Consider the following 144,179-nt stretch of genomic DNA (forward strand, 5'->3'; position numbering starts at 1 on the left):
ACCGCAGGGGGGCTCGCTCGACCCACCAGTGGACAGGCACCAGTATTGGGAGAGGTGGGCAGGCCGTCAGGGTCCACCGCGGCTCTGGCACAAACCCGGCGACAGGGAGGTCACATGGGCATGAACGGACTGGCCGTGTCGGCTTCGCACTTTTTTGGTTTTAGAAGGGCATGACATGCCTATATCTGTGTCTCCCCCTCCTTTTACTCCTCCACCTCTTTTCTTTTCGCATGACTATATGTACTTGTCAGTTTTCCATGTGTTAGTTGTGTCTTCTGAGCAGTTTGTCAGCTTTTGGACACCTTTGAAGTGTTTTCTATGTGTTTTCTATGTGTTTCTATGTGTTTTTGTTTGCCTGCCATTGGTTTTAACGGTGTTCGAAGGTGTTCGACGAACAGTTCGACGAACATACGGGTGTTCGACGAACCAAACTCGAACACTACGGGGGTGGCTCAACACTAGTTAAAACACTTTATTAAAACTGCAACAAGCAGCCCAATAAGTGACACATTGCTGGAATCAGGGTCCCTGCTCTCAAATTACATATCAAAAACCCGTTTCAGATTTCTTTGAAGAACTGCCGTTTTTTTTCATGAATTACGTTCAATGCAATATCCCAGCATATTGGCAAAACACATGAATGCTGTAATCCTCATCACAACCACTTGGTGGCCACAGCTACTGTATAAATATATAGTATAGTCCTATGATGTCAGGTATCACATCACTACATTTTTTTAACTGTTAATCTTCCAACACACGTCTAGAGATATGTTGAGCCAAGACAAAAGATATGGAGGGTGCTTCATGGTGTCTGTGTTTTGGATATGGCAGATCCCTATTAGTACAAGTTCTTTTTTTCAATTTGTAGACTAATGTTAAGCATCATTCACATTCCTTAATTTCCTTTTTGATTATTCTTAATGGATCCCAAATAATTGTTTTTACATCCTCTTCCCAATGCTTTTCGTCCAATCTATAGCTCATGCAGAGCGTAGCGCAATCACTTAACAGAAGCAATAAGCCTTTTTATAGCAAAATGGACTTTAAGAGAAAGTTGAATGTTAATAGGATGTGACACAATAATTTAGATGTGAATGAATTTTATCTCATTAGCATGCTGCCAACTGAATGTTGTGCTGGATTTGTACAATGTCAATTTAGGTACCATGTAACTTATTGTTTTGCTAAATGAATTATAATTGTAATTATAATGATGGTCGCCATCTGCCCTGTTCTGCTGTTTTCCCATTGTGCTATGTGTCCTGCTTTTTGTTCGGGGCGTCTTAAAAAATATGACATTGACTGCTTTGTGATATGAGTCTAGTAGAAACATTTAAAGGATTTACACTGGATCCCAAGAGATAATGAGAGTTTTCAGCAATCAAAAAATGGTAAAGACTAAAAAGTAGCAGACCCTTGTTCTAGACAATCTTTGATGATCATATTAACCAGTCTGATATAAATGTTATTACTTTCCAAATCTGCCTGCCATTACACTGGACAAATTGATTTCCTATGTGTGTGATGAGCTTTCAATGAAACAAAGCAAATAACTGATTTAAAATACTGGCAGTAAGACGGTCAATCAAGATTGAGAAGTAAATCTGTCGGAGTTACTCAATCATCATTAATCTTAAAGGCTAAACACTGGACTGCATCTCTGTAATCATGATGATCACTTGACTTCCAATTGGACTAATGATAACTAAATTTTGGATTAGTAATAGATATCTTTGCACATATCTTACTATATTAAAGGGTTATTCCCCCCAAAAATCTATTTATCCCCTATTCATTGAATAAGGGATAACTTGCTGATCGCTGGGGTTCCGACCATTGGGACATCCACTAATACTGAGATCAGAGCTCTGGAACCCCAAGAGCTGGGGTCTACAGCCCATCTTGAATTGAGAGAAGGTGCACAATCATTGCGTATGGGATTGCTGGAAATCACCAAGTGCTGTAACAGGCAGTCCCAAAGCCAATAAATGGAGAGAAGACCATGCATTTGCACCTCTACTGCATTCAGGACGGAGCTGCAGAGCCCTGTTCTCAAGGTTCGGCAGCTCCAATCTTGGGATGACTGAGTCTCAGAGATTGGGCCACCACAATCAGAAAGTTATGCTTGATAACGTGCATTTTTTAGAATAACCCTTTAAGGAATTAATTGCAAGCTCTTACCCAAACTCTTCTTTACCCAAGTCTTTACTTGTAGTAAACATACAATATCTGACAACTAATATTTGATTCTAATTAAAACAGAATTTCAGCTTTTCAGTTTTTTTCAACTGCAATTAACCAAGCTGAGTTGTGTACCTGGGGCTGAATATATTGATTAACAAGTACAATTTAAGTTTAGGATATTGAAACTAAAACATGGTGGAAAAAAACAATCTTGAGAAACTACAACAAGAACCTATAGACCATGAGGACCTTGAATGACACTCTTTTTGTGGGGGACCCTATAGCAGCCTCCTGGACTGCCTTTATGATATTTACACACTGCTTTTGATAACAGTAAAGATGTCACAATTGACTTGTGAGTAATAGAATTTTTTATTAATTTGCAAAAAATATTAAATTTCAGCAAATGCAATTCTTGCACAAATTCCAAAAAAATGGTGGCTAGCTGGCTACCATTATTTTAGAGTCTTCAACTGACTCCTCGCTAATCAACCTCCACGACTGTTCAGCTTCCCTATCCTCTATGATTTTTTTGTTCTTCTGGTGATGAGCTGCATGTGGTCTCATGTGTAGGGGTGACGCAAGTAATTATTATTAGAGGGATATCTTCAAGATGTATTTTGAACAACTCGAAGCTTTCCAGTCTATTTTACTTCTGGTTTCTGGCAGGGCGAGCTCTACTGCTTGAGTGGCAGCTCTGGCGAATAGTACTAGAGTATTAGTAGAACTATGAAGCTCAGCATAAGTTATGCTATAACACATTCAGCCATAAATGGTTTGGTTTTGGAGTCTATGATTAGCAGATCTGCTCTTTCAAACTGTGGGCTAGTGATTTGTAACTACATCTCTTAAGAAGGTGAGAGGGAAAAGAGAATGGTTGAGGGATGTGAGAAGCCAACAGCTGTATAGAAATCAATGGGCTTGAGAGAGCTGACTGGTTAACTCGTATCTTGCAATGAAAGAGAAAAGAAAAGGTCAAGTGCACCTTGCACCTTGCGTGGATCATGCTAAACAGACACAGATCTAATGATAGAGGTTCTCACCTGAGCGTGTTGTGCAAGTCAGGCACAATACTGAGAAAAGTGTGGAATCAGTCTGATGGCTGCTGCCCCACCCACTGGACTCGGCAGGAGATCAAGAGGGAAATTCCAGGGATAAAGATGGGTGGCTTGATTCAGCGCTGCCACAAAGGAATAGGTAAAATACCACTTGGGTACTATTAAAAGGTTTTTAGTGCTACGCATTTCGGAGCTGGTCTAGCTCCTTCATCAGGCTGATATACCTGCCTTATGAAGGAGCTAGACCAGCTTTGAAATGTGTAGCACTAAATAAAAACCTTTTCATAGTACCCAAGTGGTGTTTTACCTATTCCTCTGTGGCAGCACTGAATTAAGCCACCCATCTTTTTTTTTTTAAACCGTCTTTATTGAACAATAAGCAAAGTATCTTATAGCTATAACCTCCCTCCTCCCTTCACCCTCTTGAGCAGACATCCACAGCTTTATATCACTACCCATCATTTTTATCCCTGGAATCATCTCTTGAAATTTAACTATTGCTCACCAGGGTCTGGAGGCAAAGCTCCATGGAAATTAGCTGTACACTATTAAAGATAAAAATTGTCATTGCAGGAGAATGACAGCAGGTAGAAAAAGCAAGTCAATTGCAAACTTGCTTGTTTTATGTTAATTAAAGCAATTAAAAAAATGCCATAAGAACTGAATGCTTCATGGTGGACCGAGGTGTGAAACAGCAGCTGAGGCGCCATATAGGAGTCAGGTGAGAGCCTAGAACAGATGAGTATATAGTGTTTTTATCACTTTAACTGCTCCCTCATTTCTATAGTTTAGGGTCTGGAGATACCTAAGAGTATAATAAAATCATTTTTAAGGCAATCGGAATGCTTTCTATTTAGAATGAATTTTATTTGAACCCAATAAAATCTGCTGGCCGATCTGAGAGGAATGAAATCAGGATATTCACTCATGTTTGATTAACAGTTTCCAAGATCTTAAACAATGATAACGTGGATTTTAATTCCATCATTTAAATCTTAATTTAATTTTGTAAAACACAAGCATTGGAATCAGTAATAACTTCTTAATAACTGGGAAACTTATTTGACTCTTCCATTTTAATATTTTCTTCTATATTATTGTTGCAAGTGAAGGTACTAGAACACAACCTGTGTAACAAGGTGCCTGGCTGGCTTTGATTACTTTCCACTCTCAGTAATTTCTTTTGGAATTATAAATAGCTTGTAACCTAAATATACATGCCGCTGTCACCGAACACCTGTACAAGGAAAACTCAATTAGCGAGCAGTGTGATTACTGTGGAGGTGTTCAGAACTGGCCACTTTTCAAATAAATTGCGGGAATTTTCATCTAAACTGCAGATGCATAAAACCTGGCCATAATAATTTGCAAAAACACTTTTTCAAATTGAAATATTCCAATGTAAAAACAATTTCCTAACAGTAAAGTTACCGTTCTTGAAAACCACAGAGAACAGTAAATGTTGCAGCAGCAAAATTGTTTACTAAAAATACTACTTTCTCTATCTTAATTTATTTCACAGCTAGTTATCATATGGTATGTTGGCTAGACCCTGAATTTGAAGAAAAAAATAGTCCAGCTGTTTCACCTGAGCTACCTGGGTCTAGAGGGAAAACCTTGTATTGGCATAAGGAAAAAGAAAAGTCACACTGGTAGTCACACTACCAACCTATCTACAATTCCATAAAAATCAAAAGTTCAACTAAATCTGTGGAGGAACCCAGCATTCTGAGATTTTACTGAGTGATGATGAGCAAATCTGACTTCTCCAGATTCAGGGCTGTCAGGTTGGAAAATTCAATTTGCCTTAGATTTATCTAATCAAATCAAATCAAAGCAAATCAAAATGTCAGTATAAGATATTTTTTATGCTTCGATGTCTTTCCAGTCTCCAAAGCATAATGAACAGAAGGGGTAAAAAAAATGAAAAACATTATACTCACCTCAACCCAAAACTGTCTTGGCATCACAGCTCCCCACCCGGTCTTTAATTTGCTCGCTCACTCCGTCCAGCTCCGGCCTTTTCTTCAGTCTTCATCTTCTCTCTTTGGCACCCCAAAGCATAATGAACAAAAGGGGTAAAAAAAAACAAAAAAAAACATTATGCTCACCTCAACCCAAAGCTGTATTGGTACGGCAATGCCCCACCCGATTCTTTGTTTGCTTGCTCCCTCCATCCAGCTCTGGCCTTCTCTTCTGTCTTCATCTTCGCTCTTTGGCACCTCTGGCTATGCCTCACTCGATGTCATGATGCATATCGGCCCACAACATCATGATGCTATATGAGACCTAGTCAGTGTCAAAGGCACCAAAGTGCAAGGATAAAAATGTAACAGAAGACCCGACCCGAAGTTAAGGAGCAAGTAAGTGATCCATGCGAATTGAATCACAAAAAATTGGTTTCCCAGCAAATCTGAATTCTGTGAAATTCAGAGCGAATTTTATTCACCTCGAGTTGATTCACTCTTCTTTAGTGCTCAGGGTACCATGGGCTGTCTATTCCATAGAGATGGCATTGTAGTGGTGAGCCAGTTGATATGGATATCTCAATTCAGTTACAGAAAACTCAGTCATTGTTTAGTCCTCTGTGTCAGAGCTCCAGTTATTACTTTCCTATCTCATACGTCTAACCACCATTTACTGCCTGACCCGGCCTCTTCGTTTTAAAATGATGAAGGAAATTTCAGGAAGGCATTGTGTTGAGTGTTCCACACAATTGGTGACAATGGTTGAATGTAAGAGAAAGGTTTCAGACCAGAGACAGGTTAAGGTTTCTCTGTGAGGTTTCTTGCTAGTTTGTGTTTTACTGGACCAAAGAAGAAAAAATATTAAACAAGAGTCCACTTGTTCCTCAAGAAAACTTCCTCAACCTGAATATTTTGCTTTATTGTAAACTGTAAGGTCCCTTTCACACTGAGTTCTTTGCCACATTCAGTGTTCCCATTGGAGCTTATGTCCAAACCCTCCACAAAACCATTATTATTTATGTCCCGATGAGGCCATTGACTATAATGGTGCAGATGGATTCACCGTGTGCTCTTTAATGCATCCTTTTCGGGTGTAAATGCTTACTGGAGGCAGACACCCAGGTATAGTAGACTATGTCTGGGTGTCCACCTTCAGTAGGTGTATATATGCCTTAAAATGATGCATGGCAGAGCAAACGGTGAGTCTGTCTGCACCAATATAGTCAATGGCCCCGTCAGCACATCTGCCCGAATCCCGTTTTATGGGCGGTTCAGACATAAGCCCTAACGGGACCACGGACCGTGGCAAATAATGCAGTGTGAAATCACCCTAACTAAACTGTATTTTTTTTTTTAATTATTGAGCAGCCATTGCAAAGTTATTAATTTTTCTAATATGCTTCACTATCTTATTTTACTTCTTTTGCTTTTAAACACCATGCTAAGAGTATTGTTTTAACCGCCCAGTTCATCCTTTTTTAGAAGCTGCTTTGAGCTGCTGATCTAGCAAGAATCCATACACAAACACTGTTTATAAATGCTCTCACTGTCTGACTTGGGGGGAGAGAGGCATAGAAACTCATACAGAGAAGTGTTTGTAAGTAATGTTTGAGTACTGATTCTTGCTAGACCAGTAATTCAAGGCAGCTTCTAAAAGAAACTTGAACTAGGCAGCTAAAACAGAACTTTTTTACATGTAATTTGAGAGAAAGGGAAGAAAAAATAAGGTATTGGAATATATTACACACAATTACATTAAAAAAACTTAGTTACTTTTTAAATAATCCATTGAGCTAAATAAGTGAATGAGCCAAGCCAATAACAGAAAAGATTATTGTACATGCAAGGCTCTTTAATTTAATACATATTAATTTTCTTTTATCTGAGTTTGCTTAACACACAGAACACGATTCGGGATACAGCTGAACAGCTTTGAAAATCTCTTGTGCCAAAGCCATTTTGCAGATAGATACTAATAAGCTTTGTCTTCTTTCCAGCCAGGTAGGATTGTTCTATAATATTTTGGGGTTTTTTTCTCATGGATTTGTCTATGTCTGTTCCATTGTTTTCTACATCCAGTGATATTTTTCAGCCTTTTCATTGTACAAAAAGGGACCTGTATTCTTCTTTTGCATAGTAAAACCTCCATCCCTAGATGAGCTCTGTATTGTTACTTTACCAAAAGAAAAGTCAGAAATAAATCAATATGGCTCCAGGGTGTGATGAGAACATTAATATCTTGTTCATATGTAGATAGCATAGAGATTATGGAGAAGGAGCAAAGGCTTGAAAGGAATTATGTGAGCGGAATACAAAATTAATAATGCTGGTCAATTAATGTAAACACACATGGATTTCATTTAACAGAGGTGATAAGGCAATGTCTTTCAATCAATTACTGCCCGTAGGTGGAAGGTAATTTTACTTGCATTTATTCTTGATATGGTGCCTTGCATCAATGCATCTTTTAATTCATTTGAGCTCTAAGGCCAATTTGTAAAAATCTCAATTTCTCCAGTGTAATAAATTGCTATTTATTATAAAAGTTTTCAAAGTCATTACAGCGATTTATTTAAAGGCTTGTAAATATAAGCCTCACCCTGCTGACGGACGGAAGGCACTTTTGCCTAAAATCACACAGCACAAAGGCTGTCAGAACCAGGCAGCACTGGGAAATAGAGCTGGAGTGACAGAGGTTTCTGATCTACCATAGCTCTTCAGCCTCATATCAATTCAAATGCTGATTTCTCAGTAAAAGAGGAATGTACCACTATGTAAAGGTAATGCTGGACTTGTCTTTAAAAGAGCTACATGAGCATATAAATAGTTTTGGGGTGAAATCCTACTGACAGATTCTTCTTACTATGATCATTAGGACCCCATACAATTTGCATTTTGTAGGCAGAACTAAGATAATTATTCCAACTTCACTAATTCACACCTAAAATAAATTAAATAGGTAGTCTGGTACTTTTAATATTGATTTAATATTATCCTTTGGTTAGGTCATCAATACCAGAAAAGTGGGAGTGTGACACCCAACACCCCAGTCAATTGGTTCCTGCTGTCGGTGATGGCTAGATGTGATTTTTTGCGGAGTGGAACAGAATAGTTCCAACAACTGCTTAGAGGCCACAGTGGGTACTGCTGATTCACCCCTATTCATTCAAAGAGGGGCGGATGTGTAGAACCAGGCCACGTCGACTATATAGTTGACGGAACTGTGCAGCTCCTCAACTAATTACATCCGGCCACCACTGACAGTGGGGACAGCTAACTAGCAGGAGTGCCGAGTGTCGCACCAGGCTATCTGGTATTGATCACCTGTCCATCAATATTAAAGTACCTGACAACCCTTTTAAGCAGTGTTTCCCAAACTCTAATCCTCATGGCTCCCAACAGGTCATATTTTCAGGATTTCCTTAACATTGAACAAGTGACAGAACCTGCGGCAATTTCAGATGACTTGATAATAATTCTGTCACCGGTGCAATACTATGAAAATCCTGAAAACGTGATGTTTTGGGTGTCATGAGGACTGGAGTTCGGGATGCACTGCCTTTAGGGGACAACATGGCAAAAATGCTTCTAGCTGAACTAGTAGTTTAATAGTTTCATACTTGATACTATATGTGTGAAATTCAAATATTTTCTATTTTTATGGGTACATTTTAAAATTTTGATACACTAATAATTTTATTTAGAGATGAGTGGATCACGCAAAAATTTTAATTTGCCTGTTCGTGCAGATTTTCCCAGGAAATTCAATTTGCAGAAAAGTATTCTCTGTTAATTTAATATCCCTTATTATATTCTGGGGTCTCTCCCAACTCCAGGGCATAATAAACATAAGATGTAAAAAATAGAAAAAAAATTCCTTGTCCTCACCTTACCGCTCACCTCTCCGGCCCTACCGCTCCTCACCGACACCTGTACGCTCCTCACTGCATCTTCTTCAGTAGCTTTGAAGCCTCTTAAGGGTTTTGCTATTATCTCAGAATATTGTATTCTATTAAAACAAATTTGAGTCCTGAAAAAAATCTCTAAAAGCTAAGGGCTTTAACAGAGGCTGGACAGACATCTGTCTGAGATGGTTTAGTGAATCCTGCATTGAACAGGGGGTTGGACGCGATGACACTGGAGGCCTCTTCCAATGCAGGGGGTTGGACACGATGACCCTGGAGGCCCCTTACAACTCTAACATTCTATGGTTCTATGAAGGGCAAACATACAGATTTTTCCACTTATACACTGACTATATCTAAATAGCACATGATTGATTGGAGATATTGGTTATTCTAAACCATATGTGTTGCGTTGAACTATTCATATTTTAATTGGCAGTGGGAAATTCTTGTTCCTACCTGGGTATTAATGGCTTGTTGCCTACAGCATAAAGCTCTTCTGGGGGGTTAATCAACAACAGCAAAGTACACATTTTGGAAGGAACTAATATTTCCAGAAACAAAGCAGCAATCAGTCAGAGCAGTAATTTGGCAACAGTGACTCACTTAGATGATCAAAGGTCTCTCCTGGTGGCAGCTGACAGGGTAGCGGTATGATTCTTCTCGGTGGAAATGAACAATAAGTAGAATCTATTTTTTTTGACAGCAGCACTCCAAGGAGTTGAAACTGTTGACTTCTTTGTGAACTACTGAACGCAATAGCTATTTTAAACCAAACTTAAAGTTCGAGTCATTTTCTGTCTGCAATCATTGGCAGTTACGGAGGCAACTTTTTTTTCTCGAGGGTCAACAGCTCAGTGAGCAAAGTCTGTCTAATGCAATGGAAGAAATATTAACCCTTTAATGACCAGGGTAATAAGGCCATAATTTTTTTTTTTTTTTCATTGACGTGGCTTTTTTTTAATGCAGGACAAATTATATTAATTGTTAGCTCAGTTTTTTGTTATTTATAAATTACAGTGTCATTTATATTTTTTCTTTTTTTTAAGAATCAAATCTAGAAAAAGTCTAAAGCTTTTTAGTTTACATTTTTTTTTACTATTCAGTGTTCCTGCTTTACACCAAATAACCGGTTTAATGGATTTTTCCGGTTATTACAGCTGGTTGGATATGTAATATATGTAGGATTTTTATTACATGTATGTAATAATATATATTCTAAATAAAAAAAATAAAAACTTTTTTTTCTTTTTTTGGAGCCATGGGAACTTTTTTTTAAACTTTTTTTTCATTTAAGATGCTTTATAATTATATATTTTTTTACATTTTTTACCCTTAATGAGATTATTAAAGTTTTCTGGGGATCGTTTTTTTCCTTTCATTGATCTTTTTTTTCCACTATAACTGGGGCATCCACAGTAGCCACATTAAGAGAGGAACACAGCCCACTGGAGTGACAGAAGTTACCGTCAAAGCTGATCTGGGTCTATGCAGTCCTGATACATCTATACACTACATAACGCTCATTGGGTGTTATGTAGATGGTTAAATAGAAAACAGAAGGGGTAATAAACCACTTTTATCTTCTCCCCAGTATCCCGCTTATGTGCAGTTGGATACCCAATATACTCCTGCTATATTGCCAGAACAGAATCTTTAACACTACACCATAAAATTACGATAGCACAGAGTTAAAAGCAAAAATTTACTGCATATCTTCTTTATGGGGTTAAAAGTAGTGTTGAGCCACCCCCGTAGTGTTCGAGTTCGGTTCGGTTCGTCGAACACCCGTGTGTTCGCCGAACTGTTCGTCGAACTGTTCGTCGAACACCTTCGAACACCGTTAAAACCAATGGCAGGCAAACAAAAACACATAGAAACACATAGAAAACACCTTCAAAGGTGTCCAAAAGCTGACAAACTGCTCAGAAGACACAACTAACACATGGAAAAGTGACAAGTACATATAGTCATGCGAAAAGAAAAGAGGTGGAGGAGTAAAAGGAGGGGGAGACACAGATATAGGCATGTCATGCCCTTCTAAAATCAAAAAAGTGAGAAGCCGAGACGGCCAGTCCGCTCCTGCCCGTGCCACCTCCGTGTCGCCGGGTTTGTGCCAGAGCCGCGGTGAACCCTGACGGCCAGCCCCCCTCTCCCAATACTGGTGCCTGTCCGCTGGTGGGTCGAGAGAGCCCCCCTGTGGTGGAGACAGCTCTAAGCTTTTTAATTTAAATTGTCCCTCTAATTTGAATGAATACACTTTAAATCCATTTACAAGGATCTATTGGAGGGCAAGTCTCATGCCAGCAGCCACGTAATTCCAGCTCCAGTAGCGTCCACTAAAGCTGCTGCAGTTAAAAAGCTTTTATAAGGATCGAGCTCGGCTGTCCACCGCAAGGCATCCTAGTGCCAGTCCCAGCCCCTATGCCTTGGGGTGCCTCCTGATGCTCTTCACTAAGTATCCCGTGGTCCCGAAGCATTTCCTTTGAAAAAATTAAGTGTCCAAACTACAGGTGGTGTAGCTTGCTTAACAGCCGGGATAATCCGCTGACTAGCAGACACTGCTACTAGGCACAAAGTATTTCCTGGGCTAGATGCAGTTAAAAATTTGTAAGTAGATACTCTCGTTGGATGCTGAGAAAGCATTCCATAGAGTCTCCTGGCACGCCATATATGATTCTCTTAAAAAGCTTGGGGTAGGGGTCTAGGGGACCCTTTTATAGCCAAAATCACGGCCCTGTATCACAATACGTCACCTAGGCTGAAGATAAATGGAACTGTAGCACCGAGGGCTCGGTTGCTACAGACGTATTGCACCTCACCCAGAGGTGTGATATCTCACTCTCAGATAAGGATGGAGTGTGGATCAGGACCCGACACCTGCATGCATTACACCACATTGCCGTGGGGCAGGGCGACCAATATGCCCCTGAGATGGGCACGACAGTCCCTGTCCCTGGCTGGAGTGGGGGGAGGGAACACTGAGGAAGGGGAACCCTGCAGTGCAGGAGCAGGGAGGAAGCAGTTCCTGGGTGCATTGAGAAGGGAGTATAAAAGGTGGGCACCATCTTAGTTCAGTGCAGAGAAGTCTGAGCAGAAGTGGCAGGGAGCAGGGGCTCTGCATGAGCTCTGCTCCGGAGGCGGGCCTAGTAACAGAGGCCCAGGCCTGCAAGAGGGAGAAGGAAGGAAGAGGAGCGGAGAAGGCTCCAGGAACGAGGAATGAAGGGATCCCAGGGGTGCGGACGGGCGAGTCGCCACCGCACGCCCGAATCCACCTGCGTGGAGGGGTCAGGCCAAAGGGGGAGACCGGTCCCCGAACTAGTGGAGGCAGGAAACGACCCTCAGCTAGAAACCGGAGGCTCTGACATTTTATGTGGCGCAGCCCCTTGCTCCACCCGCTAGGAAGGCACCACATAGGGTCAGGGAAACTGGCGCCAAGTTTACCAAGAGGAGGCCCGAGGCAGCCGGACAGAAGTGTTGGTAAGAAAGGCCAGACAAAGGACACACAAAGGGGGTCCTGTGAAGCGCTCCAAAGTTATCTGGGAGTTGTCTGAGCCCCTCACCTGGTGAGCACAGTACGACGTGGGCAGCCGTTACCTGCAGACGTGGTCTGGATAATAAGAACTGTGAGTAAAGGCCCTGAACTGCATCACTGACTCCGTGTCGTTACTGCTGCTGCCCTGCACCATCACCCCCATCCTCCGCATACACTGCCCTGAGGCTATACTCCTCCCGTGGGGAGTTATGCTACGCTCTGCTGCACCCACAACACCAGCCTTAGCGGTCTGCCCTGTAGCGGCGGTTCACTCTGACCGCAATCCACGGGTGGCGTAGTCGGACATTTAAACATCAAAACCACATAAATAGTTCCGCCACTGGTTTGACCGCCCTGAGCCACGGAACCGGATCGCCGCCACGAAGACTACAACCACCAGCATCCACCAAAAAGTGTCCGGCTCCGGGTGTCCCAAGTCCCAGGGGGTGCGTCAGAACATTTTCATCACCTTTCACAATCACCAATGGGACAAGGGATGTCCTCTGTCCCCTCTCTTATACATCCTAGTGACGGAGCACCTGCTCTCATCAATTCGCCATAACCCCAATATTAGGTGGATTGAGGTGGGAGGCACCGAGTACAAGTGCTCTCTATTTGCTGATGATGTCCTAGTATATATCACTCAATCACATATATCCATCCCTGCTGTTATGGCTGAAATAGATCACTTTGTTACATGGTAAAATTTTAAAATCAATGCAGCGAAGTCTGAGGCCCTCGATGTCTCCCTCCCTAAATCCATATAGGATTCCATCCAGTCCAACTTTCCCTTTGCCTGGCCCTCACAGGGTATCAAATACTTAGGAATTCCTATTCATAGAGACCTCTCCCATCTATGTTATCTTAATTTTGGGCCCTTTATTGAACAATTCCATACAGACCACGGTTGGCAAGTTAGAACTGTAAGATTCACTACGTGAACCACTGGTGTTTTGTGGAAAAGCACATGTACACCGCGTTCCAAATTATTATGCAAAAAGTGTTTAGGAGTGATAAGGGAAGAATTTGTTTGTTTGTCAGTTAAACTCATTGATGGTGATGTGTGTCAGGGCTCTTTATATCACTGTAAGCAATTGCAGACACCTGTGCTAATTAGTTTGGCAGGTGTGTCCAATGAAAGGCAAGACTACTTAAGAAGGCTCTCTCACATTATTAAGCAGCCTACATTTTCTGCCAAAATGGGAAAGAAAAAGGATGTGTCGGCTGCTGAGAAGCAACAAATTGTGGAGTGTTTAGGTCAAGGCATGACTACAATCAACATTGTGCGATGATCAGGATGAAGTGTCTTGGCAATCAAGAAGTATGTAGCTGATTCACAGTACACACGTGTGCGTGCTGATAAGGGCAAATTGAGGACTCTTTCCTACAGGCAATTACGTCAGGTTGAAACAGCAGCGGCAAAAAAGCCTTGTCATAGCAGCAGACAAGTTTTTGAAGCTGCTTGTGCCTCCAACGTCCCCCGAACAACAAGATGCAGGGTCCTTCAGAGGTTTGCAGCTGTGCATATGCCATCCTGTCGACCTCCTCTATCCACTTCACACAAGCAGAAACGGCTCCAGTGGGCCAAACATTACATGAAGACTGATTTCAAAACTGTTTTGTTCACGGATGAGTGCCGTGCAGCGCTCGATGGTCCAGATGAATGGAGTGGAGGATGGCTGGTTGATGGACACCCCACGCAAACACGGCTACAGAGCCAACAAGGAGGAGGTGGAGTAATGTTTTGGGCTGGAATCATGGGGAGAGAGATTGTCGGCCCCTTTAGGATCCCTGAAGGCGCTAAAGATGAACTCCATAATGTATGTGGATTTTCTCAAACAGCACTTCCTGCCATGGTTCAAGAAGAAGAACCGTGTATTTCACAGCAAGATCATTTTTCTGCATGATAATGCACCATCTCATGCTGCACATAAAACATCTGCATCTCTGGCTGATATGGGCATAAAAGGGGACAAACTTATGGTGTGACCCCCATGCTCCCCTGACCTCTACCCCATTCAGAACCTTTGGAGCATCATTAAAAGGAGTGTCTATGATGGCGGGAGGCAGTTCACATCTAAGCAACAGCTCTGGGAGGGTATTCTGTCCTCATGCAAAACAATTGAAGCAGAAACCATCCAAAACCTGACAAATTCAATGGACGAGAGAGTTCAGAAGCTCCTTTCGAACAAGGGGTCCTATGTGAAAATGTAACATCACCTAGAATAAAGTTTTGAGTTGAAAACTGTTTGATTTCAGTTTCTAACAACCTGCTAATGCTTATAATTTCAAAAATGACCATTTTTTTGGTCTTTATTAAAATGAAAAGGTTGATCGAAAAGTTTGGGGGATCTAAGAGTGTGGCAACCCAGTAGTCATGATTACTTCGAATTCTGACAATACGAGGGTCATGCTGCAGGTAGTGCAGCAAGAAGGCACTTATGTGTCTTGCGCATCTCGGAGCCCCAAAATTATTTTCCGGGCTAGATGCAGCTAAAAATTATTTTTAATTTTAAATCTGGTGAAGCTTATTATAGATGGCCTAATAGGATCAGTGCTGCACACTGCTACAAAGCCCAAATTATTTTCCAGTCAAGATACAGATAAACATGATTAGTAATTTGAAAGCTTAAAACGGTTGGTAGGGTGATTTTAACCAATCATCAAGCTTTTACTCTCCCCAGGATGACACAGGGGTAGAAAAGTCGTTTCGGATCCATGATTTGTTCATCTTTATGAACGTGAGTCTGTCTACATTATCAGTGGAGAGCCGCGTGCGCTTATCTGTCAGCACACCACCAGCAGCGCTGAACACACGTTCAGACAGAACGCTGGCTGCGGGGCATGACAAGATCTCCAAGGCGTAAGTGGCTAGCTCCGGCCATTTATCCAGATTGGAAGCCCAAAAAGAGCAAGGGTCCAGTGACACAGTCGTGGCTTCAATGTTTACTTGGAGATACTCCTGTACCATCGTCTCTAGGCGTTAACTATGTGTCAGACTTCTTGTCTCCTGTGGCCTTGCAAAGGATGGGCTAAAAAAGTGGTGAAATGATTCCGCAAAATTGATGTTACCAGCAGATACTGTGGTTCTGTTACGGTTTGAGTGCTGAACACTTGACGGTCCCACGGTTGGCAAGTTGGAACTGTGAGATTCACTACGTGCACCACTGGTATTTTGTGGAAAAGCACATGTAAGATTCTGCAACAGTCTCTGCTGATACTCCTGCATGCGTGCATCCCTTTCTATGGCAGGAATAATTTCTGCAAATTTACTTTTGTACCGGGGATCTAACAGTGTGGCAACCCAGTAGTCAGGATTATTTCTAATTCTCACAATTCGAGGGTCATGTTGCAGGTAGTGCAGCAAGAAGGCACTCATGTGTGTTGCGCATCCAGGAGCACCAAGTCCCTGTTGTGTTGGTGGCGAGGTAACAATCATGCTTCCTTCCTCTGTCCTCTCCCCCCAACCTCGCACAACAGAAATGTGATCAAGGTCTCCCTCATCTGATGAGTCTTCCATCAGTTCGTCCTCCACTTCTTCCTGGGCTCCTGCACCTTCCTCACTAGTTTGGCTGCTACCATGCGCCCTGGTAAAACCATCTCCCCCACCCTCACATGCCTGCCGCCTTGTTGCTGCCGACCGTCTGGACCTTGCAGATGTTAGCCCTTCCGCATACAACTCCTCCTCCTCTACTTCCTCCACCTCCTCTTGTGCCACCACCTGACTCCGAATTCTGTTTAACATGTGCTCCAGCATGTAAATCACCGGAATAGTCATGCTGATAATGGCATCGTCAGCACTAAACATCTTCGTCGCCATTTCAAAACTGTGCAGAAGGGTGCATAGGTTCCTGATCTGAGACCACTCCTCCAGCGTGATTTGCCCCACCTCTGAATCTCGTTGGCCCAGGCTATACGTCAGAACGTATTGCACCAGGGCTTGTCGGTGCTGCCACAGTCGCTGCAACATGTGCAGAGTTGAATTCCACCGGGTAGGCACATCGCATTTTAGCCGGTGAAGTGGCAGGCCCAACGACTTCTGTAGAGATGTAAGTCGCTGAGCTGCGGGATGCGAACGGCGGAAGTGAGCACACAGCGACCGTGCCCTCTGCAGAAGGCCATCTAGTCTGGGATAGTGGGCTAAAAATTGCTGGACAACCAGGTTCAACACGTGAGCCATACAAGGCACGTGTGTGACATTGCCCCGGCGAAGGGCCGCACCCAGGTTTGCAGCATTGTCGCACACGGCCTTCCCTGGTTTCAGGTCCAGTGGAGACAACCATTCATGAAATTGGTTCTCCAGAGCTGACCACAACTCCTCAGCTGTGTGACTCACATTTCCCAGACATTTCAATGTAAAAACCGCCTGATGACGTTGAGCCCTACTGCCAGCATAGTAAGGAGGTGTGCAGGATCCCTTCTGCGCAGTTAGAAAGCTTGTGGCATGACCAGACAGGCTTTGGGTGCAGGTGGAAGACCGAGAGGAGGTTGAGGAGGCAGAAGCAGTGGAGGAACTTTGACATAAAGAGGATTGACGCACAACTCGTGGGGACGGCAAGACTTGGACAGCAGCCCCTTGTCCTGCTGTCACCATAGTTACCCAGTGCCCAGTCAGCGACATGTAACGCCCCTGTCCATGCCTACTCGTCCAAGTGTCTGTGGTGAAATGCACCCTGTCACACACAGAGTTTATCAAAGAAGCGGTGATGTTGTGTGCGACATGCTGGTGGAGCGCAGGCACACCTTTCTTTGAGAAGTAGTGCCGACTGGGCATCTGGTACTGGGGCACTGCGACGGACATAAGGTCTCGAAAATCCTCAGTGTCCACCAGGCGGAAAGGCAGCATTTCTGTAGCCAAGAGCTTGCAGATGGTGAAATTCAACCTCTTAGCTTTCTCATGGCTAGGAGGAAATGGTCTTTTACTTGTCCACATCTGAGGGACCGAGGGCTGGCTATTGTGCTTAGACGGGGTTGATAAGGGTGTCCCCGGCAAACTGCCGGTCTGTGAGGAAGATGCAGGCGGACATGTTAGGTTGCCTTGATCCAAAGGTGGTGCTATCGATGTCGGACAGCGCTCAACACCAGCTGGTGTTACCACCTCCAAAGAAAATGATGACCTGCCAATCACGCTGGCTGTTGCGGGTAAAGAGGTGGCAGGTCTGCGCCCCAAAACAGGTGTGACTGCTGTCCCCCCAGTCACAGAGGATGAAGAGGCCGCGGATGCACAAGATATGGCAGACGGTGATTGGCCCGGCCGGCTAGGCCGCATTGTAGCACACTGAGCTTCCCACTGCAACTTATGCTTCATGTCCATGTGCCGGTTCATGCATGAAGTACTCAAACTATGTATTTTTTGGCCTCTACTTAGCTTTTGCTGACAAATGTTACAGATAACACGAGTTGGGTCATCTTTATCGATCTGAAAAAATGCCCAGGCTATGCAAGGCTTAGCACCCATGCGACCTGAAGAGCCACCACGACTTGTGGTGAGAGGCAGAGTTGTGTTTGAGGATGCAGTTGTTGACGTGCTTCCAGTACTACGTCTCTGTCCAGGAAGGCGCAACCTGACCTCGTCGTCACAAGCATCTTCCTCCACCTCCTCTGCTGACCTCATCTCTTGGCTGACTGTGGGTTGACAGTAAGTGGGATCTCCGACCTCATCATCATCACCCTGTGCGTTATCACACCCGTCGTCCTCAGAGCCAACCTGTTCCTGCCCTGACAAAAAACTAAAGTTGTCGCTCCAATCAGGTATTTGAGTCTTATCATCGTCTTCCTCATTGTCTCCACCAACAGGAGTTACAGTTTGGGAATGAGGGTCTACATTATGGTCAGAACCTTCTGCGTCTGGTCCTGGATCCGACTCATAAAGATTCTGGGCATCAGTGCAGATCATTTCCTCGTCTGGATTCACAGAAGCGCTGGAGTCGACCTCTGATTCCCAGGCTATAGTATGAGTAAACAGCTCTGCAGACTCAACCATCTGTTCTACCTCATACTCAGACGGGCAGCTGGAGATTTGGGAGCTGTGAGGAAGCAAGTGCGATTTGGGTGACACCTTTGAGGACTGGAGTATTTGTGATGTTGAAGTTGATGTGGAGGAGAGCCCACTTAAAGGAGCACTTGATATCCGTTGAAGCACCTGCTGTTTTTGTGCCTCATCTGGAATTTGTAGCGATTGGCGTGGCCGTAAGAAAGGGATCTTATCACATTGTCCGCTAAAAGAAGTAGACATTTTAGTTTGGCTGGAAGATGGTCTTTCTTCTGCACCTACCCCACGGACACAACCTTTTTTCCCCTTCCCAACACGCCTATTCCCCTTTCCACCAGCAGCAGGCCTTTTTCCACTCATTTTGGTGGTTAACTAATTCACAACTCTGGAGTTGTTTGCACAAAAAAACAATGGATGGTAACCGAGCAGAGCTGAGTGGCCAAACTGTGGTATTAGGCCAAAACTATTGGCTGGGCTAGATGCAGAAAAAAATTATTTTTAATTTGCAACCTGATGGAGGTCAGTATAGATGGACTAATAGACCAAGTCCCACACACTGCTAGAAGCCCAAATATTTTTTCAGAGCTAGATGCAGAAAAAAATTATTTTTAATTTGCAACCTGATGGAGGTCAGTATAGATGGACTAATAGACCAAGTCCCACACACTGCTAGAAGCCCAAATATTTTTTCAGAGCTAGATGCAGAAAAAAATTATTTTTAATTTGCAACCTGATGGAGGTCAGTATAGATGGACTAATAGAACAAGTCCCACACGCTGCTAGAAGCCCAAATATTTTTTCAGAGATAAATGAAGAAAAAAATTATTTTTAATTTGCAACCTGATGGAGGTCAGTATAGATGGACTAATAGAACAAGTCCCACACGCTGCTAGAAGCCCAAATATTTTTTCAGAGATAAATGAAGAAAAAAATTATTTTTAATTTGCAACCTGATGGAGGTCAGTATAGATGGACTAATAGACCAAGTCCCACACACTGCTAGAAGCCCAAATATTTTTTCAGAGCTAGATGCAGAAAAAAATTATTTTTAATTTGCAACCTGATGGAGGTCAGTATAGATGGACTAATAGACCAAGTCCCACACACCGCTAGAAGCCCAAATATTTTTTCAGAGCTAGATGCAGAAAATTTTTTTATTCAATTTGCAACCTGATGGAGGTCAGTATAGATGGACTAATAGACCAAGTCCCACACACTGCTAGAAGCCCAAATATTTTTTCAGAGCTACATGCAGAAAATTTTTTTATTCAATTTGCAACCTGATGGAGGTCAGTATAGATGGACTAATAGACCAAGTCCCACACACTGCTAGAAGCCCAAATATTTTTTCAGAGCTAGATGCAGAAAAAAATTATTTTTAATTTGCAACCTGATGGAGGTCAGTATAGATGGACTAATAGACCAAGTCCCACACACTGCTAGAAGCCCAAATATTTTTTCAGAGCTACATGCAGAAAAAAATTATTTTTAATTTGCAACCTGATGGAGGTCAGTATAGATGGACTAATAGAACAAGTCCCACACGCTGCTAGAAGCCCAAATATTTTTTCAGAGATAAATGAAGAAAAAAATTATTTTTAATTTGCAACCTGATGGAGGTCAGTATAGATGGACTAATAGACCAAGTCCCACACACTGCTAGAAGCCCAAATATTTTTTCAGAGCTAGATGCAGAAAAAAATTATTTTTAATTTGCAACCTGATGGAGGTCAGTATAGATGGACTAATAGGCCAAGTCCCACACACTGCTAGAAGCCCAAATATTTTTTCAGAGCTAGATGCAGAAAAAAATTATTTTTAATTTGCAACCTGATGGAGGTCAGTATAGATGGACTAATAGAACAAGTCCCACACGCTGCTAGAAGCCCAAATATTTTTTCAGAGATAAATGAAGAAAAAAATTATTTTTAATTTGCAACCTGATGGAGGTCAGTATAGATGGACTAATAGACCAAGTCCAACACACTGCTAGAAGCCCAAATATTTTTTCAGAGCTAGATGCAGAAAAAAATTATTTTTAATTTGCAACCTGATGGAGGTCAGTATAGATGGACTAATAGACCAAGTCCCACACACTGCTAGAAGCCCAAATATTTTTTCAGAGCTAGATGCAGAAAAAAATTATTTTTAATTTGCAACCTGATGGAGGTCAGTATAGATGGACTAATAGACCAAGTCCCACACACCGCTAGAAGCCCAAATATTTTTTCAGAGCTAGATGCAGAAAATTTTTTTATTCAATTTGCAACCTGATGGAGGTCAGTATAGATGGACTAATAGACCAAGTCCCACACACTGCTAGAAGCCCAAATATTTTTTCAGAGCTAGATGCAGAAATTATTTTTATTCAATTTGCAACCTGATGGAGGTCAGTATAGATGGACTAATAGACCAAGTCCCACACACTGCTAGAAGCCCAAATATTTTTTCAGAGCTACATGCAGAAAAAAATTATTTTTAATTTGCAACCTGATGGAGGTCAGTATAGATGGACTAATAGAACAAGTCCCACACGCTGCTAGAAGCCCAAATATTTTTTCAGAGATAAATGAAGAAAAAAATTATTTTTAATTTGCAACCTGATGGAGGTCAGTATAGATGGACTAATAGACCAAGTCCCACACACTGCTAGAAGCCCAAATATTTTTTCAGAGCTAGATGCAGAAAAAAATTATTTTTAATTTGCAACCTGATGGAGGTCAGTATAGATGGACTAATAGACCAAGTCCCACACACTGCTAGAAGCCCAAATATTTTTTCAGAGCTAGATGCAGAAAAAAATTATTTTTAATTTGCAACCTGATGGAGGTCAGTATAGATGGACTAATAGACCAAGTCCCACACACCGCTAGAAGCCCAAATATTTTTTCAGAGCTAGATGCAGAAAAAAATTATATTCAATTTGCAACCTGCTGGAGATCAGTATAGAAGGACTAATAGAACAAGTCCCACACACTGCTAGAAGCCCAAATATTTTTTCAAAGCTAAATGAAGAAAAAAATTATTTTTAATTTGCAACCTGATGGAGGTCAGTATAGATGGACTAATAGACCAAGTCCCACTCACTGCTAGAAGCCCAAATATTTTTTCAGAGCTAGATGCAGAAAAAAATTATATTCAGTTTGCAACCTGATGGAGGTCAGTATAGATGGACTAATAGAATGATGCTATGCCCAAAAGATTTTACTTCACTAGGTACAGTAAAAAAATTGGTATTCTATACACAGGTGGTATATCTTGCAACACAGATAGGCTACTCCACTGACTAACACACTCTGCAATAGGCCAAAAAGGATTAGCTTTGCTAGATTCAGCCAAATGCTGTGAAAAAAACTTGCACAGCACTGGCACAGACCTGCCTGGCAAAAACTGATAGGAACTGATGTAACCTAGTCCTGAAAAGGACACCAATTACAATTAGTCTTTACTCCCACAATCTATCTATTTAAGAGCACAGACCTGCCTGATAAAAGTCGTAGGAAATGCTGTAACCTAGTCCTTAAAAGTACTGCAATCACAACTATTCCCTACTCCCAAGCTATCTGTATATTTGTGCGAAAATTGGCTTGAAATTAACAAGGTATAGCGCACACAGCAACAGCGGTGCCGTCTAACACGCTGCTGCAGCAGTGAGAAAATGGTGGCGACGGGGAAAATGGCTTGGTCTTATAGGGCAAGGACATGTGACATACACTGCCAATCACACATGCCCTTGCTTGTGTGAAAAAAAGCACTTCGCTCCGTGTGTGCGCTGCTGATAGGCTGACAGATTGCACCTCCCCACTGCAAATGCGGGAAAGAGAAAAAAAAATGGAGATCTTCATTGTTCCTGCAGAGATCCATCCCCTGCCCCTCCCCCCGCCCCGCTGTACACTCAAACTGAGTATTAACATTAATTTTCATCATTACTGAGAAAAAATCCAGTTATGATTTTGGCGCACGAACAGTTATCGAACATAACCTCGAACAGCCGAATTTTTCTCAAATTGTTCGTGTTCGCCGACCGGCTCGAACACCGCCCAAAACAGCTCGAATTTGAGATTGGCGAACAGTTCGAGTAGAACAACGCTCATCTCTAGTTAAAAGTGTTCTGCTACTTGGGCATCTACAATTTGTCGATTTATTCAGAAACAGTATGCATGACCCTTTTACTATCCATAAAGAATTGTAAGTAGTATTTTAAAAATAAGCTGAAAGGCTTCCCCAATATTACAGGTTATTTATAGATAAAATTTATATGAAAAGTTGAGTTACTTTGTAAATACTTTGTACCACTTATTTTGCACTAATTATGAGATATGATCTGTAGGATAGTCCAGAGCAGCATTCATAATTCTGCTGGATGTCATTGAAAGTACAGACATGACTAACTGCTCAGCTGACTTCCCAAAATGCACCAGGGAAGTTTGCATTTCTTAAAGGGGAATCTGTCACCTCCTGGCCCTTTTCTGACCTCTAGTATGGGCATACAGGTGATAGAAATGTGAATCTATACATACCTGTTTGCCTCATATCAGAGATCTGATTGCTTTTTATTTCTTCTGGCTTATGATGTGTTCCCGTCCAGGGAACGGGAAGAAATCCCACCTAATGTTTTAATTAAAATATTTCCCCCCTCCCCTGCATGTCACAGTGCCCTGTGACGTGCAGTCTTTATGGTCAGATCCCACGCCTGCGCACTTCACCTTTTTCCGCAAGGCGCATTTCTTCCTGCCGTCTATGTACCATTCTAGAGGAGGGATCTTGTGCGTAGGTGCCGGCAAGTCACTCTGGCTTAAAGATTCCGTTTAAGTTAAATTACTTCATAATAAACTATGTTCTATACAATTTGCACAAGGCAAGTTAGCAAGTTACTTGTATAGGGAAAATATATATTCTTGTACCGTACTAGCCAGTAGATAGAAAAATATTTATGTAGAATGACATACATCAACTAAGGAATGTGCCCCTCAGACTTGTGAGGCCATCATAACAGTGGACCTAGTCACAGGACAATAAAACCTTCACACTCCTTATCTATTAACTGCTAAAATATTTATAGCCATAACTGTTTATCTCTTCCATAATAACTCTGCTTTCCATCACCTATCTCATCGATTGCATTATTTATGTGTCTTATTGTGTATAAATATGTGACTCTTCAAATTTTGTGTTATACAGCCTGATGAAGAGTCCTGCGTAGTCTCGAAAGCTTGCAATTTGTTACCATCTTTTCAGTTAGCCATTAAAAGGTATCAACCACTGAGGACTCTCAAATCTAAATATTTTTCAAGTTACTTGTAGACATTGAGCTGCAAGGACTACTGGGAAATTTTTAGCTATAAAATCTTCAGAATTGTGAATGCTGCCCTGGAATGTAATACAGGCTGTTAGAATTAATTTAACATGGGTTTATATAGCAATAGGATCCTAATAAACACCATTAGGTCTGCCATCTTTGAACTTTTAGTCTGTCATTCAGGAGGCAGGAACTAATAGGATGCCATGATGCTGCTTTCCTGACTTCACCCAGAACCTTCCATCTCTGTACAGGCTCTGAATGCAATACAGTCAGCAAAAAATCTCTTCTATCTGTGCCTTCACAGAAGTGTACAGAGCCAGGGAACAGCTGAGGAAGTGATTATGTGGGCAAATCATGTGACCACCACCATCTTAATTACTATGTATGTGGAGAGCACTGCACCCAATATTTATATATTCCATTTATAAGCCATAGAAACCTTTGAAATCTGGTCTGGAGTATGTAATGAGAAGATTAGAACTTTTTGGCACTCAACAAAAGTTTGAGCACAAAGTAGCCAGCCCCTTTTAAGATCAAAATAAAATAAATACTTAAAAAAGTTCTCCAGTTTTCCAGGACAATTTTTTTTATTATGGGCCTATGAACTAACAGCCAGGTAATTGCTAACTACCTGTCTGTTCTACCCAGCACCGATCCTGCTGCCAATTCTGCTTCTTCATCTCAACAGAGCAGCCCTCCCTATTCCGGGCTGCTCTGTTGACAGGGTTTCACTGCCAATGAAATGCTGATTGACTGCTGACTCTCCGCAGTTAGGATGTGGGGAGCCGGCTGTCAATTAGCATGACCTCGGCAGTCACTCTCCATCAACAGAACAGAGCAGAAGAGAAGTGGTTGTTCAGTCAATGTGATGTCAGCGGAAGCCATAGAATTGAGTGGTCTGTGACTTCTCGGTAGAGATAAGATGGCGGACAAAAGAGGCAGGCAGCAACTACCTGCCTATCAGTTCTTAGGCCCATAGTAAATAAAATAAAATAGTCATGGATAACTCCTTTATGCAGTTAAAGCAAACTTCTAAATTAATTTTAGAAGATCTCATGATTTTCAGCATTTTGGACACAGTATAGGACAGATAATGCAAAACAGCAGTTTTCCAATAATTTCATGTAGTAAATTGACTTGTATGAAACCGTGTAGCATTTCTACAGAACTAAAACTTGCTCAGGATATTCTAGGATGAGTATAGCTGATAAATAGAGATGATGGAGTCTTTTGAAATTCAAATTAGCAAGGTTTGACAATTTTTTTCAAACAATTTGATTTGCAGTGAATCAATTCACTATGAATTTCAATACTGCAAAAAAAAATCATCCCCTTCCTAAAAATGAAGAAATAAGAAATAAATTAAATAAGCAGGAGCGCTTTCAAATAAATGAATAAGATAGCAGCTGTTGGAGGTCCAATGCGAGCCCCGTGTGTACTCCTCGTATGCAAAATTAAATATAAATATTAAATAGTTACCACCGTGCTTGCTGATAGAGTGAACAATGCCCTAAATATAAAAACACAAAATGTAGTAATAACAAAGAATCTGAGATAATCTTACCTGCATTGATGTGTTAGTTGATCCTGTGTAGTGGACGAAATGCAAATGAAATCCTATTAAATATATGGTGGATTCATGGATCACTGGTAGAGTGTGGCTTTGTAGTGTGTAATCCACAGTATTATGCTTGATCATGACATCCTGAGGGAGATTCTACAAGATAGTTCAGTGTGTACGTGGTATGAGGAACAAGGGACATTCTTACATATCGCATAACCACACTCCACCAGCGAGCCATGACTCTTCTGCAAATTAAATAAGACTTTCCATTTATTAGGACTTTCCGTTTGCATTTCGTCTACCCCCCAGGATCAGCTAACACTTCATTACAGCTGAGATTATCTCAGATTCTTTGTTATTACTATATTCAGTATTTTGCATCTTTAGTGCATTGTTCACCTTATCAGCAAGCATAGCAGGACCTATTTTAGATTTATAAAATAAGAAATGCAAGGTAGTTTAGGTTCATAAGTAAAAGCCAGCACCTTCAGCAGGGTCCAGCAATGGTGTGGCAAGTACAAATGTAAAGTTTAACTAGTAAAACACTTTATGAGGTAGACAGTCTCAGTTAAATGTCTGGGTGTTGAAGAATTTTTGTATTTCATACAATTTTTCCCCCTTCGCAAAAAGGATTGAACAAGAAATGCAAAAACTCAGTAAAGTTGTTTGTAAAAAAAATGCAAGCACATGGTTTCTAACTGACAATTTTTTTTTCAGTGAAATGTATTGTGCTGCCATGCTGCTGCTTTCTAGTGCTTTAAGAATGAAGAAAAAATTGTAAGTCAAATGCAACAGGAAAAATGCCAGATACGCAATATCACCTCTCATATCTCCATATCTCCTCTCCTGTCTACCCATATCAATTGAATATATGTATTATTCACAGACTACTGCTCTCATCTTCTTCACTGCTGCAGTTTTATAAGACATTAATGCCTGGAGTACTTTTCCAATATTTTAGGTCTTTCTTTTCCTATTTATATTGCTGAGCTGTGAGATTTTACGTCCTCTCATCACCCTAAAATAATTGCTACATTCATTGCCTAGGCTTTTACACTGGCTGTGATGGACCTTCCTGATTGGCTTCACTATACAATGTATTGTGATATATACAAAGCAGTCAGGGGAAGTCTGTAAGCTTTCTGAGGCTGATGCAATCTTCTACTATATATAAAAAAGAATGTTTTTTTTAATTCATGTGAATTGAATAGCAAATTGTTCAAATTCCTCAAAACCTGCAATTTTCATAAGATTCGCCACAAATTCGATTCACATCAATTCTCTCATCTCTACTGACTAATTGATAATAGCTACCAGTTTTAAAAAATGAAAATGACAATTTGTGTTATTTTCTACTACATGAATTTTACAACTTTTTTACAGGGTTGTCACCTTTTTTATTTCATCCCTTTTGCACTCAGAATGCAGTTTTTCCGTGTCTTACCACTATGTGTAACATACAGACAATGGGCCAGGCATGTGATGGGAAAAATATGGCTGAAATGTCATAGAAATACTATGTGAAAAATGCTGATAAGAAGAATATATTGAATTAAATATATGCTTATGGCGGGTAGGAATGAAAAAATTTCCAGTGCTTGGAGCACAGTACACAACCATTTGATTCGGGTTATCTGCTTTCGTGTGTGACAAATCTGTAAAGAGGATAGAGCTGTGCCTTGCAAACTTTGCATCGCTATGAACCCAAAAACACAAGGTTACTGATAGCATATGGGTCTAGTAATCTGATTAGTTAAGGATTTCTGAGATGGCGGCTATATTTATATCTTCAGGCAACTGCTTTTGTACAATTTGATTGAAATTCCTGTTAATTGCATTGTTGACCCAGTGAGTGTGCAGAGAGTGAAGGTTCTCAATCACAAGTATTAGACATTTGCACGGGTGTTCTTCATTATAAATGTATTTGCTTAAAATAAATCTCAGTTTTTCTCTTCCACCACCTAACACCGGATTTCAGCTCCTAAAACCTTCTCTTTGACATTATCTGTTGGTAAAAAGAAGATTAAAGGCTTACTTTTTCATTACACACTGCTTATATAGTGTATGGATGAGAGCTGTGTGTTTACCACATCACCCAGCCATCATCTCAAGAGCAAAATGATTGGAATATATAACAAACGTTAATGAAATATCTCTGTGTGCTCATTATTCAATATATACAAGTATATGCTCAATAAAATCTTGGAGAGGGGCACAGTAGGGGATATCATTAAGGAATTGAAATGGTGGATTAAAAAATAATCATGGATCTGTGCCAAAATAAATCTAATCTATATCTCTGCTTCTCTTTGTTTTATGTCCACCTACAGCTGGGATTATTTAGTCACCTTGAATAAAATTCCAATAATCCAACAGTAGTAGGACTAATAATAAATATGAAATGACCTCTAGAGTCATTCTATTAGTTCAATCATCCACCGTGGAACACAATTTGTCTTTTATCATGCAAATAGCTTTACATTTCTGCGCTGATAAATTTCTTAGTATATTTATTCTAGTTGTTGACTTCATTTTGTTTTTGACAGAGTTCAAAATAGCTTTCAAACAATATTTTGACTTCCTGCAGCTTCCACCTAAGGCCTCATTCACACATACATGAAAAAATTGTATTAGCGTCATCATTGTTTTGGATCAGTGTGTCATCAGTGTTTGGTCCATGTATCCCTTTTAAACATCAGTTTTTTTCACAGGTGGATAAATAAATAAATGACAAAGTTTCTCCTATCCTTTGTGATGGTAAATACGAACTGCCCTTGGATGACACATGGATGTCATCTATGTGTTTATCAAGGACCCATAGATTTGTATTGCCACTTTTTATCGGTACAAAAAAACGGACATGTCTCCTTGAAGTTTGCACGGATACACGGTCCGCGAAAAATCACAGACATGTGGGTGGCGCCATAGAATATAATGGGTAAGTGTTCTATCTGTGAAAAACACAGAACACAGAAGTGTAACACGGAGGCCAAAAGCCTCATTCAGACTTCTGATTTTTCCATCCAAGTAAGAGAAAAACTGACCGATATTTTGGATCAGACTTTGATCAAAGTGTGTTCCGAGTGTCATCAGTTTTTCTCGTACTAGAAAAAAAGATGTTTCTCCACCTTTTCCTTTCTGATAGTCCAGACCCATAGACTTTCATTGTCCATTGTGATCTGACTCTTGGATCAAAATCAGACATGTCTCTGTGATTTTCCACAGACTGCTCGGTCTGCAAAAAATCACGGACATATGAATGGCCCACAGACTATTACAGGTATGAGTGATATCCTTGAAAACCACAGAAATCTCTTGTATGTGAAAAACGGACATCTAAGGTAGCATAGGTGCCTACTGCTTGAGGTTGTACATTAAAGTGTGGTCAGATGGCAGAAAACGTTCTTTAAAAAATGTTAAAAACTGCATTTTCGTCCTACATCAGAGCCCAGAACTTTCCCATTCCAATGCAGACTAAGAGCTATGACTAGAAAAAGCATCCAATGTATCTGCCATAGGGGAATAAAAATATCTGTCTCATTGATTCTTCATTAAAAAAGATCCAATGGGAATCACAAATGATGACTACAATAATACTTACGTGTTTCAAGCGTAATTCACGCTCATAGTCAACGACTATGAGGGAAGTTTAAAGCCTGTATAAAAGCTGAAGTAGGGAATGCAGCAGCCATTTTGCATTGAGTATGGATAGTGAAAGCCATAGAAATAGGGAGAAAGGAATAGAGAAAGAGAGAAAGACATAAATCCCAAAATCTACTGTACAGATAGTCTGTGACAGCACAGCAGTTAAGTAGATTAGTTTGTAGTAGTTGTGGAGGTGATAGTCTACCCCTGATATGAAAAAGGGTTAAAAGCATGTTCCTGAAGTTAGAACCTTCTGGGGCTGCAGTTTTGCCTAGGTAGGGTTAGCCGGTCCAGTAGAGGGAGGGAAAACTGAGTGCTAGTGTCAAGTGCAGGAAGTGAGCTCAGTCAGTAGTGTGCAGTACTGTAGAAAGCTGACAGGCTCTGTAGAGGCTGCTAGGGTAGATGTGAGCCTAGTATTCCAGACAGTAGATCACCAGAGAATCCCTCCACAAGAGTCCCCTTAGCTAGCCTGGGAACCTCGAGAAAGTCGTCGGGGGCCTGGGGGCACATTCTGTCTGCAAGACTGCAGAAGAAGTCAGGACTCAAGCTCTAGGAGGTGGAGTAAATTGGGATCCAAATATACTGTCATTGGTGAGGACATAGGGCTAGAGAAAAAAGCAACAGAGATGCTTCAACTAGATTGGGAACCAGGGCTGAAGTTGTATCCGGTACATGTGGGAAACATTACAACCCGTTGGTTGTTTATGCCTGCCTGTAAGTACTGAAAATACTGCCAGTTACCAAGTAAAGTTCTGGTTGTTTTTATGAACTCTGTGTTCTCTGAATTGATTGCTGCCCTGGTTCCAGAAGAGGAATGTCTTGAGTCAGAAGAGGCCAGCTGGCCAGAAGTAAGAAGGAAACACCACATACACAGCAGCACACCAGAGAGAGGACACACTTTGTCTGTAGGGTGCCAAAGTGAGCAAGGGCTACAGCTCTCCCACGACTACCTCATTTGGGCACCTTACAAGGGTGAGGAACAGGCTACTGGGTATTATCAGTTACCAATTGTTTACCCATAGCCAAGTATATCAACGTCACTTTGACATTACTAAGGTTGTTTTTGCCTTAAATAACTTGAAGGGGGCTGCCAACTGTTATAGGAGACCTTAGAGTATTATAAATGTTTTTTTTCAGGGCAATTGGAATTGCATTACTTTCAATTTGTGCCAAATCGATTCATCGCTAATCGTATGTTTGTTCGGGAAAAATTCTGCAAAGCTGTTGAATTATAATTTCAAAAGATCCACTCATCTCTAGGTTTCAACTCTCCCTTTAGTGTTGACTGTAGGGAGAAGGAAAGTAATCATTTAACTTGATGTCGTTTCCAGAGCTCTGTCAGAAGAACAGATCTTTGACAACCATGAAAATGTATTATGAAATTATTAAAAAAAAAGATGACTTATTACTCTTAATATTCTAATCTGCTTTATTGTCGGAAAACATTTTTTGCATAGGCTAAAAGAAGTCCTTTCCACTTGATTGCCATGTGGAGAGGGAAAGTGATAGACATTGAAAAGTCATTTCAGAGAAATGTTTTCGGTATTCACCATCCCATCACATACCTTGTACCATGTTGTACTGTATTACCTATGGACTAAAAATACTGACTCTAAAAACACAATTGAGTAGGAATGTCAGATGGCCAGTTGACTATAGATAGATCAAATACTAGGAAAATTCTCCATTGGTGATGATTACTTGATTTGTCACCACTACAATGATGTGGTCAATTCCTAGGGAAATCAGGTCAAGCAATTCTTGAAAAGGGAAATGATATAACCAAAACTCATTCTTAAGAGTAAATTAGAAAAGGAGATAAAAAAGTCAGTGTCCCTAATAAGAAAAATACATGACTCAGAACTAAACTTTATCAAAACACAGCTATCCAGAGAAGCCATATTCCAAAATTCCATCAACAGGGATTAGTAGTCACAGTTATCAATGCACCACTTTAGGGTTATTATTAGTGTTGAGCGAGCACTAAAATGCTCGGGTGCTCGAAGCTCGGGCCGACCTCGCCGTGATACTCGGGTGCTCGACCCGAGCAACGAGCCCAATGTTAGTCTATGGGAGACTCAAGCATTTTTGCGGTGGCACCCCCGGCAGTCTTTTAAAAGCCTAACAAGTGCCCAAAACAATAGTGACAGTGCTCAAATGACATGGGGACAGCATGGGGATCGCCCCAGGAAGCATTTCTGACCCCCAGGTCACTGCTGTCAACAACGTGGTCAGAGGTATTTAGCCACTTTTACAGGCTCACAATAAAACGTTCAAAAACTAAAGTGAAACTTTTTTCCTGTGAAATATGTTAAGGAACATCCTTTCCAGGGTAAAGACTTGTGTATAAGTTAAAATAAATGACCAAAAACAAAAATACTCCTCCACACCTTCGGCTATGTTCACAAGTAGCATTTTTTATGCGTTTTTGCACTTTTGTATTGCTTTCAACTATGACAAATGCATTCACCGTGAAATGTCATTTTAACATTTTACAACCTTATCTGACCATGTGTTGTGTGACACATGCATAAAGTGCTGAAAAGACAAGGGAACAGCATGGGGAAGACCCCTGGAAGCATCTCTGATTCCCAGGTCACTGTCTAAAAGTGTGCCCATCATAAGTGATCCTTACCGCATCAGAAGATGCAGACTTGCAACTATCCCCATGCAAGTTCTAGTCCCAGGGCAGTGTTCAATTGTACCTCCCCCATTCCTTGCAATACAAGCTCAAGTATGCAGCCTGCCACCCACCCACCCGCAGGCTGCAATACCATACTGCTTGCTTGAACTTGAAATTGGGCCTTTTAGGCATGTGGAGGCGGAATCTGGCCACCACGTCATGGCTGTGTTGGCGGCCTGGAATCCATACTCAGTCCCCAGCCGCCCGGCGGCCGGGTGTCCATACTCGGTCCCCAGCCGCCCCGCGGCCAGGTGTCCACACACGGTGCCCGGCCGCCTGGGGGCAGACGGGTGTCCATAAACGGTCCCCAGCCGCCCCTATTTCTCCTTGGAACATCCCCCCACACACTTTTCTTAGCCCGGCCTGCTTTAGGCAGCATTGGACGAGCCCACCAGAGAACCAGACTCCTCCGGTGGGCCCTGGCTTCTCCATCGGTGGAGTTGAGAGTGCCAAGGTGAGGAGCATGATGATGATGACAGAAGTTAGCATCTGCTATGTCTTCTTTTAATGCAAGTGTAAGTGTGCAGCCTGCCACCCACCCACCCCCAGACTGCAATTCCATACTGCTAGTTTGCACTTGAGATGGGGCCTTTTAGTTTGGAGGAGGCCGAAGCTGGCCACTACCTCATGGCTGCTTCGGCAGCGAGGTATCCATACTCAGTCCCCAGCCGCCCATATTTGTCCTGGTGTGCCTTATACATAAGATTAAGCGCGTATACCAAAACATTACCTGTGCACTCCCCAGTGCATTTAGTGGGAAGGAGAGCCTATTCCGCTGTAGTGTGTGCATGCCAAACCCCTGTTCATGGTACATGCGAAGATGCCTCCCACCTTGCACCTGTCGTTGCAGACTTGCAACTATCCCCATTCAAGTCCTTGTCCCAGGGCAGTGTTCAATTGTACCTCTCCCTTTCCTTGCAATGCAAGCGCAAGTATGCAGCCTGCCACCCACCCACCCCCAGGCTGCAATACCATACTGCTTGCTTGCTTGCACTTTAAATTGGGCCTTTTAGGCATGTGGAGGCGGAATCTGGCCACCACGCCATGGCTGTGTCGGCGGCCTGGTATCCATACTCAGTCCCCAGCCGCCTGGTGGCCGGGTGTCCCTGCTTGCTCCCCAGCCTCCAGGGGGTGGCCGGGTGTCCATACTCGGTCCCCAGCCACCCCTATTTGTCCCGGTAACCTTTCCCACACTTTTCTTAGCCTGGACTGCTTTAGGGCAGCATTGGCCGAGCCCACCGGACTATCAGACTCCTCCGGTGGGCCCTAGCTTCTCCATCAGGGGAGTTGAGAGTGCCAAGGTGAGGAGCATGATGAGGATGATAGAAGTTAGCATCTGCTTTGTTTTGTTGTAATGCAAGTGACGCGCCCCCTGGGCCTGTGTTGTGCATGCAGGGAATACCCGGAGCCGGATCGCTGGGGGTTGTAGTCTCCGTGGCGTTGACCCGGTCCGTGCCCAGGGTGGTCAATTCAGTGGCAGTTTTAGTATTATGATAATTGTCCGACTACGCCACCCGTGGATTGCGGTCAATGGGGACCGCCGCTGCAAGGCAGACCGCCGAGGCCGGTGTTATGTGTGCAGCTAAGAATGGGATGACTCCCCACGGGAGGAGTACAGCCTCAGGGCAGTTAGCGTGGACGATGGGAGTGATGGTGGAGATAGTCCTAATACCAATAGTGCCGGAGGAGCAAGAAGTCACAGACAACGTGTTGCAATCCAATGTCCTTTACTCACAGTTTGTATTCTCCAGGTCACTCTCGCGAAGCAGTGACCACCCAAGCCGTGCTGCGTCCACCAGGCAAGGGACTCGGTCAACTCCCAGGTCTTTCTGGAGTATGTCTCAAAGCTCCCTTCCATCCTTTCTCTGGCTCGTGCCCCACCAGTGACCAAGCTTATGTCCAGCTCCCGCGGGCCTTCTCTTGGGAGGGCTACGTGCCCACGTCCCTGACCCTCTATGGTATGCCTTCCTAGCAAGGTATAGCGAGGGGTCACACCAAGGGCTGGTCACGACCTCCGGTTCTTGGCTGAAGATGATTCGCTTCCACCAATTTGGGATCCGATACCCTGTTCTGCCAACCCGTCACCCGCAATCTCCTGGGTCCTTAGGGTTCTCTCTTCCTTCTCGTTCCTGAGCCTTTCTGTTACACTTGTTACTTCTGTTCTGGTCTTGTTCCCTTTCCTTTCCACTGTTCCTTCTCCTCTCTCTCTCTCTCTGGCCCCGGCCTCTGTGCTAGGCCTGCCCAGGGAGCAGAGCCCATGCAGCAGCCCTGCTCCCTGCCTTCTCCACTTCTCCTCACAGACTGAACTTCTTCTCCTTTCTCTTTCAGTGCTGGCTGGGCCTTACAGGCTAGGCCCGCCTCCGGAGCAGAGCTCCACAGAGGCCCTGCTCTGTCACTTCCTCTCTCAGACTGAACACTGATCTAAGATGGTGCCCACCTTTTATACCTCCCTCTGACCATGAGCACAGGTGACTAGCAACCAATGGGCTCCTACCTATGCTCAGAACCCAACCCCTATCTGCCCCTACAGCACTGGGTATTCCACCCCCCTCCCCACTCCAGACAGGGACAGATGCTGTCGTGCCTGTCCTTCTGTCTAGTGGGAGCACCGTTGAGCTGTCCCTCGGAAATGGTGTGTGTGTGCGGTATGCAACCTACTGAGCCTTGATCCATACTCCATCCTTCCCCGGGAGTGGGATATCACACCTCTGGATGAGGTGCAATACCTCTGTAGTGACCAAGTCCTCGGGGCGCTACACAAGCGCATGTATGTAGTAGCGGCTAGGCCTGAGGTGGTCAGCGTTTTGGCGCATATCCTACCTCCTTCGAGGATTGCTGGATGTTTTCCTGCTACTATCCAAGTTCTATGACTCCCGTTAAAACAAAGCTTCAGGTGATAAATGATGGATGAGGTAGTGGCAAAGGAGAAAGAGTAGGAGGAACAGGGACCATTCACATCAATATCAGGCCAGTCAACCCGATATGTCTTGTAGGATATGTTTCTGTAACAAAAGGAGCAGTTCGGCTACACAGTTATAGGGCATACAGTGAGTGCAATGCCTACCAAAAAATTTGAGCCACTCCAATGCCCCTTGGAAATGACATGGAGGTCAGAGGGCGTTAACTAAACCTTTTTTTCCATTTATAGCAACTGGGTCTCCCGTGCACTGTTGGCCTAAGCAGTGAATGGAAGGCTTTCCAACAATTATGAGGAACTGCAATGCCCCTTACAAGAGCCATGTGTGGCACCCCAGGGGTCTGGTCACCACAGTAATAGAGATATTACGTCAGAGAGGTTTCCTGGTCAGGATCCCTTAAACATGCAACATCCTCCTGCCCCAATCCTGGGAGGGGAGAATTCAGCCCTTATAAACTGGATCTGGGGCGAGGTTGAGTGAGTCACAGAACAGTCAGAGTCAGAGTGAGAGCAAGGGAAAGTAACAGCAAGGAGCTCTGTAGGAGCTAGGAGCTAGGAGCTAAAGACCAGGGGCTCGAAGCTGAGCAGAGCTCGCCCTGGCAGAAGACAATAGGAACCAGACACAGGAGTCCGAAGCTTTGAGGACTTATATATCCAGCAGCAGAAACCAGCCGGCAGGGGATTTCAGGTCCTCAGGCCATAGAAGCCCGGAGGCTCAGTCACAAGCAAGGGACCAGCACCGCCGTCGTGGAGCGGAGGCTAACAGAAGGCCCCAAGTCACCAGCCATACTGGTGAGCACTACACGGTACACTCAGGGACGTGGGCTACTTCTACCTGCTTACAGCAAGGTAGCCAGGAAGAGTGCAGACAGACGGGGAGGCTTACAACTCCACCTGGCCAGGGGAACTCCTGCTTGCTCACAGACTGACCAGGCCTCTTATGCTAGCCAGTACTCCCGGGAGGGTCTACCTTATAATCATCAGTAAAGACCCTGAACTGCACTGCAAAGACTCTGAGTCATTCCTGCTGCGCTCGTGCACCATCACCCCCATCATCCACACTCACTGCCCAGAGGCTATACTCCTCCCGAGGGGAGATATCCCATTCTATGCTGCGCACACAACACCAGCCTCAGCGGTCTGCCTCGCAGCGGTGGTACTCCCTGACCGCAATCCACGGGTGGCGCAGTCGGACAATTAACTTCAAAACCTAAGAAAGACTGCCACTGGTTTGACCAGCCTGAGCCACGGGACCGGGTCACCGCCACGGAGACTAAAGACCCCAGAGACCCGGCACCGGGTATCCCACACACGTGTACACACGGCCCAGGGGGCGCGTCACATGCAGTACAGCATATTACAAACATAAGTCCCATTATTGGGGAGTGGTTATCTCATGGTATTTGCTTATGCTTTCCAAGCAAAAGCTGCCAAAAATTAGGACGGAGCAACTTGCAATGCCCCTTACAAGAGCCATGCAGTACAGCATATTACAAACATAAGTCCCATTATTGGGGAGTGGGTGTCCCATAGTATTTGCTTATGCTTTACAAGCAAAAGCTGCCAAAAATTAGGACGGAGGAACTTGCAATGCCCCTTACAAGAGCCATGCAGTACAGCATATTACAAACATAAGTCCCATTATTGGGGAGTGGGTGTCCCATAGTATTTGTTTATGCTTTCCCAGCAAAAGCTGCCAAAAATTAGGACGGAGCAACTTGCAATGCCCCTTACAAGAGCCATGCAGTACAGCATATTACAAACATAAGTCCCATTATTGGGAAGTGGGTGTCCCATAGTATTTGCTTATGCTTTCCCAGCAAAAGCTGCCAAAAATTAGGACGGAGCAACTTGCAATGCCCCTTACAAGAGCCATGCAGTACAGCATATTACAAACATAAGTCCCATTATTGGGGAGTGGGTGTCCCATAGTATTTGCTTATGCTTTCCAAGCAAAAGCTGGCAAAAATTAGGACGGAGCAACTTGCAATGCCCCTTACAAGAGCCATGCAGTACAGCATATTACAAACATAAGTCCCATTATTGGGGAGTGGGTGTCCCATAGTATTTGCTTATGCTTTCCCAGCAAAAGCTGCCAAAAATTAGGACGGAGCAACTTGCAATGCCCCTTACAAGAGCCATGCAGTACAGCATATTACAAACATAAGTCCCATTATTGGGGAGTGGGTGTCCCATAGTATTTGCTTATGCTTTCCCAGCAAAAGCTGCGAAAAATTAGGACGGAGCAACTTGCAATGCCCCTTACAAGAGCCATGCAGTACAGCATATTACAAACATAAGTCCCATTATTGGGGAGTGGGTGTCCCATAGTATTTGCTTATGCTTTCCCAGCAAAAGCTGGCAAAAATTAGGATGGAGCAACTTGCAATGCCCCTTTCAAGAGCCATGCAGTACAGCATATTACAAACATAAGTCCCATTATTGGGGAGTGGGTGTCCCATAGTATTTGCTTATGCTTTCCCAGCAAAAGCTGCCAAAAATTAGGACTGGGCAACTTGCAATGCCCCATACAAGAGCCATGCAGTACAGCATATTACAAACAAAAGTCCAATTATTGGGGAGTGGGTGTCCCATAGTATTTGCTTATGCTGTCCCAGCAAAAGTTGCCAAAAATTAGGACTGGGCAACTTGCAATGCCCCATACAAGAGCCATGCAGTACAGCATATTACAAACATAAGTCCAATTATTGGGGAGTGGGTGTCCCATAGTATTTGCTTATGCTGTCCCAGCAAAAGTTGCCAAAAATTAGGACGGAGCAACTTGCAATGCCCCTTACAAGAGCCATGCAGTACAGCATATTACAAACATAAGTCCCATTATTGGGGAGTGGGTGTCCCATAGTATTTGCTTGTGCCTTGCAAGCAAAAGCTGCCAAAAATAAGGACGGAGGAACTTGCAATGCTGGCACCCTGGTGTTATAGTGGTGGTGGAGGCTGTGGATAAGGAGAAGAAGATTAAACAGCCGAAACGAGGAAGCATATACCCATGTGTGGGTGTGAAGCGGTGCATGTGAATACACCTCCCGAAATAACACAGTGGATTTGACTTTATGTTACTCTGCTGTCATTTGGTGGTGATGAGAAGTCTGGCCCAATCCAGCCCTTGTTCATTTTGATAAGGGTCAGCTTGTCAGCATTGTCAGTTGACAGGCGAGTGCGCTTATCAGTTATAATTCCCCCAGCGGCACTAAAAACACGCTCCGATAACACGCTAGCGGCAGGGCAGGCCAGGACCTCCAAGGCGTACAGAGCGAGTTCATTCCAAGTGTCCAGCTTGGATACCCAATAATTAAAAGGCACAGAGGATTCACGGAGGACGCTGGTACGATCGGCAAGGTGCTCCCTCACCATCTTTTGAAACTTTCCACTCCTTGTGAGAGTACCCCGCGCCTCAGGGCCTGTAAGCTGGGCGGGTGTCAGAAAACTGTCCCAGAACGTTGACAGTGTTCCCCTGCCTCTGCTGGATTGGAGTTGCATCTCTCTCGCCTGTACGCCTTGGTTGGGCAACGAACTGTGACCTCTGCTGCTAGCGTGTTCAGATGGGAATTTTTTTAAGAGTTCTGCAGCAAGGGTCTTCTGGTATTGCCCCATTTTTGTAGACCTCTCCACCTCTGGAATAAGAGAGTGAAAGTTCTCCTTGTAGCGGGGGTCTACAAGTGTCACCAACCAGTAAGGACTGTCACCCAACATTTTGACAACGCGAGGGTCACGGTTAAGGCAGCGTAACATAAAGTCAGCCATGCGTGCCAGATTTCCGTGTCCTCACCAAGATGACGACTGACCATGCTCTCCTCCTCCTCCTCCTCCTCCTCTTCCTCCTCCCCCCTGTCCTCAGGCCACCCACGCTGAACCGACGGTATGACACTTGTACAGGTACTACCGTCTACAACGCATGATAGCAGCACCTGTTCTTCTTCCTCCTCCTCCTCCTCCTCCTCTCCCTCATTGTCCCCCAATGCACGTTGGGATGAGATGAGGCTTGGCTGTGTGTAATCGCCCGCTACGGCTTCTTGATCCATCTCATCATACTCTGGCTGCAATGCCTCCTCTTTAATTCTCTGCAGAGAGCGTTGCAAAAGACAGACAACTGGGATGCTGACACTAATGATGGCGTCATCGCCACTCACCATCTTGGTGGCCTCCTCAAAGTTTGTCAGGATGGTACATATGTCAGACATCCAGGTCCACTCCTGAGGTCTTATGTGTGGAGTCTGACCTGAATATCGACGGCCTTATTGCAGCTGGTACTCCACAACTTCTCTCTTCTGCTCACAAATCCTTTGCAACATGTGGAGGGTAGAGTTCCAACGTGTGGGGACATCACACACCAGTCGGTGTGCCGGAAGCTGCAAACGCTGCTGCAACACAGCAAGGGCGGCGGAAGCTGTAGCCGACTTGTGAAAATGAGCTGACAGGCGGCGTACTTTCACGAGCAGATCTGGCAACTCGGGGTACGATTTAAGAAACCGCTGAACCACGATGTTAAGCACATGAGCCAGGCATGGTACGTGTGTGATCTCACCTCGCCTCAGAGCCGCCACCAGGTTACGGCCATTGTCAAACATGACCATGCGGAGATGTAGGTTCAGCGGTCTCAGCCACAGATCTGCCTGCTCTTTCACAGCTGTCCACAACTCACAAGCAGTGTGAGGTTTATCACCTAAGCTTATGAGTTTCAGCACAGCCTGTTGCCGCTTGGCGGAGGCAGTACTGCAATGCTTCCAGCTTGCAACTGATGTGGTGATATCTGAGATGGAGGCTGAACATGAGGAGGAGGAGGAGGAGGAGGAGGATGTGCAGGAGCTGTACACTGTGGGGGCAACTCTGACTGACATAGGGCCCGCAATACTCGGTGTGGGGAGGATGTGTTCCGTCCCAAGGCCCGACTGGGTCCCGGCTTCCACTATGTTTACCTAGTGTGCCGTCAGAGAGATGTACCGTCCCTGGCCACAAGCACTTGTCCACGTGTCCGTTGTCAGGTGGATTCTCCCAGTAACTGCGTTGTTGAGGGCACGGCAGATGCTTTGGGACACGTGCTTGTGTAGTGCGGGGATGGCACACCGGGCAAAATAATGTCGGCTGGTGACCGAGTACCGAGGGACGGCCACCACCATAAGATTGCGGAAGGATTCCGTCTCCACCAGCCTAAAAGGCAGCATTTCCAATGCAAGCAGTCGTGAAATGTGCGAATTTAGGACTGTGGCCTGTGGGGTGTTAGCTGCGAATTTCCGCTTTCGTTCAAAGGTCTGGGATATGGACAATTGAACGCTGCGGTGGGACGTGGACGTGGACGTTGATGCTGTTTCTTGAGAAACTGCCATAACAAGTGAAGACTGAGAGGAGGGGGCATCTTTACATGCAGTATGGACAGGGGATTGCCTTGCACACACAACAGGGGGTTCTATTGCACGCACAACAGTGGAAGAAGCAGTGGTGACACCCGCTGACACTAGTCGTGGATCCTGGGTTTCGCCCCACAAAGTCGGGTGCTTTGCTGCCATGTGCCTGATCATGCTGGTGGTGGTCAGGCTGGTAGTTTTGTCACCCCTGCTGATGCTGGCATGGCAGGTGGAACATATGCCCTTTTTGGAGTTATCAGCAGAGTCTTTAAAAAAATTCCAGACTCTAGAAGACCTACCGCTTGAACTGGCAACGTCCCTCATGTTGGTGTTACGGGGAACGGTTGCCTGCCTTCTGTCTGCGGCCACCACACTGCTTCTTCCTGCCTGTTGGGGTACTCTGCCTCCCTCCTCCTGTGTGCTGCTGGCCTCACTCTGCATGTCCTCCTTCCACGTTGGGTCAGTTACTAGATCATCCACCACCTCCTCCTCTTCCACTTGCATACCACGATCCTCCTCCTCACTTCCTGGAAATTGTGTCTCGTCATCGTCCACCTCTTGTGACAGATTGCCAACGTCGACTTCCTGTGGCCGTGGCTGTTCAAATATTTGGGCATCGCAACATGGGATCTCCTCTTCCACCACTTCAAGCGTATCAGGCGAGGGGCCCATATATGGAAATGGACCAGTGAACAGCTCTTCAGAGTGTCCAAGTGTGGGATCACTTGCTGTCTGACGACACTCGGCATGGTGGGAGGAAGGAGCATCAGGGTGAGGAGGAGTATGCGGTCGAGACTCACGGCTACTAAGAGTTGACCGTGTGGAAGACAGACCAGAGGTGGTGGTGCCCAGGTAACTGGAAGTATTATCTGCTATCCAATTAATAACCTATTCACACTGATCAGTTCTCAATACTGGTGTTGTTCTGTGCTTCCCTAGTAATTCGGTCAAGAAGTGGGAGCGAGAAGATGTGGCTGTTGGTTGTGACACATTTTCACCTTGGCCACGGCCCCGTCCTCTGCATGAACCATCACCAGAACGTCCACTTCCACGTGCCTTGCCACGCGCCTTGCCCATTGTAAATGAAGTAAAACAGCTTACACTTGCACTATCAATGGAAAAAGGATAATAAAGAGTAGATTAGAACCGTGGAAGAGGAAAACCACAGTTATTGTTTACTGGGGTATACCACACTTTTTTAAATAGAGATATTTGCGGATGAACAGTGAACGACACACTCAAACTGCTTTTTTTTTAGATACCAAAGTCCCAAAACTGGATAGTACAGCAATTTGACCCGTGGAACTGCGAAACCACACTGGGATGTCGGGCCTACACAAGACTATTTTCAACAGATAGATTTTTGTGTCACAACAGTCAGGAGACACTACTGTTTTTCTTTACGGAAAAAACTACCAAAACCTGAATAATAGAGATTTTTTACCGTGGGATGGCAAAACCACAGTTATTGTTTACTGGGGTATACCACACTTTTTTAAATATAGATATTTGCGGCTGAACAGTGAGCGACACACTCAAACTGCTTTTTTTTTAGATACCAAAGGCCCAAAACTGGATAGTACAGCGATTTGACCCGTGGAACTGCGAAACCACACTGGGATGTCGGGCCTACACAAGACTATTTTCAACAGATATATTTTTGTGTCACAACAGTCAGGAGACACTACTGTTTTTCTTTACGGAAAAAACTACCAAAAGCTGAATAATAGAGATTTTTTACCGTGGGATGGCAAAACCACAGTTATTGTTTACTGGGGTATACCACACTTTTTTAAATAGAGATATTTGCAGCTGATCAGTGAACGACACACTCAAACTGCTTTTTTTTTAGATACCAAAGGCCCAAAACTGGATAGTACAGCGATTTGACCCGTGGAACTGCGAAACCACACTGGGATGTCGGGCCTACACAAGACTATTTTCAACAGATATATTTTTGTGTCACAACAGTCAGGAGACACTACTGTTTTTCTTTACGGAAAAAACTACCAAAAGCTGAATAATAGAGATTTTTTACCGTGGGATGGCAAAACCACAGTTATTGTTTACTGGGGTATACCACACTTTTTTAAATAGAGATATTTGCGGCTGAACAGTGAGCGATACACTCAAACTGTTTTTTTTTTTAGATACAAATGGCCCAAAATGGATAATACAGAGGTTTGAACCTTGGAAGTGCAAAACAACACTTCTGTTTCTCTAGCCTACACCAGACTATTTTCAACAGTTATATTTGTGTCTGAAAAATCAGAGTCACGCTTTTTTTTTGGGGGGGGGAAACACCAAAAGGTTAATAAGACGGGTATTTCTACAGTGTGAAGGAGGAAAAAAAAAGGAGGATTTAGATGAAAAAAAAAGGATTTTTCTTGGCCCCCGACACCTGGTGCTAAGTCCAGCAATTTCAGCAACAGGAGCACACAGGACTGTAATGCAGCGTTTGCTGGTATAACCACTGTGTCTCCTATACAGCCTGCCTACCTGGTATCTGGGATGGATATTAGTCCTGAAAAGGACTGTTTGTTTGTTCTGGCAGCCTTTACAGACAGTACACTAACTATTTTGCAGTTTATATCTCTCCCTAAATCAGCAGCGCTGTCCCTACACTGTCTAATTCGGAGCGACTGTGTCCAAGATGGCGGCGCCCCGTTTTAAATACTCGAGGTGACGCTGTGCGGCCAGCCAATCACTGTAATGCCCACAACCAACATGGCTGCAGCATTACAGTGACTGGCTGGCAATCCCTGCATGTTCATTGGCTCTGTAAAGAGCACCAAACATGCAGGGCGGAGACCCGAGCTCCCGCCCCAGTAACCCGGAAATGCTCAGTGGTCGCCGAACATCCCGAGTAGCGTGATGCTCGGGCGAGTACCGAGCAGTGTCGAGCATGTTCGCTCAACACTAGTTATTATCACATATTTCCACTGTATTCAAGGACACTTTATTCACTGTCATTTTGAACCACATTATGTATTAAGAAGACAAAAATGTAAGGTTTGAAGAGTTTAACAAAAACATTTATTTTGAATTATTTTAACCAATTATGAATAAAAATAGAATGACAAAACAAGAAATGTTAGTGCATAAAAAGTTATTGTGATTGTGATTTTTTTTTTATTATAAGAGGAATGTAAACTGAACAAAGGTCATAATGTATAGGTTAGGTAATAACTCATAGATCGAAAGGGGTCCAACTTATGGAACCTGCACCATTTGGCAGAATGGGGCACTTCTGGCCCTGTTAGAATGGAGCGTCAGTGTACATGCTCGACTACTGCTCCACTCATTCTCTTTAGGTCTGCTGGGAATAGACAAGTGTAGCACTCGGCGGCCTCATAGGGAATGAAAGCAGCACAGGTCGAGCATGTGCACTGCCACTCCATTCTAACAGGGATAAAAGTGCCCCATTCTGCTGATTGGTGCAGGTGCCAATGGTTGTACCCCTTATGATCTATGAATATCTGTGGATATAGCCTTTACTTTAAGAACATTTTTAGATTAAATGCAATGGAAACTATATATAAAAGGGTTGTTCAGCTGTTAAAAAAAGGGGGACCAATGTTAATCAAATGTGAAAGTAACACATTTCTGTACTTTTCTGTTCTTAAAAACGTAAATAGAGAAAAGAAATAAATAGAAGTACAATATTTGGTATTGCTTGAACTAATAAAATCTAAAAATATTTGTCCCATACGGTGACTATTAAAATGGAAAAAAAAAACAGAATTGGCATTCTTTGCTTTTGTTTTTGCAAAACCTAAAAAAAATGCAATAATAAGTGAACAAAACATTGCACATACAGTATGCCAAAATAGTATCAATAAAAATGTCAGCTCAACAAAACAATAAGCTCTTACACAGGTCCATCGATGGTAGAACAAAAAAAATATGGGTCTTATAAAAATGGCAACGCAAGCCAACTTTTTTTTCCAAAGTTCTGAATTTCTTTTTTAACCACTAAAATGCATAACTGCATAAGTTTGGTATCGTTGCTATTGTATTGACCTATACAATCAGTTTGCCAGGTTGCCATTTTTACCAAAAAATGAACGACCTAAAAAATAAAACAAAAAAAAACAATGGCTGAATTCTGATTATTTTCCAATTCATCACACTTGGAATATTTATTCCTGGTTTATAGTACACTATTTGGTAAAATGAATAGTGTTATTCAAAGCGACAACTCATCCCCCAAAAAATCAATGCTGTCAGCTGAGACGATAAAAACTGTAAAAAATTATGGCTCTTTGAAGAAAGTTTGGAAAAAAGCTCATAAATGAAAAATGAACTTTAAAAGAAAAGTTCAGGTCGGGTACCAGAACCCAAACTTCCATGAGTCCATCCCTACTCATAGACTTACATGCTTGTGATAGTAACTTCTGAATTCCAACCAGTCAGAAGTTGTGGTCACAAGATGGCGCGGACCTGAAAGAAGGTGAAGATGCCGGAGGCTGGTTATAAGACTGCAAGCAGGGACTTTACATTAGAAGCACCACTCCAGCGCTGAAAAAAAAGTGGTGCTTCAACTCAATTATTTTTAGTGAAGAATAGGGCCACGAGGTTGATTTACAAATGGATGTTTTTCCAGGGATGTTTTAGAATACACTTAATAGTTGAGCTTTATATTGCACAAAAAAAAGGTCTAATGTACAAAAGATAACAGACTTATACTTTCCAAATTGAATAGGTGGGATATGATCACATTTAATTAAATTTAATTTTTTTATTGTAGATGTGACTACTTGAGTTGTTACCTTATGGCTACATTTAATTCTTACAGCACACTGTAACTAAGATTAGTGTAGTCTCCGAGCTGCTCGAGGTTTCCTGCAGCTGAAAATGTATTTGTAGTAATGTAATTGCCAGAGGTGAAGAAACTTCAAAAGGTCCCGATCTTCACTTTCCACTCTGTTTGACTGGAGATTAATTGCGTGACACCTGCTAAAAGAGTCTGTCATTCTATATTTATCAGCACAAGGAAAACAGCGCATTTTAATTTGAGTAAGAGCAATAAAATGGATTTTTACAAAGTCGGGCTTTTTCTAGTTGGGCTGTAGCCTAATGGGCCAATTCAAATGTTGTGCTGTCTGTATAAAGAAAGTTCTTTTTAAATTAGCAGGTTGATAGTGAGAGCATTGAAGGGTGCTGTGCAAGAAACAAGGCCTCAAAATGTATTAATTATATGAGTTGACAAAGATACTTGCAATTTATGATCCAGTTCAGCGTGATTCGTGAACCAGATCTGTGTTCTACAAAAATCGTCCGCTAAGTTTGACAGGTGTCACTGCCAATACAATGAACCTCTATTAGTACATAGCTGATCACACCAGGTATAATAATATTAGCAAATACCTACAATTAGAAATGTAGTATACAGTACAGACCAAAAGTTTGGACACATCTTCTCATTTAAAGATTTTTCTGTATTTTCATGACTATGAAAATTGTACATTCACACTGAAGGCATTAAAACTATGAATTAACACATGTGGAACTATATACTTAACAAAAAAGTGTGAAACAACTGAAAATATGTCTTATATTCTAGGTCCTTCAAAGTAGCCACCTTTGGCTTTGATGACTGCTTTGCACACTCTTGGCATTCTCTTGATGAGCTTCAAGAGGTAGTCACCGGAAATGGTATTCCAACAATCTTGAAGGAGTTCCCAGAGATGCTTAGCACTTGTTGGCCCTTTTGCCTTCATTCTGCTGTCCAGCTCACCCCAAAACATCTCGATTGGGTTCAGGTCTGGTGACTGTGGAGGCCAGGTCATCTTGCGTAGCACCCCATCACTCTCCTGCTTGGTCAAATAGCCCTTACACAGCCTGGATGTATGTTTGGGGTCATTGTCCTGTTGAAAAATATATGATGGTCCAACTAAACGCAAACCGTATGGAATAGCATGCCACTGCAAGATGCTGTGGTAGCCATGCTGGTTCAGTATGCCTTCAATTTTGAATAAATCCCCAACAGTGTCACCAGCAAAGCACCCCCACACCATCACACCTCCTCCTCCATGCTTCACGGTGGGAACTAGGCATGTAGAGTCCATCCATTCACCTTTTCTGCGTCGCACAAAGACACGGTGGTTGGAACCAAAGATCTCAAATTTGGACTCATCAGACCAAAGCACAGATTTCCACTGGTCTAATGTCCATTCCTTGTGTTCTTTAGCCCAAACAAGTCTCTTCTGCTTGTTGCCTGTCCTTAGCAGTGGTTTCCTAGCAGCTATTTTACCATGAAGGCCTGCTGCACAAAGTCTCCTCTTAACAGTTGTTGTAGAGATGTGTCTGCTGCTAGAACTCTGTGTGGCATTGACCTGGTCTCTAATCTGAGCTGCTGTTAACCTGCGATTTCTGAGGCTGGTGACTCGGATAAACATATCCTCAGAAGCAGAGGTGACTCTTGGTCTTCCTTTCCTGGGGCGGTCCTCATGTGAGCCAGTTTCTTTGTAGCGCTTGATGGTTTTTGCAACTGCACTTGGGGACACTTTCAAAGTTTGCTCAATTTTTCGCACTGACTGACCTTCATTTCTTAAAGTAATGATGGCCACTCATTTTTCTTTACTTAGCTGCTTTTTTCTTGCCATAATTCAAATTCTAACAGTCTATTCAGTAGGACAATCAGCTGTGTATCCACCAGACTTCTGCACAACACATCTGATGGTCCCAACCCCATTTATAAGGCAAGAGATCCCACTTATTAAACCTGACAGGGCACACCTGTGAAGTGAAAGCCATTTCCGGTGACTACCTCTTGAAGTTCATCAAGAGAATGCCAAGAGTGTGCAAAGCAGTCATCAAAGCAAAAGGTGGCTGCTTTGAAGAACCTAGAATATAAGACATATTTTCAGTTGTTTCCCACTTCTTTGTTAAGTATATAATTCCACATGTGTTAATACATAGTTTTGATGCCTTCAGTGTGAATGTACAATTTTCATAGTCATGAAAATACAGAAAAATCTTTAAATGAGAAGGTGTGTCCAAACTTTTGGTCTGTACTGTAGTTCTCCTGATATGTCATTTACCCCATGTGCAGGGCATTTCAGTAGCTTAGGAATCTATGCTTACAACCACTAGCAACTAACTAACTGTCACTATATAAGTGGTCATAACCATGGATACCTAAGCTACTGCAATGCGCTGCACATGGGGTAAGCAACATAGCCAATCAGAAGAACTATTATTATTATACCTACTACATATTGAGATAGGATCTTGGAGGTGGGTATAGCCCTTTATCTTCTGCTGTAATTTATGCCACTTCTTTGACGGAATTTCTGAAGAATTACGGTAGTTGGGCTGCACTTGGCCACGCTCTTAGTAATTTTTGCCTACTTTCCAAAAAGTTGGTGGAGCAGACATAAAAACTCCAAAAAGATGCACATGGGCATATTATATTCTATGGTTCTATATGCAAAGACGTCCTATTCTGCAAACCAAGCTTGAGAATTCAAATGAAAAGTTCTGCCAAAATAATAAAACAGAAAGTAAGTGGATAACATATGTGTGATGTCTGTTTTTCATGGGCCAATTGTTAGAAGACGACTGGGAAATCTCCATCCATTTTTTTTTTGCGTACGAGAAAAAAGGATGGTAAAGCTCCATGCACAGAACATATGTAGATAGAAAATGAACAATGACGCAAATAGAGAAAACTGTTGTCTTTTTGATAACACAAAACAAACACATTAAAAAAGACTAAATCTGAGGCACATGGAGGTTTAGAAATGGGCTAATAGAAATAGCATCTGACTCAGCTTCTGAGCACTGCCAGGAACATGGCTTTTATTTTTACTAATATGCTAATGGCCCATTACAAATAATGAATGGAGTATGTATTTCTGGGATTTCGCTTAGGAGATTAGCATTCTGGGGTACATTTTGTTATAGGCCTTAATTTTGAGAAAAACAAACTTTTAGAGAATGCAGTGTAGATTGGAGCATCACAAATAACAAGTCAGGTAAAGTTCAAAGGGGTAATCCACTACAGGACAACCCCAGCTTAATCATAATTGCAATAAAAACGGTGCACAATCACCTCCTGCAGAGGCGCTGTTTCAGCGATGTCAACGCCGCTGTTTCCGTTGTTGTGTCACGTGCATCCTGCAGTCAGTGAACGGCCACTCAACAGCTGCAGCCCTTACTATTTTGCCAGAGGGAACATCCGCCTTAAGTATTGATGAGTTGTAGCCAAACAATAGCCGCTCGATGACTATAGCCGTCATATGACAAAACAAGTCATGTCACTCTCAGTCTCTAGGAATAGTGGCGATAATATCACTGAAACAGTGCCACTGTTGGAGGTTAGTGTTGAGCGAACAAGCTCGACACTGCTCGGTACTCGCCCGAGCATCACGCTACTCGGGATGTTCGACGAGCACCGAGCATTTCCGGGTTACTCGGGCGGGAGCTCGGGTCTCCGCCCTGCATGTTTGGCGCTGTTTACAGAGCCAATGAACATGCAGGGATTGCCAGCCAGTCACTGTAATGCTGCAGCCATGTTGGTTGTGGGCATTACAGTGATTGGCTGGCCGCACAGCGTCACCTCGAGTATTTAAAACGGGGCGCCGCCATCTTGGACACAGTCGCTCCGGATTAGACAGTGTAGGGACAGCGCTGCTGATTTAGGGAGAGATATAACCTGCAAAATAGTTAGTGTAGGTTCTGTAAAGGCTGCCAGAACAAACAAACAGTCCTTTTCAGGACTAATATCCATCCCAGATACCAGGCAGGCAGGCTGTATAGGAGACACAGTGGTTATACCAGCAAACGCTGCATTACAGTCCTGTGTGCTCCTGTTGCTGAAATTGCTGGACTTAGCACCAGGTGTCGGGGGCCAGGAAAAATCCTTTTTTTTTCATCTAAATCCTCCTTTTTTTTTTCCTCCTTCAAACTGTACAAATACCCGTCTTATTAACCTTTTGGTGTGTCCCCCCCCTCCCCCCAAAAAAAAGCGTGTCTCTGATTTTTCAGACACAAATATAACTGTTGAAAATAGTCTGGCGTAGGCTAGAGAAACAGAAGTGTTGTTTTGCACTTCCACGGTTCAAACCTCTGTATTATCCATTTTGGGCCATTTGTATCTAAAAAAAAAAACAGTTTGAGTGTGTTGCTCACTGTTCAGCCGCAAATATCTCTATTTAAAAAAGTGTGGTATACCCCAGTAAACAATAACTGTGGTTTGCCATCCCACGGTAAAAAATCTCTATTATTCGGCTTTTGGTAGTTTTTTCCGTAAAGAAAAACAGTAGTGTCTTCTGACTGTTGTGACACAAAAGTATATCTGTTGAAAATAGTCTTGTGTAGGCCCGACATCCCAGTGTGGTTTCGCAGTTCCACGGGTCAAATCACTGCACTATCCAGCTTTGGGCCTTTGGTATCTAAAAAAAAGCAGTTTGAGTGTGTCGCTCACTGTTCAGCCGCAAATATCTCTATTTAAAAAAGTGTGGTATACCCCAGAAAACAATAACTGTGGTTTTGCCATCCCACGGTAAAAAATCTCTATTATTCAGCTTTTGGTAGTTTTTTCCGTAAAGAAAAACAGTAGTGTCTCCTGACTGTTGTGACACAAAAATATATCTGTTGAAAATAGTCTTGTGTAGGCCCGACATCCCAGTGTGGTTTCGCAGGTCCACGGGTCAAATCGCTGTACTATCCAGTTTTGGGCCTTTGGTATCTAAAAAAAAAGCAGTTTGAGTGTGTCGCTCACTGATCAGCCGCAAATATCTCTATTTAAAAAAGTGTGGTATACTCCAGTAAACAATAACTGTGGTTTTGCCATCCCACGGTAAAAAATCTCTATTATTCAGGTTTTGGTAGTTTTTGCCGTAAAGAAAAATAGTAGTGTCTCCTGACTGTTGTGACACAAAAATATATCTGTTGAAAATAGTCTTGTGTAGGCCCGACATCCCAGTGTGGTTTCGCAGTTCCACTGGTCAAATCGCTGTACTATCCAGTTTTGGGCCTTTGGTATCTAAAAAAAAAGCAGTTTCAGTGTGTCGCTCACTGTTCAGCCGCAAATATCTCTATTTAAAAAAGTGTGGTATACCCCAGTAAACAACAACTGTGGTTTTGCCATCCCACGGTAAAAAGGTAAAAAATCTCTATTATTCAGCTTTTGGTAGTTTTTTCCGTAAAGAAAAACAGTAGTGTCTCCTGACTGTTGTGACACAAAAATATATCTGTTGAAAATAGTCTTGTGTAGGCCCGAAATCCCAGTGTGGTTTCGCAGTTCCACGGGTCAAATCGCTGTACTATCCAGTTTTGGGCCTTTGGTATCTAAAAAAAAAGTAGTTTGAGTGTGTCGCTCACTGTTGAGCCGCAAATATCTCTATTTAAAAAAGTGTGGTATACCCCAGTAAACAATAACTGTGGTTTTGCCATCCCACGGTAAAAAATCTCTATTATTTAGGTTTTGGTAGTTTTTTCCGTAAAGAAAAACAGTAGTGTCTCCTGACTGTTGTGACACAAAAATATATCTGTTGAAAATAGTCTTGCGTACGCCCGACATCCCAGTGTGGTTTCGCAGTTCCACGGGTCAAATCGCTGTACTATCCAATTTTGGGCCTTTGGTATCTAAAAAAAAAGCAGTTTGAGTGTGTCGCTCACTGTTCAGCCGCAAATATCTCTATTTAAAAAAGTGTGGTATACCCCAGTAAACAACAACTGTGGTTTTGCCAGCCCACGGTAAAAAATCTCTATTATTCAGCTTTTTGGCAGTTTTTTCCGTAAAGAAAAACAGTATTGTCTCCTGACTGTTGTGACACAAAAATAAATCTGTTGAAAATAGTCTTGTGTAGGCCCGAAATCCCAGTGTGGTTTCGCAGTTCCACAGGTCAAATCGCTGTACTATCCAGTTTTGGGCCTTTGGTATCTAAAAAAAAAGCAGTTTGAGTGTGTAGCTCACTGTTCAGCCGCAAATATCTCTTTTTAAAAAAGTGTGGTATACCCCAGTAAACAATAACTGTGGTTTTGCCATCCCACAGTAAAAAATCTCTATTATTCAGCTTTTGGTAGTTTTTTCCGTAAAGAAAAACAGTAGTGTCTCCTGACTGTTGTGACACAAAAATATATCTGTTGAAAATAGTCTTGTGTAGGCCCGACATCCCAGTGTGGTTTCGCAGTTCCACGGGTCAAATCGCTGTACTATCCAGTTTTGGGCCTTTGGTATCTAAAAAAAAAGCAGTTTGAGTGTGTCGCTCACTGTTCAGCCTCAAATATCTCTATTTAAAAAAGTGTGGTATACCCCAGTAAACAATAACTGTGGTTTTGCCATCTCACGGTAAAAAATCTCTATTATTCAGGTTTTGGTCGTTTTTTCCGTAAAGAAAAACAGTAGTGTCTCCTGACTGTTGTGACACAAAAATATATCTGTTGAAAATAGTCTTGTGTAGGCCCGAAATCCCAGTGTGGTTTCGCAGTTCCACGGGTCAAATCGCTGTACTATCCAGTTTTGGGCCTTTGATATCTAAAAAAAAAGCAGTTTGAGTGTGTCGCTCACTGTTCAGCCGCAAATATCTCTATTTAAAAAAGTGTGGTATACTCCAGTAAACAATAACTGTGGTTTTGCCATCCCACGGTAAAAAATCTCTATTATTTAGGTTTTGGTAGTTTTTTCCGTAAAGAAAAACAGTAGTGTCTCCTGACTGTTGTGACACAAAAATATATCTGTTGAAAATAGTCTTGTGTAGGCCCGAAATCCCAGTGTGGTTTCGCAGTTCCACGGGTCAAATCGCTGTACTATCCAGTTTTGGGCCTTTGGTATCTAAAAAAAAAAGCAGTTTGAGTGTGTCGCTCACTGTTCAGCCGCAAATATCTCTTTTTAAAAAAGTGTGGTATACCCCAGTAAACAATAACTGTGGTTTTGCCATCCCACAGTAAAAAATCTCTATTATTCAGCTTTTGGTAGTTTTTTCCATAAAGAAAAACAGTAGTGTCTCCTGACTGTTGTGACACAAAAATATATCTGTTGAAAATAGTCTTGTATAGGCCCGACATCCCAGTGTGGTTTCGCAATTCCACGGGTCAAATAGCTGTACTATCCAGTTTTGGGCCTTTGGTATCTAAAAAAAAAGCAGTTTGAGTGTGTCGCTCACTGTTCAGCCGCAAATATCTCTATTTAAAAAAGTGTGGTATACCCCAGTAAACAATAACTGTGGTTTTGCCATCCCACGGTAAAAAACCTCTATTATTCAGCTTTTGGTAGTTTTTTCCGTAAAGAAAAACAGTAGTGTCTCCTGACTGTTGTGACACAAAAATATATCTGTTGAAAATAGTCTTGTGTAGGCCCGACATCCCAGTGTGGTTTCACAGTTCCACGGGTCAAATTGCTGTACTATCCAGTTTTGGGCCTTTGGTATCTAAAAAAAAAGCAGTTTGAGTGTGTCGCTCACTGTTCAGCTGCAAATATCTCTATTTAAAAAAGTGTGGTATACCCCAGTAAACAATATCTGTGGTTTTGCCTTCCCATGGTAAAAATCTCTATTATTCAGCTTTTGGTAGTTTTTTCCGTAAAGAAAAACAGTATTGTCTCCTGACTGTTGTGACACAAAAATATATCTGTTGAAAATAGTCTTGTGTAGGCCTGACATCCCTGTGTGGCTTCGCAGTTCCACGGGTCATATCGCTGTACTATCCAGTTTTGGGCCTTTGGTATCTAAAAAAAAAGCAGTTTGAGTGTGTCGCTCACTGTTCAGCTGCAAATATCTCTATTTAAAAAAGTGTGGTATACCCCAGTAACCAATATCTGTGGTTTTCCTCTTCCACGGTTCTAATCTACTCTTTATTATCCTTTTTCCATTGATAGTGCAAGTGTAAGCTATTTTACTTCCTTTACAATGGGCAAGGCGCGTGGCAAGGGACGTGGATTTGGACGTTCTGCTGATGGTTCGGGGCCGTGGCCAAGGTGAAAATGTGCCATAACCAACAGCCACATCTTCTCGCTCCCACTTCTTGACCGAATTTCTAGGGAAGCACATAACAACACCAGTATTGAGAACTGATCAGTGTGAACAGGTTATTAATTGGATAGCAGATAATACTTCCAGTTACCTGGGCACCACCACCTCCGGTCTGTCTTCCACATGGTCAACTCTTAGTAGCCGTGAGTCTCGACCGCATACTCCTCCTCACCCTGATGCTCCTTCCTCCCACCATGCCGAGTGTCGGTCGTCAGACAGCAAGTGATCCCACACTTGGACACTCTGAAGAGCTGTTCACTGGTCCATTTCCATATTTGGGCCCCTCGCCTGATACGCTTGAAGTGATGGAAGAGGAGATCCCATGTTGCGATGCCCAAATATTTGAACAGCCACGGGCACATGAAGTCGACGTTGGCAATCTGTCACAAGAGGTGGACGGTGACGAGACACAATTGCCAGGAAGTGAGGAGGAGGATCGTGGTGCGCAAGTGGAAGAGGAGGAGGTGGTGGATGATCTAGCAACTGACCCAACGTGGAAGGAGGACATGCAGAGTGAGGCCAGCAGCACACAGGGGGAGGGAGGCAGAGTACCCCAACAGGCAGGAAGAAGCAGTGTGGTGGCCACAGACAGAAGGCAGGCAACCGTTCCCCGTAACACCAACACGAGGGACGTGGCCAGTACAAGCGGTAGGTCTTCCAGAGTCTGGAATTTTTTTAAAGACTCTGCTGATAACCCCAAAAAGGCCATATGTTCCACCTGCCATGCCAGCATCAGCAGGGGTGACAGAACTACCAGCCTGACCACCATCAGCATGATCAGGCACATGGCAGCAAAGCACCCGACTTTGTGGGTCGAAACCCAGGGTCCACGACCAGTGTCAGCGGGTGTCACCACTGCTTCTTCCACTGTTGTGTGTGCAATAGAACCCCCTGTTGTGTGTGCAAGGCAATCCCCTCTCCATACTGCATGTAAAGATGCCCCCTCCTCTCAGTCTTCACTTGTTATGGCAGTTTCTCAAGAAACAGCATCAACGTCCACGTCCACATCCCACCGCAGCGTTCAATTGTCCATATCCCAGACCTTTGAACGAAAGCGGAAATTCGCAGCTAACGCCCCACAGGCCACAGTCCTAAATTTGCACATTTCACGACTGCTTGCATTGGAAATGCTGCCTTTTAGGCTGGTGGAGACGGAATCCTTCCGCAATCTTATGGCGGTGGCCGTCCATCGGTACTCGGTCCCCAGCCGACACTATTTTGCCCGGTGTGCCATCCCCGCACTACACAAGCACGTGTCCCAAAGCATCTGCCGTGCCCTCAACAACGCAGTTACTGGGAGAGTCCACCTGACAACGGAAACGTGGACAAGTGCTTGTGGCCAGGGACGGTACATCTCTCTGACGGCACAATAGGTAAACATAGTGGAAGCCGGGACCCAGTCGGACCTTGGGACGGAACACATCCTCCCCACACCGAAGATTGCGGGCCCTATGTCAGTTAGAGTTGCCCCCACAGTGTACAGCTCCTGCGCTTCCTCCTCATCCTCCTCCTCCTCATGTTCAGCCTCCATCTCAGATATCACCACATCAGTTACAAGCTGGAAGCATTGCAGTACTGCCTCCGCCAAGCGGCAACAGGCTGTGCTGAAACTCATAAGCTTAGGTGATAAACCTCACACTGCTTGTGAATTGTGGACAGCTGTGAAAGAGCAGGCAGATCTGTGGCTGAGACTGCTGAACCTACATCCCGGAATTGTCATGTGTGACAATGGCCGTAACCTGGTGGCGGTTCTGAGGCGAGGTGAGATCACACACGTACCATGCCTGGCTCATGTGCTTAACCTCGTGGTTCAGTGGTTTCTTAAATTGTACCCCGAGTTGCCAGATCTGCTCGTGAAAGTACGCCGCCTGTCAGCTCATTTTCGCAAGTTGGCTACAGCTTCCGCCGCCCTTGCTGTGTTGCAGCAGTGTTTGCAGCTTCCGGCACACCGACTGGTGTGTGATGTCCCCACACGTTGGAACTCTACCCTCCACATGTTGCAAAGGATTTGTGAGCAGAAGAGAGCAGTTGTGGAGTACCAGCTGCAACAAGGCCGTCGATATTCAGGTCAGACTCCACACATAAGACCTCAGGAGTGGACCTGGATGTCTGACATATGTACCATCCTGACAAACTTTGAGGAGGCCACCAAGATGGTGAGTGGCGATGACGCCATCATTAGAGTCAGCATCCCACTTGTCTGTCTTTTGCAACGCTCTCTGCAGAGAATTAAAGAGGAGGCATTGCAGCCAGAGTATGATGAGATGGATCAAGAAGCCGTATAGGGCGATTACACACAGCCCAGCCTCATCTCATCCCAACGTGCATTGGGGGACAATGAGGGAGAGGAGGAGGAGGAGGAGGAGGAAGAACAGGAGCTGCTATCATGTGTTGTAGACGGTAGTACCTGTACAAGTGTCATACCGTCGGTTCAGCGTGGGTGGCCTGAGAACAGGGGGGAGGAGGAAGAGGAGGAGGAGGAGAAGGAGGAGAGCATGGCCAGTCGTCATCTTGGTGAGGACACGGAAATCTTGCCCGTTACCAGTCTGGCACGCATGGCAGACTTTATGTTACACTGCCTTAACCGTGACCCTCGCGTTGTCAAAATGTTGGGTGACAGTCATTACAGGTTGGTGACACTTGTAGACCCCCGCTACAAGGAGAACTTTCACTCTCTTATTCATGAGGTGGAGAGGTCTACAAAAATGGGGCAATACCAGAAGGCCCTTGCTGCAGAACTGTTAAAAAAATTCCCATCTGAACAAGCTAGCGGCAGAGGTCACAGTTCGTTGCCCAACCAAGGCGTACAGGCGAGAGAGATGCAACTCCAATCCAGCAGAGGCAAGGGAACACTGTCAACGTTCTGCGACAGTTTTCTGACACCCGCCCAGCTTACAGGCCCTGAGGCGCGGGGTACTCTCACAAGGAGTGGAAAGTTTCAAAAGATGGCGAGGGAGTACCTTGCCGATCGTACCAGCATCCTCCGTGATTCCTCTGTGCCTTTTAATTATTGGGTATCCAAGCTGGACACTTGGAATGAACTCGCTCTGTACGCCTTGGAGGTCCTGGCCTGCCCTGCCGCTAGCGTGTTATCGGAGCATGTTTTTAGTGCAGCTGGGGGAATTATAACTGATAAGCGCACTCGCCTGTCAACTGACAATGCTGACAAGCTGACCCTTATCAAAATGAACAAGGGCTGGATTGGGCCAGACTTCTCATCACCACCAAATGACAGCAGAGTAACATAAAGTCAAATCCACTGTGTTATATCGGGAGGTGTATTCACATGCACCGCTTCACACCCACACATGGGTATACGCTTCCTCGTTTCGGCTGTTTAATCTTCTTCTCCTTATCCTCTGCCTCCACCACCACTATACCACCAGGGTGCCAGCATTGCAAGTTCCTCCGTCCTTATTTTTGGCAGCTTTTGCTTGCAAGGCATAAGCAAATACTATGGGACACCCACTCCCCAATAATGGGACTTATGTTTGTAATATGCTGTACTGCATGGCTCTTGTAAGGGGCATTGCAAGGTGCTCCGTCCTAATTTTTGGCAGCTTTTGCTTGAAAAGCATAAGCAAATACTATGGGACACCCACTCCCCAATAATGGGACTTATGTTTGTAATATGCTGTACTGCATGGCTCTTGTAAGGGGCATTGCAAGTTGCTCCGTCCTAATTTTTGGCAGCTTTTGCTGTGAAAGCATAAGGAAATACTATGGGACACCCACTCCCCAATAATGGGACTTATGTTTGTAATATGCTGTACTGCATGGCTCTTGTAAGGGAAATTGCAAGTTGCTCCATCCTAATTTTTGGCAGCTTTTGCTGGGAAAGCATAAGCAAATACTATGGGACACCCACTCCCCAATAATGGGACTTATGTTTGTAATATGCTGTACTGCATGGCTCTTGTAAGGGGCATTGCAAGTTGCTCCGTCCTAATTTTTGGCAGCTTTTGCTGGGAAAGCATAAGCAAATACTTTGGGACACCCACTCCCCAATAATGGGACTTATGTTTGTAATATGCTGTACTGCATGGCTCTTGTAAGGGGCATTGCAAGTTGCTCCGTCCTAATTTTTGGCAGCTTTTGCTGGGAAAGCATATGCAAATACTTTGGGACACTCACTCCCCAATAATGGGACTTATGTTTGTAATATGCTGCACTGCATGGCTCTTGTAAGGGGCATTGCAAGTTGCTCCGTCCTAATTTTTGGCAGCTTTTGCTTGGAAATCATAAGCAAATACTATGGGACACCCACTCCCCAATAATGGGACTTATGTTTGTAATATGCTGTACTGCATGGCTCTTGTAACGGGCATTGCAAGGTGCTCCGTCCTAATTTTTGGCAGCTTTTGCTTGAAAAGCATAAGCAAATACTATGGGACACCCACTCCCCAATAATGGGACTTATGTTTGTAATATACTGTACTGCATCGCTCTTGTAAGGGGCATTGCAAGTTGCTCCGTCCTAATTTTTGGCAGCTTTTGCTGTGAAAGCATAAGGAAATACTATGGGACACCCACTCCCCAATAATGGGACTTATGTTTGTAATATGCTGTACTGCATGGCTCTTGTAAGGGAAATTGCAAGTTGCTCCATCCTAATTTTTGGCAGCTTTTGCTGGGAAAGCATAAGCAAATACTATGGGACACCCACTCCCCAATAATGGGACTTATGTTTGTAATATGCTGTACTGCATGGCTCTTGTAAGGGGCATTGCAAGTTGCTCCGTCCTAATTTTTGGCAGCTTTTGCTGGGAAAGCATAAGCAAATACTATGGGACACCCACTCCCCAATAATGGGACTTATGTTTGTAATATGCTGTACTGCATGGCTCTTGTAAGGGGCATTGCAAGTTGCTCCATCCTAATTTTTGCCAGCTTTTGCTGGGAAAGCATAAGCAAATACTATGGGACACCCACTCCCCAATAATGGGACTTATGTTTGTAATATGCTGCACTGCATGGCTCTTGTAAGGGGCATTGCAAGTTGCTCCTTCCTAATTTTTGGCAGCTTTTGCTGGGAAAGAATAAGCAAATACTATGGGACACCCAGTCCCAAATAATGGGACTTATGTTTGTAATATGCTGTACTGCATGGCTCTTGTAAGGGGCATTGCAAGTTGCTCCGTCCTAATTTTTGGCAGCTTTTGCTGGGAAAGCATAAGCAAATACTATGGGACACCCACTCCCCAATAATGGGACTTATGTTTGTAATATGCTGTACTGCATGGCTCTTGTAAGGGACATTGCAAGTTGCTCCATCCTAATTTTTGGCAGCTTTTGCTGGGAAAGCATAAGCAAATACTATGGGACACCCACTCCCCAATAATGGGACTTATGTTTGTAATATGCTGTACTGCATGGCTCTTGTAAGGGGCATTGCAAGTTGCTCCATCCTAATTTTTGGCAGCTTTTGCTGGGAAAGCATAAGCCAATACTATGGGACACCCACTCCCCAATAATGGGACTTATGTTTGTAATATGCTGTACTGCATGGCTCTTGTAAGGGGCATTGCAAGTTGCTCCGTCCTAATTTTTGGCAGCTTTTGCTTGGAAAGCATAAGCAAATACCATGGGACACCCACTCCCCAATAATGGGACTTATGTTTGTAATATGCTGTACTGCTTGTGACGCGCCCCCTGGGCCGTGTGAACACGTGTGTGGGATACCCGGTGCCGGGTCTCTGGGGTCTGTAGTCTCTGTGGCGGTGACCCGGTCCCGTGGCTCAGGCTGGTCAAACCAGTGGCAGTCTTTCTTAGGTTTTGAGGTTAATTGTCCGACTGCGCCACCCGTGGATTGCGGTCAGGGAGTACCACCGCTGCGAGGCAGACCGCTGAGGCTGGTGTTGTGTGCGCAGCATAGAATGGGATAACTCCCCTCGGGAGGAGTATAGCCTCAGGGCAGTGAGTGTGGATGATGGGGGTGATGGTGCACGAGCGCAGCAGGAATGACTCAGTGTCTTTGCAGTGCAGTCCAGGGTCTTTACTGATGATTATAAGATAGACCCTCCCGGAAGAACTGGCTAGCATAAGAGGCCTGGTCAGTCTGTGAGCAAGCAGGAGTTCCCCTTGCCAGCTGGAGTTGTAGGCTTCCCCGTCTGTCTGCACTCTTCCTGGCTACCTTGCTGTAAGGGGGTAGAAGTAGCCCACGTCCCTGAGTGTACCGTGTAGTGCTCACCCGTATGGCTGGTGACTTGGGGCCTTCTGTTAGCCTCCGCTCCACGGCGGCGGTGCTGGTCCCTTGCTTGTGACAGAGCCTCCGGGCTTCTATGGCCAGAGGACCTGAAATCCCCTGCCGGCTGGTTTCTGCTGCTGGATATATAAGTCCTCACAGCTTCGGACTCCTGTGTCCGGTTCCTATTGTCTTCTGCCAGGGCGAGCTCTGCTCAGCTTCCAGCCCCTGGTCTTTAGCTCCTAGCTCCTACAGAGCTCCTTGCTGTTACTTTTCCTTGCTCTTACTCTGACTCTGACTGTTCTCTGACTTACTCAACCCCGCCCCAGATCCAGTTTATAAGGGCAGAATTCTCCCCTCCCAGGATTGGGGCAGGAGGATGTTGCATGTTTAAGGGATCCTCACCAGGAAACCTCCCACTTGCTCTCCGACGTAATATCTCTATTACTGTGGTGACCAGACCCCTGGGGTGCCACACATGGCTCTTGTAAGGGGCATTGCAGTTCCTCATAATTTTTGGAAAGCCTTCCATTCACTGCTTAGGCCAACAGTGCACGGGAGACCCAGTTGCTATAAATGGAAAAAAAGGTTTAGTTAACGCCCTCTGACCTCCATGTCATTTCCAAGGGGCATTGGAGTGGCTCGAAATTTTTGGCAGGCATTGCACTCACTGTATGCCCTATAACTGTGTAGCTGAACCGCTCCTTTTGTTACAGAAACATATCCTACAAGACATATCTGGTTGCCTGGCCTGATATTGATGTGAATGGTCCCTGTTCCTCCTGCTCTTTCTCCTTTGCCACTACTTCATCCATCATTTATCACCTGAAGCTTTGTTTTAACGGGAGTCATAGAACTTGGATAGTAGCAGGAAAACATCCAGCAATCCTCGGAGGAGGTAGGATATGCGCCAAAACGCTGACCACCTCAGGCCTAGCCGCTACTACATACATGCGCTTGCATTACAACAAAATAAAGCAGATGCTAACTTCTATCATCCTCGTCATGCTCCTCACCTTGGCACACTCAACTCCCCTGATGGAGAAGCCAGGGCCCACCGGAGGAGTCTGATAGTCCGGTGGGCTCGGCCAATGCTGCCCTAAAGCAGGCCAGGCTAAGAAAAGTGTGGGAAAGGTTACCGGGACAAATAGGGGTGGCTGGGGACCGAGTATGGACACCCGGCCACCCCTTGGAGGCTGGGGAGCAAGCGGGGACTGAGTATGGATACCAGGCCGCCAACACAGCCATGGCGTGGTGGCCAGATTCCGCCTCCACATGCCTAAAAGGCCCAATTTCAAGTTCAAGCAAGCAAGCAGTATGGTATTGCAGCCTGGGGGTGGGTGGGTGGCAGGCTGCATAATTGAGCTTGTATTGCAAGGAATGGGGGAGGTACAATTGAACACTGCCCTGGGACTAGAACTTGCATGGGGATAGTTGCAAGTCTGCATCTTCTCATGCGGTAAGGATCACTTATGATGGGCACACTTTTAGACAGTGACCTGGGAGTCAGAGATGCTTCCAGGGGTCTTCCCCATGCTGTTCCCTTGTCTTTTCATCACTTTATGCATGTGTCACACAGCACGTGGCCAGATAAGGTTGTAAAATGTTAAAATGACATTTCACGGTGAGTGCATTTGTCATAGTTGAAAGCAATACAAAAGTGCAAAAACGCATAAAAAATGCTACTTGTGAACATAGCCGAAGGTGTGGAGGAGTATTTTTGTTTTTGGTCATTTATTTTAACTTATACATAAGTCTTTACCCTGGAAAGGATGTTCCTTAACATATTTCACAGGAAAAAAGTTTCACTTTCGTTTTTGAATGTTTTATTGTGAGCCTGTAAAAGTGGCTTAATACCTCTGACCACGTTGTTGACAGCAGTGACCTGGGGGTCAGAATTGCTTCCTGGGGCGATCCCCATGCTGTCCCCATGTCATTTGAGCACTGTCACTATCGTTTTGGGCACTTGTTAGGCTTTTAAAAGACTGCCGGGGGTGCCACCGCAAAAATGCTTGAGTCTCCCATAGACTAACATTGGGCTCGTTGCTCGGGTCGAGCACCCGAGTATCACGGCGAGCTCGGCCCGAGCTTCGAGCACCCGAGCATTTTAGTGCTCGCTCAACACTATTGGAGGTGAGTGTACACTGTTTTTATTTCAATTGGAGCTCTCAAATGAATAAGCTGAGGTTGTCCTATAGTGGGTTACCCCTTTAAAGCCTACGTGACCTGCTATTGTGTGATGCTCTATTCTTCACTGCATTCTGTAAAATATGTCTGGAAGTACATTCGGGCCTGGCAATGCACTTTCAGCTTCTCTGTCTCATGCTGCATTCCCTACCTAGCGCCCCCCTCCTTTAGTTGATTGACAGATCGTTGATCAGAGCAAGCAGTGTACTGCCCATTGGTTTCGCATGCCCCTGCCTTCCTCACTAGTGACTGACACAGCTAGTCTATCTTCTATGTAGACAGTGATCCATCCAGGCTTGCCATCTCTTTCAATCTCCAGTGAAGGAGGCAAAGCATGCAAAACCAATGCAAAAAGCTACACTTAGCCTGTTGGCCACACCAAGGGTGCACCCTAATTTGCATATTTGATTAAACGTCTGTCTCTGCAGAAACGCAGCAATTATAACACTAAGGGCAGGTGCAGACGACCGTATTTTTGGTCTAAGTGCGATTTCACAAAACATTGGATTGCACTCGGACCAATGTTAGTCTATGAGGCCATGCACATGTCCAATTTTTTCCCTCGGACAGAGTTTGTCTGAGGAAAACAGTTGCAGGATGCTCAATTTACATCCAATATTCAATTCGCACTCAGCTATGCAAGTCAATGAGTTAGAGGAAAATTCAGACTGCACTCGGACGATGGACTAAAAGAATGGAGAAGATGGAGACATTTTATTTTTCCATCTTCTCATCTGAGAAAATCGGATCATACCGTCATCACACTTTGATCAAACTTTAATCAGAGTTTGATCAGAATGTGATTAGCATAATCGTCCCGATTCTCTCGGAGGAGAGAAAATATGGTGTTGTGAGTCTTTTATGGGGGCTATTTCCCCTATAAGACCTTATAATTAGCTTAAACTTTACGTTTGGGCTTAGAGGCGCCCTTTAAAAAATAATGTTCATAGAAATTATACCCTCAATAGTTGTGCATTGATGGAATAAGCCAGTTAATATGTCATGGATAATCCAGAGAATGGATAATTTTTCAGCACCTAAATAGGAACACTATATGGGAAAGATACATGGGAAAGACAGAGGTAATAAAATGTTACTATTCACTAACATTATTTCATGATCACATGTGATCTGTTAGGGAATAGTTCCTGTCTCTAGAATATTGTGCGCTCACATTTCTGCTGACTGCCATGTCATAGCCTGAAATGTAGTCAGAGGCGCTCTAAGTGAATTTCCAATACTTTCACAACTGCAAGTCAGCAGGTTAGTTTTACACTCTCTGCCCTGCAGTCACTTCCTATGTTGTAATGCATTTTCTTCTGAAATACAATAATCTTTAAGTGGAAAAGAAAATATAGCAAAAATAAAACAATTACATTTCCCAACACATCAACCTGGTAGAAAACATGTTCCCGAAAGCTCAAAGAGTAGCAGGGTTTATATTGTAAAAGCTTTTAGTTGAATGTGTGTCAGACTGTAATCAAAGAGCACCTGTATTACACCAATGACTAACATTTCCCAAAAATACTCAATACAACAGATATAATTACTAAGAGATGCATTAAAAATGAGGAAAATAGTGGCTTGGGTGGGAAAAGTTATTTTAATTGTGGGAGATGTTACAGGCCTGTAGGGAGGTGGGTTACAATACAAGAAATAAAGGTATGGAACTATTCTTGCCCGCAGTCATAGAAAAAGCCTTAAAATAAATTACTTCACCAGTTGTGACACCATCAGTGTTATGTATTCTTTGCAATGTCCCTGTAGACTTATGTTGGACACACAGGTCATAAGTATAAAACTTTAATAAAAGAATACTGAAGATATATACAAAATGGAAAAAAATGGAGAACAGAGAACAGAGTGCAGAGAATATAGATTTGCAATCCTTTTGGTCAGATGAATGGGGATTTCATTGGTTCTTGAGTGAATATATGAGCTTGACTTTCTGGAATGATAAACCACATGGGCAAAAGTATTGGCCAGCTCCACATTACACCTACATAAGTTTTTATGACATTTGATTCTAAATCCATAAACATTTATATGGAGTTGCTAGCTCCTTTGCAAGTAAAACAACTTCTACTCTTCTAGGAAGTTTTTCTACACAATTTTGGAATGTGTCTTTGAGAATTTTTGCCTGTTCAGAAGAACATTTGAGAAGTCAGACACTGATGTTGGCCAAAAGGTACGGGCTCGCCATCTTCATTCTAGCTCATCCCAAAGATTTTTAATGGAGTTGAAGTGAGCACCGTGTGGCTAGTCAAGTTCTTTCACAGCAAGCCACCCAACCATGCCTTGATGGACCTTGTTTGTGCATTGGAGCACAGTTATGCTGGAACAGAAAAGGGCCTTCTCCAGTTTCCACAAGAATGGAAGATACAAATATCCAAATATTTTGGAATTCAAAAGCATTAAAACTCACTGGAGCTAACCTCTGAAGAATTACCCCATAGCAAGGTAAAGAGTCTTTTCTGATGAAGGCGACTGATGGACTGATCTTCTGCCCCATCAGCAGTCATTTTATAGCTAACAAGAGAGGACTATGTAATAAAGAGAGGGCGCTGTGAGTAACACAAATAACAAGAATACGCTATATAAGGGATTGTGCAATATATAACAAGACATAATACTCTAGAATAATGGGACAGCAGGGTACATAACAACAAAGGATGCTATGTAATAAGGAACCATCCCATACATAGCTAGAGAAGATGGTACCTAATAAGGGTGGCCTTTTCCAGTAATAAAGTCTCCCTTACTGGATCCCTTTTAGGATGGGGGTCTACTAGGATGGGGGTATAATGTCCCCCATCCTGGTATAATGTGCCCCAACCTGGTATATATGCCCCCCATTCTGATATATTGTGCTCCATCCTGGTATACATGTCCCCCATCCTGGTATAATTTTCCCCATCCAGGTATATATGTGCCCAATCCTTGTATATATGTTCCCCATTCTGGTATAATGTGCCCCATCCAGGTATATATGTGACGCTCCGCTGCGCATTGGTGCCACAGATTCTAGAGCGGTGTATGGACAGATTCCTCCACAAGAGGCCTTCGTAGCATTCACACACCTCCACCTTCCACCTCAGACCACCAGATGGAGCCCGTTAGAAATATAAATAGGGAAGGTGGAGCTAGGCAGTTAGTCAGTCTGGAGTCCATAGAGAGTGAAGCCTGTGAGGAAGCCAGTCCAGCCCAGACTCAGGGAGCACAGGTTAGTGAGCACAAGGCGTGCCGACGCCGTAAGAGCGGTGAAGAGTAGCGAGGCCTACTGCCAGAGTGAAGCCTAGTGAGGGCCTCGAGCGTGGCCAAAGGCAAGTGGAGTAAGCAAGCTACATAGGGGGCAGAGGAGCTTACCCAGCTCACCCCAAGACCATATACTGGACACCGGGTCCATGCCTGCAGGGATCTCTACGACCAGCAGAAAACAACCGGAACCCCTGGTGAACTATATGTCCCAGGAACACCAAAAGCTGACTGATATACCAGGGTCAGGAGTCACGGAGGCCCAAGAGACCGGGGAGTGTGATCTCCAACAGAAGGCCCTACCACCAGGTCAGCTGGTGCAAGACAGAGACCAAGTTAGGCCTAGCTCCAGGCAGGTCATAAACTTATCAGGAAAAGGCAAGAAACAGGAGGCCCCACACCCGCTCACTGGGGAGAGTCCCGATATGCACCCTTCACCCTACAGTGCCCTGGATCGTGCCTGAACCACCACCAGTAAAGGTACTGAAGTGAACTGTTGTTGTTATGATCTGCTACAAGCACTAAGGAAAGACAGGAGATCTGTCCCTACAATAGAACTAAGCTTGAACCCTAAGATGTAACGGGGAACCTGATCCTGCGATCAGATCCGCTAAAGTCCTCAGCTAGTCTGTACGAAGAGCTATAGATGTGAGGGAGGGATCCCTACAAGAACCAGGGACTGAGAGTAAGATGGACACCTCCTAGCAGAAATTGTAGCAGAAAAGGACAAACTAACAACATAGAACATAGAGGTCAAGAGACCTAGCTAAACTGCCGGAATAAGGTAACAAAGCACCAAGCTAGCTTAAGAGTAGAAATTACAATGAAGTCCAGCAAGGCCAGGAGGGCGGAGCAGGATTAAATAGGCAAAAAAGGTCATGTGACCAGCAAGATAGAAAAAACCTAACAGGAGAGTTCTAACAGTACCCCCTCTTCTATGAGGATCCTCCGGATCCCCTAGGCCCAGGCTTATCAGGAAACCTCTTGTGAAACGCTCTGACAAGTCTGGAAGCAGAAACATCATCCGCCCTCACCCATGAGTTATCCTCGGGTCCGAAACCCTTCCAAGCGACGAGATACTGCAAACTCCCTCTATACCGTCTAGAATTTAGGATGCGGGAAAATTCGTGTTCCCCGTCCTCCACCACCGGAGGAACAGTGGCAGAGGCGTCTCCATCCAACACATAAGCTCTTTTCAACAGAGAAACATGAAACACTGGATTAATCTTCCAGGAGGTAGGAACCTCCAACCTAACAGCAGATTGGTTAACTACCTGAAGCACCTTAAAGGGCCCTACAAACTTGGGACCCAATTTTTTAGAAGGAATCCTCAACCGCAGATTCTTAGAGGACAACCAAACCATGTCACCAATAGCAAACAAAACCTCTTGCCGTTTCCTATCAAAGTACCTTAGATTTTTTGTTAGCCTCCTGAAGATTACCACGCACATCCGTCCAAACTCTCTCCAAATCAACGGAAAAACTCTCCTCCTCAGGCACAGCCGATACCAATTTGGAGAATGACCCAAAAGACGGATGTCTCCCAGAACAACAAAAAAAAGGCGAACAACCAGCAGAAGAGGATGTATGGTCGTTAAGAGCAAACTCAGGAAGTGGCAGAAACTCAGACCACCCCTCCTGATTGTCTGCCACAAAACAACGCAAGAACTGCTCAACATCCTGATTCTTCCTTTCTGTCTGGTCATTAGACTCAGGATGATATCCGGATGAAAACGACAAATGAACTCCCAACCTGTCACAATAAGCATGCCAAAAACGAGCCACGAACTGAGGTCCCCTATCCGAAACAATGTCAGTAGGAACGCCATGTAGTCTGACAATTTCCTTGACAAAGGCCTTAGCGAGTGTCTTAGCGCAGGGCAGTTTGATGAAAGGAACCAAGTGACACATCTTGCTAAAACGGTCCACGACCACCCAGATGACAGTGAAACCCTCAGAGGGGGGAAGGTCAGTAATAAAGTCCATAGCCAGATGTGTTCAAGGTGCACTAGGAACCTCCAGAGGGCAAAACAACCCCACTGCAGGAGTATGTGAAGACTTAGATCTAGCACAAACCGTACATTGACGCACCCACTTAATGACTTCCTTCTGCCATCCAGGCCACCAAAAACTGCGACTGACTCACAAGTCTTTTGGTCTCAGAAATTCCTGGATGACCTGCCAACCGAGACTCATGACACTCAACAAACAAATCTCTCCTAAAGGTCCTAGGCACAAACAACCTCCCATGGGGAGTGTTAGATGGGGCATTCTCCTGTGCTTTAAGAATCTCATCTTCCAAAACGGAGTCCAATGCAGCAATCACAACACCTTCTTGTAAAATGCTCCCCTCCTCCTCAGCACCGACCATGGGAGAAAAGCTGCGAGACAAAGCACCAGCTTTAACATTCTTGGTACCCGGGATGTAAGTAACGGAAAAATTAAACCGCGAGAAAAAAAGTGCCCACCTAGCCTGACGGGCATTCAAGAGCTTGGCAGCATCAAGATAGATCAGATTTTTATGATCAGTGAAAACCTGAATGGGAAATTCAGCACCTTCCAAGAGATGACGCCAGTGTTCAAATGCGAGTTTAATAGCCAGCAATTCCCGATTACCAATATCGTAATTAAGTTCAGTCTCAGAAAATTTTTTTGAAAAAAAAGCACAGGGATGTACTCCATCCTTGTTTTTCTGAGACAACACCGCACCGACCCCCACCGAAGAAGCATCAACCTCAACCAAAAACGGCTTAGTCACATCAGGCTGCATAAGGATGGGAGCAGAGCTGAACCTCTCCTTTAGAAACACAAAAGCTTCAATGGCCTCAGTAGTCCACTGAACCACATTACCACCTTTCCTGGTGAGATCGGTCAGTGGTTTGACAATAATAGAAAAAATTTTAATGAATTTTCTGTAATAATTGGCGAAACCCAAAAACCTCTGTATCGATTTCAAACCAATAGGCCTAGGCCATTCCTGAACCGCCTGAACCTTCACAGGGTCCATCTCAAAGCCCTCGCTGGAGATAATGTAGCCCAAAAAACAAATTCTCTGTACAGCGAACTCACATTTCTCCAGCTTAGCAAAAAGCGAATTGTCAATTAATAACTGTAATACTTCACGTACACTCCGCCAATGAGACTCCAGATCCGGTGAATAAATCAAAATGTCATCCAAATACACAACCACATTTTTGCCGATCAAAGGTCTAAGGATGTCATTAATAAGATTCTGAAAAAATGCTGGAGCATTGGTAAGACCAAAAGGCATAACCAGGTTCTCAAAATGACCCACAGGAGTGTTAAAAGCAGTCTTCCATTCATCACCCTCCTTCATGCGCAACAAATTGTATGCCCCCCGGAGATCAATTTTAGAGAACCACTTGGCCCCCACCAACTGGTTAAACAAATCAGGAATCAATGGCAGTGGGTAAGGATTGTGTACAGTAATTTTATTAATCTCACGAAAATCCAGACAAGGACGTAAACCGCCATCCTTTTTTTTAACAAAAAAAAAACCAACAGCCACAGGAGACTTGGAAGGCCTAATGTGACCGGCGGCCAAGCTTGTCTGTATGTATTCCTCCAAAACCTTTCTCTCAGGAATAGTGAGATTAAATAAACGACTTTTAGGAAGAGTCGCTCCAGGGACAAATTCAATGGTACAATCATAGTCTCTATGGGGAGGCAAAATTTGTGACTCCACCTCAGAAAAAACTCTCCAAAAATCCTGAATAGGTACAGGTAATTCCCCATTTTCCACCGCAGCAATACGTCCGTTACAACACTTGTCATAACACTTAGGACTCCAGGACTTAATTTCATTGGTAGACCAATCCAGTACAGGATTGTGCAATTTTAACCAGGGTAACCCCAAAATTACTGGAGAAGGCAAATTATTTAATACCACCAAATCTTCTTGGTGAATACCATTAATAGTGAGGGGAAATTCACAGACCTTGTGAGTAACACTCTTCAAGGGGGAGCCATCGACAGAAACCACAGCAATAGGGGATGACAAAGGTTTGGGTTTTAATTTAAGTTTTTCCAAGAATCCCCCATCAATCACATTCAGAGTAGAACCACAATCCACAAATATCTGAAATTCAATTAATTCTTCCTGAGCAGCAGTAGTAGCAGAAAGAAATACCCCCTTAGTATTTAAACAGGCAATACGGGCGTAACTGACCTTTTTTTTTTCTTTGTTCATACGAAGCACACAGTTCTTAATAAAATAGTCAGATTTCCCGCAATAAAAGCACAAACCTTCAGAAGATCTGCAGTCTTTTTCCTGAGAGCGGGGTGCCTTCACCCCAATCTCCATCGGCTCTCCAATGTCAGTACAGACCCTCTCAAGACTCGGAGCTGACATGGCAGAGGATTTACTCTCATTAACCCCTGCACGCAGTCTCCTGTCCACCCGTATAGCTAATTGCATTGCCTCCTGCAAGTTTGCAGGTGTGGGATAAGCAATCAGCAAATCCTTAACCCTTTCACCTAGCCCCGCAAGAAATAAACTTTTCAAAGCTGAATCGTTCCACCCCACCTGGGCAGACCACCGACGGAAGTGAGAACAATATTTTTTCCACATTACCTGATCCCTGCCTCAAACGTCTCAATTCAGTCTCAGCTGATGAGACACGATCAGGATCATCATACAACAAACCCAAAGCAGAAAAAAAACTATCCACTGATCTAAAGCATGGATCACTAGGTTGGAGAGAAAAGGCCCATCCCTGAGGTTCTTTGCGCAAAAGTGACATTATGAACCCTATGCGCTGTGATTCATCACCAGAGGATCTGGGTCTCAAACGAAAATACAACAAACAAGCATTTTTAAAGGAAAAAAATTCTTCTTGATCACCAAAAAATAAATCAGGCAAACGTACCATTGGCTCCACAAAATGTGCTCCAGAACAGCTACTCACGTGTTGTTGGAGCTCGGCCACCTCCAGAGAGAGTCCCTGCAGGCGTTGAGCCAAATCCTGAACCGACACCATGATGGAAACTGGAAGTCTTTCCTTAGAGATATTTTTTGGCTGGACTTACTGTTATGATCTGCTACAAGCACTAAGGAAAGACAGGAGATCTTTCCCTACAATAGAACTAAGCTTGAACCCTACGATGTAAAGGGGAACCTGATCCTGCAATCAGACCCTCTAAAGTCCTCAGCTAGTCTGTACGAAGACCTATAGATGTGAGGGAGGGATCCCTACAAGAACCAGGGACTGGAAGTAAGATGGACACCTCCTAGCAGAAATTGTAGCAGAAAAGGACAAACTAACAACATAGAACATAGAGGTCAAGAGACCTAGCTAAACTGACGGAATAAGGTAACAAAGCACCAAGCTAGCTTAAGAGTAGAAATTACAATGAAGTCCAGCAAGGCCAGGAGGGCGGAGCAGGATTAAATAGGCAAAAAAGGTCATGTGACCAGCAAGATAGAAAAAACTTAACAGGAGAGTTCTAACAGTTGTGAGTGTGCCTATTCTTCTTCCGACCCGGCTGGGTCCCCTCTGTCCTGCATCCCTTCTCCTTCACTGCCCTGAGGCCCTGCTCCACCTGTGGGGAGCCGCACCAACTAAGCTGCCTAACCACCGGCCTCAGAGGACTATAGCAGCGCTGGTGATCCTCACCAGACACCACGGGTGGCGTCACAAACTTTTCCTATCCCATACACCTTTCCCCCATTATCCCTTGCTTTTAAGAGTGACCCCAGGGTACGGGCCCGGGAGCCGGCCACCGCGACATCCCCCAAAGCCAAACAGCAAGGCCCGGGCGCCGAGTCCCCATCCCTTGGGCGCGTCATCTCTTCCTGGCATCACAAACAGGATTCCGTGCCCGCTGCAACGACGGAGTGTTGTGCCCGTTGCCACCGGATACTGTGCGCCTTTAATCAGAACTGTGTATTTAACTATGGCGAAGATTGCCGCCATTGTTGTGCCACCGAGCGGGAAGAAGGGCGTAACCGTGGGAAACTGAGAGGCGTACCTGCTGAAGCGCGCGAAGCCCCGGACACGCCCACGCCTCGACGTCAAACTAGGAAGCGCCAGGTCCTGGAAGGTGCCCCGGTGAGCGCTCTGACGTAGGACGCAAGCGACGCAAGGTCCTGAAGGAAGACCGTCACCTGCGGAGCTGCGGCCTACCGGAAGAAAAGAAAAGAAGGTAGGCCACGGTTCTCTAGGTGGGCGCCACAATGTCCGAAGAACAGCACAACAACGGAGTACCGGTTAACCGCCCTGATCATCAACCCGTGCTCGGCGCTGAGCAGGCCGAAGCAGCCGCTCCACCAGCAGGGCTTGTAACCCCTGTCATACCCATGGCCCTACCGTACATCCCTGGAGCGAAGTGGCTCCCCCAGTATAGCGGCAAACCAGATACCCTGTCTGGATTCAAAAGAAAAATATGCGGTATACTGGACATGTACTCTATGACAGGCAAGCAAAGAGCCGCTGTTGTATTGGGGCAATTGACTGGTGATGCGGAGTGAGAAGTAGAAACCTGGTCGGCCGCAGACCAGGAGTCAGTGTCTGCAATCTTTAAAAAGTTACAGACTGTGTTTGAGAATCGTACTGAGACAGACCTCCGGATGAGGTTCTACAACTGCTCTCAGCAACCGGAGGACAGTGTTCGGGACTATGCCTGGCGTTTACAAGGGGCCCTGCGAGCTCTGAAACAGGTTAGTCCAACCAGCATCGATAATGAAAATAAAATGCAGAAGGAAACTCTGACAGTGTAAATAGTTGCCCCTGGGGTATTATATTATGTATTTTTATGTACAGTGCTGGCCAAAAGTATTGGGACCCCTGCAATTCTGTCAGATAATACTCAGTTTCTTCCTGAAAATGATTGCAATCACAAATTCTTTGGTATTATTCTCTTCATTTAATTTGTCTTCAATGAAAAAAGCACAAAAAGAATTGTCCTAAAGCCAAATTGGATAGAATTCCAAACCAAACCTAAAAAAAGGGGTGGACAAAAGTATTGGCACCCTTTGAAAAATCATGTGATGCTTCTCTAATTTGTGTAATTAACAGCACCTGTAACTTACCTGTGGCACCTAACAGGTGTTGGCAATAACTAAATCACACTTGCAGCCAGTTAACATGGATTAAAGTTGACTCAACCTCTGTCCTGTGTCCTTGTGTATACCACATTGAGCATGGAGAAAAGAAAGAAGACCAAAGAACTGTCTGAGGGCTAGAGAAACCAAATTGTGAGGAAGCATGAGCAATCTCAAGGCTACAAGTCCATCTCCAAAGACCTGAATGTTCCTGTGTCTTCCGTGCGCAGTGTCATCAAGAAGTTTAAAGCCCATGGCACTGTGGCTAACCTCCCTAGATGTGGACAGAAAAGAAAAATTGACGAGAGATTTCAACGCAAGATTGTGTGGATGGTGGATAAAGAACCTCGACTAACATCCAAACAAGTTCAAGCTGCCCTGCAGTCCGAGGGTACAACAGTGTCAACCCATACTATCCGTCGACATCTGAATGAAAAGGGACTGTATGGTAGGATACCCAGGAAGACCCCACTTCTTACCCCGAGACATAAAAAAGCCAGGCTGGAGTTTGCCAAAACTTACCTGAGAAAGACTAAAACGTTTTGGAAGAATGTTCTCTGGTCAGATGAGACAAAAGTAGAGCTTTTTGGCAAAAAGCATCAACATAGAGTGTACAGGAAAAAAAAGAGGCATTCAATGAAAAGAACACGGTCCCTACAGTCAAACATGGCGAAGGTTCCCTGATGTCTTGGGGTTGCTTTGCTGCCTCTGGCACTGGACTGCTTGACCGTGTGCATGGCATTATGAAGTCTGAAGACTACCAACAAATTTTGCAGCATAATGTGGGGCCCATTGTGAGAAAGCTGGGTCTCCCTCAGAGGTCATGGGTCTTCCAGCAGGACAATGACCCAAAACACACTTCCAAAAGCACTATAAAATGGTTTGAGAGAAAGCACTGGAGACTTCTAAGGTAGCCAGCAATGAGTCCAGACCGGAATCCCATAGAACACCTCTGGAGAGATCTCAAAATGCTGTTTGGAGAAGGCACCCTTCAAATATCAGGGACCTGGAGCAGTTTGCCAAAGAAGAATGGTCTACAATTCCAGCAGAGCATTGTAAGAAACTTATTGATGGTTATCGGAAGCGGTTGTTCGCAGTTATTTTGGCTAAAGGTTGTGCAACCAAGTATTAGGCTGAGGGTGCCAATACTTTTGTCCGGCCCTTTTTTGGAGTTTTGTGTGAAATGATCAATGATTTGATTTTTGCTTCATTCTCTTTTGTGTTTTTTCCTTGCAAGCAAATTAAATAAAGAGAATAATACCAAAGAATTTGTGATTGCAATCATTTTCAGGAAGAAATTGAGTATTAACTGACAGAATTGCAGGGGTGCCAATACTTTTGGCCAGCACTGTATATGTATTTATTAACTTGTGTTTTGCCTTATAATGAACAATTTAAGTGATATGGACACTTCCCTTGTTACCTCTAGTTACCCGTAAGGGTACATAAATAACTTTGTGGCTGAGGACTGTGTGCAGCCCAGAAACTGCTTCCTGTAAATAATTGCACTCCCTGGAGTGCCCCTTTAGGTGACCTCAGAAGAAAAACCTGTCTGGTATGGCATAAGCGGAGGTCCAACTCAGGATCACCATGCCCTTTAGCCACCCCAGGGCCTACGTGGAGGGTTTGCTTTGGACAGGTCCCTCAAGCTACCAAGTACTCTACCCTGTGAGATGGACATCCTGTTGGGGAACCTCACCGGAAGAAACTTGAATTCTAGGGTTGCTTATTGAAACGTACATATCTATTTATTATTTATAATATTTTATATGTAACGTTTAAGCAAAGTGCCTCCCATAAAGGGAAGAGTTATTGTATTGTTGTTATAAAAAGTACTTCAGTCCGGGAGTACAGAGCTTTGCTAGGGGGGAATGTGGCGCCCCGCTGCGCATTGGTGCCACAGATCCTAGAGGGGTGCATGGACGGATTCCTCCACAAGAGGCCCTCGTAGCATTCACACACCTCCACCTTCCACCTCAGACCACCAGAGGGAGCCCGTTAGGGATATAAATAGGGAAGGTGGAGCTAGGCAGTTAGTCAGTCTGGAGTCCACAAAGAGTGAAGCCTGTGAGGAAGTCAGTCCAGCCCAGACTCAGGGAGCTCAGGTTAGTGAGCACAAGGCGTGCCGACGCCGTAAGAGCAGTGAAGAGTAGCGAGGCCTACTGCCAGTGTGAAGCCTAGTGAGGGCACCGAGTGCAGCCAAAGGCAAGTGGAGTAAGCGAGCTACATAGGGGGCAGAGGAGCTTATCCAGCTCGCCCCAAGACCATATACCGGACACCGGGTCCGTGTCTGCAGGGATCTCTACGACCAGCAGAAAACAACTGGAACCCCTGGAAAACTATATGTCCCAGGAACACCAAAAGCTGATTGATATACAAGGGTCAGGAGTTACAGAGGCCCAAGAGACCGGGGAGTGTGATCTCCAACAGAAGGCCCTACCACCAGGTCAGCCGGTGCAAGACAGAGACCAAGTTAGGCCTAGCTCCAGGCAGGTCATAAACTTATCAAGAAAAGGCAAAAAACAGGAGGCCCCACACCCGCTCACTGGGGAGAGTCCCGATATGCACCCTTCACCCTACAGTGCCCTGGATCGTGCCTGAACCACCACCAGTAAAGGTACTGAAGTGAACTGTTGTGAGTGTGCCTATTCTTCTTCTGACCCGGCAGGGTCCCCTCTGTCCTGCATCCCTTCTCCTATGCTGCCCTGAGGCCCCGCTCTACCTGTGGGGAGCCGCACCAACTAAGCTGCCTGACCACCGGCCTCAGAGGACTGTAGCAGCGCTGGTGATCCTCACAGGACACCACGGGTGGCGTCACGAACTTTTCCAATCCCATACACCTTTCCCCCATTATCCCTTGCTTTTATGAGTGACCTCAGGGTACGGACCTGGCAGCCGGCCACCGCGACATCCCCCAAAGCCAAACAGCAAGGCCCGGGTGCCGAGTCCCCATCCCTTGGGCGCGTCATATATGTGCCCCATCCTGCTATAATGTGCCCCATTCTCATATATAAATCCCCCATCCTATATGACCCCCATTACTAGTGACTGACTATAGCTAAAATACATAGAACATATGACAAAGTGTGAGACAAATACATCGGTGTCTCAGGCTGCTGTTTTGTCCTGCCTTCATACTTTACACTGCTGCTCTGGATGTTACTGTAATAGAAGTCAAAAAGCCTTATTGTCATCGGCTGGTTGACTGCAATCAAACGGAACCAAGATGCCTTAGGAATGTTGAAGGGGAAACAGATTTGAATGTGAGACCCGGTCAGGTGACGTCCAGTGAGGAGTTTTTAAATATAACGGTCGAGCGTGCCAAACCTGAGGTGATTTCGGCGCCAAGCTGCAGAGATAAGGAGATGCGCGCTGGATGCACTGAGAAAATCAGCCTGACAGGTCGGAGGCAGAGTCCTATGAAACAGCACAGGCGGACGCCGGTCAACAAATGCCGGATTCACCACAGAGGTCCCCCGAGTACCGCGACTGCTGAGGAGAGACGGGATCTGCCTGTGGTAGTGAGTGACTTCACAGTACCCGACATTGCCCGTCAACCGACAAGGTCCGGACCCCGCTATCCAAGGCACGAGAGACCACCTCCAATGGCTGAGAAAAAAGGAGATAAGAGAGAACTGCGTCAGAGAAGTCATGCCAGCAGAAACAGAGGAGCTGCATCGCTGAACAGGGCTGACACATCAAATGATCATCCACGGTACCGGGGGCAGTGGGGTTTAGGATGTCAGGTTGGGAGGGGGACGGGCGAAAAAGCCAAACTAGTTTTAATTGACTTTGTTAGAAAAAGACTTGCTGCCTAGCGGGAATAACCGGCGACCCCCGCTAGGGCCATTCACGGAGTTAAAGAACTGCTGTGGTGACTCCCACGCCAGGGAACATCACATTATTTTGGGAGATTGTTCATTGTTATTGTAAATTACCTGTTCATTCTTGTTACTAACCCCTTATTTAAAGCCTGGTTATATATATATATATATTATATATATATATATATATATATATATATATATATATATATATATATATAAATATAAATGTTTTTACACGTCTCTGACTGCCCTCACTTCGTGTCTCTGCGCGTTGCATTTCTGACACCCATCCTGGTATACATGTCCCCCATCCTGGTATAATTTGCCCCATCCAGATATATATGTGCCCCATCCTGCTATAATGTGCCCCATTCTCATATATATGCCCCCCATCACTAGTGACTGACTACAGCTAAAATACATAGAACATATGACGAAGTGTGAGACAAATACACCGGTGTCTCAGGCTGCTGATTTGTCCTGCCTTCATACTTTACACTGCTGCTCTTGATCTTACAGTATAGAGTTGCCACTAGGTATAAGAAAAAACTCAGTTCACACTCACTTTGATAGAAGTAATGTTGAGATAACCTCTCACAGCAGCTGAAACAAACAAAAAAAGAGCTGCATTCCAATAAAGCAGCAAATCTATATTTTTTTCTGATGAGTCTCTATTAGTGTTGAGCGAGCACTAAAATGCTCGGGTGCTCGAAGCTCGGGCCGAGCTCGCCGTGATACTCGGGTGCTCGACCCGAGCAACGAGCCCAATGTTAGTCTATGGGAGACTCGAGCATTTTTGAGGTGGCACCCCCGGCAGTCTTTTAAAAGCCTAACAAGTGCCCAAAACGATAGTGACAGTGCTCAAATGACATGGGGACAGCATGGGGATCGCCCCAGGAAGCATTTCTGACTCCCAGGTCACTGCTGTCAACAACGTGGTCAGAGGTATTAAGCCACTTTTACAGGCTCACAATAAAACATTCAAAAACGAAAGTGAGACTTTTTTCCTGTGAAATATGTTAAGGAACATCCTTTCCAGGGTAAAGACTTGTGTATAAGTTAAAATAAATGACCAAAAACAAAAATAGTCCTCCACACCTTCGGCTATGTTCACAAGTAGCATTTTTTATGCGTTTTTGCACTTTTGTATTGCTTTCAACTATGACAAATGCATTCACCGTGAAATGTCATTTTAACATTTTACAACCTTATCTGGCCATGTGCTGTGTGACACATGCATAAAGTGATGAAAAGACAAGGGAACAGCATGGGGAAGACCCCTGGAAGCATCTCTTACTCCCAGGTCACTGTCTAAAAGTGTGCCCATCATAAGTGATCCTTACCGCATCAGAAGATGCAGACTTGCAACTATCCCCATGCAAGTTCTAGTCCCAGGGCAGTGTTCAATTGTACCTCCCCCATTCCTTGCAATACAAGCTCAAGTATGCAGCCTGCCACCCACCCACCCCCAGGCTGCAATACCATACTGCTTGCTTGCTTGAACTTGAAATTGGGCCTTTTAGGCATGTGGAGGCGGAATCTGGCCACCACGTCATGGCTGTGTTGGCGGCCTGGAATCCATACTCAGTCCCCACCCTGCGGCCGGGTGTCCATAAACGGTCCCCAGCCGCCCCTATTTCTCCTTGGAACCGTAGAAGTAGCCCACGTCCCTAAGTATACCGTGTAGTGCTCACCCGTATGGCTGGTGACTTGGGGCCTTCTGTTAGCCTCCGCTCCACGACGGCGGTGCTGGTCCCTTGCTTGTGACTGAGCCGAGGATGATAGAAGTTAGCATCTGCTTTATTTTGTTGTAATGCAAGCGAATGTATGTAGTAGTGGCTAGGCCTGAGGTGGTCAGCGTTTTGGCGCATATCCTACCTCCTCCGAGGATTGCTGGATGTTTTCCTGCTACTATCCAATTTCTATGACTCCCGTTAAAACAAAGCTTCAGGTGATAAATGATGGATGAGGTAGTGGCAAAGGAGAAAGAGCAGGAGGAACAGGGACCATTCACATCAATATCAGGCCAGTCAACCAGATATGTCTTGTAGTATATGTTTCTGTAACAAAAGGAGCGGTTCGGCTACACAGTTATAGGGCATACAGTGAGTGCAATGCCTGCCAAAAATTTCGAGCCACTCCAATGCCCCTTGGAAATGACATGGAGGTCAGAGGGCGTTAACTAAACCTTTTTTTCCATTTATAGCAACTGGGTCTCCCGTGCACTGTTGGCCAAGCAGTGAATGGAAGGCTTTCCAAAAATTATGAGGAACTGCAATGCCCCTTACAAGAGCCATGTGTGGCACCCCAGGGGTCTGGTCACCACAGTAATAGAGATATTACGTCGGAGAGCAAGTGGGAGAATTCTGCCCTTATCAACTGGATCTGGGGCGGGGTTGAGTGAGTCAGAGAACAGTCAGAGTGAGAGCAAGGGAAAGTAACAGCAAGGAGCTCTGTAGGAGCTAGGAGCTAAAGACCAGGGGCTGGAAGCTGAGCAGAGCTCGCCCTGGCAGAAGACAATAGAAACCGGACACAAGAGTCCGAAGCTATGAGGACTTATATATCCAGCAGCAGAAACCAGCCAGCAGGGGATTTCAGGTCCTCTGGCCATAGAAGCCCGGAGGCTCAGTCACAAGCAAGGGACCAGCACCGCCGTCGTGGAGCGGAGGCTAACAGAAGGCCCCAAGTCACCAGCCATACGGGTGAGCACTACACGGTACACTCAGGGACGTGGGCTACTTCTACCCGCTTACAGCAATGTAGCCAGGAAGAGTGCAGACAGACGGGGAGGCCTAGAACTCCACCTGGCCAGGGGAACTCCTGCTTGCTCACAGACTGACCTGGCCTCTTATGATAGCCAGTACTCCCGGGAGGGTATACCTTATAATCATCAGTAAAGACCCTGAACTGCACTGCAAAGTCTCTGAGTCATTCCTGCTGCGCTCGTGCACCATCACCCCCATCATCCACACTCACTGCCCTGAGGCTATACTCCTCCCGAGGGGAGTTATCCCATTCTATGCTGAGCACACAACACCAGCCTCAGCGGTCTGCCTCGCAGCGGTGGTACTCCCTGACCGCAATCCACGGGTGGCGCAGTCAGACAATTAACCTCAAAACCTAAGAAAGACTGCCACTGGTTTGACCAGCCTGAGCCACGGGACCGGGTCACCGCCACAGAGACTACAGACCCCAGCGACCCGGCACCGGGTATCCCACACACCTGTACACACGGCCCAGGGGGCGCGTCACATGCAATACAGCATATTACAAAAATAAGTCCCATTATTGGGGAGTGGGTGTCCCATGGTATTTGCTTATGCTTTCCAAGCAAAAGCTGCCAAAAATTAGGACGGAGCAACTTGCAATGCCCCTTACAAGAGCCATGCAGTAGAGCATATTACAAACATAAGTCCCATTATTGGGGAGTGGGTGTCCCATAGTATTTGCTTATGCTTTCCCAGCAAAAGCTGCCAAAAATTAGGATGGAGCAACTTGCAATGCCCCTTACAAGAGCCATGCAGTACAGCATATTACAAACATAAGTCCCATTATTGGGGTGTGGGTGTCCCATGGTATTTGCTTATGCTTTCCCAGCAAAAGCTGCCAAAAATTAGGATGGAGCAACTTGCAATGCCCCTTACAAGAGCCATGCAGTACAGCATATTACAAACATAAGTCCCACTATTGGGGAGTGGGTGTCCCATAGTATTTGCTTATGCTTTCCCAGCAAAAGCTGCCAAAAATTAGGATGGAGCAACTTGCAATTCCCCTTACAAGAGCCATGCAGTGCAGCATATTACAAACATAAGTCCCATTATTGGAGAGTGGGTGTCCCATAGTATTTGATTATGCTTTACCAGCAAAAGCTGCCAAAAATTAGGAAGGAGCAACTTGCAATGCCCCTTACAAGAGCCATGCAGTACAGCATATTACAAACATAAGTTCCACTATTGGGGAGTGGGTGTCCCATAGTATTTGCTTATGCTTTCCCAGCAAAAGCTGCCAAAAATTAGGACGGAGCAACTTGCAATGCCCCTTACAAGAGCCATGCAGTACAGCATATTACAAACATAAGTCCCATTATTGGGGAGTGGGTGTCCCATAGTATTTGCTTATGCTTTCCCAGCAAAAGCTGCCAAAAATTAGGACGGAGCAACTTGCAATGCCCCTTACAAGAGCCATGCAGTACAGCATATTACAAACATAAGTCCCACTATTGGGGAGTGGGTGTCCCATAGTATTTGCTTATGCTTTCCCAGCAAAAGCTGCCAAAAATTAGGACGGAGCAACTTGCAATGCCCCTTACAAGAGCCATGCAGTACAGCATATTACAAACATAAGTCCCATTATTGGGGAGTGGGTGTCCCATAGTATTTGCTTATGCTTTCCAAGCAAAAGCTGCCAAAAATTAGGACGGAGCAACTTGCAATGCCCCTTACAAGAGCCATGCAGTACAGCATACTACAAACATAAGTCCCATTATTGGGGAGTGGGTGTCCCATAGTATTTGCTTATGCCTTGCAAGCAAAAGCTGCCAAAAATAAGGACGGAGGAACTTGCAATGCTGGCACCCTGGTGGTATAGTGGTGGTGGAGGCAGAGGATAAGGAGAAGAAGATTAAACAGCCGAAACGAGGAAGCGTATACCCATGTGTGGGTGTGAAGCGGTGCATGTGAATACACCTCCCGATATAACACAGTGGATTTGACTTTATGTTACTCTGCTGTCATTTGGTGGTGATGAGAAGTCTGGCCCAATCCAGCCCTTGTTCATTTTGATAAGGGTCAGCTTGTCAGCATTGTCAGTTGACAGGCGAGTGCGCTTATCAGTTATAATTCCCCCAGCGGCACTAAAAACACGCTCCGATAACACGCTAGCGGCAGGGCAGGCCAGGACCTCCAAGGCGTACAGAGCGAGTTCATTCCAAGTGTCCAGCTTGGATACCCAATAATTAAAAGGCACAGAGGAATCACGGAGTACGCTGGTACGATCGGCAAGGTACTCCCTCACCATCTTTTGAAACTTTCCACTCCTTGTGAGAGTACCCCGCGCCTCAGGGCCTGTAAGCTGGGCGGGTGTCAGAAAACTGTCCCAGAACGTTGACAGTGTTCCCCTGTCTCTGCTGGATTGGAGTTGCATCTCTCTCGCCTGTACGCCTTGGTTGGGCAACGAACTGTGACCTCTGCCGCTAGCGTGTTCAAATGGGAATTTTTTTAAGAGTTCTGCAGCAAGGGCCTTCTGGTATTGCCCCATTTTTATAGACCTCTCCACCTCAGGAATAAGAGAGTGAAAGTTCTCCTTGTAGCGGGGGTCTACAAGTGTCACCAACCAGTAATGACTGTCACCCAACATTTTGACAACGCGAGGGTCACGGTTAAGGCAGCGTAACATAAAGTCAGCCATGCGTGCCAGACTGGTAGCGGGCAAGATTTCCGTGTCCTCACCAAGATGATGACTGACCATGCTCTCCTTCTCCTCCTCCTCTTCCTCCTCCCCCCTGTCCTCAGGCCACCCACGCTGAACCGACGGTATGACACTTGTACAGGTACTACTGTCTACAACGCATGATAGCAGCTCCTGTTCTTCCTCCTCCTCCTCCTCCTCCTCCTCTCCCTCATTGTCCCCCAATGCACGTTGGGATGAGATGAGGCTGGGCTGTGTGTAATCGCCCGCTACGGCTTCTTGATCCATCTCATCATACTCTGACTGCAATGCCTCCTCTTTAATTCTCTGCAGAGAGCGTTGCAAAAGACAGGCAAGTGGGATGCTGACCCTAATGATGGCGTCATCGCCACTCACCATCTTGGTGGCCTCCTCAAAATTTGTCAGGATGGTACATATGTCAGACATCCAGGTCCACTCCTGACGTCTTATGTGTGGAGTCTGACCTGAATATCGACGGCCTTGTTGCAGCTGGTACTCCACAACTGCTCTCTTCTGCTCACAAATCCTTTGCAACATGTGGAGGGTAGAGTTCCAACGTGTGGGGACATCACACACCAGTCGGTGTGCGCGAAGCTGCAAACACTGCTGCAGCACAGCAAGGGCAGCGGAAGCTGTAGCCGACTTGCGAAAATGAGCTGACAGGCGGCGTACTTTCACGAGCAGATCTGGCAACTCGGGGTACGATTTAAGAAACCGCTGAACCACGAGGTTAAGCACATGAACCAGGCATGGTATGTGTGTGATCTGACCTCGCCTCAGAGCCGCCACCAGGTTATGGCCATTGTCACACACGACCATGCCGGGATGTAGGTTCAACGGTCTCAGCCACAGATCTGCCTGCTCTTTCACAGCTGTCCACAACTCACAAGCAGTGTGAGGTTTATCACCTAAGCTTATGAGTTTCAGCACAGCCTGTTGCCGCTTGGCGGAGGCAGTACTGCAATGCTTCCAGCTTGTAACTGATGTGGTGATATCTGAGATGGAGGCTGAACATGAGGAGGAGGAAGAGAAGGAGGATGCGCAGGAGCTGTACACTGTGGGGGCAACTCTGACTGACATAGGGCCCGCAATCCTCGGTGTGGGGAGGATGTGTTCCGTCCCAAGGTCCGACTGGGTCCCGGCTTCCACTATGTTTACCCAGTGTGCCATCAGAGAGATGTACCATCCCTGGCCACAAGCACTTGTCCACGTGTCCATTGTCAGGTGGACTCTCCCAGTAACTGCGTTGTTGAGGGCACGGCAGATGCTTTGGGACACGTGCTTGTGTAGTGCGGGGATGGCACACCGGGCAAAATAGTGTCAGCTGGGGACCGAGTACCGAGGGACGGCCACCGCCATAAGATTGCGGAAGGATTCCGTCTCCACCAGCCTAAAAGACAGCATTTCCAATGCACGCAGTCGTGAAATGTGCGAATTTAGGACTGTGGCCTGTGGGGTGTTAGCTGCGAATTTCCGCTTTCGTTCAAAGGTCTGGGATATGGACAATTGAACGCTGCGGTGGAACGTGGACGTGGACATTGATGCTGTTTCTTGAGAAACTGCCATAACAAGTGAAGACTGAGGGGAGGAGGCATCTTTACATGCAGTATGGACAGGGGATTGCCTTGCACACACAACAGGGGGTTCTATTGCACGCACAACAGTGGAAGAAGCAGTGGTGACACCCGCTGACACTGGTCGTGGACCCTGGGTTTCGCCCCACAAAGTCGGGTGCTTTGCTGCCATGTGCCTGATAATGCTGGTGGTGGTCAGGCTGGTAGTTTTGTCACCCCTGCTGATGCTGGCATGGCAGGTGGAACATATGGCCTTTTTGGGGTTATCAGCAGAGTCTTTAAAAAAATTCCAGACTCTGGAAGACCTACCGCTTGTACTGGCAACGTCCCTCGTGTTGGTGTTAAGGGGAACGGTTGCCTGCCTTCTGTCTGCGGCCACCACACTGCTTCTTCCTTCCTGTTGGGGTACTCTGCCTCCCTCCCCCTGTGTGCTGCTGGCCTCACTCTGCATGTCCTCCTTCCACGTTGGGTCAGTTACTAGATCATCCACCACCTCCTCCTCTTCCACTTGCGCACCACGATCCTCCTCCTCATTTCCTGGCAATTGTGTCTCGTCATCGTCCACCTCTTGTGACAGATTGCCAACGTCGACTTCCTGTGGCCGTGGCTGTTCAAATATTTGGGCATCGCAACATGGAATCTCCTCTTCCACCACTTCAAGCGTATCAAGCGAGGGGCCCAAATATGGAAATAGACCAGTGAACAGCTCTTCAGAGTGTCCAAGTGTGGGATCACTTGCTATCTGACGACACTCGGCATGGTGGGAGGAAGGAGCATCAGGGTGAGGAGGAGTATGCGGTCGAGACTCACGGCTACTAAGAGTTGACCGTGTGGAAGACAGACCGGAGGTGGTGGTGCCCAGGTAACTGTAAGTATTATCTGCTATCCAATTAATAACCTGTTCACACTGATCAGTTCTCAATACTGGTGTTGTTCTGTGCTTCCCTAGTAATTCAGTCAAGAAGTGGGAGCGAGAAGATGTGGCTGTTAGTTGTGGCACATTTTCACCTTGGCCACGGCCCCGTCCTCTGCACGAACCATCACCAGAACGTCCACTTCCACGTCCCTTGCCACGCGCCTTGCTCATTGTAAATGAAGTAAAATAGCTTACACTTGCACTATCAATGGAAAAATGGTAATAAAGAGTAGATTAGAACCGTGGAAGAGGAAAACCACAGTTATTGTTTACTCGGGTATACCACACTTTTTTAAATAGAGATATTTGCGGCTGAACAGTGAGCGACACACTCAAACTGCTTTTTTTTTAGATACCAAAGGCCCAAAACTGGATAGTACAGCGATTTGACCCGTGGAACTGCGAAACCACACTGGGATGTCGGGCCTACACAAGACTATTTTCAACAGATATATTTTTGTGTCACAACAGTCAGGAGACACTACTGTTTTTCTTTACGGAAAAAACTACCAAAACCTGAATAATAGAGATTTTTTACCGTGGGATGGCAAAACCACAGTTATTGTTTACTGGGGTATACCACACTTTTGTAAATAGAGATATTTGCGGCTGAACAGTGAGCGACACACTCAATCTGTTTTTTTTTTTTAGATACAAATGGCCCAAAATGGATAATACAGAGGTTTGAACCGTGGAAGTGCAAAACAACACTTCTGTTTCTCTAGCCTACACCAGACTATTTTCACCTGTTATATTTGTGTCTGAAAAATCAGAGACACTTTTTTTTGGGGGGGGGGGGGGGGGTGGACACCAAAAGGTTAATAAGACGGGTATTTGTACAGTGTGAAGGAGGAAAAAAAAAGGAGGATTTAGAGGAAAAAAAAGGATTTTTCCTGGCCCCCGACACCTGGTGCTAAGTCCAGCAATTTCAGCAACAGGAGCACACAGGACTGTAATGCAGCGTTTGCTGGTATAACCACTGTGTCTCCTATACAGCCTGCCTGCCTGGTATCTGGGATGGATATTAGTCCTGAAAAGGACTGTTTGTTTGTTTGTTTTGGCAGCCTTTACAGACCCTACACTAACTATTTCGCAGTTTATATCTCTCCCTAAATCAGCAGCGCTGTCCCTACACTGTCTAATCCAGAGCGACTGTGTCCAAGATGGTGGCGCCCCGTTTTAAATACTCAAGGTGACGCTGTGCGGCCAGCCAATCACTGTAATGCCCACAACCAACATGGCTGCAGCATTACAGTGACTGGCTGGCAATCCCTGCATGTTCATTGGCTCTGTAAAGAGCGACAAACATGCAGGGCGGAGACCCGAGCTCCCGCCCGAGTAACCCGGAAATGCTCGGTGCTCGCCGAACATCCCGAGTAAAGTGAGGCTCGGGCAAGTACCGAGCAGTGTCGAGCATGTTCGCTCAACACTAGTCTCTATCTATTGTAATTAGGAAAAATACTCTGCTTAAAGGGAATCTGACAGGTCCCCCATGCCCTCCAACCCAACAACATTTGTGTATTTCTTGATAAATACCCTGTCTAACCAGCCCTTTATAGTGATTATCACAAATACATATTTAGAAAAAGTTTTTATAAAGTTTGTTTTTCCTTTGCTAATTAGCCCTTTGACTAGTTGATGGGGCATTTGCTTTCCCAGACTACTTGGCCCTCAGGGCATGCTATCACAACAATAAATACACAAAAGCTGGTGGGTTGGAGGACATGGGGGACCTGTCAAGTTCCCTTTAATCTGTTGTACTGTTAAGCTGGCCATATACATTAGATGGTTGTCAGCCAAATGTTGCTTCAGAAGATTGATAGACTCAGCCATCTCTCCCATTGCCAAACGAACACTTATGTGTTCTCTATGAGAAAGCAGCCAGCTAACATGTTAATGGCAGTTTATCTCCGGGAGAACAATGCGATCGACAATCCAAAATCAGTCATGTCCAATCGACATCTCCCACAACGATCTGTCAGCCGGCACCTCCATCCAAATTAGATTGTCCGCCGAACCCGTCAATATTGGCGGGTTCTGCCAGCATTAGTCTAATGTGTATAAGAGCCTTTAGACACAACACTATTAAAGCTTCTAAAGCTTTAAAGCTACGCTTTGACTCTATGAGCAGGAATTACAAGATGGAATTGGCCTTAGCTCGTGTTAATTATCATGACGGTCAGCAAAGAAAAGAACAGGGACTTTTTTTTTAGGTGCCCCTCAGTAGAATTAGAGATTTTCCAACCTTTTAAAATTCGAATTTGATAGGTTTGGCAAATATTTCCCAAAATGGTGAATTTATTTGCAGAGAACCTGAAGCTGACCAATTTCCTTGAAACAGTGTCTAGAATATTTTGCCATCCCTCAATACTATATCCAAGAGAGATAAGAGATTCCAAACATTTGTACTGAAAAAAGATGAGAAATGTGTGCATGTTTCACTGTTCTAGACCATGTGATTTGGTAGCTGCAGGGTATTATGGGGAAGCCCACCTGCCGCGCTTGTTGTCATTAGACCAATGGAGCTGGTCATTTTTTTTTTTTGCCAATTCACCCAAATCGAATCACAAACTGTTTCAATTTTAGGAAATTTGACTAATTTGATTTGCTGCAGATAAATCAAATAATTTCTAAGAGGAATAGATGATGAAATAAGCAGATACGTATCCAATCAGGTCCTGATTTGTCAAACTTTGCATTCTCAAAATGTATTGTCTGTTTAAATAAATTAAGTGAAGCTTTTTCGCTCCTGGTTAATGCTGAATTTTCTGCACAGTGCCAAAAAGAAAGTAATATGCTCTTGTTACTTTTCACTCTGACCTTTTCTTATAGCAAATATATAATTATAATGAACTACAAAAACTAAATTATGTAAGTATACATTTTTATGGTACTATCCACAGTTAGAAAAATATTATTACAATCTTCAAATATCTAGAAATATTGTTTTCACACTTTGCACTAGAATGCAAATATTAAGCTAAAGGGGTATTCTCATGTTATCAAATTGATTTATTTACTGAGACAGCATGATAAGCACATTTGCAATTGACTTACTTTTTCTGTCTGCTGTCATTCTCCTGCAATGAAAGCTTATATCTTACATATATCTTACATAGTGTACACCTGGTTTCAATAGAGCTTCAACTCTAGTGCCTGCCAAGACCTTGGCCAGTGTGTGCAGTAGCTACATTTCAGGAGAGGAGTTAACTTCTAGTATTCCAGCCACTTCTCTCCAGATCATTTTTCTATACAGCAGTTAGCTGCTCACCTCCCTTACTATTTCCCCCCCTTCAACTCCTTACAAGCTTCAGTTACAGATCTTGCAAAATCACCAGCCCCCACCATCGACAGTTGTCAGAGCATGTATCCTAATCATGGCTCTCACTGTCCTGAAGAGTGTGCTTGTTTAAATGCCCTGTTATCTCTATATAAATAAAATGATAAAAGTGTACACTCCAGAACAAACCAGTGATAGCTGAATGTGTTACAGCAGAACTTATGCTGAGCTTTCTAGTTCTATTAATATTATAACTCTGCTACTCAGCTGAACTGGTACTCAAGGAGGAGTGCCTTCCCTGGCTCAAACTTTCATTTTCTGAAATGATACTCCTGGCGTTATTCCTTCTGTGAGCTCATCCAGATGTCAGATCTGTGTCTGTTTGTAATCAGATTTTTCCTGTGCTTACCAGAATTCTGCATCCTGGGTATGCTTTCAGAGCTGTGTGTAAGCACAGGGAGTGCCTCACATATGATGTACGCATTTCGAGTTTTAAAATGATACAATAGAAACGCGATCCTGATTAGCGTCATTGGCGCTATTACTCCCCCATGGTTATCATTTCATTTGCCTTCTTGCATTGACTTACTTAGAGTTAAGTTGCTGTTTTTTTTGTATTTCCAGTGAAATAAGAAGTTTACACACATTCTTATCTAACTTTGCTTTACATAGCCAGAGGGAATGCTCCCGGCACAAAACTCACCAAAGACATGAGAAATATTCACCTTTAAATCCCATTTTACATTATTCTCCGAGAACCTTGAAAAATCAGTGTGAGATTTAAAAACATAATAGTCACATACAAACAATATGTAGCTGAGGTGAATTTATCCCTGCACAAAGCTGTTTGTCATTTTTCATAAAACACAATAATAATAATATATTGTGAATAGTTTTCTAAAGAAATTATTTTTAATTTAGTAATCTACAAAGGTGCCCCCAAAAATAAGGTAAATGGCAAATTTATTTTCTATAATTATTTTCTATAATGTTTATATTCATATTCTCTGAATATGAGTTGGCATCCAGCCACAGGGAAATGAGACCGCTGCAGCTCATCACTAGTAGTTTCATTAGTTGAGAAAAGACATAAGTACATTGTGTTCAACCTATAACCTAACATGTTGATCCAGAAGAAAGCAAAAAACCCCATGAAGTAGAAGCTAACTTGTGCCATATTAGGGACAAAATTCCTTCCTGACTCCACATATGCCAATCAAACTAGTTGCAATGGAATATTCACCTCTTCCTTAAGAAATTTTGCACTAACTTAGATCCTGACTTGGGTATACACAAACAAACTCCAGCGTAAGGATAAAATAAAATTCTCTCTTTACAGTTGAAATGTACTGGTCAAAAATCCGAATAAAGTGACAGGTGACTTTATTCTGAATTTTGCACAATGGATTTTAACTACAGAATTAAAAATAAGTGTATGGATATCTAAAACATAACCTTTATTAGGTATTCAAAAATCAATAAATACAGTATTTAAACAACACAACAATAGCCATATACTACAAGTGACATATAGTGAGTGTGACACGATACAAATACTCACTACAAAGAAAAATGCATTTAAGGTATTTAAATTGATGTCACTTGTACAAGTAATAGAGCGAGACCGAACCCACCATCTATAAAAGGGGGAATCAGTATGGGGATAACTATGATGCCTTTTACTATGCTGCTAGGGAGCATTATATACTCCCCTGATGATTATATACTCCCCTGATGAGTCACTCTTGTCAAAACCCGTAGGAAGAAACTTTGGAGTAATCTCGCACCCTCTGGCACTGAAGACGGTGGGTATCTGAACCCCTATGCACTGCTTTTTACAAATTTGATATTTAGTGGGTCTTATTGATACGTTGTACATTTGCTAGATATTTTTGGAATTGAAAATAAGAGTACTTTTTTTCATCTTTATGCCAGACTTTATATTCTATGATTGGAATCAAACAAGTTCCTTATAGTGGATCACTGCTGGAATCAGGGATTGTATGTAGGGTTAAATGTCCCTGTGAAAGGACTTTATTGCTGCATCTAGATGTACAGAGCAAAGGATGACCTTGAAACAGGAGGGCCCAGGGTGCCCTGAACCAGAACCACTGGCTGGAGGAGAGACACTGATTAATTAGGCTTTCCTTCCGAAATGCCAGCTGTGTATCTTTTTCAGAAGACAGCCAAGCAATTTTGTGCTGGATGTAAGATGAATACCACTTTATTAACTCTGAGTTCCCAAACCGGGAATCTGAAATAATTTCAATGCTGTATTCTATTTTCATGCAGTCTGCATCTTTATTCCTAGGCTGTGTTATACTATGATGATGCTTCATTTATATTGTTTATTATTTTTAGGCTGTGTTCTGTTGTGATTATGTGACAATAGGCTGTGTTTTACAGAGCCATAGGTGAGACCCTTGTAGTCCCATAGCTCAGTTATCATGTGATGCACTAACAAAATATTTTCTGTTGTGAAAATGTTTGCGATATATCAGAAATGCGTTATTAAATCAGTCCAAGCATGGGACATTTTTACGTCATCTCTTTGCCTATAGAGCTTCTTTATAAATTCTAGTAAAAACACTCAGCAGGCTGTAATCCACATAGCAGCCACTGGTTGATCAACATTTTGAGACAAACAGCATACACATCTCCGACAGAAGATTGTGAAATCATGCTCTTTGGTTTAAAAGCTGGCCATTTTACACCACTCATCTCTGATATGATATATTAAAAGGGAAGGTAACTAAAGAATGCACTCCATGATGGAAAAGTGTTGGGGGTATTGAAAAAGTGTGTGGGGGGTGCTTGATCACCTTATGTTGTTGTAAGTGCAACACTTTTTAAGCATGTACCAGCTGCTGCAACCATGGGTCACGGACCAGAAGGTAGGTGTATAGAGATATCCCACTAACGGACTCAAGAGATACAGATGAATAAAAGCGTTTTTTTATGGTGCGGTTACAATCTTTTGAAGTTACCCAACTTCTTCCTCAGGATACAACCACATTGTATCGCAGGTGCATAAAAATCACCTAAGGGATGCACTTGTATTAAGATTGGCAGAAGCTTACTATTTTGGAATAAATGCATATTAATATACTGTATATACTATTTATCTATAAACTCTCCCATAGAAAACACAGGAATGGTTGTCTGAGCTGTGCATTTCTGTGTATTGGGGAGTGGCGGAAGGTACCGTATTTTTCGGTCTATAGGATGCACAGGACCATAAGACGCACCTAGGTTTTAGAGGAGGAAAATAGAAAAAAAATTGAAGCTAAAAATGTGTTCATGATGCACTGTTATGGGGGGATCTGCTGCTGACACTGATATAGGGGTAATGTCCCCCAATTCTGTACTAATATCCCCCATCCTGGTATATATATGTCCACATCCTGGTATATATGGCCCCCTATTCTGATATATATGTCCCCATTCTGGTATATATGATCCCCATCCTGGTTTATATGGCTCCCAATCCTGGTATACATGGCCCCCAATCCTGGTATACATGGCCCCCATCACACCGCACACATAAAAAAATAAAAAATAATACTCACCTTTCCTCTGCTCCCTTGCAGCGCTGTGTCCTGTTCTGATGGCAGCAGCTGATTTCAGCGTGAAAGCTGCGCATGACATCACTGCCATGCACCCCCACACACCGAGGTCAGCTGCAGGAATATTCACTGCTCCCCACGCCCGGGACTATGGGCGTGTGGAGCAGTGAATATTCATTCTCTTTAATAGTGGGCACACTGTTAGCTGCAGCCTCCGGCTCCTGCAGTGGCTGGGCGATCACGTGTGCCTGCTGTTAACCCTAGAACGCATGACCATAAAAATGGGTATTTTCAAAAAAGAGTTGTTATACCGAAAATGCCTGTAACATAAAAATAAATGAACAACTGGAAATGACAAACAACTATATACCTGAGGAATACATAGAGTTTCAAAATTCTAACTAAAGTAATCTTGCAGAAAATAGAAAACAATTAACAGGGCGGGCCTGCGAGGCCCCAGGTATGCATTCTAGGGTTAAAGAACTTGAATATTAACTGCTCTGCAGTCCCATAGCCCCGCCCACCTCTTGGAATTGGCTTCAGTGCATAGAGGTGGGAGGTATTATGGGAGTGGGGAGCAGTGAATATTCATTTTCTTTAACAGCGGGCACAGTGTTAGCTGCAGCAGCCCCAGCTCCAGCTTACTGTGAACCGCTCCTCCGCCATTGCCGCCCCCCCCCTCACCCCATCCACAGCCAGACTATAAGGCATATTCGGACTATAAAACGCACCCCACACTTTCCTCCAAAATTTTGGAGGAAAAAAGTGAGTCTTATAGTCTGAAAAATACGGTACAGTGGTGGCCAAAAGTATTGGCACCCCTGCAATTCAGTCAGATAATACTCAGTTTCTTCCTGAAAATGATTGCAATCACAAATTCTTTGGTATTATTCTCTTCATTTAATTTGTCTTCAATGAAAAAACACAAAAAGAATTGTCCTAAAGCCAAATTGGATACAATTCCACACCAAACCTAAAAAAGGGGGTGGACAAAAGTATTGGCACTGTTTAAAAAATCATGTGATGCTTCTCTAATTCGTGTAATTAACAGCACCTGTAACTTACCTGTGGCACCTAACAGGTGTTGACAATAACTAAATCACACTTGCAGCCAGTTAACATGGATTAAAGTTGACTCAACCTCTGTCCTGTGTCCTTGTGTGTACCACATTGAGCATGGAGAAAAGAAAGAAGACCAAAGAACTGTCTGAGGACTTGAGAAACCAAATTATGAGGAAGCATGAGCAATCTCAAGGCTACAAGTCCATCTCCAAAGACCTGAATGTACCTGTGTCTTCCGTGCGCAGTGTCATCAAGAAGTTTAAAGCCCATGGCACTTAGGCTAACCTCCCTAGATGTGGATGGAAAAGAAAAATTGACGAGAGATTTCAATGCAAGATTGAGCGGATGGTGGATAAAGAACCTCAACTAACATCCAAACAAGTTCAAGCTGCCCTGCAGTCCAAGGGTACAACAGTGTCAACCCGTACTATCCGTCGGCGTCTGAATGAAAAGGGACTGTATGGTAGGATACCCAGGAAGACCCCACTTCTTACCCCGAGACATAAAAAAGCCAGGCTGGAGTTTGCCAAAACTTACCTGAGAAAGCCTAAATCGTTTTGGAAGAATGTTCTCTGGTCAGATGAGACAAAAGTAGAGCTTTTTGGCAAAAAGCATCAACATAGAGTGTACAGGAAAAAAAAAGAGGCATTCAAAGAAAAGAACATGGTCCCTACAGTCAAACATGGCGGAGGTTCCCTGATGTTTTGGGGTTGCTTTGCTGCCTCTGGCACTGGACTGCTTGACCGTGTGCATGGCATTATGAAGTCTGAAGACTACCAACAAATTTTGCAGCATAATGTAGGGCCCAGTGTGAGAAAGCTGGGTCTCCCTCAGAGGTCATGGGTCTTCTAGCAGGACAATGACCCAAAACACACTTCCAAAAGCACCATAAAATGGTTTGAGAGAAAGCACTGGAGACTTCTAAGGTAGCCAGCAATGAGTCCAGACCGGAATCCCATAGAACACCTGTGGAGAGATCTCAAAATGGCAGTTTGGAGAAGGCACCCTTCAAATATCAGGGACCTGGAGCAGTTTGCCAAAGAAGAATGGTCTACAATTCCAGCAGAGCATTGTAAGAAACTCATTGATGGTTACCGGAAGCGTTTGTTCGCAGTTATTTTGGCTAAAGGTTGTGCAACCAAGTATTAGGCTGAGGGTGCCAATACTTTTGTCTGGCCCATTTTTGGAGTTTTGTGTGAAATGATCAATGATTTGATTTTTGCTTCATTCTCTTTTGTGTTTTTTCCTTGCAAGCAAATGAAATGAAGATAATAATACCAAAGAATTTGTGATTGCAATCATTTTCAGGAAGAAACTGAGTATTATCTGATAGAATTGCAGTCGTGGCAATACTTTTGGCCACCACTGTATATGTCGTCCAAGCAATTTTTCAGAAGACAACTATCTATTGTGTATGGGGGTCTTGACATCGAAGCATCCAATGCTGCCTGATGAGAAATCTGCAGTAAGTAATATGAAAAAGAAAATGCTCACGAATGTTGCTTTTCCACGTTGCTTTATATAGTGGTTACACGAATAATAGGGATAATGTAGTCTAAATGTAGCACACTCAATTCTTCTATCTTACAGACTGCTCTACCTATTTGAATGGAAAAATCTATTAAAAAAAAGAGTTTGCTTCCAAGAATATTATTTACACTTAAAATAATATGTCACCTGGTTTTTAGATACCTCATCTAAGAGCAGCATGACATAGTAAAAGAGACCCTCAATCCAACGAAGTATCACTTAGTTTACTGGATGCAGTGGTTCTGACACAATCAGAGTTCTTAGATTTAGCAATGCAGCAGAGCTGAGAAAGCTAACCCCGCCTACACCAGGCTCCTTATGTACTGTTGGCGTTGGGCTGTTGCTGGATTCAAAATGGGTCCAGAACCTTCTGTGGTCTACCATTCTGGTTCAGCATTGTCAACAGCCCCAATGCCTAGCTGGTCCACGAGATGTACAGATTGTCTCGCGGGTATTTGTGCCTAGCAATGTTAAGCATACAGTACAGACCAAAAGTTTGGACACACCTTCTCATTTAAAGATTTTTCTGTATTTTCATTACTTTGTAAATTGTACATTCACACTGAAGGCATCAAAACTATGAATTAACACATGTGGAATTATATACTTAACAAAAAAGTGTGAAACAACTGAAAATATGTCTTATAGTCTAGGTTCTTCAAAGTAGCCACCTAAAAATAAGTTTCTAGATTGCATGTTATGACTAAAAAAAGACTTAACAGTGTTTCTTATTGTCTCAGTAATGTTTTATTGTATACATTTATGAATCCTGTAATGAAGCTATTCATCTGGCGGAAGGGTTGTATTTTAGTTACCATGACAAATTTGTACTGTACTCTGTTTGGTTTGTAAAAAGATAAGGTACTCCACAGAACTCATGTACTAAAAAAAATACAAAGAATGTAAAAATACAGTGAAACCCAACTTGTTCCAATAGTCTTACAACTTATTTTTCAATTATTACATTTTCTCTTGCCTCAACACATCTTCAAGAGTAGCATGAGACAAGTTTTGAAAAAAATATATATTTTATGGCATTCTGTCAGGAGAGGTTTATACTGTATATGTAGATGTGTAGGCACACATAGGTTGTTATGTTTCACTTTTGGAGGGTTTTTACTAGTATATTGAAACAGTGTTTTGAATTGCATCATAAAAAATTTGAGTGCTTAGTCAAATTCATGAAAAGATAAAAGTGTAGTGTACAGATAGAAGAAATACAGTGCATTGTGAAAGTATTTGGCCCCCTTGAACTTTTCTACCTTTTGCCACATTTCTAGCTTCAAACATAAAGATATAAAATTCTAATTTTTTGGGGAAGAATCAACAACAAGTGGGACACAATCGTGAAGTGGAACGAAATTTATTGGATATTTTAAACTTTTTTAACAAATTAAAAACTGAAAAGTGGGGCGTGCAATATTATTCGGCCCCCTTGAGTTAATACTTTGTAGCGCCACCTTTTGCTGCGATTACAGCTGCAAGTTGCTTGGGGTATGTTTATATCAGTTTTGCACATTGAGAGGCTGAAATACTTGCCCATTCTTCCTTGCAAAACAGCTCGAGCTCATTGAGGTTGGATGGAGGGCGTATGTGAACAGCAGTTTTCAGCTCTTTCCACAGATTCTCGATTGGATTCAGGTCTGGACTTTGACTTGGCCATTTTAACACCTGGATACGTTTATTTTTGAACCATTCCATTGTAGATTTTGCTTTATGTTTGGGATCATTGTCTTGTTGGAAGATAAATCTCTGCCCCAGTCTCAGGTCTTTTGCAGACTCCAACAGGTTTTCTTCCAGAATGGTCCTGTATTTGGCTCCGTCCATCTTCATATCAATTTGACCCATCTTCCCTGTCCCTGCTGAAGAAAAGCAGGCCCAAACCATGATGCTGTCACCACCATATTTGATAGTGGGGATGGTGTTTTGAGGGTGATGAGCTGTGTTGCTTTTAAGCCAAACATATTGTTTTGCATTTTGGTTTCATCTGACTAGAGCACCTTATTCCATATGTTTGGTGTGTCTCCCAGGTGGCTTGTGGCAAACTTCAAACGAGACTTTTTATGGATATCTTTGAGAAATGGCTTTCTTCTTGCCACTCTTCCATAAAGGCCAGATTTGTGCAGTGTACGACTGATTGTTGTCCTATGGACAGACTCTCCCACCTCAGCTGTAGATCTCTGCAGTTCATCCAGAGTGATCATGGGCCTTTTGGCTGCATCTCTGATCAGTCTTCTCCTTGTTCAAGATGATAGGCTAGAGGGACGGCCGGGTCTTGGTAGATTTGCAGTGGTTTGATACTCCTTCCATTGGAATATGATCACTTGCACAGTGCTCCTAGAGATGTTTAAAACTTGGGAAATCTTTTTGTATCCAAATCCGGCTTTACACTTTGACACAACAGTATCTCGGACCTGCCTGGTGTGTTCCTTGAAACAGAACCCTGAGACTATCACAGAGCAGGTGCATTTATACGGAGACTTGATTACACACAGGTGGATTCTATTTATCATTACCAGTCATTTAGGACAACATTGGATCATTCAGAGATTCTCACTGAACTTCTGGAGTGAGTTTGCTGTACTGAAAGTAAAGGGGCCGAATAATATTGCACGCCCCACTTTTCAGTTTTTAATTCATTAAAAAGGTTAAAATTATTCAATAAATTTCGTTCCACTTCATGATTGTGTCCCACTTGTTGTTGATTCTTTCCCCAAAAATTAGAAGTTTATATCTTTATGTTTGAAGCCAGAAATGTGGCAAAAGGTAGAAAAGTTCAAGGGGGCCAAATACTTTCACAAGGCACTGTACATGCTGTCAATTTTCCATTATCCAATCTTTATCCACTGCTTTGAGGCTACGATCACACCAGCGTATATTCTCTCCTCCAATAGAATCAGATCTATTATATTAATGACACTCTAATCAAACTCTGATCAGAGTGTCAGCTTAGTGTGATTAAATTCTCTCAGATGAGTGGACCGTAGCACAGGACTACCGTGAAGGAGTAGAACCATCTCAAGGAGGATCACAAGGAAATGGACAGCATGTGACTGAAATATGAGTGTCTGATCAAAGGGTCTGAATACTTATGACCATGGGATATTTCAGTTTTTCTTTTTTAATAAATTTGCAAAAATTTCTACATTTCTGCTTTTTTTCCGTCAAGATGGGGTGCAGAGTGTACTTTAACCCCTTAAGCCCCGCGGGTGGTTTGCACATTAATGACCGGGCCAATTTTTACAATTCTGACCACTGTCACTTTATGAGGTAATTACTCTGGAACGCTTCAACGGATCCCCCTGATTCTGAGATTGTTTTTTCGTGACATATTGTACTTCATGATTGTGGAAAAATTTCTTCGATATCACTTGCGTTTATTTGTGAAAAAAACGGAAATTTGGCGAAAATTTTGAAAATTTTGCAATTTTCAAAATTTGAATTTTTAAGCCCTGAAATCAGAGCGATATGTCACACAAAAGAGTTAATAAATAACATTTCCCACATGTCTACTTTACATCAGCACAATTTTGGAACCAAAATTTTTTTTTGTTAGGAAGCTATAAGGGTTAAAAGTTCACCAGCGATTTCTCATTTTTCCAACAAAATTTACAAAACCATTTTTTTAGGGACCACATCACATTTGAAGTCACTTTGAGAGGTCTTTATGACAGAAAATACCCAAAAGTGACACCATTCTAAAAACTGCACCCCTCAAGGTGCTCAAAACCACATTCAAGAACATTATTAACCCTTCAGGTGCTTCACAGGAATTTTTTGAATGTGGAAGAAAAAAATGAACATTTAACTTTTTTCACAAAAATGTTACTTTAGACCCAATTTTTTTTTTTTTCACAGGGGTAACAAGAAAAAATGGACCCCAAAATTTGTTGTGCAATTTCCCCTGGGCACGCAGATACCCAATATTTGGGGAAAAAATACTGTTTGGGCGCACGGCAGGGCTCGGAAGGGAAGGAGCGCCATTTGACTTTTTGATTGTAAAATTTGCTTGAATAATTAGCGGACGCCATGTTGTGTTCGGAGAGCCCATGTGTGCCCAAACTTTGGAGCTCCCCCACAAGTGACCCCATTTTGGAAACTAGACCCCCCAAGGCACCTTTCTAGATGCATAGTGAGCACTTGGAACCCCCAGGTGCTTCACAAATTGATTCGTAACAATGAAAAAGTGAAAAAAAAAAACACTTTTTCATTTTTATGAATCAATTTGTGAAGCACCTGAGGGTTCCAAGTGCTCACAATGCATCTAGATAGGTGCACTGGGGGGTCTAGTTTCCAAAATGGGGTCACTTGTGGGGGAGCTCCAATGTTTGGGGACACAGCGGCTCTCCAAACGCAACATGGTGTCGCTAACAATTTGAGCCGATTTTCCGTTAAATTTGTTAGAGGACACCATGTTGAATTTAGAGAGTCCCTGTGTGCCCAAACATTGGAGCTCCCCCACAAGTGACTCCATTTTGGAAACTAGACCCCCCAAGGCACCTATCTAGATGCATAGTGAGCACTTGAAACCCCCAGGTGCTTCACAAATTGATTCGTAACAATGAAAAAGTGAAAAAAAAAACACTTTTTCATTTGTATGAATCAATTTGTGAAGCACCTGAGGGTTCCAAGTGCTCACTATGCATCTAGATAGGTGCCTTGGGTGGTCTAGTTTCCAAAATGGGGTCACTTGTGGGGGAGCTCCAATATTTGGGCACACAGCGGCTCTCTAAATGCAACATGGTGTCCGCTAACAAATTTAACGCAAAATTGGCTCAAATTGTTAGCGACACCATGTTGCGTTTGGAGAGCTGCTGTGTGCCCAAACATTGGAGCTCCCCCACAAGTGACCCCATTTTGGAAACTAGACCCCCCAAGGCACCTATCTAGATGCATAGTGAGCACTTGGAACCCCCAGGTGCTTCACAAATTGATTCGTAACAATGAAAAAGTGAAAAAAAAAACACTTTTTCATTTTTATGAATCAATTTGTGAAGCACCTGGGGGTTCCAACTGCTCACTATGCATCTAGATAGGTGCCTTGGGGGGTCTAGTTTCCAAAATGGGGTCACTTGTGGGAGAGCTCCAATGTTTGGGCACACAGGGACTCTCTAAATGCAACATGGTATCCGCTAACAAATTGAATGGAAAATCGGCTCAAATTGTTAGCGGACACCACATTGCGTTTGGAGAGCCCCTCTGTGCCCAAACTTTGGAGCTCCCCCACAAGTGACCCCATTTTGGAAACTAGACCCCCCAAGGCACCTTTCTAGATGCATAGTGAGCACTTGGAACCCCCAGGTGCTTCACAAATTGATTCGTAATAATGAAAAAGTGAAAAAAAAAACACTTTTTCATTTTTACGAATCAATTTGTGAAGCACCTAGGTGTTCCAAGTGCTCACTATGCATCTAGATAGGTGCCTTGGGGGGTCTAGTTTCCAAAATGGGGTCACTTGTGGGGGAGCTCCAATGTTTGGGCACACAGGGACTCTCTAAATGCAACATGGTATCCGCTAACAAATTGAATGGAAAATCGGCTCAAATTGTTAGCGGATGCCACATTGCATTTGGAGAGCCCCTCTGTGCCCAAATTTGGAGCTCCCCCACAAGTGACCCCATTTTGGAAACTAGACCCCCCAAGGCACCTTTCTAGATGCATAGTGAGCACTTGGAACCCCCAGGTGCTTCACAAATTGATTCGTAATAATGAAAAAGTGAAAAAAAAAAACACTTTTTCATTTTTACGAATTAATTTGTGAAGCACCTAGGGGTTCCAAGTGCTCACTATGCATCTAGATAGGTGCCTTGGGGGGTCTAGTTTCCAAAATGGGGGCACTTGTGGAGGAGCTCCAATGTTTGGGCACACAGGGACTCTCCAAATGCAACATGATATCCGCTAACAATTTGAGCCGACAATTTGTTAGCGGATATCATGTTGCATTTGGAGAGTCCCTGTGTGCCCAAACATTGGAGCTCCCCCACAAGTGACCCCATTTTGGAAACTAGACCCCCCAAGGCACCTATCTAGATTCATAGTGAGCACTTGGAACCCCAGGTGCTTCACAAATTGATTCATAAAAATGAAAAAGTGTTTTTTTTTTCACTTTTTCATTTTTACGAATCAATTTGTGAAGCACCTGGGGGTTCCAAGTGCTCACTATGCATCTAGAAAGGTGCCTTGGGGGGTCTAGTTTCCAAAATGGGGTCACTTGTGGGGGAGCTCCAAAGTTTGGGCACAGAGGGGCTCTCCAAACGCAATGTGGTGTCCGCTAACAATTTGAGCCGATTTTCCATTCAATTTGTTAGCGGATACCATGTTGCATTTAGAGAGTCCCTGTGTGCCCAAACATTGGAGCTCCCCCACAAGTGACCCCATTTTGGAAACTAGACCCCCAAGGCACCTATCTAGATTCATAGTGAGCACTTGGAACCCCAGGTGCTTCACAAATTGATTCATAAAAATGAAAAAGTGTTTTATTTTCACTTTTTCATTTTTACGAATCAATTTGTGAAGCACCTGGGGGTTCTAAGTGCTCACTATGCATCTAGATAAGTGCCTTGGGGGGTCTAGTTTCCAAAATGGGGTCACTTGTGGGGGAGCTCCAATGTTTGGGCACACAGGGGCTCTCCAAACGCAACATGGCGTCCGCTAACAATTTGAGCCGATTTTCCATTCAATTTGTTAGCGGACACCATGTCGCGTTTGGAGAGCCCGTGATGTGCCTAAACAGTGGAGCTCCCCCACAAGTGTCCCCATTTTGGAAACTATACCCCTCAAAGATTTTATTAAGGTGTATAGTGAACATTTTGAACCCAGAGGTACGGCACATTATTTGTTTACATTAGGTCATCATATTGAATAAGTTGTCATTATTCTTGAGCGCAAGTGCTCGCTACTTGAGTTTGCATCGGGTACTCAGGTATGCACCATGTACAGCGTGTGCTCGAGTGACATGCTCGAGTCCCTGCTCCGCATGTTTCACGGTTATTATACACCCAAAAAAAAACATGCGGGGATCGCTCGTGCATGGCAGGCAATCCCCGTAAAGTTTTTTGGCCGCGAAGCATATGGGGCAGAGACTCGAGCATGTCACTCAAATACCCACGATACTAAATGCATACCAGAGCACCCGATGCAAACTCAAGTAGCGAGCACTTGCTCTCAACACTAGTCGCCATATCGTCATCTTTTTTTCTTACTTTTGAAAAAAATCCCAACCCCAGCCCTAACCCTAGCACAACCCTAGCCCCAGCACAACCCTAGCCCCAGCACAACCCTAGCCCCAGCACAACCCTAGCCCCAAACCCAGCCCTAACCCTAGCCCAATCCTAACTCAAGAGTTTATTTTTGACGCCGTTCCTTGTGCGGTATAAGTGATTAGACGACTTTATTCTTCGGGTCGGTGTGATTACAGCAATGCCAGAATCATATGGGGTTTTTATGACTGACAGCTGTCACACACTAAAAGACGCATTTTTTGTAAAATCTAGTTTTTGCATCGCCATATTTTGAGAGCTATAATTTTTCCAGATTTTGGCAGACAGTCATGTGACGGCTCGTTTTTTGCGGGATGACTTGACGTTGTTATTGGTGCCATTTTCAGGCACGTGACATTTTTTGATCGCTTTCTATTCCGATTTTTGGGAGGCAGAATAAACAAAAACCAACAATTCAGGAATTGTTTTTTTTTTTTTTTTTTTATTCTGTTCCGCGTGTGGTAAAATTGATGAGGCAGCTTTACTCTTCGGGTCAGTACGTTTACAGCGGTACCACATTTGTATAATTTTTCTATGTTTTGGCGCTTATACACAATAAAAGCAATTTTATAGAAAAAAATATTTTTTAGTATCGCTTTATTCTGAGAGCTATAACTTTTTTATTTTTCAGCTGATGGAGCTATATCGTGGCTTGTTTTTTGCGGGACGAGATGACGTTTTCAGCGGTATCATTTTTATTTATATGCGTCTTTTTGATCGCGTGTTATTCCACTTTTTGTTTGGCGGTATGGTGATAAAGCATTGTTTTTTGCTTGTTTTTTTTTTTTTTTTTTTTTTTACCGTGTTCACTGAAGGGGTTAACTAGTGGGACAGTTTTATAGGTCAGGTTGTTCCGGACGCGGCGATACCAAATATGTGTACTTTTATTGTTTTTTTTTATTTTTTTTATAATAATATTTATTGATGGGTACATTATATTTTTATTTTTGGTGTATTATTTTTTTTATTTTTTTATAATATTTTTGCACTTTTTTTTTTTTTTTTTTTTTTTCCACTTTCACATAGTTTATACACTTTATTACTTTGTCCCACTCTGGGACTTTCACTTTTTTTTTTCTGATCGCCTGCATGGCACAGGAATGGAGCACCATCCCTATGCCATGAAGGCTGTCAGAAGTGCACAGTGTGAAGATTGCTTGGAGATGCACTGCGCATGTCCAAGCAATCTTCCTGCTCTCTGGTGACCCGGATGTTGTCATGACGACATCGGGTCGTCATGGCAACACCCGGGAAGCCTTTGCAGACTGCGCTGGAAGCCGGAAGAGGAGGTGAGTATCGCCGATCACCTCCCCTTGCCCCCGCAATGCCGCGATCGACTTCGATCACAGCATCGCGGGGGTTAATGTGCTGGGAGCGGTGCGTGACCGCTCCCTGCACATAGTACCGGGTGTCAGCTGTGACAATCAGCTGACACCCGGCGGCGATCTCGCCCGCACAGCCTGTGTGCGCGCGCGATCGCGATGACGTACTAATACGGGTCTGGCTCTTAAGTCCCAGGGCACAGACGCGTATTAGTACGTCAGATGTTATTAAGGGGTTAATGAGAAAAAAATGAACTTTTTAGAATTTACCAAATGGCTGCAATGAAGCAAAGAGTGAAAAATGTAAAAGGCTCTGAATACTTTCCGTACCCACTGTATATATATGTAGATATTTCTCTATGCAAAATAATTTAATTCATTGAGTAACAAGTCTGTAACTTATCAGGTATTTTCTGAACATTAAATAGTGAAGAAAAAGATATGAAAATGTAGTAAAGTAGTTCCAGAACAATCGTATAGAGGTAAAAAAAATCAATCATACAGTGACTCTAAATATGACTCTACAAAATGTCTGTATCACTGGAGCTGCTGTTATTGTGTGCAGAACACATAAAACTGCCTGTAAGGCCACATTCACACATTCAGTATTTAGTCAGTATATTATATCAGTATTTGTAAGCCAAAATCAGGAGAGGAAAAATCAGAGGAAAAGAATAATAGAAACATGTCACCACTTCAGTATTTTTACACACACACTGTGTACTTACAATTGCTCGTTTTGCCTTTCTACCCAGCTAATTCTTCTCTTTTCTCTGGAAGTAGAAACAAGAAGTCTTTTGTCCCTGTGACCTCCTCCCCCCCTGCCAGGGACTTTTGCAGTGACTCATGACCCATTCAGGGAAAATTGACCTCCTGTTTCTACATAGAGCTTAGAAGGATTCAGCTAGTCAGTTTTCAATTATGTGATGTCATAGTCCTGATGGAAAAAAGAAGAATTAGCTGGGTAGAAAGGCAAAATGAGCAATTGTAAGTACACAGTGGCATATAATATGGTGACTGTAATATATTAAGAGGATAAAAATTTTGATGGGAGTGCATCTTTAAGTGATCACCATTTCTTTGAATATTGTTAATTTTTCTCTCCTATGTTTATTCCGAGACTAAAGGAACCATTGGTCTCAGTTTTTGTTTTTGGACCTCACAGTGTGAAATCACTGTGCACAATGACAAGCTTTGGCTGAACATATATGTAGGGCAAATGCTCTGTGACTGAATGGTCAGCACTGGCAACTCTAAAGTGTAATGATGGCCAAAATAGGACTTTGTCTGTTTGTGAGAGGGAGATAAGTGGACATTGCTCCGGTAATAGCTTCCGGCCACAAGAGGTCTCTGAAAAGGGACTCTATGGTGAACTTGATGGTGTTTGTGTGAGAAAAGAGGAAGAAGGAAGGAGAAGAGGCAGATCGTGCTGCTATGTGGAGAGCTCTGTGTGTGCAGCATAGTGGGAGCTGAACAGGGCTTTGAGTAAAGGTGAAACTATGCCTGTGACTCCTGATAGAGAGGAAGAATCACTTTGAGGTGACGACTACGGTTGGATGAAGAGTTGTATTCCTCCCAAGGCATCTGTGTGATGTGAAGGACCACCTGCCAACCTGACAGACTGAAAGTGCGCTTCTGTGACATCTCCCGGATCCTCTCCTCAGTCTCCCAGCTGAGTGACCGGTCGGACGATCAAACAACTTCTCCAGAGATCATTTAAAGGCTGGTAAGTCCTGAGCTCAGGCCCCACCACAGGGTGGTGCACGCAAATAGCAGGAAGAGTTTGGTGCCAGACACAGGTTCTCAGAGACATTGTTTGCTAGCAGTTTTGGGTAAACCTTAGCTAGAGACTCCCCCCTGTGGTGAGCTTGTGTATAGATAGAATAACAGTATTGTAAACGTAGAGTATAGTTAAGTTTGTGAACTTTTGCGCTGCCATCACTGCAGGGACTGCCTAGAGCACCCATTCGATTACATCATTTCTCTAGGTAACACTCGGTTACCGCACTAGGCGGAACCACTGCTTAGGCAAATTATAGTTCATCTTGTAGTACATCCTGGTCCTGTCAGTTGTGCAGCGCAGGGGTCCCAGCTGTCAGAGCTGGGTGTGTGTGAAGTTTGTGTTGTATTGTTTTTGTATTTAGTAAAAAGTGGTTCCCTAACAAAGTGTCTGCTAGTATCCTTTGTCCTCGGCCTGCTGTATGAGAGAGACCTCCTGGTATGCGGTCTACATGTTTGTCATAGTTTGGCTTAGTTCTAGTAAGATAAACTTTTAATTCCACTGCAAATCGGTCATTCTGGGGATATCTGCTTCTGATATTTTGTCAGATTTATAAAATCCATATTGCATTTTGACAATACGATAACCAGAAGCATAAAACAAAGCCACAACTTATTAAATTTGGTGTACAAAAATTGTCCTGTCCTCAACCTTAGATCAACCACATCAAGCACATCTGAGATGAGGACACATCTAGGCAAACTGTGTTGCTCTTATGATAGCTTTGGAGAGGGAACCTAGATGTAATTGATTCTATTCCTTTCTATTGGCTGATGAGAACCTGCTTGGGACTCTAAACTGCATTTTTACAAATAAGAGGGTGGAGAATTAGAAGAAGGGTCATGTCAAAAGCTTGGAGGGAGAAAAAAGGAATACCGCTGTTTTTATGACAATGCTTTGGAATCATTTGTAGGCACAACTTATTGCTAACTAGCAATTAAACATCATCATTGATTAATTTTATGTTCAATGGCCAAACTTGCACCCATTTTCTATAGGTTGGACTTGATGGACCAGTGACTATTTCTTCAAGCTTATCAACTATGTTACTTTGACATATTTACTTCTAAAATTGCTTATTGATGTATTCTGTATGCTATTTTATGTAGTTTGACATGTTTTGGTTTGCTATTTTCCATATTCTTTCAGTTTTGAGGTTTTTTTTCATGTGTTATACCCTTTTTTGAGCGCCTCCTACAGATATAGTTTACATAATCAATTAAAAGTAAAACATTTTTAAAAGCTCAAGGTTTAATTTAATTTCAACCAATGATAGAAAAATGTGAAAAAGGTTTTTTTCCCGTTTACTAAAGAGTCACTTATACTGTATATTTTGCCCTTGATGAAAAGCTGAACAACATAAAAAGCTTTGTGCTGAATTAATTATGAAAAACTCACTATGATTTTAATAATTTACTAAATAATAACTGTTCAAATTGTTGACATATACTGAATTCATTGACCTAATGCTATCACGCATCAGAGCTCTTTATGGTAATGACTTGCAGATTATGAGGTTAATAAATGTCTTGGATGTCTTCAGTACACTTTGTTTTCTAAATTCATTTACGGGACATGAAAAACATCAGATATAGTGTATCATTAAAGCACCACTCCAGCATTCTCTTTTTTTATATCAGTGCTGAAATGGTGCCACTAATGTAAGTTCCTTGACCCTACCTTTATATTCACCAGCTTCCGTCTTCAGCTCTTCTTGGCGCCACTCCGGTCCTGATCCGTCATCTTATTACCACAACTTCTGAATAACCGGAAGTCAGGTGTGTAACTGTCACAGGCTCTCAATGTAAGTCTGTGAGTGCCTCTTTCTGGTCTCGTTCTGGCTCTCATAGATTTACATTGAGAAGTGACTTCCGGATTGCCCAACAAACACTGGAGCAATCCAGCAGGTCACAACCAGCAGAAGACGACCGGAGCGGTGCTGATAACAGAAAAAGACGGCCGATGGTAAGATTGTTATTAAGGGCAGTGAACTTACATAAGTGGTATTATTTTTTGTCAATTTGAAATATTACATATTCTAGGAATAGTATATAATACAAATTTATACATGAACAAAGTGTTAATTTTATCAGAATGATCCCAAAAAGATGCAAGAAAACAAAAGAATACTATTATTTAAACAGCCCAATAGCATTACTTAAAGAGGTTGTGTCCGGCTTTAGGCTACTAGTCTGCAGTCACTCTGTTACTGTAGCCTTGAGAATCCTCACAGCATGCACAACGAGTGCCATGAGTAGTTGGCGTGTGACCGCAAGTATGTGATTTGTATGCATGTGGTACTGTGCCGACTAGACGTGCACATCCTCGCATAATGCAAATGTATTGAATGAGGTTGGGCAAGTCTAGTCGGAATGTGGTCAGAAGTGTGCAAATTGCATACTTGCAGTTGCATGATGGCCTGCTCCCAGCATTGGCTCCAGGGAATCCTCAGAGCGCGTATTGCCCATGCTGTGAGTATTCACAAGCCTGCAGTCACATATAGTAACTGCAGACTTGTACCCTAGTGCCAGAAACCCCTTTAAATACTAGGAATGAGCAAATTGATTCTAGTCTTTATTTAGAATTTCAGAAATATTTGAAATTCAGGCATATTTGAATTTTGGGCAAATCACGTTGCATAAATCTGACAATATTGCAGCGGACTTCCCCTCCCCCTTCCAATTTGCTGGATCCTAAAGCCTGGGATGGGAATAAAACAAAAAAAATAGTCACCTCACCTAAGCTCTCACCTGTTTAGCCACGTCAGCCCTCTTTGCTCTCCCACTGCATTCAATCATCTTCAGCTCCTCCACACTGACTAGGCATCAAAATGTCATGACACTGGGGTGACTGTAGAAAGGAGCAGAGTGCGAATCAAAGCCAAAAGGAACTGGATAAATGGGAGCCTGGGTGAGGAGAGTATCATGTTTTTATTTTTCTTTAACCTACATGTATTATGCTCTGGGGTCTGGAAAGACCTCAGAGGATAATAGGATATTAGGGCACATTCGATGCAAATCAAATTTCCTGGTCAAATTCAAGCGGAACTGCTGAATTTAATTTTTGCAGACTCACCTGTTACTTTTAAACACAATTATTTGTTATGGAGGATGGTAAAAACATAGTTATATAGAAAATCAAATTAAATCAGTAGCTAAAGTTTGCTATTATATTGTCAAGATTCTTTTGGTGGTCATCACTTTTGGTTGGGACTTGGGATGAGCGAACTCGTGAAAGTTTGGGTTCGTCGGGTCCAGACGAACTTTAGTCCAAAGCTCAATTTGGGAAGGTCCATGGATATTGACCCTTTCCCAGCCTAATAAGACCAGCCCTTAGCCGCTGCTGAAATGGCACCAATTCTAGTGCTTGTCCTCGGCTTTTTCCGATTGCCCTGGTGCGGTGGCAATCAGGGAATTAGTTTTTGCGGGTAATGTCCGCTGGCATCAAGCCCAGGGGTTAGCATTAGAGAGGCATCTATCAGACACCCCCATTACTAACCCTGTAAAATTAAAAATAAAAAGACACATAGGAAAAAAAAGTATGTTTGAATAAAAACTCCTTGACAAATTCTGGTGGCTCCCACGATGTCTAGCAATTGTCTCCTGCAACCTATGGAGCGTCATTCTGAGAACAATGCTTCATAGGTTACTCGCAGTTATGTCTCACAAGCTATGATGTCAGTAACGTCATGGCTTGTGAGACATGACCGAGAGCGACCTATTGAGCCTTGTTCTTGAGGTTGCATAGGTCTCTCGCGGTCATGTCTCATGGCAATGACATCAGTAATGTCATCGCCCATGAGACATGACCATAAGTAATTTATGAAACGTCGTTCTCAGAACGACACTTCATAGCTTGCAGGAGAGAATTATTGGATATCATGGGAACCACATGTGATTGCGTTGCGTTGGACAAGCAGAGCAGAGCAAAACCCCCAGATGCGGTAGACAAGCAGAGCAGAGCAAAACCGCAGGTGCGGTAGACAAGCAGAGCAAATACACACAAGGTACTTACAATAAAGTAGCGAGTGGACACTAAACTCACAAACAGAAGTACAGAGACAACGAGTTGGAGTTAGGTGCAGGTTCAGACACTGCAGGAAAAGGGAAGATACCAACATAGAGACAAACAAGTAACAAGCTAAGACACTACTGAACGAGCCCGTAGACAGGAACTGAACCAAGAACAAGATACAGGAACGAGCCTGGGAACTCAGCCCCCAGTGTGGCAGAAACAGACTAGAAGTCACAGATACAGGTAACAGGCCTGGGTATACAGCCCCCAGGGTGGCGGAAACAGACAAGATACAGGACAGGACCTGGCAACTCAGTTGCACTGAAAGAAAGTGTTGCTCAGGCACCTCCTAGGTGGAGGAGGTTAAAGTATCCAGTGACTCACAGCAATAGGCTGGGGAGGCATTAGAAGTGCACACACAGTAACTATAAGAATCAGGCAGTAACCGCGCCGCCGCCCTAAGCAATCAGACAAGAGACATGCACACAGCAGGTACTGGAGAAAAGTGTGCAGCCTGGACTGATAGGTAAGATGGCGGTCTTGTATGGTGGGAGGTGGTAAGCCATGCCAGCACGCCGCCAGGGATGTTATACAAGTCAATACTTGGAATGACTGTGATGGCTCTGGAAGTGCCTACAGCCTAAAAGCTTGTTAATTGGCAGCACTGCAGCCTTTCCACAAACTTTATTTGGTACCAAACCCAAACAGTAAACCGGACTTCAGGGAAAAAGTCTGTGTTCAGAGTTCAGTACTGGAACTAGGTTCACTCAACCCTAGTTGTGAAGATTGAATTCTTTTTTTACTAGCTTTGCTAGTAGAATACTGCACATTCTTTGTCCATTAAAGGGATTGTCCATCCATTTTTTAATTTAAAAATTGGATTCAGCATGCGCCTACATCACTGCTGTGGCAGTGAATTGTGATCCACCCACGGCTGTTAACCAGTTAAATGCCGCTGTCAATCTCTGACAGCGGCATTTAACAGCGCCGCGTCGGAAGTGCATCACTTACCCCGCCTATCGGTGACCCCGTCACGTGATCGCGGGTCACTGATGGGTGAGCATGACAACCCTGGGTCTGCAGCAGACCCTAGTGGTTGTCATGTAAAGATCGCTATGAGCGCCACCTAGTGGTCGGTGCTCATAGCACAGGAGCATTTCTGCTACAAATGGGTGATCTGTTCATCACCTCTATGTAGCAGAGGTGATCAGACAGTTGCTGCTTCTAGTCTCCTGTGGAGACTATAGAAGCAAGCAAAAAGTGTGAAAAAAAGTTTTTAAAAATATTAAAAGAATTAAAAAAATATAAGGGTTTAAATCACCCCCCTTTGGTCCCATTCAAAATAAAATAATAAAAACTAAACCCCACATACACATATTTGGTATCACATTTGTTTTGCAATTTCAGGGCACTTGGATTTTTTTTCCCGTTTTCCAGTACACGATATGGTAAAACTAGTGATGGCATTTAAAAGTACAACTCGTCCCGCAAAAAATAAGCCCTCACAAGGCCATATTGCCCAAAAAAGGGGATCAAAAAATGAAAATGCAAAAACGGAAAATTCCAAGGTCGTAAAGGGGTTAAAAATATTTTTAGACCACATTGAGCAATTTTCCAAAACACTAAAAAAAATATATACATACATAGAGGCCGTTTTATGCAATATGCACCTTTTCTACTAGTAGTCGGAGTAGGCAAGTCAAACTGTCATAGTTAATACTCCTCACTCATGCTGTAAACTGAAGGGAATCCTCTTTGCTGTTTCTAACAGATTATTCATTTTTAGGATCATCAGATTTATATATAACCCTGAGGCTTCCTGTGTCTTATAAAATTAAATTTGTGCATCGGAACCAGCAAAATTCTAGACTACCATTAAATCTAGAATTTATTATGTTCTCAGCTATAGAAAGTTTTATAGGATTGTTATTTTGGAATTTTGGAGCATCCTAGAAATCTTTATGATGAATGTAACATATTCATCAAATATAGCAACTCTTCCTTGTTTAAGCTATCGTTCAGAAATTTTATAAAACAACACATTAACTGTAAAATAAAACTTTTCAGCTACATGATCAAATTGTACTCTTGTCATCAAAAATTACATTGACAAGGGGTCATTATTTTTTCATCAGTGTGTGATAATTACTTACAGCTTTGTATATTAACACACACGACGGGAAGGACAAGTAGCAATGACACGTTATTATGGACTCTCATTTCACCTTTCTTCTAGGATGTACTTTACAGAATACTAAACAAGTAAATGCCAATTTATATAGAAATCTACTTACAAGCTATATAGTGTGGTGGTTCATTCATGCTGCTGTGCTTTATATATTTATTTAATGTATTCATAATCAGAACCTAATAGCTATGCGATCGGTAACTACTGAACATGAGAAGTCTTTGGGTAATTGGGTCAACCATTGTCTCGGTGATAGGAAACAAGGTGGTTCTTAGTGAAACATACTTTAGGGTATGTGCACACGATGCAGAAATGCTCAGGATTTTTTCCTGAGCGTTTCTGCATCTCTCTGGCAGGAAAAAACGCATGCGGATTGTACATGCGGTTTCCTGCCAGGGACATGCGGAAATGAAGCGTTCTTCACTTTCATTTCCGCATGCGGGTTGACAAGCGCTTCCCAAGCGATTTTAGCATCACTTGGAAAGTGCTTGTCAACTTTACACTATATAAATCCATGCAACCGGCATGGATTTATATAGTGTGTGAATGTCAAAAAATAAAAAATAAATATATACTTTACCCTCTGATGGCCCCCGGTGTCCTGCTTTGCTCGGTCCCGGCTGCCGGCAGTGAAGACTTTAGGACCTTCCGATGTCAGCGTCACGTGACCCGTCACATGACTCTGACGTCAGCGAAGGTCCTTCTTCATTCAACCCCGAAGTGCCGGGAACCAAGCAGGAGCGCTGCGTGGGCCGTCAGAAGGTGAGAATATATATATTTTTTATTTTATTCTTTTTTTTTTTTATGGTACCTGGGTCTGGATGAGAGTCCTCTCATCCACACCCGGGTACCATCCGCACATTAGACCGCATGAAAAGCGCATCAACATATACAGTGATGCGGATTCCATGCGGTCTAATGCAAGTCAATGGCGGCAAAAGAGCAGCGTTTCCACAAAATTAAATGACATGCTGCGGATTTTTGACCGCAGTGTTTACGCTGCGGAAAAATCCGCATCATGGGCACAGCACATGCGGATTTCAATTGGGGAACATTGCTGCCCTTCTACCATGCGTTTTTAATGCGTTTCCGCGGCGTTTACGCAACTTCAAAAACGCCGCGGAAACGCATGAAAAACGCATCATGTGAACTCAGCCTTAATTGAGTCTCAGATAATAGTGCGATACCTCAGGTGTCAGTATTGGGCCCTCTTCTTTATATTTATTAATTATATGATTAAGGGCATACAAATTAGCAGATCAAAATAAGCTCAGTAAGGTAAACAACACAGGAGAGAATAATTTCATATTACTGAAGGATTTGGGGAAGCTAGAGGCTTTGGCCAAAACATGGCATTTGGGTTTAATGTAGATAAATGTCAGGTCATATATTTAGGCCAAGGAAACAAAATGTAATAAAAGGTTGAACACTTGGTAAAACTCTTACTGAAAAAGACTTTAGTGACATGTGTTAGGCAACTGTTGCCAAGGTGAATAAATCATGAAAAGCATTAAAAGAGTCATAAATGCTCAAGACCATGATAAAGTATTGTCTCTATGCAAGTCACTAGTCAGGCTACAAGTAGAATACTGTGTAGTTTGGGGCTCCAGAGTATAAGAAGGACATAGCTGAACTAGTGAAGGTGCAAATAAGAGTGATCAAGGTTGTTAAGGGAATGTGTGTACTGCAGTACCAATACAGTTTCCAAAAATGAAGGTTTAGGGATGATCTTTTACAATCTACACATACATAAAGGGTAAATCAAATTTAGTCTAATATGTGGAGTTTAATATGATATTCAGGAAATTCTTGTGAGTATGGTGTTGTACATACATAAAGGGACAGTATAGAGATCTTTCTAACCATCTTTTTACACTTAGTCCTGCAACGATGACAAGGACATCCTCTGCGATTAAAGGAAAAAAGTTTAATTATCATCACACACACAGATTCTTGTATGAGTAGTAAGATTACTGCATTCTTAACTACATGATGTTTTAATGGCTGATTCACTAAAACAATTCAAGGAGGGTCTGGATGACTTTCTTGAAAAATATAATATTATAGGTGTAACACTAGTCACCTTTCATGGACAAGCCGTGAGGCAGGATAGTCAAACATTCTGGGATCAGATACCAAGAGAGGACATAAAAAGCAAAAGGGAAAAGATAAAGGTAAAGTCAGGTCACAGTCTGAATTCAGTATACCAGGAGAAGAGTGGATCAGAGCAAAGGGGTTGAGCAAGCGGATAGACAGAACAAGGTCCAAAGTCAGGCAGCAATAGAACAATGATCAGGGCACAAAAAAACAGGCAAACAGTACCAGAGCGAATGCTACAATTGTCAGACATCTGAGCTGAGAGAGAACTACTTTTTGTCCGGATCCCACTTGTTGATCTACTGGATCAAACTTTCAGAAAACTTATTTAGATATGCAGTTAGGTTATTTAAGAAAATGCATCTAAGCCCTTTTTGAAACCATCAACGTTTCCCACTATGCGCAGCTCTTACGATGGACTAGTCCACAGATCAATAGTTCTTATTGTAAAAAATCTTTGTTTCCTCTGTAGATAGAATTTTTATTTCTCCAGTTGGAGTGAGTGTCATCTTCTCTTTGAGGGGGTTTTACAAGAAGCAGCTTATGACCATACTTTTTGTACATTGATCCAGGGAACTAGTCTGATTCCCAGACACGGAGTCAAGAAGGAATTTCACCCCTAACATGAGGAAATTAACATCTGTCTCATTGGGGTTTTGCCTTACTCTGGATGTTAAACTCAATGGACCTGTGTCTTTTTTCAACCTTAAAACTATGAAACTATGAATCATTATAGCTGTGTACACGATTAAAGAAGCAGTCATGTTTTATCTTTTTTATCTTTAGGATGACATAAAATATGTGTATTTTTCATCTTGCCATGATGTAACATTTAAAGAGGTTGTCTACTACTATTATCAATGTCTGATCAGTTTGGGTCCAACACCCAGCACCCCCGCCGATCAGTTGTTAGTGTCAGCAGTAGCCCCCGGCCGGAAGTACTCACTTGTGGAGCTGGTCATCTTCTAATAATGGCTGCCACAGAGCACTTCACATCCCCCTCCTATTGATTTAAATAGGAGGTGGATGTGCAGTACCAAGCCTCCCCTACTACCAAAAGACGTAGCAGCTCGGCAAGCGAGTATAGAATCATAGAATCATAGAATCATAGAATGGTAGAGTTGGAAGGGACCTCCTGGGTCATCTGGTCCAACCCCCTGCTCAAAGCAGGATTCACTAGATCATCTCAGACAGATGTCTATCCAGCCTCTGTTTGAAGACGTCCATTGAAGGGGAACTCACCACCTCTCGTGGCAGCCTGTTCCACTCATTAATCACCCTAACTGTCAAAAAGTTTTTTCTAATATCTAATCTGTGTCTCCTCCCATTTAGTTTCATCCCATTGCTTCTAGTCTTTCCTTGTGCAAATGAGAATAAAGATGATCCTTCTACAATGTGACAGCCCTTGACATATTTGTAGACAGCTATTAAGTCTCCTCTCAGTCTTCTTTTTTGCAAGCTAAACATTCCCAAATCCTGCAACCGTTTCTCATAGGACATGGTTTGCAGACCAGTCACCATTCTGGTCGCTCTTCTCTGAACTTGCTCCAGTTTGTCTATGTCTTTTTTAAAATGTGGTGCCCAAAACTGTACACAGTATTCCAGATGAGGTCTGACCAAAGAGGAGTAAAGACCGATAATGACTTCACGTGATCTAGACTGTATGCTTCTGTTAATACATCCCAGAATTGTATTTGCCTTTTTTGCTGCTGCATCACACTGTTGACTCATGTTCAGTCTATGATCTATTAGTATACCTAAGTCTTTTTCACATGTACTGTTGCTTAGCTCTATTCCTCCCATTCTGTATATGCTTTTTTCATTTTTATTGCCCAGATGTAGTACTTTGCATTTTTCCCTGTTAAAAACCATTCTGTTGGTTGCTGCCCACTGCTCCAGTTTATTTAGGTCTTTTTGAATCCTCTCTCTCTCTTCTCTAGTATTAGCTATCCCTCCTAGCTTTGTGTCATCTGCAAATTTAATCAGTTTACCCTCAATTCCTTCATCTAAATCATTGATAAAGATGTTGAACAATACAGGTCCCAGGACGGAGCCCTGTGGTACCCCACTTGAGACATTCATCCAGCTGGATGTGAAGCCATTTACAACCACCCTTTGAGTCCGATCACTAAGCCAGTTATGAATCCACCTAACAGTTGCCTGGTCCATTGCATACTTGGTCATTTTTTCAATAAGGATGGTGTGAGATACTTTGTCAAATGCTTTGCTGAAGTCAAGATATACTATATCTACAGCATTTCCCTGATCCACCCAGTCAGTGATTCCAGCCAGCAGCCTTCACTGACACCGATAACAGCTGATCGGCGGGGGTGCCTGGTGTCCGACTTTTTGGGGAAGATATATTAGCTTTTCATTTTCAGCACTTTAATTTTGGATGGCTATAAAAAAAATGCTTTTGAAAATACATTTCTTTTCACCTTTTTATGCTTCTCATCACTGACCTACAATAGTAATGTATATAGTTATAGTAGTATATGTTGTGTTGGGTACAGAGATACTAAATAAATAGTTGTTATACATTATTTAAGAGTAATTTTTGTTTAAAATAAAATATATTTAATTTCAATAAAATTAGTTATTTTGTATTAAAAATTTTTGCTTCATTTTTTTCACATATGTTTTTCAACCTCTTCCCAATATAGAATGAAATAGTACTGTATGTCAAGTGTGGTTTTATGTAGGGGGCTTGTGCTGAGTCCGCTTCACATATGGTAGATGCCAGCACCTGCCTCTAACAGCAGCTGGTTAACCCCTTGAATACTACTGTCAACATGTGACAGCAGCATTTTAGATGCACAATCCTGTCCGGCATCCATATGTTTGCCCATTGTCCCCACTACCCCACATTACGATCACTGGGTACTGATGGGTGGCCATGGCAGAATGGGGCCTGCTAAAGACCCCTGTTCATTGCCATCTTTGTACTCCTGTGAGGCCTGCCTCAGGTACTACATTACACAGGAAAGATTCAAGTATCTAAGGGAGAAAAATAATTAGAAAAGTAAAATAAAAAGTAATATATATATATATATATATATATATATATACAGTACATATATATATATATATATATATACATATATATATATATATATATATATATATATATATATATATATATATATTTTACTGTAAAAGTCAGAAGGCTTTACTGGTCAATCTGGACATTTACCGAGGCCGTCGGTAAAAGCTCAAAATGAAAAGTAAAATTGGACTTTTACCGGTGAAGTCTTGGTAAATCTTAACATTTCTCAACAGCGTTGGTAAAAGTCAGATGTATTCCATATAAACGAACGATTTTGGACTTTTACCTGGGTGAATTGGTAAATCTTTACATTTACCAGCATGTGTTGGTAAAAGTAACTACCAGCATGTGTTGGTAAAAGTAACTTTGAGTCACAGAATTCTGACTCTTACCAGCAGATGATGGTGGTAAAAGTTAACTAAACGCAATTTTCGACTCTGATGAAGACCTTAATCGTTAGAAATATTTTTATTCTTCAAAATGCAAATGTAAATGAACAAATACAAATAGGAAAATGCAAATAGAAAACATTTATGTAGGAAAATACTTCTCAAAAAAGACAAATTAGCGCAAATACAAGAATAACGCAACTTCAAAACTATGTAATTCTGAATGCAAATAGGAAAATGCAAATAGAAAACATTTATGTAGGAAAATACTTCTCAAAAATGACAAATTACCGCAAATACAAGAATAACGCAACTTCAAAACTATGTAATTCTGAATTCAAATAGGAAACATTTATGTAGGAAAATACTTCTCAAAAATGTCAAATTAACGCAAATACAAGAATAACGCAACTTCAAAACTATGTAATTCTGTAATTGTGACTAGGGATAAGCGGATAGATCCGTCCAGACCCGTTATCCGAGCGGATAACGGGCTGTACGGATACGGATAATCCAGATATCTGTCGGATATATCCGTAACTTCCGATAATGCATGTTTCATGCATCATCGGAAGGCATGGATGGTGCGAGTGTGCAGGGCAGACAGGTATAAAGCTAAATTGCTACTTACCGGAGGTTTCCCAGGTCTCGTCATCCGCGTTCTCCTTCCGAACACAACTCGTGTCACATGACTTATGCACCTGTCACTTTCGTGGTGACGTATGCAGTCATGTGACCCGGAAGAAGGAGGATGCGGCCGGCCGACGAGACCTGGGAAGCCTCTGGTAGCCTCCGGTAAGTAGTGATCTTTAAGTGGCGGAGAAGGGGGGTCCGGCCAGAGGGCGGGATGACCCTAGTGGGCGGGGAGTTCCTACTGCATTTAGGATCCCAGCGGTAGTCCCCACTTGGTAGAAGTCATCTTCTTTTTTTATAATAATCGCAATGATCGACTTAGGGTCCATTTTTGAACGGTCGACATCTGGAATTCTGATTCTGATGTTCTGTCCAATGTTAGGATCAGGTAATTTTTGACTGGAACATTTCAACATTTTCTTGGCCTGTGTTTCAAGTCCTTCTCTTGCAGCTTTTCAAACTCTTCTGACCGCACCAATTCTTCTATTGATTGTATGCGAAATCAAAACGTCAGGTTGCTGATCATCATGAAGTTCTCCATCTTTCTTAGAAGGCTTTGACTCGACACTTTTTTCTTTTAGGTCTTCATTATTCTTGGATGGCAAAATTGGTGGAGTTTCATATGCTGTTAAGGTGTGCGGACAGTTGGATAAGTCAAAAGCTTCTCCTTCCGTTGTGAACAGCTGATGACAGTTGGATTCATCCGAAGCTTCTGCTGCTGTCGGTGCTGATGTGTGATGAAAGTTAGATTCATCTGACCCTTCGGCTTCTGTTGGTGATGTCGGATCACTAGGTTCCTCTTGCAAACCAACAAACATTTTTTCAAGATCTTCTTCTGAAGAGAGATTTCTGATCCCATCACTAGGAATTTTGGAGGTAGCTAGACCCATCTGCATTGGTACTCCGAACATAGCTTCATAGGGCGAGCATTTTATTCCCTCATGGTATGCTCTATTTTTCATTGCTTGTACAAAGCGAAGGCCCTCAGACCACTTGGGTGTCTTATTTGTTTCCATCCACGTTGACAACATGTTTTCAATGTCTTGATTTGCTCTTTCCACGGAGCCTTGGGACTGGCTGTGTCTTGGTTTACCATGCACTATTTTCATATCAGGCCACATCGTGCACAAACTCTGTATGACCTTGTTACAAAATTCCCTCCCATTATCAGAATGCAGAATACACGGGGCACCAAAAGTGGAAAAAATGTCAAGGAGGTGGTACGCAACCTCTTCTGCTCTTTTAGTGTATAAAGCACGTAGAAGAACAAATTTAGTGACGTGGTCTTGATAGACAAATATGAACTTGAAATCATTATCACAATTGGATTGCATGTCAATGAGATCGACTTGAGCACGAGAATTCATTTCACTGTGTAGGATGGGTTTCACAACAAGGCCTTTTTTGGTAATCTTCTGTTTTTTCTGGCATGGCTGGCACAGTCGCAGATAAATAACTATTGACTCAGTTGTGACATTTTTGAACTTACGGTTCACCTCCTTTAGGATCCTGGTCCGCCCTCCGTGGCCGGTACTGATGTGCGCATTATGAATGACACTAAAGAGTTCTGCACACCGAACGTAATGCAACACGTTGTCTTTTTCACACGAGATTGGTGCAATTAACTTTTCATCACTTCCGACGGTCATGATGTCGTACCTCTTCAAACGCCTGTAGTGAATACTCTGTTTAGGTACTGCCACCTTAGCCTCCTTCACTTCTTTCAATATATTCTCGTATTTATCGTCCGTGAGATAAAAATTATTATCTCGCTTTTTCTCCACCACTTCATTCAAGAGCTCTGAAAAACGATCTTTCATTTCCTCACTCATGATCTGACAATCAGCTAGTGCCTGTGCAGCTTTGACAAGCAGTCGGCTATGCAGCTTTGAGCAGTATGTGCGGCTTGCAAAACACTCAGGCAGTCGTCCAGCATGAGGACACAAACAGGAAGTACGCCCATTTACCCACACTGCTTGGCAAGAATACCATGTTCTTTTGTAATAGGGTTACTCAGCATTGTGTGAAAGACTGTACAACAGCACCATCTACTGGTCTAACACTGCCATTGATGAGTTAGTGATTTTCTTCAGGCAGTGATTGGGCAGCAATCTAAGAAGAGAACCCCAGGAAACTAGGACTTGAGGCAGGAGCTATTTTAGGGAGAGTGAGAGGACTGGTGCTGTGCTGACTAGACTGAGCCCAGACAGGGCTGTTGCGCTGTTTCCTTCCAGCCTTTTCTCGGAATGCGCTGTCTTCCGATTCCCCTGATCAGAGACTACGGTGCTCGGGTGGAACAGACCGTTCATGGCACCCAGCAACTCCGGCTCAGAGTTTATCTGCATATCTTTTGGTTCTACCACATTGGCGCGGCAACGGTAAATCGTGTGAGCGGTGTTAGCGTCCACCTTGCAAGGGGCCCTTGGAAAGTCTTTGGACTCTGCGCTCTACAGGAAGCTAAGTACAGGACAATTTATACACTACTACACCGGCAGCATGTGTACTTCTTGTAACTTTTTGTGAGAGGGTGCTGCGGAACACTAATACCCTAAGATTCATAGGACGTTCTCTTTTGCATATTTTAGTGTGGGGTTAGTGGTTGTATGTTAGCGTGAAGTGGGCACTTTTTGTATGATCGGATCAATAATCATAGGATAGTCAGGATTGACCTGTGTATATATAGAACGTACATACGTTAAGGATAGTCAAGATTGATATCTGTATATATAGAACATACATATGTTACAGGGTAGCAGATACCTTACAGGGTAGCAGATTTTGTTCATTGTTATTACCATATTTTCCCCATTTACTCTTATTACATTTATAAAAACTTTGAACACTGTGTCCTCCATTTCCTCGCCGTATCTGCCTAATCAGACACCTTTCCCGCGGTGGCTTACACTTTTTATTACACCCTTCTCAGCTACATTTACCAACTGCGCTTGGTTAAAGTCAGATGTTCCATCTTCACACCTGATATTTCTGACTTTTACCACGCTCGACGGTAAATGTTAACATTTACCAAGACTTCACAGGTAAAAGTCCAATTTTACTTTTCATTTTGAGCTTTTACCGACCGGTAAATCCTAGGTTTTACCGGCCTTCTGACTTTTACAGTAACATATATATAGTCAAATCACTTTACTTTCTCTCCTTGAAGATACATAAAAATAAACATATTTAGCAATGCCTATGTCAGCAAAAGTTCAATCTATCCCAATCTAAAATTATTTAACCTGCACGGTAAGCGCTGTAAAAAAAAAAATTCTGTTTTTCGGTCAGTGTACCCCACAGACAATCTAAAATGAAGCTAGTATTGATGAGAAAATCTGTCAGAGATCCTATTTGGCAGCTGGCTTGAAATTGGCAAGAAAATTACATTTTCATGAAAGTTATTCAATGCAACTTGAATGTCCTTATTATGCTCTGGGTTATCTTCAACACCAATACCATAATAAATACAGAGTGTAAAAAATAAAAATGAATACTCACCTTCCTGCTCACCTGTCCCGCTGCAGCTCATCATCTGGTCCTCTGCAATATTTGGCCTATTATTTTCTCTGTTACGCATTGTCCTTGTGGCACCCCAGGAGTCCGGTTGCCACATTGGCATTGCCTCCCTCACAGGGGGTGATACCATGCCTGAAAGCAAGGAGGGGTCCCCTTATCAGGTAACACCAGCATCCAACACTTTTCCTGGCTCCAGACCAGAAGGGGGAGCTTTAACCCTATTTCAGGGGAGCTTCCCCTTTAAATTGGGGCCCGGAGGCGGGGGTTAGGAGAGTAAGTTGAAGACGGAGGAGAGTCAATTGGAGACAGTGGAGAGTGAGTGAGAGACAAGGGAGAACCTGGGGAGGGGAGCTGTGACCAAGCTCGCCCCAGAGAAAAGCACCAGAAACCGGACACCGGAGTCCGTGTTTGCTCAGGTACTGAAGTCCCGGCAGCTAAATCCGGAGGGCAGGAGACTGCAGGTCTCCTGGCCCCACCAAACACCCGGCGGCTCAGCAGCATACTAGAGCCCGGAGCCGCCACGAAGGAGCGTCACCTGTAAAAGGCTCAAGCTGCCTGCCATATGGGCTAGGGTTTAACGATCACTCAGGAAAGATTGCCGCAGCATAGCTTTAGGCAGCAGGGACAAAGAGGACAGCGCAGAAGGAAGACCTCATCATGTCATTGTGACGTCAGAGGCCTGCTCAGTGCCAGAAGCCTCAGAGGATAGAAGACACTGGACAGAGCAGAGGATTGGACAGTGGTTATGCATCAGCTGTCAGACAGATGATGGCAAAATGAGAATCACATTTTGTAATCCCTTTCCTTGTCTGCTACAATTCAGAGAACTGGAGGATGGCCGGCAACCATTTTGCTGAAATATCAAAAAGCAAGTGGCAGTAAATTCAGATTATGGAGAATCCAATTTTCTGGGAGAATTCTAGGCAAATTAAATTCACATTGAACAAGTTAAGTAATCTCTAAAAGTATAAAAGTAGTTTAAACCTCATATGTATTTAGAATGTAGAATGTAAGCCCACAAGGGCAGGGTCCTCCTCCCTCCGTACCAGTCTATCATTGTTAGTTTGTTTACTGTAAGTGAGATCTGTATTCTGTATGTAGCCCCTTCTTATGTACAGCACCATGGAATCAATGGTGCTATATAAATAAATATAATATCAATATGTATTTCAAAATGGTACTAATAAAAACAAGCCCTCACACAGCTACATTGGAAGAAAAAGTTAAAAAGTTACAGGTCTAAAAAAATGTGAGACAGATCACATATTTTCTTTAAAAATGTCTTAATTTTTTTTACAACTTAAATAAGAAAAACTATAGAATTTTGATATTGCCAAAATACGCACTGACCTGAAAAATCATGTTGGCAGGTATTTTTACCCCAAACCAGAGCCATAAAAACAAATCCCCCAAAAATTGTATTTTTCAACCTTTCACTGCATTCAGATTTTTTCCCCATTTTTCAGTATATTTTATGGTAAAATAAGGATATGATTAAAAACTACAAGTCATCCTACAGGAAACAAGCCCATATATGGCTATGTCAGTAGAAAAATATAAAAGTTATGGCTCTTCTGTTTTGGTTTTTTATTTCTAATAATATTTTTATGTATGCTAGTAAAATGTGCCTGGTATTCCCTAACAGGCTTTTATAAAAGACCATCCTGGAGAAATTTGTCTTGTGCTGGGCAGATTTCATAATGTCCCTTCCCCCTTCTTAAACAGTACCATGATCAGTCCACTACAATGACATTGCCATGTGGATCGGCTCCATCTCATGCTACACATTCCTAACATCAGTCCCTGGAGTAAAAATGCTTTGCCACCAGAAAAAATGAGTAATAATAATGTACACATACAGTACAGACCAAAAGTTTGGACACACCTTCTCATTTAAAGATTTTTCTGTATTTTCATGACTATGAAAATTGTACATTCACACTGAAGGCATCAAAACTATGAATTAACACATGTGGAATTATATACTTAACAAAAAAGTGTGAAACAACTGAAAATATGTCTTATATTCTAGGTTCTTCAAAGTAGCCACTTTTTGCTTTGATGACTGCTTTGCACACTCTTGGCATTCTCTTGATGAGCTTCAAGAGGTAGTCACCGGAAATGGTCTTCCAACAATCTTGAAGGAATTCCTCCATTCTGTCAGTCCATGAAAATCGGACTGAACTTGGATGTCATACAAGTGCAGTCAGATTTTTTCCATGGACTCATTGACTTGCATGGCTGAATGCAAATACGATTTACTGATGCAAATCGTGCATACTGTGATTTTCTCTTTGGACTGAGAGGAATGACCTACTGCAGGATGGAGCTGTGAAGAGCGGTTGAAAAGAGATAGCTACTGCAGGATGGGGCTGTATATAAAGGTGCTGAGAGGAGGTGATGTGAAACTACAAATGTTGCTTTTTTATGTATATGATAGATTATCCTTTTGTCATATGCATCAACAGAGCATCATTTGCACTTTCCCATCACTGATCTCTTAGCAACAGGCACAAACACAGCTCAGCACTGCCTAGTAATCACCATATGTTGTGGAGTATTGAAGGAGAGTATGAATGTTGTAAAACCACACAGATAGCTATGTTACAGGAGATAAAAAAAGCCAGGCAGGATACTGCGTGTACACAGAAGCATAAGGTGAATTCTACACTTAAATTAGCTTGATGATAACTCAGGGAAGGAGCACACAGAAGAGGGAGGGGTCGGCAGCACTGAGGAGAAGCAAGGTGCAAGAAACAAATGTTAGAATTTTTATGTTTGCTTAGTCTGTAGATTACCAATAAATATGCATTTTATGAGCAGAGTGAAAAATAATGTGATTGTGGAAATTGCCCTTTAAGCGATATTACTTATTTGTTGCAATGTCGGATCCTTAAACAACCTCTTAATGGCAGCTTGTAAAACAAATTGTGGTCTGATGCAATCCTTACACCTTTGTTAGTCATCCTTTTTGAAAATACTTCTGTTTGTACTACTGTAAATCCTGTGCCTTTGACAATAAGGCCGTTGACCCATATGCTTGCCATGGGGACTCTATATTATTAATTTGCCATGTGCCCAGACTTGTTACAAAACCAGTAAGATATATATCATTATGTTGTATCCTTTGACCCTTCCGATGAGATGCAATTTATTGCTGGTACATTGCAGCTGACTTACATTTCAGTTGTTCAATTATAATACTGAATGTCATCGTCATTCCGCAGAGGTTAATGGTGACATTGAACAAGTCATAGGTGTATTTTGAGGATTATTTTCTGACATTTCATTAGAACTTGTTAACATATACACTGTTTAAAAACAAATAAATGTAATGATTCACATTTATCTGCATACAGACTTGTTATCAACGGAACATCAATCAGTCTAATCATGAAAAAAAAGAGATATTGTTGTTTGCCGAGAGACTAAGAGGCGCCAGCTACAAATCAAGGAATCTGGCAATAGTAGCAAGAATAAGCATGATGCAATATTAATGCTCTACTAAACCTAAACAACAAATTGTCTCACATAAAACTGTACTAATGTCATTCATGGAAAAGTTTCCATCCTTAATTATATACTTTACAATGTAAGCCTGCAGGCAGCCCATCTGGGAGCCCGTTGAAAAGCATGTTCACCCGCACACCAACTTAGACCAAAAAATATTCTATACTTAATATAAAAAAATACAACCAATATACAGTAACAATAAAAAAATACAACCAATATACAGTAACAATAAAAATACAACCAATATACAGTAACAATAAAAAAATACAACCAATATACAGTAACAATAAAAATACAACCAATATACAGTAACAATAAAAAAATACAACCAATATACAGTAACAATAAAAATGCAATCTACATACAGTAACAATAAAACGTAAAACACAACCAATAGGAGATGCCAAGTAACTGATTTCCCAGTGGCACGTTGACATCCAGCTGTACTCTAAATTGATCTACAATTAGTGTCCCAATGTGACATCAGATATTTAGCTACACTCAAAAGTAACTGACCACAAATACAGAAGCACAAAGCTTAGCAGGGATAACATTCAAAAACTTGCCGGGCACAAAAAGCAGCAAAACAGTCTCAAATGACTCACGGACCCCACACCAGCCAATAATAAATGTGCCTACATATCAATTAGATGCTTAAACTAGTTATCCAACCTTTACTTTTTTTTTAAATTTAGTGAAAAATTTATAAAATAGGAATACTAAAAACACTTACTCCAAAAGGTCAGCATGTGACCATAGCTATCACATGCTATAATACTGGGTTGGTGCCATGATGCCAGTAGTGTGGCACGTAACCCCTGAGGTCTCTGATTGGCTGCAGTGCTTACTTGTTGGTCATTTGTAAACAAGACTGGGAGGACTATCGAGCCATCAGCACCAGACTGTCAGGAGAAAAATTGGTGAGTATAGAAAAATGTATAACATTTATAGCTTTTTTGGTTTGTTTGTATTTTTCAGATAAAAGTTGGATAACTCATTTAATTGCTTTTTATCAAGTATCCTACAGTCAGTAACACTACTTTACACAGTCTGGCATCCATCAGGGTGCCTTGCAATTGTCAATCTTGAGTATTGCAAATTTATTGGATATTTGAATGCTGGAACATCTTTTTTTAACTCTAATTTGTGCTATTCCGCTAAAATCTTTCTCATGAAAATATATGAATAAATTAGTTTTAACTGGGCTTTACCACTCTCCTTGTCAACACAGTTTGTACCTTCCTAGCCTAAGGGCTCATGCAGCCATCTGTGGATCTCGATTCGATCACAGAACACAATGCAGGGACTGGCCGCGGGCCTCCTGACCAGAGCATGACAGCTTCATGTATTTCTATAAGGCTGTCACGCTCAGGTTTGGAGACCCATGGTCATTCCGTGCATTGCGATCTGTGATCAGCCCAAAATCCATGCATGTCTTCATGAGTCCTAACTCTGTCAGCACTGATTAGGCAGCAATGTTAACACCCAATTGTAAATTTTTTAATACAGGCAGAGACGCCGTCCCTCTCACCTCCCCGCTCCCCGCGCGGCGTCAACCTGAGCTCCTCTTCCTACTGCTGCCGGCGTGCGCAGCTTCCCGGGCACTGTGCTTAGGGAGCACGCGCGCTCCCTCTCTCTTAAAGGGGCCGCGCGCGTCGTCCTAAGGAGTCCCCGGCCAATAGCCAAGGGTCCTCCCATATGTAAGGCACCTCCTCCAAAATGGAGGTGCCCGAGCAAAAGTTGATGCACAGCATACTTACCTCTGCTTTAGCCCTCAGGCCCAGTTGCCAGCCTGACTACTGTTCCAGTCCGCCAGTCTGACTACTCTCCAGCCCGTCAGTCCGCCTGCTTACCAGGAAGCACCTGCCAGTTACCTGCCTGCTACCTGCCGTGCCTGCTAGCCCGCTCACCTGGGAGCACTCGCCTGTTACCTGCCTGTTATCTGTTAGCCTACCTGGAGGCTCCTGCTGTCACTTGCCGTGACCACCCGCCTGCTAACCTAGAGACTTCAGCCTGCTTGGCCGTCACTTGCCATAGCCTACCTGAAGGCTCCTGCTGTTACTTGCCGTGACCATCTGCCTGTTACCTTGAGACTTCAACCCGCTCTACCGTCACGTGCCGTGACCACCTGTCAACTATCCAGAGACTTCTGCCTGCCTGTTGTGTCCATCCGCTATATCGGTCAGTCCCAGTCTGCTGATCCGTGGGAGCCACCTGCTCTCTCACAAGGTCGTCCCCAGAGTAGCACCTGGTCCCTCTGCTCGGTCCCTCCCTGGTCACGGAGTCGTTAGCCGCCGCACGACTAGGGTCGGTCTGAGTTGATACTTAGTTACGCCCCTCTGGGTCCCTCCTTGCACCGCGGCACAGAGGTTCCACAACCCGGATCCGTAACGACAAAGAGACTGCACAGCACAAAATTTGCAGAAAAGATGCTTTAGAATTGGTATTTATTCATAAATGCATGTATTTACGAAAAAATCAATTTCGTTAGAGCTGACAAGTTTTCTTCAACAGTTTTAAGAAAATCTATTACCAGATATCAAATTACTAATTGTATTAAATATTTTCTAGACCAGGCATATTTATACCAAATAAGGCTGATATACTTACTTTGAAAACCCATGCTAGAATATCTGTATAATCCTGAAATCAAATTGAGGATTGACCCTATGCTTATTTTAATATCAGAGAGGAAAATCTTAAAAAAATGATTATACACCTATTCTGATATGGATTTTCAAAGTAAGTACAACAGTCTCATCTGGTGTTAGAGATCTATATAAAATTGTATGTAGTTTGCACTGTAAAATCTAGTGACAGATCATCTTTTAAAGATCTCGACCCATTTAATCTCCCTTTACTGTAACCCCTGCAGATAAACATTGCTTCCACTGGCTGAAAGAACTACTTGAATTGCTATCATCAGTTTTGACAGACTCCCAAAGAGTTCACATAGACATTTGTGAGTGGTATTATTCGTGTCTGGTATTCTTATCACTACACGTGGCATAGAAAATGAACAACGCAACCTTCCATGTTAAGTAAAACCCAGACTTCTTCTGAAATTATATGCCTCATAACTATTGCTGATTTTTAGACTTCATACAATTTCTGCATGCTTATTCCTAATAGTAGCCATAAATCACAACGGATCTTAAAAAGGAAGGAATTTCTTGTAGAACATGACTTTTCTATGAGAAATGAATAAAAGCAATATTGAATTCATTTTAAATCCTATAAGCTTCTCTGATTTATTCAATGGCTCACATACTGCTGAGCGCTAATAGGTTCTCCACTCCCACTGGATCAGCAATTTGCAACTATTTCAAATTATTTCAAGCATCTGATTAAAAAATGAAATGGGCATCACATGGAAATTTCTTTTGGCTTTTAGGTATTACGCAGGAAAATTCTGAATTTTTCTAACTATGGAGGTAGTCCAGTGTGTAATCTATTCATGTGGCCACATTTATATTATCTGTAATTACAGTGGCTTCAGCAAACATTTTTTTGTATAATGAAAAGTTACACAATTTTTCAATGTATTTAATTGTATTAAATTGTAATGGTTTTAAAAATCGCTGCTTGCTATCAATAGGAAACTTAATTGGATGAAAATTTGTCCTGCTCATGTGTAGGATATAGAGGTGCAGGACCTTTAATAAATAACAATAAATGGTTCTGTTTAATAAAAGCAAATAAAGATCTTGAAATCTATGGGGAACTATGCAGAAAGTATAGGGCAAAGTTGTACGTGATCAAGTCACCAGTTTTCCTAGGGATGCAATGTGAGACAGTGTCAGGGTTAAGGTTAGTGTCACTTGTAGGGTTCTGCAGGGTTCTGTTTAGTGTTTACTATGAGGGTTAATGGCTTTGTCTTTGTAGGGTTATTCCAAACTCACTCAGTCGAGATACCTATCGGGTTTTATTCAGTGATGGCATTCAAAGTTTCATCAACAAGTTCCTTAATGCAAAATGGCAGACAAGTGGCGAAGTAAAAGTGTTGAAGATGTATCGGAACCCCTTCTGAAGATCTGCTGTAAAACATGTCTTTGAGTGTGATGCATTTTGCTGTTTTAATTGTGATTTGATATGTGTATTGTGCTATGGTTGAGCTATTGGACTAACAAGAGGTATAATATTGCTACAGGCCACAAGTGGAAAGTGTGCAGAGATTGAGAGAGATAGTTAAAGTGGAGAACGGTGTTACAGAAGTCAGTTACCATCTAACAGCCAGAGTGCAGAGGTAGAAAGGAAGTTAAAGTGACACACATTGACCCGTGTGACTAATATACAAGGAAGACCCTCCACTTTCTGTGAGTACCTGCAGTGGCATAAAGAGAGCTGATAGAAGAGTGATTCTCGTAGGCAGTTAGTGAGGAGTGGGCTACTGACAATTTGTAAAGCCAGTCCTGGAGGATTAAGTTGAATCTTTATCTGACCAGGAAATAACATGAGATACTGAACCACAGTGAGGGATATTGGCAGTGATAAAAGAAGAACTCTGTTACTCTGCAACTGTCCTGAACATCATTGTTATGCCATTTGTAAAGAAACTAAGATATCTGCCTTATGCAGAAGAATTGGTTAAAGAAATGCATGCCATTTACCAGATGTTGGGAAACATTTTCAAGAATTCAAGTACAGTACAGGTGTTTTTAACTATTTAAAACGGTTGTCGGCCTCTCTGATTCGGCGCATGAATTTAAGGTCCCGTTTCTATTATAACACTTGTGGACTAAAAAGGGGTAAGCAACAAGCCTCACAAAACATGCACACACTCAGGGGTACCATAGCAGGGTGTATAAGGGCACGAGAGTCACCACTGACCAGTGGCATGGGATTTCAATCCTTTCGACTGCGCCAATTCAGGTGTAAGGGACAGGATCGACCAGTGGTTACTCTCGTGTCCCTATTCACCCTGCTACTGTACCCCTGAGTTTGTGCAAGCTTTGTGGGGGCTTTTTGCTTACCCCTTTTTAGGCCACAAGTGTTATAATGGAATGGGGTCCTTGTACATCTGAATTGGCATAGTTGACATCAAAATGCTGTGCAGATTTTTTTTTTTTAGGAAGACATATGGTGCAGTGATGATGGCACCTGTATACAGTGCCAATATGGCAGATGGTGTTGCTGTGAAGAAAGAGGATACCAACCATCATTGGAGTAGAGGATGCGGTAGAACGGGAAGATTTTGCCACCCTGTTAGGAATGCTGCCCAAAGAAGAGAATCCCCTGTAAATAAAGCCCATCCCACTGTGGGAGGAACCCGCCGATGGAAGGCACGATGAAAAAGTCGGCCTACGGGAGGTGAATGGAGAGCAAAGGAGAATTGGCTGAGTGGCGCGACTATAATGGCTAGTAGAGAAAGCTTTGTCGGTACAGTATTGGAGAAAAGTAGGGGGACTGAAGTCGGCTGGATCCAGTGATTTAGGCAGTTTCAGTGCAGTGCTTACAAGCTCTTAAGCTCTTCTCTTCCTCTTCATTATGTATACATCCGAAGGAGAGAGCGACCCAAGCACTGATTGGGTGCCGGACTCACATGTTTTTATTTTCACCGGGGCTAACATTCAAATTGAAAAGGGCTTGTACTAGCACTGTATGACCCATTTAACTCTGTAAAGCACCTTATGACACCTAAATCTGATCTTTTAATTAGCCAACCTGGCGCAATGTCATATGTGTATCATGCTGCAATGATGGTGTTACATCAGACCGGCTAATCAAAAAATGAGCTGCAAATGCTGTCAGGGAGGAAGTAGTTTGCAGGGCTCCTGTCTAGTGGCAGCGGAATTGGGACCTGGCTGCTGGACCAAGCTCCTGTGAATTTATTCACTAATCTCTATCCGCTATCATTATTAACCCCTTAAAGAATTTTTCATTTTTGCGCTTTAGTTTTATCCTCCCCTTATTGCAATAGCCATAACTTTTTTGCTTTTCTGTCCACATAGTGGTGTGAAGGCTTAAAATGTTTTGGGACAAGTTGTACATTTGAATGACACCATCCATTTTATCATGTGATGCACGGGAAAGCGTAAAAAAAAAATCCAGTTGAGGCAAAATAACAAAACAAGCGCAATTTCACAGTTTTTTGGGGGGTATTTGTATTTTATTTACAGTGCTCATTTAACAGTAAACTAACTTGGCAATATGATTATTCAGGTCAGTATGATTACAGAGATACCAAACATGCATAGTTTTATTTTGTTTAAGTGGTTAAAAAAAATTCCGAAATTTGTAAAAAAAATAAAAATTTTGCTTGCGTCACCATTTTTCGAGAGCCGTAACATTCTCAATTTACAAGATATGGAGTCTTATTTTTGCACACTGAGCCAATGTTTTTAATTTTGGGGTAGATACGATGTTTTGATCACCTCTAATTACATTTTTATGTGTTGTTGCGATAGCCCAAAAAAACACTGTTAATTTTTTTTCCTCGTTATGCTATTTACTAATTGAATTCATTCATTTTATAATTTGAAAGATCAGACCTTTATGAATGTAGCGATACCCAGGCCCGTATTTGCCACTAGGCACCCGAGGTCTTGTACGGGGAATGCACCTGAGCAAGGAAAACTTTTTTTTATATACTCACTTCTTTCTTGCCATCCTTCTGTAACTGTGGAAAAGAAGGTGGGAGAGTTCACGGGGCGGAGGATGCTTCACAGACTGACTGCAACTGGGGCTTGAGAAGAGCAGGAGAGAAACTTTGTTCTAATTGGTGGATGAGCAGTCAGTGAGCTGCTGCTCCACCAATCAGAGCAAAGAATACTGACATTAGCACCGCTGAGGTAAAGAAGAGACAGCTGCTTGCAGTGCTTTATCTTCATGGTATTTGTGCTTCACTCTTCACATTGATGGGTGTTTGATTATTGGGAGAGGAAGGAGGGAGGTGACTATGAGCACTGATCTATGAGATTTGTGCAGAGCAGGAGAGGAATCCACTGGGAATGCACATAGGCTGCAGGAGCTGACCAGCTGCAAGACCTTCTGCACCAGTAATTCCAGGACCTTTCAGGTCATGTGACTGATCACATGACTTGAAAGGTGCTTGACTTAATCAAGTGGAAGGTCCTGCAAATGCTTGACTCCTGCAGCCTCCATAGAGGTACCAATCAGGAACTGCAGGATGTGGAAATGTATAGTGTGTGTGTATTGCTATTGTGTGTGTGTATTGTGTGTATATATGTGCATGCAGCAGAGCTCTGTGTGTATATGTGCATGTAGCAAAGCTGTGTGTGTCGTTATGTGCATGTAGCAGAGCTGTGTGTATATGTGCATGTAGAAGAGCTGTGTGTATCTGTGTTTGCATTTAGCAGAGCTGTTTGCATGTGTGTATATGTGGATGTAGCAGAGCTGTGTGTGTTTGTTGCTATGTGCATGTAGCAGAGCTGTGTGAAGGGCCGGCATCAGCGCCCGGTGCACCCAGGCAAGTGCCGGGGCCCTGAGCCGGCTGTGTGTATATGTGCATGTAGCAGAGCTGTGTGTATCTGTGTTTGCATTTAGCAGAGCTGTTTGTATGTGTGTATATGTGCATGTAGCAGAGCTGTGTATGTCATGTGCATGTAGCAGAGCTGTGTGAAGGGCCGGCATCAGCACCCGGAGCACCCGGGCAAGTGCCGGGGCCCTGAGCAGGCGGGGGGGCCCACTCCCCGTCGGGCACCCCGGTTTGCTAAGGGACCCGTGAGCGGTGCGGTGCCAGTGTCAGCACCCGCTTCCCCCCGCTTGCTCAGGGCCCCGGCACAATACTTACCTCTCCCCGTGCCTCCGCAGCAGCTCCGGTCTCTTCCGTGGCTGCTGCACTGTGACGACTCAGGTCAGAGGGCGCGATGACGTCTTTACACCACACTCTCTCCTGAGCCATCACAGGCAGCGTAGAGTGGGAAGACGCCGGCGTGGGTGAGGAATCTGGAGCAGCGGCCGCAGGTGAGTAGTGAGGTGAGTATTTGATTTTTTTTTATATGTATGGAGGCATGGGGCATTATATGGTGGGGGGGGGACAAGTGACAACATGCATGGGGCATTATATGGGGGGGAGGACAAGTGACATCCTGCATGGGGCATTATATGGGGGGAGGATGTGACGTCCTGCATGGGGCATTATGTGGTGGGGGGGACAAGTGACATCCTGCATAGGGCATTATATGGGGGGGACAAGTGACAACCTGCATGGGGCATTATATGGGGGGAGGACAAGTGACATCCTGCATGAGGAGTTATATGGGGGGGAGTGATATCCTTGATGGGGCATTATATGGTGGGGGGCACAAGTGACATCCTGCATGGGGCATTACATGGGTGGGGAACAAGAGACATCCTGCTTGGGGCATTATATGGGGGGGACAAGTGACATCCTGCATGGGGCATTATATGGGGGGAGAGGTGACATCCTGCATGGGGCATTATATGGGGGAGAGGTGACATCCTGCATGGCGCATTTTATGGGGGGAGAGGTGACATCCTATATAGGGCATTATATGGGGGGAGAGGTGACATCCTGAATGGGGCATTATAAGGGGGGGGAGAGGTGACATCCTGCATAGGGCATTATATGGGGGAGAGGTGACATCCTGTATAGGGCATTATATGGGGGGAGAGGTGACATCCTGCATGGGGCATTATAAGGGGGGAGATGTGACATCCTGCATGGGGCATTATATGGGGGGGAGGTGACATCCTGCATAGGGCATTATATGGGGGGAGAGGTGACATCCTGCATAGGGCATTATATGGGGGGTAAGGTGACATCCTGCATGTGGCATTATATGGGGGGGACAAGTGACATTCTGCATAGGGCATTATATGGGGGGAGAGGTGACATCCTGCATAGGGCATTATATGGGGGGTAAGGTGACATCCTGCATGTGGCATAATAAGGGGGGGTGACATCCTGAATGGGGCATTATATGGGGGGGAGAGGTGACATCCTGCATTGGGCATTATATGGGGGCGAGAGGTGACATCCATCATAATGCAATATATAGGGGGAGAGGTGATATCCTGCATAAGGCATTATATGGGGGAGAGGTGACATCCTTCATGGAGCATTATATGGGGGGGTGACATCCTGCATAGGGCATTATATGGGGGGTGACATCCTGCATGGGACATTATAAGGGGGGAGAGGTGACATCCTGCATGGGGCATTATATGGTGGGGGGACAAGTGACATCCTGCATGGGGCATTATATGGGGGGGACAAGTGACATTCTGCATAGGGCATTATATGGGGGGAGAGGTGACATGATGCATATGGCATTATATGGGGGGTAAGGTGACATCCGGCATGTGGGATTATAAGGGGGGGAGAGGTGACATCCTGCATGGGGCATTATATGGGGGGGAGGTGACATCCTGCATCGGGCATTATATGGGGGCGAGAGGTGACATCCTGCATAATGCATTATATGGGGGAGAGGTGACATCCTGCATGGGGCATTATATGGTGGGGGGGACAAGTGACATCCTGCATGGGGCATTATATGGGGGGACAAGTGACATTCTGCAAAGGGCATTATATGGGGTTAGAGGTGACATCCTGCATAGGGCATTATATAGGGGGAGAGGTGACATCCGGCATGGGGCATTATATGGGGGGTGACATCCTGCATGGGGCGTTATATGGGGGGGTGATATCCTGAATGGGGCATTATATGGGGGGAGAGGTGACATCCTGCATGAGGCATTATATAGGGGGGAGAGGTGACATCCTGCATTGGGCATTATATGAGGGGGTGACATCATGCACGGGGAATTATATGGAGGGAGAGGTGACAACCTGCATAGTGCATTATATGGGGGGAGGGATGACATCCTGCATGGGGCATTATATGGGGGGAGAGGTGACTTCCTGCATGGGGCATTATATGGGGGGAGAGGTGACATCCTGCATGGGGCATTATATGGGGGGGCATACTGCATGAGGCATTATATGGGGGGAGAGGTGAAATCCTGTTTGGGGCATAATATGGGGGGGAGAGGTGACATCCTGAATTGGGCATTATTTGGGGGGAGGTGACATCCTGCATGGGGTATTATATGGGGTGGGTGACATCCTGCATGGGGCATTATATGAGGAGGGAGAGGTGACATCCTGCATGAGGCATTATATGGGGGGAGAGGTGACATCCTGTATTGGGCATTATATGGGGGGAGGTGACATCCTGCATGGGGCATTATATAGGGGGGAGAGGTGACATCCTGCATGGGGCATTATGTGGGGGTGAGAGGTGACATCCTACATAATGAATTATAAGGGGGGAGAGGTGACATCCTGCATAATGCATTATATGAGGGAGAGGTGACATCCTGCATGGGGCATTTTATGGGGGAGAGGTGACATCCTGCATAGTGCATTATATGGGGGGGAGAGGTGACATCCTGCATGGGGCATTATAAGGGGGGGAGAGGTGACATCCTGCATGGGGCATTATATGGGGGAGAGATGACATCCTGCATGGGGCATTATATGGGGGGTGACATCCTGCATGAGGCATTATATGGGGGGAGAGATTACATCCTTCTTGGGGCATTATATGGGGGGAGAGGTGGCATCCTGCATGGGGCATTACATGGGGGGGAGTGGTGACATCCTAAATGGGGCATTATATGGGGGGAGAGGTGACATCCTGCATGGGGCATTATATAGGGAGGAGAGGTGACATCCTGCATTGGGCATTATATGAGGGGGTGACATCATGCACGGGGAATTATATGGAGGGAGAGGGGACAACCTGCATAGTGCATTATATGGGGGGAGGGGTGACATCCTGCATGGGGCATTATATTGGGGGAAAGGTGACTTCCTGCATGGGGCATTATATGGGGGGAGAGGTGACATCCTGCATGGGGCATTATATGGGGGGGGCATACTGCATGAGGCATTATATGGGGGGAGAGGTGAAATCCTGTTGGGGCATTATATGGGGTGGAGAGTTGACATCCTGAATTGGGCATTATTTGAGGGGAGGTGACATCCTGCATGGGGTATTATATGGGGTGGGTGACATCCTGCATGGGGCATTATATGAGGAGGGAGAGGTGACATCCTGCATGAGGCATTATATGGGGGGGAGAGGTGACATCCTGTATGGGGCATTATATGGGGGGAGGTGACATCCTGCATGGGGCATTATATAGGGGGGAGAGGTGACATCCTGCATGGGGCATTATATGGAGGGGAGAGGTGACATCCTACATGGGGCATTATAAGGGGGGGTGACATCCTGCATGGGGCATTATGTGGGGGTGAGAGGTGACATCCTACATAATGCATTATAAGGGGGAGAGGTGACATCCTGCATAGGGCATTATAGGGGGGGACATATTGCATCGGACATTATATGGGGGCTAGAGGTGACATCCTGCTTAATGCATTATACGGAGGGAGAGTTGAAATCCTGCGTAGTGCATTATATGGCGGGGGAGAGGTGACATCTTGCAACGGGCATTATATGGGGGTGAGAGGTGACATTCTGCACAATGCATTATATGGGGGAGAGGTGACATCCTGCATGGGGCATTTTATGGGGGGACAGGTGACATCCTGCATAGTGTATTATATGGGGGGGAGAGGTGACATAATGCACGGGGCATTATAAGGGGGGGAGAGGTGACATCCTGCATGGGGCATTATATGGGGGGTGACATCCTGCATGAGGCATTATATGGGGGGAGAGATTACATCCTTCTTGGGGCATTATATGGGGGGAGAGGTGGCATCCTGCATGGGGCATTATATGGGGGGAGTGGTGACATCCTAAATGGGGAATTATATGGGAGGGGGAGAGGTGACATCCTGTATGGGGCATTTTAAGGGGGGAAATGGTGACATCCAGCTTGGTGCATTATATGGTGGGAGAGGTGCCATCCTGCATGGGGCATTATATGGGGGTGACATCCTGCATGGGGCATTATATGGGGGGAGAGGTGACATCCTGCATAGGGCATTATATGGGGGGAGAGGTGACATCCTGCATGGGGCATTATATGGTGGGGATGTGACATCCTGCATGGGGCATTATATAGCGGGGAGAGGTGACATCCTACATGGGGCATTATATGGGGGGTAGGTGACATCCTGCATGGGGCATTATATAGGGGGGAGAAGTGACATCCTGCATGGGGCATTATATGGAGGGGAGAGGTGACATCCTGCATGGGGCATTATTTTGGGACCAGTATTCTGAATGGAGCGTTATAAGGGGGCCAGTGTCCTCTATGGAGCATTATATGGGGGCCAGTATCCTGTAAGGAGCATTATATGGGGAACAGTCTCCTGTATGGAGCATTATATGGGGACCAGTATCCTGTATGGAGCGTTATATGGGGACGAGTATCAAGTATGGAGCATTATATGGGGACAAGTATCCTGTATGGAGCATTATATGGGGACCAATATCCTGTATGGAGCGTTATATGGGGACCAGTATCCTGTATGGAGTGTTTTATGGGGACCAGTATTCTGCATGGAGCAATATATGGGGCCCATAATACTGTATGGGGGACTATACTGTCCGGTCTGAGCTGTGAGCTGCGAGGATTCGCCGGTTTCTGAGCTATTATAGAATTTACAATTGATTTCAATCATGTAATGTAAGAAGTGAAATCTTCGGCATTGAACTATATATTTATTTCTCTGCTGTATCTGTGCATAATGAATCGTGGTATGTGTTAAAGGGGCCCACTGAGACTCTTTTGCCCAGGGCCCACAAAACCTGGAGCCAGCCCTTGTTCTGTTTGTCTGTATGTGCATGTAGCAGCGCTGTTTGTATGTGTGTATAATGGGGGGAGAGGTGACATCCTGCATGGGGCATAATAAGGGGGGGAGAGGTGACATCCTGCATGGGGCATTATATGGGTGGTGACATTCTGCATGAGGCATTATATAGGTGGAGAGGTGACATCATCCTTGGGGCATTATATGGGGGGGAGAGGTGACATCCTGCATGGGAAATTATGTGGGGGGGTTGACATCCTGCATTTGGAATTATATGGGGGGGAAGAGGTGACATCCTGCATGGGGCATTTAAAGGGGGTGGGAGGAGACACCCTGCATGGGGCATTATATGGGGGGAGAGGTGACATCCTGCATGGGGCATTATATGGGGGGGTGACATCCTGCATGGGGCATTATATGGGGGGGAGAGGTGACATCCTGCATGGGGCATTATGTGGGGGGGAGAGGTAACATCCTGCATTGGGCATTATATGGGGGGAAGAGGTGACATCCTGCATGGGACTTTAAAAGGGGGGGAGAGGTGACATCCTGCAAGGGGCATTATATGGGGGGAGAGGTGACATCCTGCATGGGGCATTACATGGGGGGTGACATCCTGCATGGGGCATTATATGGGGGAGAGGTGACAACCTGTTTGGGGCATTATATGGGGGGGTGGTGACATACTGCATGTGGATATTTTATGGGGGGTCACATCCTGCATGGGGTATTATATGACGGGGTCAGGTGACATCCTGCATGGGGCATTATATGGGGGGGGTGACATCCTGCATGGGGCATTATATGGGGGGGAGAGGTGACATCCTGCATGGGGCATTATGTGGGGGGGAGAGGTAACATCCTGCATTGGGCATTATATGGGGGGAAGAGGTGACATCCTGCATGGGACTTTAAAAGTGGGGGAGAGGTGACATCCTGCATGGGGCATTATATGGGGGGAGAGGTGACATCCTGCATGGGGCATTATATGGGGGGGTGACATCCTGCATGGGGCATTATATGGGGGAGAGGTGACAACCTGCATGGGGCATTATATGGGGAGGGAGGTGACATCCTGCATTGGGCATGATATGAGGGGGTGACATCCTGCACGGGAAATTATATGGAGGGAGAGGTGACAACCTGCATAGTGCATTATTTGGGGAGAGAGGTGTCATCCTGCATAGGGCGTTATGTGGGGGGGGAGAGGTGACATCCTGCTTGGGGCATTATATGGGGGGAGAGGTGACATCCTGCATGGGGCATTATTTGGGGGGAGGTGACATCCTACATGGGGTATTATATGTGGGGTGACATCCTGCATTTGGCATTATTTGAGGAGAGAGAGGTGAAATCCTGCATGAGGCATTATATGGGGGGAGAGGTGACATCCTGTATGTGGCATTATATGGAGGGAGGTGATATCCTGCATGGGGCATTATATAGGGGGGAGATGTGACATCCTGCATGGGGCATTATAAGGGGGGTGACATCCTGCATGGGGCATTGTATGGGGGGGGAGAGGTGACATCCTGCATCGGGCATTATATGGGGGAGAGAGGTGACATCCATCATAATGCAATATATGGGGGGAGAGGTGATATCCTGCATAAGGCATTATATGGGGGAGAGGTCACATCCTTCATGGAGCATTATATGGGGGGGTGACATCCTGCATAGGGCATTATATGGGGGGTGACATCCTGCATGGGGCATTATAAGGGGGGAGAGGTGGCATCCTGCATGGGGCATTATATGGTCAGGGGACAAGTGACATCCTGCCTGGGGCATTACATGGGAGGGGGGACAAGTGACATTCTGCATAGGGCATTATGTGGGGGGAGAGGTGACATCCTGTATATGGCATTATATGGGGGGTAAGGTGACATCCTGCATGTGGGATTATAAGGGGAGAGAGGTGACATCCTGCATGGGGCATTATATGGGGGGGAGGTGACATCCTGCATCGGGCATTATATGGGGGCTAGAGGTGACATCCTGCATAATGCATTATATGGGGGAGAAGTGACATCCTGCATAGGGCATTATATGGGGGGAGAGGTGACATCCTGCATGGGGCATTATATGGGGGGGAGGTGACATCCTGAATCGGGCATTATATGGAGGCAAGAGGTGACACCATGCATAATGCATTATATGGGGGAGAGGTGACATCCTGCATAGGGCATTATATGGGTGCGAGAGCTGACATCCTGCATAATGCATTATATGGGGGAGAGGTGACATCCTGCATGGGGCATTATATGGTGGGGGGGACAAGTGACATCCTGCATGGGGCATTATATGGGGGGACAAGTGACATTCTGCATAGGGCATTATATGGGGTAAGAGGGTACATCCTGCATAGGGCATTATATGGGGGAGAGGTGACATCCTGCATGGGGCATTATATGGGGGGTGACATCCTTCATGGGGCATTATATGGGGGGGTGATATCCTGCATGGGGCATTATATGGGGGAAGAGGTGACATCCTGCATGGGGCATTATATAGGGGGGAGAGGTGACATCCTGCATTGGGCATTATATGAGGGGGTGACATCATGCACGGGGAATTATATGGAGGGAGAGGTGACAACCTGCATAGTGCATTATATGGGGGGAGAGGTGACATCCTGTATGGTGCATTATATGGGGGGAGGTGACATTCTGCATGGGGCATTATATAGGGGGGAGAGGTGACATCCTACATGGGGCATTATATGGAGGGGAGAGGTGACATCCTGCATAATGCATTATATGGGGGGAGAGGTGACATCCAGCATAGGGCATTAAAGGGGGGGTGACATATTGCATCGGGCATTATATGGGGGCTAGAGGTGACATCCTGCTTAATGCATTATACGGAGGGAGAGGTGAAATCCTGCATAGGGCATTATATGGGGGGGGAGAGGTGACATCCTTCATCGGGCATTATATGGGGGTGGGAGGTGACATCCTGCATAATGCATTATATGGGGGGGAGGTGACATCCTGCATGGGGCATTTTATGGGGGGAGAGGTGACATCCTGCATAGTGCATTATATGGGGGCGAGAGGTGACATCCTGCAAGGGGCATTATAATGGGGGGAGAGGTGACATCCTGCATGGGGCATTATATGGGGGAGAGATGACATCCTGCATGGGGCATTATATGGGGGGTGACATCCTGTATGGGGCATTATATGGGGGGAGGTGACATCCTGCATGGGGCATTATATAGGGGGGAGAGGTGACATCCTGCATGGGGCATTATATGGAGGGGAGAGGTGACATCCTACATGGGGCATTATAAGGTGGGGTGACATGCTGCATGGGGCATTATGTGGGGGCGAGAGGTGACATCCTGCATAATGCATTATATGGGGGGAGAGGTGACATCCAGCATAGGGCATTATAGGGGGGGTGACATATTGCATCGGGCATTATATGGGGGCTAGAGGTGACATCCTGCTTAATGCATTATACGGAGGGAGAGGTGACATCCTGCATAGGGCATTATATGGGGGGGAGAGGTGACATCCTTCATCGGGCATTATATGGGGGTGGGAGGTGACATCCTGCATAATGCATTATATGGGGGAGAGGTGACATCCTGCATGGGGCATTTTATGGGGGTAGAGTTGACATCCTGCATAGTGCATTATATGGGGGCGAGAGGTGACATCCTGCACGGGGCATTATAATGGGAGGAGAGGAGACATCCTGCATGGGGCATTATATGGGGGAGAGATGACATCCTGCATGGGGCATTATATGGGGGGTGACATCCTGCATGAGTCATTATATGGGGGGAGAGATTACATCCTTCTTGGGGCATTATATGGGGGGAGAGGTGGCATTCTGCATGGGACATTATATGGGGGGCGAGCGGTGACATCCTAAATGGGGCATTATATGGGGGGGAGAGGTGACATCCTGCAAGGGGCATTATAAGGGGGGAAGTGGTGACATCCTGCTTGGTGCATTATATGGTGGGAGAGGTGACATCCTGCATGGGGCATTATATGGGGGTGACATCCTGCATGGGGCATTATATGGGGGGGAGAGGTGACATCCTGCATGGGGCATTATATGGGGGGAGAGGTGACATCCTGCATGGGGCATTATATGGGGGGGACATGACATCCTGCATGGGGCATTATATAGCGGGGAGAGGTGACATCCTACATGGGGCATTATATGGGGGGTAGGTGACATCCTGCATGGGGCATTATATGGAGGGGAGAGGTGACATCCTGCATGGGGCATTATATGGAGGGGAGAGGTGACATCCTGCATGGGGCATTATTTTGGGACCAGTATTCTGAATGGAGCGGTATAAGGGGGCCAGTGTCCTCTATGGAGCATTATATGGGGGCCAGTATCCTGTAAGGAGCATTATATGGGGAACAGTCTCCTTTATGGAGCGTTATATGGGGACCAGTATCCTGTATGGAGCGTTATATGGGGACCAGTATCCTGTATGGAGCATTATATGGGGACCAATATCCTGTATGGAGCGTTATATGGGGATCAGTATCCTGTATGGAGTGTTATATGGGGACCAGTATTCTGCATGGAGCAATATATGGGGCCCATAATACTGTATGGGGGACTATACTGTCCGGTCTGAGCTGTGAGCTGCGAGGATTCGCCGGTTTCTGAGCTATTATAGAATTTACAATAGATTTCACTCATTTAATGTAAGAACTGAAATCTTCGGCATTGTACTGTATTTATATTTCTCTGCTGTATCTGTGCATCATGAATCGTGGTATGTGTTAAAGGGGCCCACTGAGACTCTTTTGCCCAGGGCCCACAAAAACCTGGAGCCAGCCCTTGTTCTGTTTGTCTGTATGTGCATGTAGCAGCGCTGTTTGTATGTGTGTATAATGGGGGGATAGGTGACATCCTGCATGGGGCATTATAAGGGGGGGGGGAGAGGTGATATCCTGCATGGGTCATTATATTGGTGGTGACATCCTGCATGAGGCATTATATTGGTGGAGAGGTGACATCATCCTTGGGGCATTATATGGGGGGGAGATGTGACATCCTACATGGGGAATTATGTGGTGGGGGGTGACATCCTGCATTGGGAATTATATGGGGGGAAGAGGAGACATCCTGCATGGGGCATTAAAAGGGGGTGGGAGGACACACCCTGCATGGGGCATTATATGGGGGGAGAGGTGACATCCTGCATGGGGCATTATATGGGGGGAGAGGTGACATCCTGCATGGGGCATTATATGGGGGGTTGAAATCCTGCATATGGCATTATATGGGGGAGAGGTGACAACCCGTTTGGGGCATTATATGGGGGAGGGTGACATACTGCATGTGGAATTACATGGGGGGGAGGTGACATCCTGCATGGGATATTATATGGGGGGGTCACATCCTGCATGGGGCATTATATGAGGGGGGACAGGTGACATCCTGCATGGGGCATTATATGGGGGGGTGACATCCTGCATTGGGCATTATATGGGGGGGTGATATCCTGCATGGGGCATTATATGGGGGGAGAGGTGACATCCTGCATGGGGCATTATATGGGGGGAGGTGACATCCTGCATGGGGCATTATGTCGGGGGGAGAGGTTACATCCTGCATTGGGCATTATATGGGGGGAAGAGGTGACATCCTGCATGGGACATTAAAAGGGGGGGAGAGGTGACATCCTGCATGGGGCATTATATAGGGGGAGAGGTGACATCCTGCATGGGGCATTATATGGGGGGGTGACATCCTACATGGGGCGTTATATGGGGGAGAGGTGACAACCTCTTTGGGGCATTATATGGGGGGTGGTGACAAACTGCATGTGGCATTATATGGGGGGAGGTGACATCCTGCATGGGATATTATATGGGGGGATCATATTCTGCATGGGGCATTATATGAGGGGGTCAGGTGACATCCTGCATGGGGCATTATATGGGGGGGACATCCTGCATGGGGCATTATATGGGGGGGGTGATATCCTGCATGGGGCATTATATGGGGGGAGAGGTGACATCCTGCATGGGGCATTATATGGGTGGGGGGTGACATCCTGCATTGGGCATTATATGAGGGGGTGACATCCTGCACGGGAAATTATATGGAGGGAGAGGTGACAACCTGCATAGTGCATTATATAGGGAGAGAGGTGTCATCCTGCATAGGGCGTTATGTGGGGGGGAGAGGTGACATATTGCTTGGGGCATTATATGGGGGGGAGAGGTGACATCCTGCATGGGGCATTATTTGGGGGGAGGTGACATCCTGCATGGGGTATTATATGGGGGGGTGACATCCTGCATGGGTCATTACATGAGGAGGGAGAGGTGAAATCCTGCATGAGGCATTATATGGGGGGAGAGGTGACATCCTGTATGGGGCATTATATTGGGGGAGGTGACATCCTGCATGGGGCATTATATAGGGGGGAGACTTGACATCCTGCATGGGGCATTATAAGGGGGGTGACATCCTGCATGGGGCATTATATGGGGGGGAGAGGTGACATCCTGCATCGGATATTATATGGGGGCGAGAGGTGACATCCATCATAATGCAATATATGGGGGGAGAGGTTATATCCTGCATAAGGCATTATATGGGTGAGAGGTGACATCCTTCATGGAGCATTATATGGGGGGGTGACATCCTGAATAGGGCATCATATGGGGGGTTACATCCTGCATGGGGCATTATAAGGGGGGAGAGGTGACATCCTGCATGGGGCATTATATGGTGGGGGGACAAGTGACATCCTGCATGGGGCATTATATGGGGGGGACAAGTGACATTCTGCATAGGGCATTTTATGGGGGGAGAGGTGACATCCTGCATATGGCATTATATGGGGGGTAAGGTGACATCCTGCATGTGGGATTATAAGGGGGGGAGAGGTGACATCCTGCATAATGCATTATATGGGGGAGAGGTGACAACCTGCATAGGGCATTTTATGGGGGGAGAGGTGACATCCTGCATGGGGCATTATATGGGGGGGAGGTGACATCCTGCACTGGGCATTATATGGGGGCGAGAGGTGACATCCTGCATAATGCATTATATGGGGGAGAGGTGACAACCTGCATAGGGCATTATATGGGGGGAGATGTGACATCCTGCATGGGGCATTATATGGTGGGGGGGACAAGTGACATCCTGCATGGGGCATTGTATGGGGGGACAAGTGACATTCTGCATAGGGCATTATATGGGGTAAGAGGTGACATCCTGCATAGGGCACTATATGGGGGGAGAGGTGACATCCTGCATGGGGCATTATATGGGGGGTGACATCCTGCACGGGGCATTATATGGGGGGTGATATCCTGCATGGGGCATTATATAGGGGGGAGAGGTGACATCCTGCATTGGGCATTATATGAGGGGGTGACATCATGCACGGAGAATTATATGGAGGGAGAGGTGACAACCTGCATAGTGCATTATATGGGGGGAGGGGTGACATCCTGCATGGGGCATTATATGGGGGGAGAGGTGACTTCCTGCATGGGGAATTATATGGGGGTAGAGGTGACATCCTGCATGGGGCATTATATGGGGGGCATACTGCATGAGGCATTATATGGGGGGAGAGGTGAAATCCTGCTTGGGGCATTATATGGGGGGGAGAGGTGACATCCTGAATGGGGCATTATTTGTGGGGAGGTGACATCCTGCATGGGGTATTATATGGGGTGGGTGACATCCTGCATGGGGCATTATATGAGGAGGGAGATGTGACATCCTGCATGAGGCATTATATGGGGGGAGAGGTGGCATCCTGTATGGGGCATTATATGGGGGGAGGTGACATCCTGCATGGGGCATTATATAGGGGGGAGAGTTGACATCCTGCATGGGGCATTATATGGAGGGGAGAGGTGACATCCTACATGGGGCATTATAAGGGGGGGTGACATGCTGCATGGGGCATTATGTGGGGGCGAGAGGTGACATCCTGCATAATGCATTATATGGGGGGAGAGGTGACATCCTGCATAGGGCATTATAGGGGGGGTGACATATTGCCTCGGGCATTATATGGGGGCTGGAGGTGACATCCTGCTTAATGCATTATACGGAGGGAGAGGTGACATCCTGCATAGGGCATTATATGGGGGGGTAGAGGTGACATCCTGCATCGGGCATTATATGGGGGTGAGAGGTGACATCCTGCATAATGCATTATATGGGGGAGAGGTGACATCCTGCATGGGGCATTATTTGGGACCAGTATTCTGAATGGAGCATTATAAGGGGGCCAGTGTCCTCTACGTATCATTATATGGGGGCCAGTATCCTGTAAGGAACATTATATGGGCAACAGTATCCTGTATGAAGCGTTATATGGGGACCAGTATCCTGTATGGAGCATTATATGGGGACCAGTATCCTGTATGGAGTGTTATATGGGGACCAGTATTCTGCATGGAGCAATATATGGTGCCCATAATACTGTATGGGGGACTATACTGTCCGGTCTTCTCTGTGAGCTGCGAGGATTCGCCGGTTTCTGAGCTATTATAGAATTTACAATAGATTTCACTCATGTAATGTAAGAAGTGAAATCTTCGGCATTGTACCATATATATATATCTCTGCTGTAACTGTGCATCATGAATCGTGGCATGTGTTAAAGGGGCCCACTGAGACTCTTTTGCCCAGGGCCCACAAAAACCTGGAGCCAGCCCTTGCTCTGTTTGTCTGTATGTGCATGTAGCAGCGCTGTTTGTATGTGTGTATAATGGGGG

The sequence above is a fragment of the Phyllobates terribilis genome, unplaced genomic scaffold (genome assembly GCF_046119375.1).
Source record: "Phyllobates terribilis strain yellow unplaced genomic scaffold, ASM4611937v1 Scaffold_4__5_contigs__length_816908805, whole genome shotgun sequence".
Lineage (NCBI taxonomy): Eukaryota > Metazoa > Chordata > Amphibia > Anura > Dendrobatidae > Phyllobates > Phyllobates terribilis.